This window comes from Ipomoea nil, unplaced genomic scaffold (genome assembly GCF_001879475.1).
Source record: "Ipomoea nil cultivar Tokyo-kokei standard unplaced genomic scaffold, Asagao_1.1 scaffold3384, whole genome shotgun sequence".
Taxonomy (NCBI): domain Eukaryota; kingdom Viridiplantae; phylum Streptophyta; class Magnoliopsida; order Solanales; family Convolvulaceae; genus Ipomoea; species Ipomoea nil.
The window spans coordinates 814,183-948,910 of record NW_017619812.1 but is presented as its reverse complement, the minus strand read 5'-3'; the positions used below and the strand labels follow the sequence as shown (position 1 = coordinate 948,910).

The 134,728-nt window shown below is 36.6% G+C and overlaps 4 protein-coding genes and 1 long non-coding RNA gene across 8 annotated transcripts; all 5 read right to left on the bottom strand.

The window, feature by feature from the left end:
• Positions 1–14,371: 14,371 nt before the first annotated feature.
• On the bottom strand, positions 14,372–15,395 carry LOC109171000. The gene is made up of 3 exons (XM_019320133.1): positions 15,149–15,395; positions 14,930–15,048; positions 14,372–14,773 (listed from the first exon to the last, which is right to left on the bottom strand). The coding sequence occupies exons 1-3, from the start codon at positions 15,378–15,380 to the stop codon at positions 14,375–14,377; spliced, it is 750 nt and encodes a 249-aa protein (XP_019175678.1). The 5' UTR covers positions 15,381–15,395; the 3' UTR covers positions 14,372–14,374.
• A 106-nt stretch (positions 15,396–15,501) lies between these two features.
• LOC109170970 lies at positions 15,502–16,667 on the bottom strand. Its single transcript, XM_019320104.1, has 2 exons — positions 15,639–16,667; positions 15,502–15,531 (listed from the first exon to the last, which is right to left on the bottom strand). Exons 1-2 carry the CDS (start codon positions 16,665–16,667, stop codon positions 15,502–15,504), a joined length of 1,059 nt encoding a protein of 352 aa, XP_019175649.1.
• A 19,690-nt stretch (positions 16,668–36,357) lies between these two features.
• Positions 36,358–131,861, bottom strand: LOC109171032 (putative late blight resistance protein homolog R1A-10). 4 transcript variants are annotated; one of them, XM_019320172.1, is made up of 6 exons: positions 131,299–131,861; positions 129,145–131,259; positions 128,966–128,988; positions 86,138–86,203; positions 41,979–42,108; positions 36,358–36,368 (listed from the first exon to the last, which is right to left on the bottom strand). In XM_019320172.1, exons 1-4 carry the CDS (start codon positions 131,764–131,766, stop codon positions 86,170–86,172), a joined length of 2,640 nt encoding a protein of 879 aa, XP_019175717.1. In that variant the 5' UTR covers positions 131,767–131,861; the 3' UTR covers positions 36,358–36,368; positions 41,979–42,108; positions 86,138–86,169. The 4 variants fall into 4 exon arrangements, with proteins under 4 accessions (XP_019175717.1, XP_019175719.1, XP_019175716.1 ...); XM_019320174.1 differs by lacking the exons at positions 86,138–86,203; positions 128,966–128,988 and adding an exon at positions 42,224–42,315 and having other exon boundaries at positions 129,145–130,854; positions 130,885–131,259; XM_019320171.1 differs by lacking the exons at positions 86,138–86,203; positions 128,966–128,988 and adding an exon at positions 42,224–42,315.
• On the bottom strand, positions 37,526–40,112 carry LOC109170969 (protein FAR1-RELATED SEQUENCE 5-like). The gene is made up of 3 exons (XM_019320103.1): positions 39,385–40,112; positions 37,655–39,065; positions 37,526–37,552 (listed from the first exon to the last, which is right to left on the bottom strand). The coding sequence occupies exons 1-3, from the start codon at positions 40,110–40,112 to the stop codon at positions 37,526–37,528; spliced, it is 2,166 nt and encodes a 721-aa protein (XP_019175648.1).
• LOC109171033 lies at positions 44,760–60,458 on the bottom strand. The gene is made up of 3 exons (XR_002052524.1): positions 60,449–60,458; positions 57,875–57,880; positions 44,760–44,840 (listed from the first exon to the last, which is right to left on the bottom strand). It is a non-coding gene; the product is annotated as an uncharacterized LOC109171033 (long non-coding RNA).
• Positions 131,862–134,728: the final 2,867 nt, after the last annotated feature.

Below are 134,728 nucleotides of genomic sequence, written 5' to 3'. Positions count from 1 at the left end.
AGATTTGCGGTGTTAGCAATTGTTTTTCCATGTTAGATCTCCTAATTGTCATAATATTATGTGATTTTTATGGCTATTCATGGCAATTTCATAATTTTGCAACCATGCCATAATTCAATAATATTTTAATTATGGAGTATGATTTTGAATCACAATTTTGGAAAATACATATGTTTATGGCTTTTTGATATTGCTTTAATTTCAGTCTTGCCATAAGAGTTTTTTCCCAAAATGGTCCCTTGACTATCGCTCATTCTCAATTTTGCATTTCGACTTTTAATTGCACCCAATGTGGTCCCTTGACTTTTAAAAACTCCACCAAATCGGTCCTCCGTTAGAAATTCCGTCTATTGAGTGTTAAAATGAAGGGCATTTTCGTCCGTTTACCTATTATATGCCTAATATACTCTGAAAAATAGTCGAGGGACCATTTTGGGAATAGTCGAGGGATCATTTTGGGAAAAACTCATTTATTTATTTCATTTTTGTTTATTTCCATTTTTTAAGACTATCAAATTAGAATTTCTATACATTTTTTTTCTTACAAATATAAATAGTTAAAATCCACAATCAAAAGTCAGAATTTTAAACTTTCTCTACAAATTTTTTCCTTCTATCTAAACATACCAACTTCCCTCTATTCCTATCAAATTTTACAATAAGTTCCGTAAGTTTCAAAAATATAATACTCATATACTTTTTATGTTCACATATATATATATATATATATATATATATATATATATATATATATATATATATATATATATATATATATACCCCCACACACACACACACACAAACTTCAATAGACAATTAATCACTATGTATCACATTAAATATTATTTTTACCACTAAAAATAACATTACTATTTTTATCAGTTTAGACACCCAAAATGTATGCTTCATTTCTCGGTCAGTATGCCTTTGAAAATAAAATTATTATTTTTACAATCAATTGCTATGCTTCTAGCACTTCTTGGAACTGAGAAGTACGCGTCACTTCTCGGTAAATGACAAAATCTTAGAAAATATTTTTGAAAAGTTGGCTTAACTTAACTTGCAAGGCCATTAGTTTCATTCCAAAGTTAGTACAAATCATAACTACCATTTCCAAATGCCTATCTACCAAGAAGTACATCATGCTAAAGAGAGTCTATAACTATAGCTATCAATTTTATGTGTTAAAGGACAAGTAAAATAAACCAAATGCAAAAATAATTAGCACAAAACAAGCAATTTTAAACCTAAAAGCCTCATCATTTTTCAATATTACAAGTTCTTGTCATTTTGAAGTTTGTTTGTATTTTATATATGAATATTAATAAACTTAAATTTGAAAGTTAAACTTGTTTACCAAAGTACAAAACTTATTGTAAAACTTGATAGGGATAGAGGAACAATTTGTATGTTTAGACAGAAGGAAAAAATTGTAGAGAAAGTTTAAAAACTATTTATATTTGTAAGAAAAAAAATCTATAGAAATTCTAATATGATAGTCTTAAAAAATAGAAATAAATAAATGAATTTTTCCCAAAATGGTCCCTCGACTATTCTCAAAATGGTCCCTCGACTATTTTTTAGAGTATATTAGGCATATAATAGGTAAACGGACAAAAATGTCCTTCATTTTAACACTCAATAGACGGAATTTCTAACGGAGGACCAATTTGGGGGAGTTTTTAAAAGTCAAGGGACCACATTGGGTGCAATTAAAAGTCGAAATGCAAAATTGAGAATGAGCGATAGTCGAGGGACCATTTTGGGAAAAAACTCCTTGCCATAATATTTTCGATTATGATGTTAAGAATTATATTTTGTAATTCTTATTGAATTTGCTTGTCCAAAACTTTTATAGTAATAAGGATGATATTATGTAACATTTAATAATAATAATGATGATTATCATTATTATAATTAAATGTTGTTCGGTTACAATTAAGAAAATTGATTATTCCGTTATTACTGTTATATAATAATTATTAGAATTATTATAGTAATAACGAGTATTGGTTTTTGAACCGATGGATCAATGTTTTGTGTCGTTACTGTCATCATTTGTTTTGGATTTTGATATGATTTGTAATCATAATTTTGAAACCATTTCATTCTTGATCCAAAACATATATGTGTAATGTGTTAATAGTGATAATATCATTTTATAGTCATTACTATTAAATGTCAGAGGTTACGATTGAGGAAATTGATTGTTCAGTTATTACTGTCACGTAATTGTTATTATAGTAATAACGATTATCGTTTTTAAACTGAAGAATTAATATTTCGTGACATTGTTATATTATCATTATTGTTTTTGAATTGTGATGCCCACTTTGATTAAAGTATGAATATTTGATTTTGTATTCATATTTTTTAAGTTTGTTTTATGCATATAATTAAATTAAGTGCATAATATTATTGTTTAAATTATGCAATTTAGTTTTATGAGAATTTAATTTGTAAATGTCAACATATCATATGGTTTTGATATGGTTAGAATTTACAATTTTAAGCTAGTTCTCATAAAGTTTACTATATGCATTGAATCACCTTTGTATTGGGCCTACAAGGTAAAACTTTTCAATAATTGAAAAGTATATGATTATTATAAATTATTATTCAAATTTTATAATCCTTTAAGTTTTGGATTTATGTTGTTATTTGAATAATAGTTTTATAGCTCACTTTAAATTGTTATTATGGTGCACAATTTATTTGGATATGAGCATATTGAATTTACATATAATCGTTCACTAGAATAACATTATATTTTCTCGTTATGTGAATTTAATTATGCCTTTGGAATTGCATAAGTTAGGAATTGTAATAATTCCTTGTTAAGGTGAACCTTGTGTGTGGAATAATAAACAGTAGTGCATTATGTTTAAGCACCTTTAGACCGTTTAGAATGTTCACTTGAGATTAAAAGTCTTTCCATATGCGAACTATTAAAGATTTGGAAAGATTGCTTGTCAATTATGCCTTTAGTTTGAGAAAACATAAACCGGTGAAAAGTTTCTCGGGAATGGGCCAATGTGCTACTAGTTCCCTTGAAACATTACTCTGTCTAAGGAGTTGGTTATTTTTAATGAGGCTCCGTCCCAACCAACTTTCCTGGGAGTACACTTGGGATTGTTTATCATATTGTTGCATAATTGTTTTTAGGCTTTAAAGTTGATGCCTAAGATATTAAGAAAATTATCTAGTGATCTTATAATTTTGATTAATTAAGTAATAGCCACGGTATCTTTGATTAATTGAAATTTTGTGAGATCACATACAGTAGACGTATTGATTGTGATTAATTATATGATATAATAAAATTTAGCCCACAGGCAATTTTGTTATGTTTATATGATTAATTAGGGTAAAAACACCAAACTATGATCATAATTTAGCCCACATGCAATTATGCATCGGAATATAGTTTTGGTGAGTTTTATCATTACAGATAGGAAAGTCAATTTATTTAACATATGGTTTTAATATAAATAAATTGGCGTCTTCTATCATAAAGTTATGATATATGTACATATTCAAAAGTATTTTTATGTGTACATTTGTGGTATTAGTCTAGTTTCTTTTATGTGTATTTATTATGCATGAATGAAATTTTGATTAATAGCTTGGTACATTAATATTCTTTTGTGTACAAATATCAAGTGATCAATACAATTTCATAATTGAAATTATTAAGTTATTTTGATCACTTTGTGACTAATTACATAAAGTATAATAAAATCTACCCACAAGAATTTTATTATATTAATGTAAATAGTCAAGATAAAATATTAAATCATATTTCTTAATTTACCCACAGGGATTAAGAAAAGGAACATGGTTTGATAGTTTTTCATAAAGTTGTAGATGAATCTAATTGAATAAAACTTTAGCCCACAGGCAAGTTTTATGTCACTAGATTCTTCTATCCCCTTTGATAATAATTTTATCATAAAGTTTTAGTTGAGTCTAATCGAACAAAACTTTAGCCCACAGGCAAGTTTTGTGTCACTAGATTCTTCTATTTGATTATCATAAAGTCTTAGTTGAGTCTAATTGAATAAATCTTTAGCCTACAGGCAAGTTTTATGTCACTGGATTCTTCTGTTTAAATTGATGATCAAGATAGAATTTTATCATACCAATTTTAGAATTTATAACTTTAAGGCTAGTTATAATTCTATGTCACATGGGTTGCATTGGCAACACATGTATTTTGTTAAACTCCAAAACTTTAGTAACTTGAAATTGTTACTGTATGTGGCTTACTTGATTTTTCAGCCCAACCACAATAAAGCTTTTGAATTTGGACTTGATATACTTTTGGATCCTTATATTGGAATTGTACATATCTAGCCAAATTTCAACTAAAGCAATTTAATTTGTTTAAATAGTTGGAAATTGTGTTTGTTACATGTACATATTTAACATGTCCAACTATGGTGGGGAATTATAATCCTTGTTAAATTAGTTGGACTTGAGGATCATTAGTGTGTATATCATCTATGCTCAAGAATAACTTTATTAGTGGGAGTAATGGTTTGATCAGTGGGAGTGATCATTTAAAAGATCAATAAGATGTCCCATTTGATCAGTGGGAGTGATCATTTGGAAAGATCATTAAAGATGTCTCACTTCAAGATTGCTCCACTTCAAGGATAAGACACCTTGCCTTGTTATTATAAAATCAATAGTTCAATTTGTTGAACTAGCTACAAGTTGTGCAACATATTTCTGAAAATGTTGTAACAACATTAATAGTTTTTATTATAACAATGACATTAAGTTTATGGTGAACTATCACGAGTTAGATTCTTTAGCATTTATTGGAGTCTTTCGTCTCATCAAATTGATCCTGGGCCATTAAGATTTAAAAGGTTCAAGATTCAATGTTGAGAGACATAAAACATGCAAAGACTCATGATGTTGGTTCATATAGATGAATCTTGAGGGTTTTTTGTTTTTATGATGATACAATATTTTTGTTGTTTCATAAAGTTACATTAATAAATCTTCGGTATTGCTCTATGACATGAAAGTTGAGCTTCCTTCCTCTGTTTTGGAGATCATTTATAAGGTGTATGTTTAAAGTTCCGTTTGTGGGCTTAGACTCATGAATTTGTTATCTAAGTCGTTGGAATATGGACTACTCAATTATTATCTTTGGCTAAGATTAATGAGAATAAGAGTGGCAGACGTGTCAACTCTGAAAACTTAGCTGTCAGCAATAATATTAAAGATAATGAGTTAGTCATGTAATATATTAGCATTTTGCTAATAGTTTCGGATCCCTACTTAAGGCATGCTTATAAAAATTTTAGGGATCATACATGGTACATGGAACTTATTATGTGACTATATTGTACGTACATTTATGTTGTCACTTCTATTTAATAATTTGGATGGTTTCTCCTATGGTTATGCGCATATTTATTTGAGAAACATCCCTAAGGTTGGACCAAGAATAAACGTAGGGTTTATTCATAAAGGACCTGAGTTGGGAATCAAAATGCATGTGATGCATAGATGGTATTACTCACCTTTTAATTTAGAGGACATACCACTATGATTCATGCTTTTGATCTTCAATGAAGGTTGTGCCAATACTTGCACCAAATGGAAAATTGTAACATTTTCCATTAATGTTGTACAAATCAAGTGGTGTAAGTTTATTAGGCCAAATTTAACCATTGCGGCAATAATTAGTTTTGATAACTAATTATAATCAAGAATGAACATAAGGTTTATTCATTAAGTTTTATACCACATAAGGTACTTAGAGAATAAATTACATTGTAATCATAAGTAGATACTACTCTGATTAAGAGGAACCATCTCTATGGTTCATGTTTTTTGATTCTTTAAGTTAATACTTGCACCAAGTGGGAGAATGTAACATTTTCATTATAATTACACTATTAAGTGGTGCAAGTTTAATAGGCCAATTATGGCCATTATGTTGTGGTTTGAAACGGAAGTAACGGTTTCCGTTACTTAGCCTATAATGATGGCATGTAGGCTATTTAAGCATGGTCCTCCCATTGCTCCTGTTGCAGCTTTACAACTACACCATCTAGTTCATACAGGAGATTAATGGTAGACAACAAAACTATGATCATTGGAGTTCTTGAAGCAACAATACAATGCAATAAAGTATCAACTATGGCTGGAGTTTTGCTTGATCATTATGCTTCCGCTATGAGGTTAGGTCATCACATGTGTTCAAATTGTGTGTGTACTCTAACAGTGCCGGCAACGGAGGAGAGACCGAAAGACAGGCGATTGAGAGATGGTCGGTGTAGGGGAAGAAATGAGAGGAGGCTGACGCCGCCTCCGCTCGTTCCGCAAAATGAGCGGAGGTGGCGGCCGATAAATGAGGATGAAGGAAAACCCTTACAGAGAGAATGAATACAGTTTTATTTGATAATATACATTCAATGTATGACAATTGGTTCATTATAGCAACACTCAATATCATTTAATTTTTGGTGAAACCACATACAGTGTTGTTTTAGATATTACAACCACATGAAAACATTGTCCCTATTTTTTGAATACATATTAGAAAGGAATGAAACATTGCCTATAGAATACCAATATTATCACCTTAATGAAAAGTTAGGCTTGCAACAATGGCGTTGAAGAGAGAAGAAAACAACTGCTATGAAGATTAGAGACGTAACAAGGGTGCATGGTAACGAAGCCAAGCGTTTGCTTTTTGTTTATATATATATATATATATATATATATATATATATATATATATATATATATATATATAGTCAAGGGTTCTGGTGCGGGTGGCACTGTTAGGTGCGGTTGTGCGGATGCCGTTCGTTTTTAAGGAGTACAAATATCCTGACCGTTGATCTCAAAGTTTGAAATTCGCGTACTTTTAATTGCATTAGCGTACTGAGGGACAAATTAGTAATTTTGATTAAATTAACTTTCAATATCGTCGTTCCCATTGCCGTCGCCGTTGTTTTTGCTTTTCAAAGAATCGCCCAGTTGTCTATCGTTTCTCGATCGTTTAGCATTGCGATGTCCATTGTTTTTGCTTCCAAATCTTTTTCAATTTTCTGTTGTTATATAGTATGTAGTTATCGTGGATATACATTTTTATTTTTTTTTATTTCAGAAATTTGATTTACTTTATTTGGTTATGAAAATGGAGAACGATAAGTTATATTTTTGAAGCACATTGTGTATTATATCTACGCATAGTAAGTGTTAGACGGACTGATGTTCATTAATGAGATATGAGACGCATGGTAAAGATATAAGAGATGCATTTTAAAGAGATAGTAGACGCATATTAAAGAGTTACGAGACGCATATTAAAGAGACATGAGACGCATAATTAAAGAGATATGAGACGCATATTAAAGTTATAGGATAAGCATATCAAAGAGATTTGAGACGCATATTAAGGAGATATGAGACGCATATTAAGGAGTTTTGCGAAATGATTTATTTTAATTGGTACTAAAACGTACGGAAATCAAGAACTGAGGCCCCGCACGTTGTATTTTAATAACTCGCACATAATGGTGTTTTTGAACGCACATTAATTTATTTGAATTTATATATATTATTTTTATAGTTGTTTTTAATAATAATTATTTTCCATGTTATTTTAGTATGCAAACGAACGCTCATTAAGATATGAACTTAAGCAATGTGTAATGTAATTTTTTATTTCAACTTTTTATTTGTCACGAAAATTAACGCACATTAAAGTTTTTTTAAAAGCACGTTAAAGGTTAACTGGACGCATATTAAGAATATAAATTGTATGAATTAATAAGTTGATTTTTAATATGCCTTCATGCAACATACAAGATGCGTGAAAATATATATTAATATGTTTCAAATATCTTACAAAGTAGTTTATATCAAGATTGAAATAATGTAAATTAATAAATCCTTTAACAATAAAAAATATTCATTATTTTTCGTACTTCATACCAGCCTTTTTCATGTTTTTTACAGACAATTCATTGATTTCAGCAATCAAAATTGCTGTAATGTATTTGACCCTAAGGTCTGCAAGATCTGATGGTTTAATTTCATTGCTGTCAGTTTGAAAACCAATCACTCCACCCCCAATGTATGTTTGCATGTGGCACATTGTAAGTACACCACAATCACCTTTCTTCTTGGGGCAACTACATTGGATTAGCATTCTTCCAGGTGTAGCTTTTCTAAGTCTGTTTGCAGCACTGTATGAATTCCTTTCGTTCAAATATCTTACAAAGTAGTCTTTCTGCAAATAGATAGAAAAGCATTAAATACAGAAAAAACTAGATTTCATAAAATGTTTTATAATGTGTTAATTAGTACTCACCAAAAGAAATGGTATTTGACCATATTTGGCAATACCAGCAACATCAGCAGAAGGGCTGCCAATTATGTGTATGCATGTATGGTAGACATCCATATCAATGCATATGACATATATTTGATCAACTGCAATCACTGGGAAAAAGAACTGCATTTTGTACAGTTTTAGTTCAGAGAAATTATAAATACAATGTAATTTAAGTATGTAGAATTTAATTTACCAAACGACACTTCATAGGGTCACCAGAAGCAGTGTCAATGTCATGATTAACGCTTTCTCGAAACTTTTCATAAAGCTGATCAGTACTGTATCCAGGTGGTTTATACACAATAGAAGATGCCTACATGAGTATGATAATCTTGTTAGCATTGCAGTATGTGCTTCAAGACGGTTGTTAATGTGCATGAAATCATAAATCAATAGTAAAATAAATTACAACTGGTGTCGTTGAGAAAAAGAATCGTTTTTTGTTACAATACTTAAAGGTGTAGATCTCCATGTTATTTAGAATTAAGCTCCAAGTGTCCAAAACACCAGCTTCCACATGTTCACCCTTCCTTAATGACCTCAACTCAATCATTAGTAAACGTTTGTCTTTATGTTTAAAAACAAATTCACACCTACAAAAATGTTCAGATATGAAGTAAAAAAATCAGTAAGTAAATACACACGCACATTAAGCATTAGATAGACGCACATTAAGCATTACATAGACGCACATTAAGCATTACATAGACGCACATTAAGCATTACATAGACACACATTAAGCATTACATAGACGCACATTAAGCATTACATAGGCGCACATTAAGCAGAAATTTCAGGCATATTAAGTATAAAACTCACACACATCACTAACATTTAATAGCATACAGGAAACACTAACTTGTTATGAAACTCATTTTACATATAGGAATTTGAAATGTAACTTACTTATTTGCATTATTGGCAGTATAAACCCAATTGTTGAGCATGATTTCACTTGGAATGTGTGGTGCAGTGAAGTTCAGGTTCATTGTAAAGCATGGATAGTCCATCACATAGATCTTTTTGATTTGCACACAGTGTGTTTGTAGTCTCTCATCAACAGGTGTTGATGCTTCTTTTGCAGCTTCTTTAACACTTGTCTTATTTGTATTCTAAGTGTTATGTGTTTCAACATGTTCTTTATTTGCACTGTCAGCATGGTGCTCTTCGTCACAAGACTTAAACTGGTCATTATTGTTCCCATTCGAAGTAGTCTGCTGAAGACCATCAACAACATAGCAAGCAGCAATATTTAAAACATCATCTGAGATGCTGGTTTCTGTCTGTGCCTCCTTTGGATTGGAAGTGGCAACGGAGGTCACTGTAGCACTATCAGCATTGTTGCAAGTGGGGCTTGGGGTTGGTGTTTTTAAAAGGTTGAAACTAGGAATTTCATACAGCTGTTCTTCCAAATATTCTTTCCTTTTTTGTATTGCAAGGTCAATTGCAATATATGTTTCTGGATCGCCCCAAAAGGAGTCTTGGCTGCTAAATGCTTCCCGCTCTTCCTGGGAGAGACATGATTGCACGCCTTGAACTACAGGACTGAGTGCCTTCATAGCCAATGAATGCAGGGTTTTTAGATTCTCATTGTTTTCAAACATGGCTGGTGAATTTTTTGTGTAGTCAATCAGGGTTACCATCTCACCAGAAAATCTTTGCATAGACTGTACATAACCAGTGCAGAATTCCTGTTGTAAGAATTAATGTGCATACGATTATGTCATAATGTGAGTGAAATATGATCTTTAAATTTGCAAGCACATGAATTATTGTGTGTGTTATGGTAAAACATAATGTGCTTTACAATTATACAGTAATATAAGTGAAAGTAGCTTGAATAAAAATAAACAAAAAACGCCATAGAATGAAGAACACACCTTCACTCTTTCAAGTAACACAGGTTGTACTTCAGTCTGTTGTTGACCATTGACAGCAGGAAAAGCTTCCACTTCCGGTTGATTAGTACAATCAAATTCTTCTGAATACGTTTGAGTGGGCACAAACTGGGGATTACGTTTATGAATTATGCCTCTTCCAAAAGCCCCAGACTTAAACTCTTCCAACTCTCGGTCTTTTAAATGTTTAGTTGTCCATCCTATTAAAGCTGGAATAGCTCTTTTAACAGGTCTATGGAATTGTAACAAAACATGATCAACATAGTGTACCTGAATACAAATGACAAATGTTAGCAACAGAAGGTACTATGTTTTGTATTTTAAATAGAACAAATACACATGTAAGACTTACAAGCATGAACAGGAGGGACCCGGGGAAATAACCAGTCGGGTTTGGTTGCCAAGCAAGTACTGCAGTATTCAATCGCTGCAATAGGAAGCGGCACCAATTGAATTCATGTATTTTGGTGATATCATTTAATGCATCTAAGATGCGTGGACCAACATAGCCACTCTTAGGGCCATCGATGTACATAGAGCTTAGTATCACCATGAAGTGGATCTTGAACCATTCTCTTCCATCAGTGCACTCCATCATTGCTTTAATAGCCTCACCATACAGGATTTTGGTTGGGTTCTTTGGTTGAATCTTGGCTTTCCAATCCAAGAAAAGTGGGAGAGTAGGAGACAACCTGTCTTTCTCATATGCAATTTCAATTGGTCCCCTTGGGAAGCCCAAGGCAGATTCAACGTCATCTTCTGTCACATCAAGCTTGGAACCAGAGTGCAATGTTAAGGTTCCGGCCATTGGATCGTAGTTATGGAGTATCCAATAGCTCAAGCGTATTGGGAATTCAGTAATCTGCAGGCTAAGGATACTCCCAAAACCTATATCATTGACTACAGCTCGTTGTTCAGCGCTAAAATCTTTCATTGCGTCAACCAACTTAGCTGATGATCCCCTGTTCTTAACTTCAGGCACACCGTCATAAATTCCTTGGTTTCTATTTTTTGATCGCTGTCTTTGTTTTCCAACCTGTACAGTCCCCCCAGATGATGTAGCAATAACCATATCTAATTTCTGCTGGCTTTTCCGTTTTTTACCTATTGTTTTTTTTTTAAAAAATAAATAAATGCAAGGAAGGGTAAATGCATGATCAATGCGCAGTAAGTTGAATGTAGTTTGCATAAGGAAAACTACATAAGTTATGTAACATAAAGATATGGGAGTTTTGAAAGTTAATGTGCGTTAGGATAGTTCTTTATATGCGTGTTAGTATAACTTATTCAGTGAGTCTGAAATTTAATGTGCGTCAGGTGAGTACAGGTTATGCTCTATTGTAGTACTTATTGTGCGTTAGGTCGTAAAGTAAATTGAATACAAACATTACTTAAGGTGTGTGTTTAATAAAAACCTAATGTATGAATTTGAAGTTCAGTTCGTTGAAAAAAACATGTTTGTACAATTATATACTAGTATGCGTCAATGAGTATATATATGTATATATATTGCAACAATTTAGTTCATAGCATGGTTGAAGTAGCATGACGTTGTGTTTGCATCTAAACTTTATTTTTTTTGTATCATTCTGAGATAAACAGGGAAATCATACCGTGCGTGAAATTAATCAGTAAACGATATTATAGGGATGAACAGGGGTCGAATTTACCTTGCGCAGTAGCTGCTATTTGAGTAGATTTATCAGAGCATTTCCCGGCGACGCCATGCGTGCGATGTTGTTAAAAATAGTTTGGAATGGAGAATGACGGCTGTAATCTGTAAAATTTTTGAAAAATGATATTGGAATCTGAAGAAGGCGAATGTAGGAAGATTTCTGTGGAGTACTCGTGGAGTACTAATTCAGTTGTCTTAGAATCGGAGTGCGCAAAATTTGTTTGAAATGATAGTACAGTGATATTTTTAAGTTGAATGCGCGAAATAAACTAACACAAAAGCATACTGAAGTATTATTCTAACGGACGCACATCAAAGAGATATGATACGCATATTAAGGATATACGAGACGCATATTAAAGATAAACGAGACGCTTATTAAATATATTCGAGACGCATATTAAAGAGATATGATACGCATATTAAAAGAGTAATGAGAGAAATGATTTATCTCAATTGGTACTCAAACGAATGCACATGTAGATATGTGGTCCCGCACGTTGTTCGCTAGTAAGTCGCACGTAATGATGAATATGAACGCACATTAATTTACTTGATTTTTTTTTCTTTGTTTTTAATAATTATTATTTTCAATGTTATTTTTAGTATGCAAATGAATGCACATTAAGATATGCAGTCACGCAAGTTGTAATGTGCGCTAAAATATAACCTAATTTGCTTAACGTATCAAAAGGATTTTTATATAACAAAAATATATTAATATTTGCTAATTACATAAACTAATACTAAGTGGGCTATTTTTTTTTTTTCAAGACCAGCTTTTTTGTTGTTCTCAGTGGACAATTGGTTATTTTCAGCATTTAAAATCGCTGCAATGTACTTGATCCTGAGATCATTAAGATCTTTTGTCTTTCCCCTCCTGATGACACAGTCCCAATCGCTCGATCCAGTTCCCATGTATGTTTCCATGTGGCGCATTGTAAATACACCACACTCATGCTTGTTTGTTGAATCTCGACATCTCATCTCCATTCTTGTTATTACAGCTTTTTTAATTGTCTCTGAAGAAGTGTGCAGCATCCTACTGTTCAAATATCGCGCAAAATATTGTTACTGCAATAAAATAGAAAATTATTTTTTTTTAAATTATAATAAAATGTTAAAGTTTGTATAATGACTTAAAATATGTGAGTCAATACTTACCAATGTACGAGGTAGATTGCCATATTTTTCTGTGCTAGTACCACCAACGGAGGAATTGTCGAGTATATCAATCCGTGTATACCCAGGGAATATATCAATGCATATTCCATAGATGTGATCATATTTGATGACTAGAAAAAAGAATTGCAAGTTGGAATTTGTTTTAAATGTGTTAGCACAGAGAAACAATAAATACAAATCTTATTAAAAGAATTTAGAATATAATATACCAAACGTCGGGTAAAAGGATTATCATAAGCTTCAAGCTCCCCATCCACTTCTTTTTCGAACTTAGAGTAGAATTTATCAGTGATCTCTTCTGTTGGTGCATTCACAATACAATTTGTCTACAAAATCATGTCGTTTAGATATTAATTATACATTTCATTAATAAGTGATGTTATTTTATATATCTTTTTCTGAAATCAAAGCCTGCGAAAGCATATGTTATCGTGGGCATGCCTAAATGAAAAAGTTTACAATTACAGTTTCAATCCTATAGATGCTTCAATATGTTATTAAATGTGCATGAAACTATAACTGGTTCAAAGAATAACTTACCACTGGATTTGTTGTAAAAAAGAATCTCTTAATTGAGTCTTTCGAACTGCAGTTATACTCCAAGTAGTTTAGGATCAAACTCCATGTGTCTAACACTGCCGACTCAACATGCTGTTTCTTTAGCAGTGATTTCATATTGATCAAGAATAGGAGTTTTTCACCATGCTCAAATGATGTTATCACATCTGTGCTTGTTTTTATGGTTATTTTGAATCATCCAGTAACTAAGTTCTTTAATTTTGCTTATTTAATACCAAGGTTGCAGTAGGCGCTAGGCGCTAGTCGGGCGGCCGGGCAGCGCCTAGCGCCTAGGCGGGGCCTAGGCGGAATCTAGGCGGCGCTAGGCAGACTCTTAAAAAAAAATTAAAAAACAGTAATAGACTTGCAGTTTGACAAATTTAATGAAGCTGTTTTCAACATTCAATCAAATAGCACGTCCAAATAATAAAACTATCAATCTATCATACATTCCTTCAAACAACTAAACAAGTCAAACACTCAATTACTCAAACAACAATACCACATTTAATCATCCAACTAATGAAACAACATCCAAGTATCATTGTTTAAACTTACAAGTTACAAACTTACAACATAATTAACATTCAACAAAAATTCAACATTCAACAAAAATTCAACATTCAAGTTACAAACTTACAACATAATTAACATTAAAAGTTTTAAAATCCAAAGTGATTCATGAATCATGATTGAATAGGATCATTGCCAATTTCTTCATCTTGTCCATATTGCTCAATAACACGTTGCCCATCATCTTCAAACTCCACTTCATTTATTTCCACCTCACTTTCCCCTTCCGATTCAAAGTTATCTTCATCAAGATCCCTCAATCTAGCACTTCTACGGGGTTGTAATGCTTCATCCACTTCTATAGCATTATTGTTGCAATCCATTCCCGGCTCATTCTCATCATTCTCAACATTTTCCACAATCCAATCTTGTGCTAAACTTGCATCACTACCAACCAACTTTTCAATATTTTTATCTTGCTTGTTCTTGTTCATCAAAGTAGCATTAAATTGGACAAAAACTAAATTGTTGAGACGATTTGATTCAAGCCTATTTCTCTTCTTTGTATGTATCTACAATTCAAGTAATAAAATTATTCAAAAGTTGAAATAATGAATTAATGATTAACAAAGTATTAAGTATCATAATTCATATTTATATTTTATATTAACAATTTAACATGGCAAGTTGATAACAAACTAAATAGAATATCATATTAAATTACTAACCCCTTCAAACGTGCTCCAATTTCTTTCACACCCCGAAGAACTAGATGTTAAAGAAAGAATCTTTATGGCTATTCTTCTCAATAAAGGGGCTGAGATACCAAAAGTTGACCACCAATTTGCTACAAAACAAAGTTTATAATAATTAATAAATAATCAAATATAAATAAATAAATATAGTTAAGTAAACAATAAAGTATTAAAGAATAAAGAATGACTTACCGGGATTAAAGTTGTCATCATTCACCCCACATGCTTTGATTGCGATACTTCTTCCAAACATCCCCTCCTTCTTCTTATATTTTGACAATTCTTCACTTAAAATCTTATTTTGCATGTCAAAATCATTGACGAATAGAATATCACAAAAATCAACAACCCCAACACCTACAACTTCATCCAAATGAAGTTGTGGATCCTTATAATGGTAATAAGGATTCAACAAATATGCCATCAAATGAAGAGGAGAGTCAAGCATATCTTTCATTTTTTCTTCAATAATGTCAATAATCGATTTATAGTTCCTTGGGACATCGGACAAAGTATGTTTGATTTCCTCTTTAGCTCTCATAAGCTCACCATATACAAATCCCATTGATGGCTTGCTATCACAATCAACAAGTCGAAGTACTCTCACCAATGGTGCAAAAACCTTCAAACATGCCGTTACACCTTGCCAAAATCCCAAACTTGTTACGGTTGTGTGTGCTACCTTCCCTTTAGCTATCTTGGAAAATTTACATGCCTCCCATTCATTACTAGAAAACATTGCCCTTAATTCAATCTTCTTCTCGGCTAAACTTTGCAAAGTAAGGAATGAAGATGCAAATCTAGTCACACCGGGCCTCACTATATCTCTCTTCTTTGTGAAAGTTCTCATCATTGCCAAAGTCGTGTGATGAGCATAAATAAAGATCGTTAATGCCTTTGCTTGATCAAGGACTTTCTTGTACCTCGGGAGATTTCCAATGCTTTGAAGCATTAGATTTATCGTGTGAGTGGCACAAGAAGTCCAAAAGATGGTTGGCCTCTTCTCTTTCAACAACTTTGAAGCTCCCATGTTGTTTGAGGCATTATCCGTGACAACTTGAACAACATTTTCAACTCCAACTTGTTCAATGCCATGCTCAACAAACTCATAAATATATTGACTTGTGTGTGAATCAAGTGAACATTCTTTAGAAGAAAGGAAAACGGTGCCCAAATTTGAATTCACACACAAATTCATTACACTTCTTCTCTTTCTATCGGTCCAAGCATCCGTCATGATTGAGCACCCATTTAGCTTCCACTCCTCTTCATGTATCTTCAAAGACTCACGAACTTTATCAACTTCTTTTTTCAAGAATGTTTCACTCATCTCATATCTACTTGGTGATTCAACTCCGGGACCGAATTGTCCAACTGCTTCTAACATCATCTTAAAGCTATCTTTTGCAAATGCATGAAAAGGAATAGCGGCCTCATATGCCCATCTACATATATATTCTTTCACTTTAGTGGTCCTTTCCTTCCATATTGCACCATCAATACGTTGTTGTTGCAATGTCTTTCCTAAATTCATGAAAGGTTCGGGATTTATGCCACTTGCAAACTTATCCATTGGGCCAAGTGAACGTGGTGGCTTCATAGATCCAAAAGACCCTTGCAAGTCCTCAACATCAATTGACTCACTTCTACTATTAATATTCACCTCGGCTCTTAAATTATCTTCATTAACTTTTTTATTTTTCCTTCTCATTTTGACTTCATTGATTGCATTTTTACACTTAAGTTGATCATCTTTAGTAGCTTTAGAACACGGAGCAACATTTCCTTGTATATGACCAATATGCTCTTTTATTCGATGCACTCCACCGGATAAAACTTTCCCGCACAACAAGCATTTTACTTTATCCAAATTTTTCCCATCAACTAAAATACCATATTCCTACCCTACATCATTTGATCTCCTTTTAAGTATAGATGCTTCAGAAGATCCAACACTTTGAGTAGCCGAAGCACTTGATGAAGTCATTATAACTAAAAATCATACACAATAAATGTATAATTCAATTCACAATTTCACATAGTGCATATGAAAATGTAAGCATAGTGCATAATTCAATTCACAATTTCACATAGTGCATATGAAAATGTAAGCATAGTGCATAAATGCATAATTCAATTCACAATTTCACAATTCAATAAATGTAAAATACACCATTTTCCAACACTGCCTACTATTATATAATTCAAAGTTTCAAACTTGTCTAGACCAACACTGCCTACTATTTGCGTACTGCCTAGACCATGTTTGGAGCAATGGGCAAGTGATAAATGGGCAAGTGACTAACAAAGGACTAAGGAGTGATGTAGAAAATTACCATAAAAAATTAAAAATTGAAAAGTGAAAAACTGAAAAATTGAATTTTGTTTGAGAAGTGGGGTGAGAACTTTCAGACTTACAGTTATACAGTACAGAGCTGGACGGACCTTCGTGGAGACGGTGGAGTGCTGGACGTTCGTGGAGTGCTGGACGCCTGCGACGGCGAGTCGGCGACGGAGCTGGACCTTCAACGGCGAGTCGGCGACGGACGGCTGGACCTTCGACGGCGACGGACGGCTGGAGCTCGACGGCGACGGACGGCTGGAGTCTACGGAGACGGCGCTTCGACGGTGTTCTCGGCTTCTCGCTGGGCAGTTCTCCGCTTCTCGCTGTAGTGTGTGTCTCGACGGAGTGTAGAAGTTAGGGTTAGAAATCGATTAGGACTTAGGAGTTAGAAATCAGAATGAATTTTTTTTTTTTAATTTGGGTTTTTCGCTCAAAACGACGTCGTTTTGAGCGAAAAACCCAAAAAAAAATAATTTGAATTAACTCGGCCGACTCGGCCAAACTCGGCCGAGTCGGCCGAGTTGACCGCCCAGGCGGCCGCCTAGGCGGCCTGGCGCGTTTTGGCCGCCTATAGGCCAAAACGCCAAGGTAAGTGGCTGCCTAGCGCCTAGGCGGGCGCCTAGGCGGCTAGGCGGCCGAGTTTTACATCACTGTTTAATACATGTTTTCCTTGCTATTATCATTTAATTATGGTTCGCACTTGTTTTGAATATTTTACGGTGTTTGTTAGTGTTTTTGAACCATTTTAGGTCAAAGATATGACCAAGGGGAGTTCAAGGATGAGTTTGGAGCAATTTTGGATGAGTTCGGGGCCCAGTGGACTCGACGCGTCGAGCCCGGGCTCGACACGTCAAAATTTTCCAGTAGCTAATTAATTCGCGCACAGGAAGTCTCGACGTGTCGAGAAAATTCTCGACACGTCGAATATGCGTCTGTTTCTGGGATAAAAACAGACGCCTAAAGTGGCGCGGATAAAAAACAGACGCCTAAAGTGGCGCAGCTGGGCAAAATTCAATACAAGCGTGAGATTTCTTTTCCTAGTATCAATTGCGCGGACTTCAAGGCTCATATCTCCATATTAAAAGTTAGCAATTCAAGGAATCTTCCAAATTCTAAATATCATTAAAGACGACAATTTCTTTATTTAAATATAGGAATTAGAATTTGAGTCCAATTTGGTACAAGATTCCTATTTCATCTCAACTTTGTACCCACTATAAAATCCCTCATTCCTCAACCCTAATGACACAGACGAGACGAAGAGAATTCAGAGATTCTTGGAGACTAGAAAGAGAGAAATCAAGAGCCACAAGTTGTCTTGGAAAGCAAGAAGAAGACTAGGGAGGTTTGGGAAAATCGTCTGGTTAATTCTTGTTCTCTTTTGATGATTTGTAATTCTTTATTTATATTTGCTATGTATAATTTAGTCATGCTTGGCTAAATTCTTTAGAGATTCTTGGGTAAAAGTGTTTATGAACCTATGTGCCTGAGCTCTTAGTTTCTTTAAAATATTATTATTTGGGTTTAATACTTGTGTTGCAATCGTGACAATATTGTTTGATGCTTGTAATTAATGGCCATAGTTACTAGCTTCATAGCCATGTTTGTGTCACCAATGGGAGTTGGGGCATAAATTAGGGCACACACGATTGCACCTAATGGTTGGTCATTGGGAAAGGGGAACTTATTAGGGGAAGATAACACTTTATCATAGCTACAAATATGCAGATAAAAATATTTAACATAAAGATTAGAAAAAACAAAAAAATAATAAAATAAAAAATTCAAGATATTAGCAGGATCAATTAGCAAAAAAAAAAAAAAAAACAAAATAGGGATCTTAGGTATAACTTACTCAATCGATCCATCTGCCTTTTCAATCCAAACTTTAAGTGCTTTTTCAGCAGTAGTGATTGGTGATGAGAGTTGCACCTGTCTTAAAAAGAATGGGGATTTCATTGTTTCTGACCGTTTTCGTGTTCTCCGTCCTCTCTGCTGATGATCTTCAGCAGGCTCTGATATAGCCTTTCCAGCTTTCTTTGAAGCTGCTGCTTCTGGGACTATGTCTGCTTGAACACCAGGAGGCACTGCATCGGGAGGAAGATGAGCTGCTTGAACACTAGGACATGGCTTTGGTATGCTTACAAGTTCAGCGTCCTTCGCATTCGCCCCGGCATCAATAGGTGACACTGTAAGATTTATTTCAGCCTCACCTTGCCCTATGTCTGCTTGAACACTAGGAGGGACTGCATCGAGAGGAAGATGAGCTGCTTGAACACTAAGACACGACTTTGGTATGCTTACAAGTTCTGAAAGACAAACTGCATGCTCAGCGTCCTTCGCATTCTCCCCGGCACCAATAGGTGACACTGGAAGATTTATTTCAATCTCACCTTGCTCTATGTCAGATACTGAAATGTTTGGGGTGACTGTTAGGTGCTCTTCATTTCTAGCAGTCATAGTTTTCTGACACTCACCATCAGCATGTGTAACACTGTCCAGCAGTGAAACTTGTTCTGGAAGCTCAGCTTGCTCAACCTCCTTAAGTCTAGTGTTTTCTGCAACGTCGGCCCAAGCTTCACTGGCAACAGCTTTAATGTGCTCACTATCAACTTCATTGGCTCCAGTTTGTTGTGCAACGTTTGCAAGAGCTTCACTGGCAACAGCATTAAACTGCTCGCTTTGAACCTCATCAACTCCAGTTCGTTCTTCAACGCCCGCATTAGACTCTGTGGCAACAGACGTAACCTGCTCACTCACAACCTGCTGAACTATAGTTTGTTCTATAACGTGTGCAACAGCTTCTGTGGCAACAGCCTCAACCTGCTCACCCTCTTTTTTAGCACATTCTGGCTGTTGGTCTGAATCCTCATGCTCCTCTTCTAAAACGTCATCTTGTTGTTGTTCATTAAGGTAGATAGAGGCAACATGTGCAATATCATCCAGAGTATTTGTATGTGGTTGTGTTGGAATTGGGGTTGTTTGAAGGGGGCTAATTGTAGAGTCTGAAGCAGGGATATCATAAGATTCCCTAATATATTTCACCTTATTCTGTATTGAAAGTTCAATTGCAGTACATGTTTCAGGGTCAAATGCACTTCTTTCCTCTTGGGAGAGGGTTGATTCCACCCCTGGAATTGCAGCAGCAAGTGCTTTGTGTGCAAGCGTTTTCAGATTCCTGACCCTATCTCTATTGTGGATGATGCAGGATGATCTGCTGTTGTATTGAATAAGATTGTTCACCTCATCACAAAAGTTTATTAAACTCTGTTCATATGCATTGCAGTATTCCTGTGTGGGAAATCAACGTTTGTATGATTAATACATGATGTGTATCAATGTTAATTACATCTAACACACCTTAATGTGCGTCCTGTATTGTGTTAATGTGCTTTCAACCGATATGTATATAACCGTGGTAATATGCAAAGGGTTATCAACTAGTGTGCGCCACAGTAAATCCTAACGTGCATGATAAAAATACTAAACGTGCATATGATTATAACTTTATATGCGTTTAAAAAAAAACAAAAAATGAACATACCTCCTCAGCATCAATCCTAACATTCTGTACCTCAGGGATACTCTGAGCATTAACAGCAGGAATGTGAGAAGCTGGTTGGGTTGGTATATATTCTGGATTGCGTGGCTCGACTCTTCCTTGTCCAAAACCACCAGCCACAGCTTCTGCTCTCTGCCGCTGCCTTAGAAGTGGAGTTGTCCATCCTACTAATGCCGGAATAGACCTCTCGACAGGTCGGTCGAAGCGGAGGATCACCCTATCAACATAATGCACCTAAATACAAATGAAAAGATCGTTAAAATAAATATCTTCCACATTTTGCCTTTTTATTTTTATTTTTTGCAGAAATTCAATATGCTTCAAAACTTACAAGCATAAACAACATGCAACCGGGAAAATATCCCTTTTCTTTTTCCTTCCAACTGACAGCTGCAGCACTCAAGGTTCGAAGGATGAATCTGCACCAATTGAAATGGGGAATTTTGTCTACATTGTCCACAACTTCCAGAATATGTGGCACAATATACCCATTTTTTGTACTTTCGATGTACATGGAGTTGAATAGAAGAATAAAATGGAATTTGAACCATTTCCCTCCATAAGTGCAGGCAAGCATTTCTCTTACAATTTCCGAATACTTAACGGACGACAGTTTTTCTGCCACAATATTATTCTTCCACTCATTGAACAATGCATTATTAGAGGAGATCCTCTTTCCCTTGTATTTAATCTCAAGGGGTCCCCTAAGCAAGCCCAAAACAGCTTCCACATCATCTTCGGTTACGTCCGAAGTTTCATTTGTACGTAGAGTCAGTTTGCCTGCCATGCCGTCATAGTGTGTTAGGATCCAGTGGCATTGGTGGTTCGGGAACTCTTTGATTTTCAGATTTAAAATACTTCCAAATCCCATCTCCCGAACTACAGCTTTTTGTTCTGGACTAAATTTTGCAATGACATTAACCAACATTGATGATGACCCCCTGTTCTGGGCTTCTTTAAATTTTTCAAGAATGTCATCAGATTTAGGCTTTCGGGATCGTTTCTTTTTTGAAGACTGAATAGGTCTATCATCCACTGGAGCTACAACAATCTGCATATTAGCTTCCCTCTTGCGTTTGGAACCTATATTTGCAAATAAATACAAACTTTTGCTATTTTAAACTGCAAAAGAGACTAAATGCACAATGTGTGTGCATTGTTCGAAGGTGTGCGAGTCTATAATTTATGTGCGTCAGTCTACAAGTTAGTGTGCGTTAGACATGAAAACAAAACGCGTACAACAATTTCATAATTTTTGGGGATAATCATAAAACATAGAAATAGAATATGCGTATAAATAGTAAACAATGTGCGGCAAAAAAAAAAAAAAAAAAACATAAAGATGAATCCACGTGAAGTATACATTCAACGAAATAATATTCCTGAATTCGAATTTATTAGAGATTGTCAACTAAAATCACATTGCGTGAGAAACTGAAATCTTAAAATTATACACACAAGAGCTAACGTGCGTGAAATTAATCTGTAAGCTGCGCATGTGATATGAATGTATGAAATTTACCTTTTCTAGAAGGTGGTTGTTGGCTAGATTCGGCCGTGTGGGTTGGATGCTCTTCAGACGCCATATTTGCTTCACGCAAGGTGTTGGTAGACTGGTAGTTAAGCACTGTCGAAGTAGTAAAAGCTTGTAAAGGTTGCGCAATGACTGTGAAACAATCTGGAAATCGCGTTGTTAAAGGTAAGAAGCTCTGATAATGAGTTTCTAACCGGTTGTGGGGAAGAAGAAAGGTTTGCGTATTTTGTTTCTTTTTTTTTTTTTAGTTAATACCCGGGGTGGTATTTTAGTTAATTTCTGTTGAAATCGGACGAAATTTAATTGAATTGACCGGAATTCTAATCGACGTCTTTGAACACTCCGACTCCGCCCAGGATCGAATCCCCGCACCCCTCCGTTAAAAGACTTAAAATGTTGTTGGCCGTTTGTTCGCACAGCAAGAACAGAATATAAGAATATTAAAGTATTAGTGTGCGCATATTAAAGACAAACTTGACGCACATTCTTTGAATTAATCGCGCACGTTCAATGGTGTGTGGACTTGCGCATGTAATGCATGTGTACACGCACATTAAGGTATATACAATTAAACAAATTATTATATTATTGATTCAAATTAGTATGTCCTCGTTTACTTAACAAATTTCACATTGTAATCATCTTGTTAAAAGTTGTTGATTAAGGAATTTAACGCGCTTAAAGGCTATACTAAAGGGATATTCTGTTTATTATTATTATTATTAATTTGTTATTAGTTGTTAATCAAGGTTATGTATTTTTGGGAAATGAATGAATAATCTAACGCACATAAACAACTAAATATAGGCATATTGTTTCTTTTCAGATTTGTGAACAGTTGGCAGACAACATATATTTTGGTATACAAAGAATAAACGGATGAGCCCACTAACGAAATGGTAGAAGTTTTTGAACACATCGAATCCCCCAAAAGATTTAAAATTTTTCTGGCCGTTTGTTCGCACAGCAAGAACAGAATATAAGCATATTAAACTATTAGTGTGCGCATATTAAAGATTAAATTCACGCACACTTGAAGTAATCGTGCACGTCCAATGGTGTGTGGACTTGCGCATGTAATGCATGTGTACATGCACATTAAGCTATTTTGACACGCGCAGCGTATCTTTATTTATTAGGCACACACATAATATATACAATTGAATAAATTATTATATTATTGATACAAATCATTATGTCCTCGTTTAATTAACAAATTTCACATTGTAATCATCTTGTTAAAAGTTGTTGATTAAGGAATTTAACACACGTAAAGGCTATACTAAAGGGATATTCTGTTTTTTTATTATTATTATTAATTTGTTATTAGTTGTTAATCAAAGGTTATGTATTTTTGGGAAATGAATGAATAATCTAACACACATAAACAAATAAATACAGGCATGTTGTTTATTTTCAGATTTGTGAACAGTTGGCAGGCAACATATATTTTGGTATACAAGGAATAAACGGATGAGCCCACTGGCAAAATGGTAGAAGTCTTTGAACACATCGACTCTGCCCAGGATTGAACCCCCCCTCCCCCCCCAAAAGACTTAAAAAGTTTTCTTACCGTTTGTTCGCACAACAAGAACAAAATATAAGCATATTAATGTATTAGAGTGCGCATATTAAAGATTAAATTCACGCACACTCGTTGAAGTAATCGAGCACGTTCAATGGTGTGTGGACTTGCGCATGTAATGCATGTGTAAACGCACATTAAGCTATTTTGACACGCGAAGTGTGACGCATGTTAATCCATGTGGATACGCTCATTAAGTTATACGTAAGGGCACCTTTTAAGATTGAGATAATTGGACGAATATAAATCGAAGTAACCAAATTTTTTAACGATTTTGTTAAAAGGCATTGAAAGAATAATGTAACGCACATAAACAATTAAATGCAGGCATATAGTTTTGTATTCAATTTGTCAAAGTATCAAGACGTATATAAAGTTGTATAATGATTGGATGGTGGTTCTGGAAATCATTGTAATTCAATACATGGTGCAACGACAGTGTGGGACATTCTTCCTCTGGGGAATAAAGGAACAGTGTATCCTCACCAACACTAGGGGTTTGACTTCTTGTGCTAAAACATTGGCGGGGATACTCACATTGAGATTCTGAAAAACCTGCAGTCTGATTGTGGGAAGGGATGCATAACCTCGCACGCGCCTAATACTGGGAAAACCCGCTCTCACGATAGTGTTTCTCCAGTCGTTTATAAAGCTCTTCCCCGATTTCCATCCGGTAATCATAGCCCCTCGAAGCATGCTTCATACCTGGGAAGCTGAATTCCAAAAATGGGATGTGGATATTCCCTTCCACAACTTGAACGATCCAGCGTTGTCGGGTAGGGAAAACTGTCGCCTGGGCTTCTTTGACCAGGTCGGTTGTTTCAGGTTTAGAATTTGTCGCTTTAATTATTAATTATGTTGAAAACAACAAGAGATGGGGGGGGGGGGTGGTTAATATGAGCAGGATAAAGATTTCGAAGAATAAGAAGGAGATGAAGAAAAGATGAAGTATCCAGCGTGGGTGAGAAAGAGTCACCATACGGCATTGTGAATATCCATGTATTGCAAAGAAACAAAGTAGGAGTATTAAACAATTAGACAATATATAGGTAATGAATTTTGATGTTGGATTGTTGCATCTTACCTCCCTTTTATAGGCCAATGATAACATGGTACGAGGTGTGGGTGGGGGACATTTACTTTCGTGGTTATAGATCATCATATTTTAATATGCGCTTACTTAGTTGCTTATGTGCGTTTCAAAATAATACAGTGTGCGTCAACGAATAAGTTTACTATACACATGGTATTGTATTCATGAGCTGATATTAAGTAAACAATAAAAGCATTTTAAAGTATTTTGCCACGCACATTAAGTGTGTATCCAATGCACATATATAATTGTCATGCATAGGTAAATTAACCACCTCACCCCTATAAATCCTCCCTCACCACACACCCATACGGTGGGGTTGCGTGGTCAGACGACAAGACTAATCGTTGTCAGCAATTTATCTACTTCCCATAAAGGAAATCTTGGTAAATGTAACTTTTTTGATATCATCTCACATTATAAATTATTATCAACACGCACATTGTATTGTTTATTCGCGCATATTACAGTGGAAATTAAAGCACATTAAAAATTGGGGGACACTGTCACTATTCAATTACCAGTCGTATGGGCAAGGTAGGTGAAAAGACTAATCGTTGTCAGTAATTTACCTTTTCCCCATAAAGTGATTCTTCCAACATTGAATTGTCATTTATGACTATTAACTATGCATGTGTAGTTGGCGAAACGTACAATATTTTTCTAGTGGTCATTCAATGCTTTAAAGGACTAAAAAAACGGACCTCATTTTTTTCACGCACGCAGTACTAGTGTTTGGCACACTTTATAAATCTATGTGAAACACATTAAATGTGTGAACTCCATTTCATTTCAATGTTTATGAAATGTCAAAATAAAATGTGCCAAGTCAGGGAATTTGAACAAGTATTTCGCATATAAAAAGGAATGAACACCCAACGACCGAGTATCAAGGGTTTTCTTTACATTTTTATATGTTGAAATGGCATCAATTGAGTTACCCATTCCATCTCAACAACAAGCATCATTTCTTCCTCGTCGCGTTCTTCATGTTGTTCATAATATTTACCCTCATGTTCTTCATACTCGCCCCCTTCTTCTGGTTGTGATTGTAATTAGTTACAAAAACAACACATTCTAAACCTGAGAAAAAACATCTCCTTACTGAAATACAACACCACAATAATTCAGCCGTCCCCAGATGCCCCCATCTTTCCCCACACTGGCCTCGAAGCGGGAAGTTAGCATACTCAGCCACTCCCGTACGTCGCTGAGCAGTTACTGCTACGCTTCGACATCCTTTGAGTAGAGCTCGGCGGTGGTAGCCGTGGGGGACCGTGTGGTTATCGACTAAGACGGCACAGTCTTAACCTGAGAAGGTTCTTTTATGGGTCTAAACCGTAACAAATCTCGATGTTGTGGGTTTCCAGTAAGTTGCATGGTACTGTTGGAGCAATTTAACACTTCTGGATTAGTTGGGGTTTACATTCATTGAAGTCAATCTTCTCAGGTTTAGAATGTGTCGTGTTAGCCCAGTCAAACGGTAGGATCCACTACTCCTCGTGGAGATATATCCTTTGGTACCTTAATGCAGGCTTAACCAAAAGAAATATCTCCAAAAGGTCTAGACGGATCCTGCCGTTTGTCTGGGGTTCTTTATCAATTAAATAAGCTATCTTCGGGCCTTTGATTTGAATTGTTTTGTTGGTTGGTGTTGATTTAGATCGTTAGGGGGGTGTTGTTTATTATTATTTTCATTATGTGAGTGGTAGTAGCAGATCAATGTATAAATTAGTTCAATGTAAATAATAAATCTTTGTTTGGATGTTAATATATTTTTTCTGTTTATTTACTTGATAGTCATTAAATAAACACACAAAAATCAAACGCGCATTGTTATTGTTATATTTTTATTATTATTATTATTATCAACACAGAAGGAGTAAATACCCTTTTTTGAACGTGAGTGGTGCAAAATCCATAATATGCGTTGATTTGGTGTTTTAAATGCATGCAATAAGAATACAATGTTGCATACGTAAATTATTAAACGTCAAAATATTACTGTTCGCATATTAAGAACTAACTTAACGCATATTCGTTGAAATAAAATATTACAACTGTATAATGAAGCATTCACACGCACACGACACACATGTTAGTGTGGTTGGAGACGCACATTAAGTTTGTCTATAAAACACATTAAGGCCGTAATGTGTGATCAGTTGAAAGGTTACATATGTTTTAAGATACAATAAATACACGGATGAGCCTAACGGCGAAGTAGTAGTAGTCTTTGTCTTTATTGACTCCGCTTAGGATCGAACCTTCCCCCACTACAAGACTTTAATTTTTTTTTTATTCAAATAAAGAAATTCAGAGTGTTACTAATCAATAAGGCAAATTGTCTTTGATCATTTGTTCGCACACTAAGACCTGACCTTACGCATAATAAATTATTTCTGTGCGCATGTTAGAGATGAAAATCACGCACGCTTTGTTAAAGTATTGGCGTAGCGTCAATGGTGTATGCATTCACGCATGTTAATACATCTGGTCACGCACATTAATTTTTTCATGGACAGACATTATAATATAGTGTTAGAAATCAGTCACAATGGTTGTGTACGCATTCACGCATGTTAATACATCTGGTCACGCACATTAATTCTTTCATGGACAGACATTATAATACAGTGTTAGAAATCAGTCACGCACATTGAAATATTAACATACGCATTTTAAATAATTTTTTGGTGAATATATTATGATTTTTGGAAGGATAATATTTGATTATATCATTAACTGTATACAACACCAATTATAGGTAAGTTAAAGATGGAAAGAATATATTATTTATTTTATTAATGTCAAATTATTCAATTTAACCTAGTTATTCGCCTATAAAATGGGAGGAACACTCGTCAAGAAAGCATACGACGTAATGGTATTGTTTGAGTCTTTCACTCCATTACTACAACCACCATCAGTCCTTCATCGTTGTATTATGTACATTCTTTACAATGTGTACCCTCCTCATCATATTCGCCATCCTTCTCCTCTTTGTTGTCGCTGTAATTGATTTCAATAACAACACATTCTAAACCTGAAATCAAACATCACTTAATACAAACTTCCATCCTGAGATCGATGCAAGTTTGGGATATTCTCTGCCACCGATTCCAGTCTGAAAGACGTGGTCTGCCCGCCCATTCAGAGCAGATCCAAGAAACTTACAAGTTCGGAGAGGACATGAACGTGGTGTTTTTTTTATGTTTTTTTTTTTTTTTTTGTGTTTTTGATTAAGTACGGGGATAATATTGTATCTCGGTAGTTTGCGCATGTTAGATGTTATGTAACGCATGTATTTTCATTGGATAAATTTATTAATAAAGTAAAGTTTTAATACACAAGCCAACTCGCGTATTGTTTATTTGTTACGCATATTAGGCATTAATTTTCCGCCAATTAAATATATACATATATATATATATATATATATATATATATATATATATATATATTATATTTTACATTCTTTATTTTTCGTACGCACAATATAATATATATATACGCGTGTTATACAATTCAATGCATATAAAGAGTTTAATATAGGCATATTGTCTTCCCTTTTTAACGTAGATAAGGTTTAATGTTGCGCAAGTTTTATGGTTTAGCAACGCATTTTATATTTTTATTGGATATAAGTCAGTTAGCATACAGTATAATGCATACTTTGTTTGAAATAAATGAATAATAAAGTATAAAAGTGCGCATATTAAAGAATAAATTGACAAATATCCTTTTAAGATCACCCCAAAGCAAACTGTAATATTAATAGACACATTTTAATTTTTTTTTCTCAAAAATATATGTTAAGTTATACATAAACCACACGCATGTTAAGTGCATATGTAACGCTTATTAGGGCAATAAGTCCCGTCAGAGGTGTTCCCGTAATGGGAATCTTTTAAAGTTGTTTAGTCATTCAATCTTTAAAAAAACATACCCATTGTTTTTTTTTTTTAATTTTTTTTAATTTTTTTAATCTTTATTTTTATTTTGTCCAAGTCAACGTGTATATAATCTCTCGCACATTAAGTATGAAAGACACGCACAATAACGTGTTAACGTGCGCATTTTAAAATATATTGCTGCACATGTTAAGTAATACGTGCATACACCATATAATAATGAAAAGGTATCTAAAAATGGAAGAAAAATATATCAATATGTGAAATAATAAACGGAAAAAAATAAAAATAAAAATTTATTTGAATAATAATACCCTTTATTATAATAGGAAACGGATTCTTCAATGGGTGCGTATTATTAGGCTTCGTATAAGCAATCCACTTGTTAATAACCGTACGCATTCAAATTATTCACCTATAAGAGTGGAGTATCTCATTACCATACTGTATATATATTGAAACGAGTATGTAATCTCTCTCGCACATTAAGTATGAAAGACACGCACAATAGCGTGTTAACGTGCGCATTTTAAAATATATTGCTGCACATGTTAGGTAATACCTGCATACGCCATATAACAATGGAAAGGTATTTAAAAATGGAAGAAAAATATTTCAATATGTGAAATAATTAATATAAATTGAAAACGGAAAAAAATAAAAATAAAAATATATTTGAATAATAATACCCTTTATTATAATAGGAAACGGATTCTTCAATGGGTGCGTGTTATTAAGCTTCGGATAAGCAATCCACTTGTTAATAAACGTACGCATTCAAGTTATTCGCCTATAATAGTGGAGTATCTCATTACCATACTGTATATATATTGAAACGTTATAATTTGAGTTTTACAGACCATTCATAACGATGTTTACATATTCTCATCTTACTCGCCCCCCTTCTATTTGTTTGTCAATGTAGTTGATAACAATTGCAACTTTATTCTAAACATCCAGTGTATCAAATACAAAATACCACAACCCTGGAAGTTTATACGAGGAGGTACAGGAGATGTGAGCGAAGCAGATGTTCTTCGTCCAGAGCACATGTTTTAGTTGTTTTCATCTAAAACAGCACATTCTAAGCCTGAGAAAATCTTCTTCTGTGGAGCTAAACACTAACTGATTTGGATGTGTTGGATCGGTTAGATTTTAGCTTTACAAATGTTGATCTTTTCAGGTTTAGAATGTGTCGTTTTAGCCCAGACATACGGCATGATCCTCTACTCCTTTTGTAGATATATTTGGTACCTTAATGCAGGCTTAACCAAAAGAAATATCTTCAAAAGGTATAGATGGATCCTGTCGTTTGCCTGGGGTGTTTTTTTTTTTTTTTTTTTTTTCTGTTATTTAAAATAAGCACTCATGTCTTCTTTATTGTGTTTGTTAGTTGATAATAAGTGAGATGTTTCCTTTATTATTGATGTTGTTGTTGTTGTTATTATTAATATTATTATATTTGTAAAAGTAGCAGTTCAAAGTGTAAGTTATCGCAATGTGAATAATAAATCCCATTGCAATTTATTCATTTTTGGTCAATTGGTTATTTTTCATATTGGGTAAATAAACATGCAAATCCGAGTACCATTAGACAAAATTCAATCAACGCACATTAAGATCAAATGCTACGCATATTAATATCTCCGGAAAAAAACACTCAGACTTACGTATTTTATAAAGTTCATTATGTTACTGTATTGCGCATGTTAAGCTTTTTTCGTGTTTGCAACGGACTAAACTTTTAAAACATAAACCCAACGCACATTATATTGCAGTATGACGCATCCTAAGCATTCGTATCGCATTTCAAATAAATGTAATCATTTTTTCTTTAATATATTCTATTTTATGTAATTAAACTAACGGATGACTTTTTTTTCTTTAAACTAACGTTCCCGCACATAAAGATGCATGGATGAACAAAATCTTATCGCATTTGTTGGTTTAATGCTGCGCAAGTTAAAGGGCTTATCAACGCATATGTAAGCACCGTGAAAACTACCAACTTCACCATAATAAAATTAAAATTTATATTATTATTAAAACATTAAATAGTGGACACTTATTACATCAAAACGTAATACTAATAACGTGTGTCCACCATAACATGGATGATCAAGCTTAACCTGTCCTTTATTTCTTCACGAAGACTGGCCCCTTTTTTGAGTCGACTTCTTCCTCTTCAGCAGCGTCCTCAGCTGCTAGGTAGGCAAGAGCCTCTATTTTCCATGTGTTGTAAGACACTTCTGTTCCTGTGGAATCATCAGAGGTGTTCTCATCAGGGAAGTCGTACGTCAATAAAAGCCTCGAACCTTTCTTTGAAAGTTGGATCGTTTAGATCCTTTTTCAGCTCGGGTAGGTGGTGTTTTGGTATTTTGGAAAGTGGTTTTCGGGGTTGCTTGGACTGGCTGTCTTTCTCAGCATTTTTTGTTTTTTCCATCTTTGATTTGAGATGATAAGGTGTGATGGACTGATGGATGATCCATTCTTTATATAGGCTCTTCAAAGGTGTGATGGAAAATGGAAATGAACGGGTGCATGTTAAATGAAATATGTTAAAATAAGTGACAACTCTATTTCATTGTCAGCAGTTTTTTCATTTCCCATAAAGGAAATCTGTTAGTTGAATGGTTACTCAACTTATAAAAAAACGCACCTATTAATGGTGATCTTTCGAAGTTGAATGGTCATTCAATATTTGAAAAGACGCACCCATTTGATATTTTTTTTATTGGGACTAAGTCAGTTAGTAATCAATGTAATGCATTTTTAGACTGAAAAATAAATGAATAAATAAAGTATAAATGTGCGCATATTAATAAATAAATTGACTCATATCCTTTTAAGAATATCCCAACGCACATTGTAATAGTAATAGACGCATTTTAAATATATATTTGTTCCGTGAATTTTATGTTGTACATACACGTACACGCACGTTAAGTGTAAATGTAACGCATATTAAAGCAATAAGTTCCGATAGATTTGTACTTGGCACTGGAAATAAGTGAGAAGTCAATTTCGGTGTCAGCGATTTTTATATTTTCCATAATGGTAATCTTTCGAAGTTGGATGGTCATTCAATATTTTAAAAAGACGCAACCATTGATTTTTTTTTATTGCGTGTAAGTTAGTGAGCGTACAATATCATGCACATTAACGATGAAAGAGACGCATAGTAACGTGTTTAGGTGTGCATATGAGTGAATGAATCGACGCATTTTGCTATTTAAACCCACCATTATACTAGTCTCAATTCTGTCACTTACAAACACATTTTGCATTTGTATTTTCCCTTTTAGGCAAATTTTCAATAGCCGCTGAACTTCACTCTCAAATTGTTGGCAACCAACTTAGGATAGATCTGCGGTGGAATTTCATGAAGTTCCGGGTGGTTCGTGTTGTTAGGCTGCCAGAATCAAGAGGTTCTGAAAACATAAAGTCTATAGAGTGTGTGTTGCATGATTTCGAGGCATTTTTTTTATTTACCGTATTATAAATTTTAATATTTTATATTTCTAAAATTTAGTGTTTATGCATTTTTTTTAAATAATTGCAGGGAACTGTTGTACACATGCACATTCCACAAGCGCATGTTCAAAGGTGCCTCAACAAATTTGTAGTAGGCAAAGCCTATCTAATGCATAGGTTTGACGTGGCGTATAACACCTATAGAAACAAAACTTCGCCTCTCATGTATATTTTAGTGTTTTGCGATAGAACTCGCGCAGGAGTGCTGAAAGATGATGAGTTGCCAACGTATGTTTATGATGGAGAAGAATACAATTTCGACAAAGAGGTGACCTATTGCATACTTACAATTTTTTTAATATAATTTTATTGATGTATTTACAGTTTCATAACTTTCACGATTTTATGGATCAACAAGTGCCGGACGCGACAGTTGCAAATTTGCCTAATGAGGATAGAAATGAGGAGGAGGCTGCGTAAGGATGAATAACGATGCATGTGTGAACATTTTTTGTTTTTCATGTTATTTTGTTATTCCGTATTATTGTACTCCAACAATTTTTATTTTAATGATATATTATGTCATTATTGACGCATCTTCTTTTAAGAACACCCCATCGCACATTGTCATATTAATAGATGATGATAGATATGCATATTAAAGTAAGTGAGTGTACAATCTCATGCACACTAAGAATGTTAGATACACACTATAAAGTGTTAACACGGGAAAATTAATCAATAATAAAGTCTTCTAAAGTTGAATGGTCATTCAATACGTAAAAAAAAAAAAAAGGCACATTATGTTACTGTATTTTCTAATGCACATTATGTTACTGTATTGCGCATGTTAAGGTTTTTTTTTTATTTGCCACGGACTATAGTTTAAGTAGATAACGAAACGCAAATTTTGTTGCAGTATTACGCATATTGAGCGTACGTATTGCGCATGTCAAGCTTTTTGCTAGTTTTTAATTTTCAAGAATTGCTCTTTCAGGAATTGTTTTATTTGTTTTTCGTTTAACAAAATACAATAAACGCATGTTAAAGTGATATTTCGCGCTCTTAAATTTGTTTCCCGATGCACTCTAAACTTTTGGCTTCAAAAAATATCTTTTTTTCGATAAAAGTTAATTAAATGTATGTTTAAACGCATATTGTTCTTGTCGTCCGTGCATGTAACAGAGCAAAGCAAAGCACGTTAAGTGTTTTATAACAATCCACGTAATATTCAAAGATATTTGATGTCAGAACTTTAAGGCATTGGTAGTTGGGGATACGGATAACATTGAACGGTTATTCAATGCCTTAAAAAACGTGTCCATTAACGCAACATTGAAATCTTCAAATCAGTTCATTGCACCAAGTTATTCGCTTATAAATTGGAAAGAACAACACACAACTGAGTATCAGTTTTCATTGAAAATGGCTACCTCTCACGTGTCCGGACGTTCAGAAGAACCATCTCCTTTTATTCCTCATCTTGCATGCCCTCTTCACCCCCATCGCCCTCCAGATTGTAGTGATTGTAAAGAAATACAATGACAACACATTCTAAACCTGAAAGAACACTCGTCATCCTCAGCTGCAAGCTCGTCATGCTGCAACCAAACATCATTCAAGGCTGAGAGAGTTGAGGACATCCGACATCCCAAATAACACCTACGGCTACCAGGAATTTTTCATATACAACAAGCTTAGAGACCACGAGCCTACATGCATCCACACTCCTTGCTCATGTCCAAATCGAGCTCTCGTGGCAGACTGGCAGCATGTCGGATGATGCCGGAACTAGAAGAAATGTCTTCAAAGCACTAGAAAAGATGCACTGAATGTTATTGGTGTTGTTTCAATGTGTATTTACGTTTACAAATACTAATGTATTAGATTGTAAATTATTATTTTTATTAATATAGAAACCAACGCTCATTGTGTTCCAATATCACGCAATTTAAATTGTTATGTCGCGCATGTTAAATTCAAAGCATGTATGTGTCATTTTATATGCAAATTATTTCATAATCAAACAAAAGCACTTTAAGTTTTGCAATCGCACATACTAGACTAATTTTCAACGCAATGTCTGAAAAATTACGTTTTTATACATAGACCAACGCACATTACGTTTACGTGTTACGCATATATAAGTCGCAGTATAGTGCACCTTTAAAGTGTAAATCAACGCATATTAAGAATTAAATAGTCGTATATTGCTTCCTTTTAGATTCTTGATTAGTAAGTAGGCAACATATATTTTGGTATACAAGAAATAAACGGATGAGCCGACTGGTGAAATGGTAGAAGTCTTTGAATATATCAAATCCGCCCAGGATTGAATCCCCCCCAAAAGACTTAAAATATTTTTGGCAGGTAATCAACGCATCTAAAGACTTTGTTGTTTACCACGGAACAAAGATTTTATAAATAAACCAACGCAAATTACGTCTACGCGTTACGCATATTAAAAACAAGCTCTCATGTCTGCCTCTGTTGTTGTTATTAATAATATATTATAATCAAAATAACGAATGAACCCATTGGCGAAATGGTAGAAGTCTTTGATTAAAATGATTCTGCCCAGGATTGAACCTTCGTAAAAACTTGAAGTTTTTATTATATTTTACTCCGTACTTGTTTTTTGTTTAATAAAATATAATAAACGCATATTAGACTGATATTTCGCGCACTTTAATTGGTTTCCCGACGCCCATTGAACTTTTGGCTCTAAAAAATCATTTATTTCGATGCAAATTGATTAAATTTATATTTACACGCATGTTGTTCTTGTAGGTCGCGCATGTAACAGATCAAAGCAAAGCATATTAAGTCTTTTATACCAATCCACGGATAACATTGAATGGTCATTCAATGCCTTAAAAAACGCACCCATTAAAGCAAATCTTGAAAAATCTAATTTGTCTGTAAATCACGCAACATTGAAATCTCAAATCAGTGCATGTGACCAAGTTATTCACCTATATATAAATTATTACAAGGAACAACACACAAATGAGCATCAGGTTATTGAAATGGCTATCTCTCACTTTTCCGCAAGTAGAGAAGAATCCTCTTCATTTATTCCTCATCTTCTCTGGCAATTTCATCTTCCTCACCCTCTAGCTTGTAGTGACTTTAACTAACTACAAAAACAACACATTCTAAACCTGAAGCATCATTTGTCATTCTCAGCTTCAAGCACATCATCTAGTTTCCAAACAACATCCAAAGACTGAGAGTTGAGCAATTGTGGGTGGCTGGTGATGTGTCGGATGCTGCCAGAACCAGAAGAAATGTCTTCAAAGTTTTAGAAGAAATAAATATGTGCAATCATTTATGTATGTATCATTTTGTCTGCAAATTATTTCATAATCCAACAAACGCACTTTAAGTTTTGCAGTCGCGCATATTATACTTATCTTTAACGCGTCGTATATTAACTAATAATTAAACGCATATTAGAGAAAGAAAGTGTTAAATATTGTCTTTGTACGCATATTAACCTTTAATGTCGCGCAAGTTAAATGTTAATCGACGCATTTAAAGACGTTGGCATTTAGCACGGACCAAAGTTTCTATACATAAACCTACACACACTCTGTTTCTGTATTGCGCATATTAATGTTTAATGTAGCGCACTTTAAAAGTGTAATCAACGCATATTAAGAATTAACTTCACGCAGGTAAAGTAGCAATAACACGCATAATAACGTGTTTAAGGTGCGCATATTAGTGAATAAATTGACGCATTTTCGTTTAATAATATCCGATCGAACATTTTCATATCAACAGTCGCATTCTGCTAGACTTAAAGTTGTCACATACGAACAGTCGCATTCGTTTAAGAGTTTGCTATTTAAATCCACCATTATTCTCGACTCAAACCTGTCTCCTTCAAGCACATTTTTGCTTTTATACTCTACCTTGTAAAGAGAGTTTCAATGGCAACCGAACCCCACTCCGAAGTAGTTGGAAACCAACTTCGCATAGGACTGCGCTGGAATTTCATTAGGGTTCGAGTGCTTCGAGTTGTTCGTTTGCCAGAAATAAAAGGTTCTGAAAGAATCCGATCTATAGAGTGTGTACTTCACGATGTAGAGGTATTATTATTTTTTTAGTGTAATATAAATCTTAATATTTTATATTTATAAAATTTATTACTGTTGATGCATATGTTTTTTTTTTTAATAATTTCAGGGGACTTTTATTCATTTGCACATTCCACAATTGTTTGCGCAAAGGCGCGTCAACAGATTTGTGGAAGGAAAAGCTTATATACTCAGTAGATTTGACGTGGTCTATAGTACCTACAGAAACAAGACCTCTAGTCTTTGGTATATGCTGATGTTCTGTGAGAGAACTGGTGCAATATTATTGAAAGATGATGCTGAGTTCCCAACATACGCTTATGATCGAGAAGATTATAATTTCGATCAAGAGGTGATCTACTGCATACTTACATTGTTTTTCCTTTTTTATTTTATTTTATTTTTTTTACATAATTTTATTGATGTATTTACAGTTTAGTAACTTTCACGATTTGATGGATGAACAGGTGCCTGATGCTCCTGTTGGAAACTTGGCTAATGAGGATTTAATAAATGAGGAGGCTGCGTAATAAGGATTTATAACGACGAAAATATCAAGATTTTTATGCGTATTATGTCATTATTTGTTGTTATTTTCGTCATACAATTTATTAATGAATAAAATTTATATGTTATCATTTTATGTTTATTATGTGATCTATTTTGTTATCATTGAATATTGCCTTGGAACGCATATTAAGCTTTAATGTCGCTCAAGTTAACTGTTAATCGACGCATGTAAAGACGTTGGCGTTTACCACGGACCAAAGTTTCTATACATAATCCAACGCACGTTCTGTTTCTGTACTACGCATACTAAAGTTTTATGTAGCGGACGTTAAAAGTGTAATCAACGCATATTAAGAATTAATTGCACGCAGGTAAAGTAGTAATAACACGCACATTAAGCTAGTAGCAGTGATTGTTAAACACAAATCAGTGATAAAAACAAAAACTAGTAATGGCTGGACATTAAATTCAAGTATCTAAACTGTAAAAAGCATTCTGAAATGAGTTAACTAAGCATATGTGTTTCATATTTGCTATCCATTTTCGTCCTCGACTGTAAAGGCATTGAAAAAATAGTCTGCTATGCCTTTTTCTTACCCTTTTGCGTGTCCTTATTTTTGGGGTTAAGTGGGCAAGTCCTGGTGTCATGGTGATCTCCTCTAACACCAAAAAAATTGCACTTCCTGCCCTCTTGTTTTCCATTGCCAACTCCTTGCTGCTTTTGATGTGCTTGCCGTTGCCCTTGTTCGTTGCCTGTTTCGGTGGAAGTATGTTGATCTCTGAAATTTCTGTTGATCCACAATATGATTCTATAACAGTTCTCTTGCTGTGCTGAGGGGAAAATTTCTCCTTTCCTGACAGTAGCAGCTGTTTCTGTTCATTAATCACTTGGGAAAATGCAGTCAATTGCTCCATGTTTGAACTTGCCAGATCCATACAGCAGTGTATATCAGACCGCACTTTGTTCAGCAACATCTTCTTTTCATCCTTTGGTCCATTCTGATCGTAAATGACACCATCTATTTCAAATGTAGCTTTTAAAGACGCATCCTTAGTCCACCGATTAACCACGCACTTCAGAGGGATCCTTTCAAGGTCTCTAAAGACCACAAATATGTGTCTACACAACAGTCCAACCATCTCAAACATCTTGCAACTGCACTTGGCCTCATGGTCATTTACGTTGTGCACCACAGTAAATCTTTTGTTCTTTCCATCCATAATATCATAGTGCAACATTCCACCTTCTTCTCTAACACTCAACAGCATACATTTGAAACAGGAGGCACATATTTCTTCCTGAACTTGATAGAAAACAGTAATGGTGTAGACGATTGAAGCGTGCTTTTCAATCCCCAGAGGCGTCTTCATATCTGGATTGTAGCCTTCGTTGTCACTGTTGAGCTTTGCATTTGTATTACGTTGTGATTTAAGAGCACTGTCAAAGTTCATCATGAATTCAACTAGGCTTGATTGGGGACCAGTAAAACGGCTGTACGTGTAGTTCTCACTTTCGGAACGAGAAGTTGTTCTGAGTAAACCCCCCATAAAGCTATCTCTAAAATACGCTGGGATCCAATGCTTTCTAGCCTCAAACATAGTTGTAAACCAATTGTACTCGACTAAGTTGTACTTTTCCATGAGCTCTCTCCACTGCTTCTCAAAATCAGGAGGTCCCAAAGATGACGTCCAAACGATTGAGTTCAGTTTGTTCCTGAATTCCTCATCCTTGTTCAGCGTAGGACCCACCTTTTCCCCAACTTTACACATGATGTGCCACATGCAATAACGATGCCTGGCTTGCTTGAAAACTGTTGGAATCACCACTTTCATAGCTGGATCTTGATCGGTGACAATTATTTTTGGTTCCATACCCATTGCCTTTTTAAAGTTTTCAAAGAGCCAAACATAAGACTCAATGTCTTCTTTCAGTAGTAGTCCAGCACCGAATGTTATACATTTTTTATGGTTATCAACTCCGGTGAAGGGTGTAAAAACCAGATCGTACCTACAAGACAAAAAGCGTCATCACAGTATGCAGGTGTCAAACTGCCGCACTTAGAGAATTATAGTAACACACATTAAGTATTAAAATAGCACACGTATGTAATTGAGGTCTAATTCTGGAAATTCCGCATTAATATGCGAGACAGTAGCGTTTAAAATGCGTGGTATAAAACGACAATGTGCGCTTATTTATATTTCAACTCTTTTTCAATAAAACAGTGAACGTGTCTAAATCGTAACATGGCTCAACAGATTAGGCAATGCTAAATGTGTATTAATTAATGAAACGTACGCAATAATGTGAATAGAATAATATATACCTGTTTGTTGAGTACGTGGCATCAAAAGAGACAACATCTCCAAATGCAGCAAAATTCTTTTTTGACATTGGATCTGCCCAAAACAGTCTGCTCATCTGCCCATCTTCATCAACTTCGTAGTCAAAAGAAAATGCAGGGCACATCTCTTGTTTCTTAATAAGATTATGCACTAGTATTTGTGCATCAGCTCCCAATATGTATGCTCTGAGATCCCTTCTGACATTTTTAAAGTCCACTACAGTTGCTCCAACTTCAAAGTAATCCCCCACAATCTGACTGTATAAACCGTGTGATTTTGATGCTCCAATATTTTCTTTAGCGCAATCTAGTATAAACTTCTGGTGAACACTTGAGATGTTTCTATTTCCCTTTAGAAACTGCCTTGCTAGAACCGAAGACATGCTGTGATTATGTTTTTCAATAAAAGTTGTAACTTGGTACCCAGCTGCTCCAATGTACTTAAACATAATCCTAGCTCTGCAACCAGTTCTGTTTGAAACCCTTCGCCGCTTTGGACGAGAAGGACCTTCCCCTGCATCTGCACTTGACTGCGAGTGACAATGTTGAGCTCCTGTATTCTTAAATCCTTCTCTATTGCAAACAATTTGGTTTTGAATTTTTGTCCCGTCACGTGCTGTAACGACGGAACTAGACCTCGTGTCAAACCCAACTTTGGAAGCATAATGTTTGTAGAATTCAATACCAGCATCCAATGTTTTAAAAATCATGTCTACCGCTGATTTGATTTCATCTTCACAGTGAGGAGTCTAATACTGTGTCATTCCTGGAGATATGGTCAACGTATGACCATTGCTGCTGATGCTGGGACTCAAACTGGGGTTGTTGGTAGATTGAATGTCAATGGGAACTGTAACATATAAGCATGAAGTTATGATTGTGTTGTTGCAAGCCTCTACGTGCGTAATGTGAACACTTAATATACGTTAAGTTAATCAGATCATTGTCAATATGGAAGATTTATAAAATACTAGAGTATGTGCGGCAAGTGAGAAATTAACGTGCTTCAGGGTAATAGTTAATGTGCGCATGTTAAACAGTTAACATGCGTGAGTGTTTGTTAAAATATTATGTCATTACTTAACGTGCGTCAGAGAGTCCAGTAATATAACATGCGTTTGGAAAGGAATTAATGTGCGTGTGATCAACGGATAACATGTGTGAGGCAAACAGTAATATGTGCATTTTTAAAAATTATCATGCGGCTACCTAATCATCTACGTGCGTAAGGCTCTAGGCTCAGATTAATTAAATTAGCTCAGTAATTCGGTGGTTAAGTTGCATGCTTAATGTGCGTGCAATTAAGACAAGAATGATGCCAATACAAATGCAGATAAAACTAATTCCAGAAAAGCGATAGAATTTGGGTAATACCTCGATCGAATTCTTCCATTGTTCTTCGGTTGACATTTTTGATGGGTTTAGGGTTTATTTTGACGAATATGATATTGAATGACGAAGAGAATAGATCTTATTGCCAATTCCGTAGAGATCATAAATTCGTCTGAGATTAGGAAATATAGAAGATTAGGAATCAATGGTGAATTTTGAAAACGCTCGAAGAAGAAGAAGAACAGTTTTTTTTTTAATATAATCAAAAGGACAAAAATGCCCTTAATGAGCAATTCGCGCTTAATTTTTGCTATTAATCGGATTCGTTCGATCAAAAGCTACCTGAGGCTTAGATTTAACCTCATTATTCACGGGAAGGAGTAAATGCACGGGAGCCCTTCCCTATATATATATATATAAAGTGCTGCACGGACCAATCATTATTGTGTGGACCATGGTTCACACAAGCTCTGTGGACTATATTTTGTATGTTATAAAACAATGTACATTTAGTACAAAAATAATGAACTTTTAATATATTAATAATGTACATTGTATTCACTTTTCAGGGAAAGTACATTATTTGAGTACTGAAAATATATTATTTTATATAATGTACATTCAATACATAAATAATGTACATTTAGTATATTAAAAATGTACTTTTTTGTTATGGTCTACACAATAATTTACCACACTGGAGGCTGCCATTACTTGATTGGTTTATTGTATGGCGTTATTTTTGGACCATACATGATCTATACAGCTGTGTGAATTATGGTCCATCATATAACGATTGATTTCTAATGTGACCAGCCAATTCCAACCAGTTTAGCCAATTATGCCTTTATGGCTAACCATTAGAGATTGACAAGCTGCAAATGGAAGTTCATAATTTCCTGTAAATGGAAGTTCATAATTTCCACAACACACCACAAACATCATAAGAGCTGAGACATAATAAGAATTCCGATGAAACTTCACAATACAACATTATCATACATTTCAATGAACCATTGTTTTGATACAATAACAGTTCAACCAACCAACCAACATTATGGAAGATGAACTCCAACAGCAACTCAATGAATTAAAACATCATTGTGATAACAGACAAACAAACCCAATGAACCATTGTTTGGATAGAGTAAGTTCAGAACAAACATCTCAAGCAAATACCAAATCATATTTAACACTAACACTTCAATGAATCTCAGAATCCAATATCAAATACAACAACCAACCACATGAACTCCAACATCAACATCATTGTAATAATAGACAAGCTGCAAATGAGAACACCACAACTTCAGGCAGCCAGGATGCATTTCTGGTAATGAAGCCAATGCATCATTGTAACTTGTATATGATTCCCTTCAAGAAACACAAACGGAATATGATATGCATACCTTGTAAATACCCAAAATAAAATGTCTAAATGAGATGGTAGCTAGGTTTTGATGTTCCATTGGTAATATGATATGCATACCTTGGTTAAACCAGATTTCCTCAAACACAAAATTATCAAATTTCATTCTCATCACTCCTTTTTTCCGAGCTTTCATTGGTTGGCAGCTCAATCTAATAAAAAAATAAAATTAAAAATCAGAACAATTAAGAAAAAATAGGAGAGGAAGGAGGGATTAAAAAAAAAAAGAATAATAGAACCAAAAGACTCATAAACTATTTATCAGAATTCGTAATGAGAAAGACCTTAGTTACATCATAAACAATAAGTCCTTCATATCCCAAGTCTCGTTGTGCTTGTTGGATCGCCTTCGCTGAAGTCACAAGAGAAGAACAACAATTGCCTAACTCAATTAATTGCAATGTACAAACCTCCTCAAAATCATTTGGAAGTTTTTCCAAGTCCCAACAATATCTTAGAATTAGATGCTCCAAAGCTGGGAAATGGTTTGCATTTGCATTCCAATGTTCGAGATCAGAGCGCTCAATAAGCAAGAACCTTAGTTGTAGAAAACCCCCATCCCTTGGTGTCCACTCTGGGCCGCAAAAAGCAAAATCTTTCAATTTGAGTAAATCAAGGTTGGGTAAATTGCCAATAATGTTCATATCTTCCCATGAAAGATACGTGTTACTAAGGAACAATTGCTTGAGGTTTAATGGAAAACAATTTGAGAGATTAAACCGCTCTACCCTTCCCGTTTTAACCTTTAACTTCTCAAGTTGATGTAACTGAGCAAGGCTGTCAAGAGCATTAGGCAATACTTCACCTTCAATGTAGATCCCCAATTCCTTCAGGTTTGGAACTTTTGTAAAGTTTATTGTTCTTGAGTTCCGGCCGGTGACTTTGAACCATGAAAGAGTTTGTAAATTTTCTTGAACCAAGTTTGGGAGATAAGATGAAGATCCTTTGTCAAAGCGCACATGCCTTAACCATGGCAAATCCAAAACATCACATGGTAGTTGCAATTGATACTCTTTTGTCCATGCAGAGAGAATGAGAGTTTGCAAACTTTGGAGCTTAAACAATTGAGAGTTACAAACAGAACCTATAGTTCTTAGGGCTAAATATCTTAAATGAACCAAATCCACAATCTCGCTAGGCATGCCATACCAATATTTTATTGATGATAAGTCCAATATTCTTAACAACTTCAAAGATGAGAATATCGACCAGCACTTTGTTAGATATAAATTTTCATCAAAGTCGAAAAGGGAACGAGTTTTAAGTGAAGAGTTAGTAAGATAACTTGTAGTAATCGGCCAACAACCATAGTGACTACTTACCCAACGACGCCCTTCAAGAAACTTATTATATTTCGGCGTACTAACCATCATCATAATATCCTCATGAATTGCTTTTCTCAAGCAAAATATATGCAATATATCATGAAGCATACATGATTTGATTTTTCTATCCAAACTCCTCTTGTGAATTTGAACTAGCCTTCTATTGGTAAGATCATACAAATAATCTTTAGCTATCTCTTCTAAACTCTTGTTCATTTCTGGGTTTACAAATCCTTCAGCTATCCATAACTTTATCAACTTCTTCACATGAATTTCTATATTCTTAGGAAAAACTCCCAAATAAAGAAAACATGCTTTTAGTTGAGTAGGCAAATAATTGTAGCAAACTTTAAATGTGTAATACCATAATTCTAAATGACCTTCGCATGATGAAATGGTGAACAGAATATCCTCCCACTGCCTTGGTGAGTTGTTGAGTGTGCCCAGAAGTCCACCAATCAAAACAATTACTAGTGGTATTCCCATACACTTGTCAACAATGCTTCTGCCTATTATCTCTAATTCAGGGAGTAAACTACTGCATAATTTTCCATTAGACGTTGCAGTTTTGCTTAATAATTTCCAGCTTTCTTCTGGATTCAGAAAACGTGTTCTGTAAATGCACATACCTGAGCTAGCAAATGTTGCCACTCGCATAGTTTGAGTAGTTATCAGAACTCGGCTTCCATTTCTATCATCTGGAAAAGATGTACCCATCAATTCATTCCATGCCTCCTTTGACGCCAAAAGGTCATCAATGACAATGAGATACCTTTGGCCCATCAGAAGTTTGCGGAGTTGCTCTGCTAGCTGCTCATCATCTTGATCTTGTTTGGAGATTTCTTCTTTGTTCAATGACACAATACAACTTAGAATATCAATGAGTAGATTTGTCTTATTGTGTTCTTGACCTGCAACCGTCCATGCTTGAATGTCAAAGTGATGCACAATTGATGGATCTTTGTAAACTTTTTTGGCCAAAGTAGTCCTTCCAGTGCCCATCATTCCCACAATTGAAACGACTTGTAGTTGAGTGGACGAAGAAGTTTGAATGAGCATGCCTTTTATTTCCTCAACATCACCTTCGACTCCTATCATAGTATCCTCAAAATCATAGTTGGAGGAGGAGGAGGAGACACCATCCCTGACGTTCTGTGGTGTTGATGAAGAAGAAGAAGAAGAAGAAGAAGAAGAAGAAGAAGAAGAAGAAGAAGAAGAAGAAGAAGAAGAAGAAGAAGAAGAAGCATCATGAATTGAGGCTGTATGTCTGGTTTGCAGATCTCTGATGCGCACCTCAACAGACTCAATATCCTTCACTACTTTTTGCAAGCTCCGATGAAGATCTTCACAAGCTGCAGCCTCACCCTGGTGCTGGTTAGCCGCCAAGTAAACTTCACCCACTTTGGATTCAATTTCGCCTTCTGCTTTCATTGCAACATCTCTGATTTCTTTAACCAGCCTTTTCCCTGCCTGGCGATCGGGATCAGAGGTAATTACAGGCTTAGGTTTGTGAAGATAGGCCTGCAGGACATTGAGCTTGTCCTTTAAGGTGGATAGGATGAATTGAGCATCATCAGGAAGAATGAAACAAGGATTTTTATGAAGAAGAAGAAGCTGTAGTTGATCTACTATTCCTAGTAGACTACTTACAACAACACATTCCATCGCTGAATTGAATTGCTTTTTTCTCAACTACTGATGGATGGATCGGAGAATTTCCAATTGGCTATACTATGGAAATATTTGGTTGGTGTATGGGAGAAGAAGAATTATTTGTTTGGTGTTATAGTTCAAACAATAATTAAAACAAGAGATAATAATTAAGGGTTCATTTCTCTAAGCATTGCATGATTAATTGATTGTTTAATTAGATGACTCATCAATTACATTGGATGGATACCCACTAAATTACACAAAATATAAGTTGACTATATATATAATAACAATAGACAACCTAAGTACCTAACATATTAATTGTCATGATAATATTAAGATTTCGTTTTTCAAATAAATATAACAATAGACAACTAGCATACTAGTTGACCAGTTGTCATGATAATATTAATATTTTCTCTCAAATCTTAACTATAATAAAGCTATATGGCTTGAGAAGTAATTAATGTTACAATTATTATTTTGGTGAGTAATTATTGTTACAATTATTATCTCTATCCTTATTATTATAAAATAGCCACAACATCCTTTACTATATAAAAAAAAAAAAAAACACAACATTTGAAAAATAAAATAACTATTTTTTTCTCCCCCATAACAACGGATTACATTTATTTTAAATTTACTCATACAAAATTTGAAATTTGCTTTCTAAATGTAATTATCTTAGTTATTATTTGTATTGTGAAAATTATAATATAGATGAAATACAATTAAGAATAAATCAATGTAATTATGTAAATTCTCTCAATAAGTTCATTTGAATATGTACATAATTAGAGATTATATTAACCATGCAAAATTTTAATTTTAATTGTAATTTTGTATTTTATAAAAAAATAATAAATACTTGACCGATGTAAGCTCAAAAATATTATTATATTAAATAATTAAAAATATTTTTATTTTTTCTATTTTTTCTATTTATATTTATAATAACATCATTTTTTCCGTGCATCGCGCGGGTGAATTACTAGTTAAATATAATTTAACAATAGATGTGAAAGACCTTTTGGTCTAGTGGCACCAAGGTGCTTTCTAAAGAAATATTAGAAAATGACCTAGTTGCTAAAGACATTTTAATTTTTTTTTTTTCCGGATTTGATGGAGGGGTAACTCGGTACAAAGAGTTATATGCTTCTCATTATAATCATCCTGGTGGAGCCGTGGGTAACCTGGTACACAAGACTTTAAAAATGATATACAACACATATTTTAGGATGTAGTATAGATTAATATACTGAGTAGAAGATAAGTCTGTTGCTTTATTAGCACACTTAACTTTAAAAATATTTAGCATACTTAGCATAAGAGTTAAAAGTATATTGTAAAATTTCATGCAGGGAACAAGAGAAAATCAACATAAGAAACACGTACAGCCACAACGAAACAACAATGCAAAGACACACGGACATACTGATAGGACAACAGTATTGTGGATGTCTCACATTAATCAAGTCTGTAAATATTAAAGTCAAATGTGAAAATGGGCAGATGTTTAAAACCTTGGGCTAAGGTTTTGTTAGGGATGAAGTTTGGAGGAGTAAATGTATGGGATGCGGTTTGCTTGGCATAGGTTTGAGTAAAGAGAAAATCTGGAGTGGATTTTCATTCTTTGACTTGCAAATCTCTAGGCATTTATTGTTGCATTAAATGCTTGCGAAGAGGTTTGTGCAAGGGGAAAAGCTTGGGCATAGGTTTGTGCAAAGGGGAAAAGCTTGGGCTAAGTTTCTTTTGTTTGCAGGAGAAGAATAGCATTAAATGCTTGGAAATTTCTAGGCACATGGGTTGCTAGCTTGGAAATCTCTAGGCACATGAATTGCTATAAATATGCAACATCTCTTCATTCATTTTGTTGGGCTAGGGCTTCCCTCCTATGTGGTAAATAGCTCATTTTGGACCAAGCCTATTCCATTGCAATATTTGTTAGCTTGATGGAAAAGTTTGCTGACAATTGTTTGGGTTGGAGAATGGGTTATTGGGTAGAAGTTGAAGGGTGGAAGTTAGAGTGAAGGAATTTGGGTGGAAGTTGGAGAGAAGAGTTTTTGGGTGGAAGTTGGAGAGAAGAGTTTTTGGGTAGAAGTTGAAAGCTATCCTTCCTTCCCTCCTTTCCCCATGTCGGCAGTAAACATTATAAAAGGGGGATGAACCCATTTGTTTACTGCTATCACCACTACACCAGACACTTCTACATACTACACATATTCCATTTATATTTTTCGGCAGAAGCAGTAGGCCAAAAAGAAAGAAAAATTCAGTTTTCTTTCTTTCTCCTTTCACGGCCGTATGCAGCAGTTGAAGGAGCAACATCTATTTCTTCTTCTTTTGTGCAACTTTGTCATGGGTTTGCCTAGCTTCTTTGGTGGCACGGCAACAGCGTGTGTCGGCAGGTTTTGTCGCACGTCTGATGGATTTGTCGTGAGGTTTGCCGAAGATCTTTGTGATACTTTTCTTCATCAAATATTTGTAGAGGTCAGTGTTTGTTCCAGGCATCATCGTTTTGGGTAAGCTCGTAATATTTGAATTTTTTTCACCTTGTTCATGGTGGTTGAATATTTTGAGTACGAGTTGGTATCCCTTTTAGGCCTGTGAACGTGATAGAATGTATTTGGCCTAGAGTTGTTGTATTTGATGATTTTTAGGGTGTTTGGCTCGGGTGGTAGCCAGCAACTTTGTACCCAAGATTTATTATAGTGGAATATTGTGTTGGTGGTGGTCTGTGATTTTTTCCCGTGATTTTGGGGTTTTCCACGTAAATCTTGTGTCCCTTGTGTCTGTTATTTATTTTGGCTGTTTTGTACATCTCGTATTTGCGCTCTTGTCGGTCCTGTGATTTTATTTGTCACAGGTGGTGGGATTTTTCCCAACACATTTATCCCATCAGATCTGTATCATCCCATTCGAAATATAGAGAATAGTATAGCAAAATACAGAGAGTAAAAATAGAGACTTATATTTGTAATTCCTATTGTAATATCCTTTTGCTAATAAAGAAAATTCTTTTTCAAATTGCCGTATTCTGTGCTTGATTTACTTTAAATCTTACACTAGAAATATTCTCAATATTTCCAGTTCAAGTTGTTATTGTAAATTTGGTGTTGTGAACCATATCGATCCTAACAAAGTCTAACTCTCTGTTTTGATCATTCTATTCTTGTGTACTATCTCCTTTTGAATAAGTGTTATTAGTCTGTTTCCTGCTATTAGTTATGTTGTATCTTTGTGTAGTAGTCTTAGACAATCATTGTTTCTACAAAATATACATTGTATTTATTACCATTGCATTTTATTCAGAAAAAAAATTTCAGACCTTTGGAAACTGAATCTGGGATGATTAGACAGCTGTTTGACTATTGTTCATGAATCATGATTGCAATGGTTTAACCTTCATTTACGAAACAAAAGTAGTTTCTAGTACTAATTAAATGCATTTTCTTATCTCTTTTGCTGATTTTATACGTTTTCCTGATTTGTCCTTTGTGCTTGGTGTTTCAAGGAAATTCAAAGATTGATGTCTATCAACTCTCTAGATTGGTAGCATGCTACTTCTTGTGTCATATTTTGCAAAATTGGAGTCTCTGATGTATATTCTAAAAATTATGTAAAACTTGATAAATCTTCTAAAACATCAACTTCGTCAAATTTGTATCAATTCTTGACGTGGAGACACAAACGTGCAGACAGACGTTAAAGGTGAGTGCATTGAATTCGTGGGAAAATTTGTTATGGCTAACCTAATGTTTGAAAGTAATAATTTGCTGGGGCAACCCTAGCCAATTTGGTCAGATTGTTGGCTTGGTAACCACAAGGTTCCAAGTCCGACTCCTAGCGGGAGCGGCCTATTGATGACCTTCTTGGTTTGAGCCAGCCAGTTAGCTATAAGCAACCTCGGTTGGTTTACTTTCTTGTGATCCTTTATTAGCTAGGGATTACCTATTGCACACTCTTGAGTAGTGCCTTATACATTTGAAATAGTTTATGCGAACAAGTTATACCCTCTTGTTGCCCCAAACAACAGGACAATTTCTTTACATTATAAATTACTTTAAAGAGTCGTCGGTGTATTATCTTTCTCATAGTACTATTATGTTATCTTTCTCAGTACTCAATCACTGGCCATTAGTGTGAGCTACTATTATGTTGTTCTGTCTGTCCTTGTGTTCCTTAAAGTATGGTGTTAAGGATCAATTCACACAGTATGCTGGGACCCTTCAGGCGAGCATCTGGCTTCAGTTAGCAAGGACTATGTGAGAGTGTAGACACTGGGTTCAGGAAGCGAAGGGAATTGTGTACACGAACTTAGTTCAAACGGCAATAAATTTCACTCATGTGTTTTTCATCCTTCCTACTCTTCATTGCTAGTTATTGGCTGTTACCAGGCAAGTTATCAACCTATGTCCACTCCTCTAGATATAACTTTTAATTTGCATCCATTTATGAATGTGATTCTGTGCTAACTAACTAGCCAAAGGGCGTTTCTTGCAGTCTCTAGAGCTTTGGAACATCACCGAAAACAAAACGATGACGCTTCCTGCACATGAAGGATTGATTGCTTCTTTGGATGTATCGACAATGGCGGGTTTAGTTGCTTCAGCCAGTCATGACAAGATCATTAAGCTTTGGAAGTAATGACAACGCCATTGCTTCGATCCGATGCTGCAACCTTGTTTTTCACACCCCTCCCTCCTCCTCCTGTTATATGGTCAACTAAAATTCCTTTTGCAGAGGCTGATTAGACAGACATAGGTTTTTAGTTTTTGGTGTTTAATTATGTAAGTTCATTTCTGTGGTATGACTACTCCTGTCAATTATGGTGCAATGGATGTTTATTATCATGGAAAAACTCAAATATTTGTTACAAAAATTTGAAGTATTTCAGCTGCCAGAGGGACTAAATCGACTAAAAATAATTATTTACGGGGACTAAAGCGATGAATAAGCAATTGAGGGACTACATTGATATGAATGAGATTGGTGGTTTTGTTACTTGAGCTTTGCTCACGATTTTGGCGGTTTGTGACTATGATATTTAATGGTACCCTCGTGTACTGAGAGTTCGGCGGTGAATGTTTGGCGTGGGACGACGGTCCCAGGTTGGACTCAGAAGTACAGGGTGGCACTAGGAGGTAATGGTTGGAACTGAAATATGGCCCGGGGTAGCCATAAGGTTGGAACAGGGCTTAAGGTTGGATCTTGGAACATGAATATGTCATTATGTGATTTATTGTATTTCCTTGCTTATATGCATGTCATTGATGAACTCTACCTTGTGAATGGTAAGTTGCATCTAGAGTTGTGTTGTCCATTATTTTTGTGGTTTTGTGGTCTTGTTGAGGTTGATGATCCTCGTTCTTGTTGAGAGTGTGATGAGTCTTTGATGTTGATCTTTTTCTGGCTTTCAAATGACTATATACTGTATTCCTCAATCTCAAACGCTTTTGATTATATCTATCTATATACTTTGTTATTTAACGCGTATTGATGGGTTACCAGCATTATTCGCTGACCTGGTGTTATCCCCATGTTTTACAGGTTTTTCCTAGTTGGGGAGCGCGCTAGATGTGGACTCTAGTTAGAGCTTTAGACAGATGTGGCCTGTGTGCCTTAGACAATGCGTTGTTTTGTTAGATTATGTAGACTCAGCCTGTGCACCCATAGTTTTATGGCTGTGGCATAACACTTTTCTCGGTTTATGTTAGCTTTCGCTTGTGATTAGTTGATGTTTAGTTTGGTTATCTTTGAAATTTAAGTTTTAAAATGTTGGTAAAATCGGGGGTGTTACAGTTGGTATCAAAGCCTAGGTTTGAGCCTAGGATGTTAAGAGTCAAATTTTAAGAAGTTAAGATTGAATTAAGACTCTAAGTTGACCTCTAAGTGCCTAAGTGTTAGGACTTAAGATTCCTAGGACGCGCGGTGAGATGTGAGTTTTCTTATCGCTGTTGTGTTTATCTTGTTGCTCTTGTATAGTTTTAGCTTCCTCATTTTAAGCGCTGGGTAAGGGTCCGTAGCTTCCGCGTGTTGTGCCGTAATCGTGCTATTTCTGTAGAATCTTGCTATGGCTCCGCCTCGCCACCGTGCCCGTATGCCGGAGACGGCTACAAATGAGCAGCTGGCTTAGAACCTGTAGCACCGACTCAGACGATGCAGACGTTGAGCAACGCCCTCTTGCATAACAACAACCCTCCGTCACCTCCTGCCGGGAATCGAGATGTGGGCCGCTTAGTTTCTGGTCATAGACCGCCCGTTTTTGCTGGGGAGGAAGACCCCGTTTTGCTTGAGGAGTGGATCAGGTACTTGGACAAGATTTTTGCTGCAGTAGGTTGCCCGGATGACTGCCACGTCGAGTTGGCTACGTTCTACTATAGCTACAAGGCGGACCTTTGGTGGGTGCATGAAGGCCCGGCTTGCCTGGAAGAACCGGGGTTTGATTGGTTGGCGTTGAAGGATAAGCTACGAGAGAGGTTCTACCCGTCTCATGTTAGGGCCATCATGTACGAGGAGTTTCTTCACCTTCAGTAGGGGACGTCAACAGTGGTGGAGTACCACAAATGCTTCCTCGAGTTGGCACGCTTTGCGCGGATGTTGTGTAACACCCCGTGTTACGGCCTTCAATCCCGGATTAATTATTAAATTAATCCTGTTAATAATAATTAAATATGATTTAAATCGGTTAGGTTTCCTTTAATTAATTAATAAAGGTCCACCATGAACCGTGGACCCTTGCCTAAATTAGAGTCCTAAGCCTATTAGGAATAAAGAAAGTAAACCCTTTACTATTCAGATTCTAATTAGGAATCCTAGACCTAGTTATCTATTAGGAATAAAGGAAGTAGGCCTTTTACTATTCAGACTACGATTAGGATTCCCTTTAATTAATTAATATGGTCCACTATGGACCATGGACCCTTATCCCTAAACCCAATCCTTAGTTCCAAAAGGAATAGAATTAGCAAGCCTATAATATTAGTTCCTAATTAGGACTCCTAAATATATAAATAAGGGACTTAGGAGATGCCTAGAACGGCCCACACGCCTAAACGCCCCATCACCCCAGGAGAGCTCCAAGAATTCCCTTAGAAGAAATCAAGAAAGCAAGAAAACTTAAAGAAAGATCCTTCATAGCCAAGGAATTATTTAAGGCTAAGAGGTAACCCATGTCTCAACAAAACCTATTTTCATAGCTATGGTTTCCCCTTAGGGTTTCCCCCATATTGTTGTAAATGGCGATTGATGATGATTATTATTGATGTCGATATAATGATTCCATGAGGAATCTCGATAATCTTGATATTGGGAGTTTCTTGATAATTATGATGTTCTTGATGATTAATTGGGGTTTTGATGATTATGTGTTGTTCTTGATGATTATGATGTTTTTGATGATTAATTGGTATCCTTGATGACTATGTGTTGTTCCTACCGAATCTTGCAATACGAAGACGAATTGTATTCTTATTGATATAAAAGTGATTAGAACCCTAGGTTGTATCGTATGATATCATTCTTGGATTATCGGGTGGGGAAATCGCATGTTTGGGTGTTGATTATGATTAGAAAAGCATGATAGGTTATGTGCCGTTCGTTTATCGTATTTGATCCGTAAATTTCTATGTGTTGTCGTTAATTACGTTGAAAAGTGTCTAAGCATGGTTTCGGGTTCCACATCGGTTCCCGGGGCGAAAAGTGTTGAAAAGAGTCAGTGGGGGGTAGGTGGGGGTAGGGGACCCGCCACCTACCCGCGGCATTCACGGGCAGCTCCGGCAGCGGGCAGCCGGCGGGCGGGCAGCTGCCCGCCGGGCACCCGCTGCCCGGAACAGTGTTGCCGGCGGGTGGACCCCCACCCACCGGCTACCCGCTGGAATTTTCCCCCCCGCGGGACCCCGGCTTCCCCGTTTGATGTTTCCCCGATCCCTGTGGTGTCCCAACGGACCCCGTTTGTCGTGCCTATGTCTAGTTTGATATTTCGGGTACCGTTCATAGGTTTATGAGTCTATTATATTGCATGCTAGTTGAATTGGTATCCCGTTGACCTAGGTGGAAGAAGTATGATCCCCTTAGGACTATTCTTAGTACGTGATGGATCACGCATAAGGTTGTTATACGCTTTATCCCCCTTCCCAATGTGTAATTTTGGTTGCATGTGCTTGCTATGTGTTATGTGTGCGTGTTACCCCAATTCGGTTGCGATCGGATTGGTTATCCTGAGCTGCGGTTCAGAAGCCGGCTATGGTCAGATGGGAATTCCTGGCTGTAGTCGGATGACGGTATCCTGGGCTGCGGTCCAGAAGCTGGTTGTAGTCAGATGGGAATTCCTGGCTGCAATCAGGTGACATTTTTCCTGAGCTGCGGTTCAGAGGCTGGCTGTAGTCAGATGGGAATTCCTGGTTACAGTCAGATGACATACTCTCTTGGGCTGCGGTCCACTGTTTGGTTGCGATCAAACATTATGATGAGCTGTGGTTCATCGGTCGGTTGCGATCGACCTCCCCGTGTTGCGATACGGGGCATGGTGCTGTGGGGCCGTGTCAGAGCTATATGCGCTGACCCGCATGTATGGGCATGCGAGTGGTCCTGTGGCGCCAACAACGTGCGTTATGTGTTGTGATACGGACGAGTTGTGACTACGAGTGCCTTGGGACGTGACTATGGGTTTCATATTGGGGATTGTTTATGATGGGTTATGATTACTGCTTATACCTTGCCTTATTTGCCTTATCTGTTATGAATTGCTTATGACTGTTATAACTGTTGCTTGTGTCTGACCTTATCTGTCGAGTCATTCCCGGTTTTAAAGCTAGAGTTCGTAGGATATATCTTCATGCTCAAAATGGTTTTCGTATATCTATATATATCTCTATATGTATTGTATTTCAACGCGTTGGAGTGGGTTACCAGCATCTCTCGCTGAACAGATATATTTGGCTTTCAGGCACAGAAGAATAAGTCACTGAAGAGCGCTAGTACTCGGAACGTAGAAGTAGTTAGTCCCCTTTCGGCCTGCGTGCCATATTATGCATTTACATTATTGAGGATATTAGTTAGTTAGCCTGTGCACCTGGGTTCTCCAGCTCAGGTGTGGCATAGCACCCCGTACACTTGTATTATGTTTTGGGATTTAATGAGATAATACCTTTATTTTATAAGTTTTAAATGTCTTGAAAATCTGGGGTGTTACAGTTGGTATCAGAGCCTAAGTTTGACCCTAGGATAAGACTCTTAAGACCGGACTTTAGGACACTAGGCTTGAACTCTAGGTACTTAGGAACATAGGATCCAGGAATCTTAGGACGCGCAGTGAGATTGTGAAACCTATACATAACACCTCCCCTCACTTCATCCCTCTCTAACTTAAAGGAACCTCCCCCTACGCTTACCACACCAGGTAAGGGTGCGAATAGATAAGTTTACTTCTACAACTGGGTAATGTACACTTACCCGATAAATCGCCTCGTCCTAACTCCCGTCAAAAGACTTGACAATGACCCTGACCAAAGAAAAGGAAGATTTGGATGACTACTAAGAAGAGGCGTTACAGTCAGGACTGCTAAAAGGGACGGACTGCAATACGCACCAACCCAGGGTAACCACAATAACCCCCGAGTCAGACAAATGACATGCACCTTCCGACAAGTTGCCTTATCTCGGCGAACCCGGGTTGCGGCTACAACAAACAGGAAGGAGGACTAGGACACCTATTAAAGTAGCAAAGGAACGACACCATTAGTCGAATCCTTGGGTGCAAGGTAAACCTTGCAACCCCACCACCCCAATTTAAAATATCATCCACCCTGGAACCCCAGCATCTTGATACCCCTATTTGTTGAAAACACCCACCCCGAATCCTTAATTACCTTAAGAGAAAATTCGCAACCGTCATGACCTTGCTCACCCTTTGTTGCGCTTAACCCAAACCCTCGGAGACCCTAAATTGTTATTGCCCTTACTCTAAGTTCATATCCCCACTCCGTTTGGAAACCCTGTTAAAAACGTAGAGCAGCATAAGGCCCTTACCCTGCCCAGGGGCGTGAAGAACCGACATTCATTGATTCAATATTAAAATAAGTTGTTAGATAGGAATCGGCGAAGTAGGTGGAGGTTACGAATACGTATCACCCCACCCTTGCACGAAAACCGTGAAGGCTTCTCGAGAAACCATAGCCTGTACGTACGCCACCGAAGAACGCCATGCGTTGACAAGAGCGGGCAAACAAATACGTTCAATGTGTCAGGGGCCCTCGCTACAGAAAACATCGTCAAATAGGTGCAACAGGCCGAACCTCGAGGAGGACATAAATCCTTGCTAAGAATTTCATCCACCAGGGAAGGGATGAAACCCAATAGAACAAGAAAGACTAACCCGAAACCCCCTTACCCTTAAGAACCCTCGGCAAGGATTAGGAGTCAAGACCTAGGGGTTTGACCCACTAAACCGACTGGGTCCAGACTTCTGGACATCCGAGGGGAACGTGCACGGAAACCATCACGAGAATTCCCCTGGAAGCCATAGAAACGAAGGGGACTTCGACACGGGAAGAGAAGATCAAACGAAAATCTTAGAATCAAACAAAGCCAAGGAAAAGGGACCACCAGTTCGACTGCAGGCCAAAACCAAGCCCCAAACAGGCATAATCACTCAAAGCCAAGAATCCTTAGCCCCTTTCCCTCCCCTTGCCAATCAAGTACCATTTCGTTAAAGAATCCGTCCTATCACTCCAAACCTCGCTCTCGATCCCTCATTATAGACAAACCCGTACAAGGTGGCAACCTTCCTTCCTGTATTACGACCTTGAGACATCGACCCTATCCGCCCCTCGACTTTGAAACCTAGCCATTGCACTCCTTACACCCCTTTAAACCCAGACCAAGAAAACATAGATATATATATATATATATATATATATGTATGTATATCTACCTCTAGAACTCGTGCTTAAGGATCAATGAACATTGTACGATGGGTCATCCTATGTATCCAAGTCCCTTTTATTGTGCACAAGGGCATGGGACTTGTCAGGACATGAATCTGTGCATTTTTGGGGCCTTTCCCGAAGGAATTGACTATTCCTAGTCACTTTCCCGCGGGTCCCCAACGGGTCCTTGACGGGACCTTGGCGGGTCCTTGGCAGGAGCTTGGCAGGCGGACGACCGCCCACCTCGCGCCCACTGGTACAATGTGCTGATTTCTTAACCCCTCATTTTATTGATTTGTGGCGCACTTGTGTGCCTCGATTGAGGAATGTGAGTCTTGGGTAAGGAACCATGGACCACCTAAACATAGTGTCCTACGCAAAAGACCTTGACGCACGAGACACCATCGGGAAATCACAATCAATTACATTGCACGAGTAATTGAAATCGGATCCTATGATACAACCGACTAGGGATGTTTGGCATAAAGGATTGCGCAAACCAAGGAGGCGAGTTGGGAACTCGTACTAAGAACCCACGAAAACCTTAAAAGTCAAAATGCTAAGGAGGGGCCGGGACTCCTCCAAACCATGGACATCGTTCGAGCAAATCAGAGGACTCCTTACAAGTTGTATGGAATCAAGAACTACGTATCCCATGGTGCTAAGCAAAAGGGTGAAGAACACATTTCGCACCAAGACTTCAAGGGTCATTAAGGACCTACAAGGAGAGGAGGTGACTCGTAAATTCGCCGAGTCATCCCACAACGAGATTCGGTAACCGACTGCGCTTTAAAAGAAAAAGGGCACGCAAGGACACCTTCATCATTAAGAATAACACAAACAGGGCACAACAATGCTGAACCTCGGGTAAGACATGAAGTCTTACTAAGAATTTCATCCACTAAAGAGGAGATGAAATTCAATAAAAAGAGAAATTCAACCCAAAATCCATCGACTCCAAAGAGACTTTGGGAAGAATTTGGGAAATGCACCCTAAGAGATTGGCTTGGTTGACCCAACTCGGTCAAGACCTTGGGCGCATTAAAGAAGTAAGTGTTGAATCACCACGGGAAATTCCCTCAAGAAAGAAGAGAAGGATGAAACCTTAGCCTGGGAAGCAAGGTCTAACAAGGATCTTAAAGTCAAGCAAACACCAACACCAAGGAAGGAGGATCATCAGCTCGTCGGCGCATCGTGATCAAAGCATCTAACCAGATTATTCACTTGGGATCGAGAAACTTTAACCCATCCTAGCCGAATTCCTTTCCCTCCCTTGGAAAATCGGCCCCTTCCTTATTTCAAAACCCTTTCTACCCTTCAGACCCCATTCTCAATCCCATGTTTTAACGATTCCATACAAGTGGCAACCTCACAACCTAAGTTGCAATCTCGAAAACTTGATCCTAATTCCTGAATTCACCGTGTCCTCAAGTTTGAAACCCACTCTCTTAAACCTGTAAAACCTAATCGCTCCCAAAAACCCAACACACATAGGCGTGCAAGTATACAATTTCCCCGTGGAATACCTTCTCTATAGGACCATGGTTCTTCTCTTGACTCGTTAACCCTGCAATGATTTCCAAGCTTCGGGGACGAAGCTTCTCGTAAGGGGGGGGGGAGTGTAACACCCCGTGTTACGGCCTTCAATCCCAGATTAATTATTAAATTAATCCCGTTAATAATAATTAAATATGATTTAACTCGGTTAGGTTTCCTTTAATTAATTAATAAAGGTCCACCATGAACCGTGGACCCTTGCCTAAATTAGAGTCCTAAGCCTATTAGGAATAAAGAAAGTAAACCCTTTACTATTCAGATTCTAATTAGGAATCCTAGACCTAGTTATCTATTAGGAATAAAGGAAGTAGGCCTTTTACTATTCAGACTACGATTAGGATTCCCTTTAATTAATTAATATGGTCCACTATGGACCATGGACCCTTATCCCTAAACCCAATCCTTAGTTCCAAAAGGAATAGAATTAGCAAGCCTATAATATTAGTTCCTAATTAGGACTCCTAAATATATAAATAAGGGACTTAGGAGACGCCTAGAACGGCCCACACGCCTAAACGCCCCATCACCCCAGGAGAGCTCTAAGAATTCCCTTAGAAGAAATCAAGAAAGCAAGAAAACTTAAAGAAAGATCCTTCATAGCCAAGGAATTATTTAAGGCTAAGAGGTAACCCATGTCTCAACAAAACCTATTTTCATAGCTATGGTTTCCCCTTAGGGTTTCCTCCATATTGTTGTAAATGGCGATTGATGATGATTATTATTGATGTCGATATAATGATTCCATGAGGAATCTCGATAATCTTGATATTGGGAGTTTCTTGATAATTATGATGTTCTTGATGATTAATTGGGGTTTTGATGATTATGTGTTGTTCTTGATGATTATGATGTTTTTGATGATTAATTGGTATCCTTGATGACTATGTGTTGTTCCTACCAAATCTTGCAATACGAAGACGAATTGTATTCTTATTGATATAAAAGTGATTAGAACCCTAGGTTGTATCGTATGATATCATTCTTGGATTATCGGGTGGGGAAATCGCATGTTTGGGTGTTGATTATGATTAGAAAAGCATGATAGGTTATGTGCCGTTCGTTTATCGTATTTGATCCGTAAATTTCTATGTGTTGTCGTTAATTACGTTGAAAAGTGTCTAAGCATGGTTTCGGGTTCCACATCGGTTCCCGGGGCGAAAAGTGTTGAAAAGAGTCAGTGGGGGGTAGGTGGGGGTAGGGGACCCGCCACCTACCCGCGGCATTCACGGGCAGCTCCGGCAGCGGGCAGCCGGCGGGTGGACCCCCACCCACCGGCTACCCGCTGGAATTTTCCCCCCCGCGGGACCCCGGCTTCCCCGTTTGATGTTTCCCCGATCCCTGTGGTGTCCCAACGGACCCCGTTTGTCGTGCCTATGTCTAGTTTGATATTTCGGGTACCGTTCATAGGTTTATGAGTCTATTATATTGCATGCTAGTTGAATTGGTATCCCGTTGACCTAGGTGGAAGAAGTATGATCCCCTTAGGACTATTCTTAGTACGTGATGGATCACGCATAAGGTTGTTATACGCTTTATCCCCCTTCCCAATGTGTAATGTGGGTTGCATGTGCTTGCTATGTGTTATGTGTGCGTGTTACCCCAATTCGGTTGCGATCGGATTGGTTATCCTGAGCTGCGGTTCAGAAGCCGGCTATGGTCAGATGGGAATTCCTGGCTGTAGTCGGATGACGGTATCCTGGGCTGCGGTCCAGAAGCTGGTTGTAGTCAGATGGGAATTCCTGGCTGCAATCAGGTGACATCTTTCCTGAGCTGCGGTTCAGAGGCTGGCTGTAGTCAGATGGGAATTCCTGGCTACAGTCAGATGACATACTCTCTTGGGCTGCGGTCCACTGTTTGGTTGCGATCAAACATTATGATGAGCTGCGGTTCATCGGTCGGTTGCGATCGACCTCCCCGTGTTGCGATACGGGGCATGGTGCTGTGGGGCCGTGTCAGAGCTATATGCGCTGACCCGCATGTTTGGGCATGCGAGTGGTCCTGTGGCGCCAACAACGTGCGTTATGTGTTGTGATACGGACGAGTTGTGACTACGAGTGCCTTGGGACGTGACTATGGGTTTCATATTGGGGATTGTTTATGATGGGTTATGATTACTGCTTATACCTTGCCTTATTTGCCTTATCTGTTATGAATTGCTTATGACTGTTATAACTGTTGCTTGTGTCTGACCTTATCTGTCGAGTCATTCCCGATTTTAAAGCTAGAGTTCGTAGGATATATCTTCATGCTCAAAATGGTTTTCGTATATCTATATATATCTCTATATGTATTGTATTTCAACGCGTTGGAGTGGGTTACCAGCATCTCTCGCTGAACAGATATATTTGGCTTTCAGGCACAGAAGAATAAGTCACTGAAGAGCGCTAGTACTCGGAACGTAGAAGTAGTTAGTCCCCTTTCGGCCTGCGTGCCATATTATGCATTTACATTATTGAGGATATTAGTTAGTTAGCCTGTGCACCTGGGTTCTCCAGCTCAGGTGTGCATAGCACCCCGTACACTTGTATTATGTTTTGGGATTTAATGAGATAATACCTTTATTTTATAAGTTTTAAATGTCTTGAAAATCTGGGGTGTTACATGTTGGTTCCCACCGAGTTGGCTAAGGTGGAGAAGTTTGTTGCGGGGCTCAACTACGAAGCCAGGAAGGCCCTGACGATGAGCAAACCTAGGACGCTCAATGAAGCCTATCTGAGTGCAGCAGCTTCAAAGAGGATCCAATGAGTTGGCTCGGAAGAGAAGCGAAGGGAGTGGATCTCAAAGTTTCAAGAGGCCAAGGCAAGATTTTAGGGCAAGACCTGCTCCTCCTCAGCCTCAAGGATCGGCTCGGACCGATAGTGGAGAGAAAGGGAGACCCTTCAGATGCAGGAGATGCGGTAAGGATCACATCAGGAAGGATTGTCAAGGTAACGCGCTCCAGTGCTTCAAGTGTGGAGGAAGAGGTCACAAAGCTTTTGAGTGTCACCTCCAGTCCGACCAGAGAGCTCTGCCATCTAGCGCCAAATCCGGCGGACCACCAGGAGGGAGTTCCGGTCGTGGCTCAGGAGGGACAAAGCCTTCGGGCAGGGTGTTTGTGATGAGCAGGTCGCAGGCTGAGGCCGAGGGCATTGTGGAGGAGGAGGCTGCAGATATTCTTCTTGAGCCTACCTTTTTACCTTGAAATGTACCCTTTTCGTGTGTTTTCCCTTGTACCTTTCTTTGAGTAAAATTACTCTTGTGGTTTGATTGCTCCCCTTGAGTTGTTAACCTTAGCTCTTAGAATTCGGAGTTCCAAAAGTCGTGTTTAGAATTTTACCTTGGGTGTCACCTTAATCCTATTTCTTCATTTTAAAAGCTTAGAATTGCTAATTCTTTTTAAGAACCCCCTTAAAAGACGCGGGTAGGTGGCGGGTCCCCTACCCCCCACTGACTCTTTCATCACAGAAAAATGCCCCGGGAACCATTGTGGAACCCGAGACCATGCTTAGACACTTTCAAACGCAATTGACAACAACACGTAGACAGTTAACGGATTCAAAAGCAAGAACATACGGCTCATAACCTATCATGCTTTTCTAAACATAATCAACACCCAAACATATGAATTCCCACCCAATATACCAAGAATAATACCATACGAATTCCACGATATAACCTAGGGTTCTAATTATTTTTAAATCAACAAGAACACAATTCATCTTCTAATATCAAGATTCGGTAGGAATATCATATAAACATCAAGAACATCATATAATCATCAGGAACATCAAGAACACCATCAAGATCACCCATGGAATCATAACACTAATTATCAAGACCATTATAACGAATCATCAACACACAAGAATATGGGGAAATCCTAAGAGGGGAATCATAGCTATGAAAATAGGTTTTGTTGAGACATGGGTTACCTCTTAGCCTTAATTAATTCCTTGGCTATGAAGGGTCTTTCTTTAAGCTTTCTTCTTTCTTGATTTCTCCTAAGGGGATTCTTGGAACTCCTTGTGTGGTGAGAGATTATTGTGGTGTAGGATTTAGGTGCCTCCTATGATCCTCTCTCTCTCTCTCTCTCTCTCTCTCTCTATATATATATATATATATATATATATATATATATATATATATATATATATTCCTAAGAGTCATAATTGGGGTCTAAATACTGTGGGCTTGCTAATTCCATTCCTTATAGGACTAAGGACTTGTTTTAGGGATAAGGGTCCATGGTCCATAGTGGACCCTATTAATTAATTAACGAGAATCCTAATCATAATCTGAATAGTAAAAGGCCTACTTCCTTTATTCATAATAGATAACTAGGTCTAGGATTCCTAATTAGAATCTGAATAGTAAAAGGTTTACTTTCTTTATTCCTAATAGGCTTAAGACTCTAATTTAGGCAAGGGTCCACGGTTCATGGTGGACCTTATTAATTAATTAAAGGGAAACCTAACCGAATTAAATCATATTTAATTATTATTAACGGGATTAATTAAATGATTAATCCGGGATTGAAGGCCGTAACATGGGGTGTTACAGGAGGAGATGAAGAGGAAGAAGAGGAAAATGAAGGGGAAGGAGAAGAGGCTGAAGAGAGTGATTCCGAGAGTGAGGAGAGCTTGAGAAGAAAAGAGGTGAGGATGAAGAAAGAACACGATGCCATGACCCACGAGGAGCGTGTGGTGACCCTTCTCCGTCAGCAAAATCGGATGATTGAAGAAAGTTTTTCCTTCATGAAGGCTCAGCTGGTCACTGTGAATTAGAGGCTGGATGTGCTGGAAGCTAGTTCTAGCCGAGAGGGAGCCGAGGAAGCTTCAGACGAGGATGCTGAGGATTCGAAGGATGATTCCTCCTAAGCAGGAGTTGGAGGTAAGCCCGTTTCTTTCCTTGTTTGTTTTGGTTGTCGGCTTGTTGGTAGTTGTTTGCTTAGTTGTTTAGTTTAGTTGGTGCGCCTCTTGTTTGCTTTGGTTATTAGCTTGTTGTTAGTTGTTTGTTTAGTTGCTTTGTCTCGTTTGAGCTTAGTTTTTTCGTGGCTTAGGACTAGCGTAGATGGTTGGTAGTTGGCCTTAAGTTGTGCTAGTTGTATTGTTGCTTGAGAAGTTTTCTCCGTTGCCTTGAAGCCTTAACTTTACTTCTGATCGTTGGGACTCTTGATTGATCACTCTTTGCTATCTATTGTCACATTTTGGTTCATTTTCTATCCTTGTTTGTTAACCCGTCGTGCCCAAGCTTTGGGGACGAAGCTTCTTGTTAAGGGGAGAGGATGTGACACCTCGTAAATCTAAATGCTAATTGAATTGGGATTAATTGAGGAATTAATCCTAGCCTTCCTTGGTAATCTCTTCCTAAAAATCCTGAAATTTAATAGTCGAGGGACTAGAATTTGACTAGTCACTTAAGTCAACCAAGTGTACCTTATGCTTTATGATTTGTACCTTTACCCTTTTGTCTTTACAACCTTAGTAAGGGTAAAAGTGACCTTTCACCCATGATTTCTTGATCAAGCTATCCCTAGCAAGTCATTCCTTTCATTCTCTCATACTAGCCTAAGTTCCAAACACTCCATCATCTCTCTAAAAAGAACCTAGCTTACTCTTCAAGCAAAAGGAGAACCTTCTAGCTTTGCAAGATCCCATTCCAAGATTCCCACTTTCTTCTTCCCAAGCATAGTAAAGGGTAAGGTTCATAGCTATTTAGTGTTTTTAGTCATCTTTTGGGTGTCTTTATCTAAGATAGAATCTTTCTTGTGTTTTGGCTTGTGTAAGAAGTTGGTGGAGAAGAGGAACTCTAAGAAGAGGCTTAGGAGGGTGTAAAAGAGAAGTTGTTAAGCTACAAAGGTAACCCATGCTATACAAAACCTATTTTCTTACCTAAATGATGATTATTGGCTTCTACTTTATGTTCTTGATGTGACTTGTGAGATTTGATGCATGATCTTGTGATGATGCATGTTTAGAGCTTGTATTTAGGTTTCTTGAATGCCATTGCTTGGCTATTTCTTGGGTTCAAGTCATATCTTTGTTCTGTGTGAGATTTTGGGTGTTTTGGACTTGAACTTGGCTTTGTTGATGAATTTTCCCGAAGGGAAAAATGGTGTGTACAGGGTGTACCCACGGGCGAAACGGCGGGCAGTAGCCTACCCACCACCCCACCCACGAAGAACGAAGTGGGATGAGGCATGTACCCCGCAGGGAACAATTGTTGATGGTGAGGGGATTTGTTCCCCGTGATCCTTTTACTTCTTGGTGTTGATGTTTTGACCTCCCGTTGTTGAATTATTGAGCTCTTTGTGAGTTTTCTTGATGTTCCGTATGTCTAGAACGATGAGTTAGGAACCCATGTTAGGATTTGGTGTCTTGAATTGCGCTAAGGGTCCAACTTCGTGATTCGTTGGGCTAATTTGAGTCTTGAAGGTTCGTTGTAACCCTTTTTGGTTTACCCATTTGATGAGCATGCTAGTTTGATGTTGTTATGCTAGTACGTACGGTTTGTTCCTTCTTGTTGAGAATTGGCAACTTGTGTTGCCAATCATTTTGATGTTGGATTGTAATCCTTGATTGTTGAGTATGGTCTCATGACTTTGTTGAAATATCTTGATTGATTCTTATGGTGTGATCTTGTACAAATCGTTGTACCATTTTGTTGATACTTGATTAGGGCTATTGATGAGACTTAGTCTTCTTGATAATGATGACTATGTGTGAATATGAATGAGATTGGTGGTTTTGTTACTTGAGCTTTGCTCACGAGTTCGGCGGTTTGTGACTATGATATTTAATGGTACCCTCGTGTACTATGAGTTCGGCGGTGAATGTTTGGCGGAAGTTTCGCGGGGGACGACGGTCCCAGGCGGAATAAGGTTGGACTCAGAAGTACAGGGTGGCACTAGGAGGTAATGGTTGGAACTGAAATAAGTCCGGGGGTAGCCATAAGGTTGGAACAGGGCATAAGATTGGAACTTGGAACATGAATATGTCATTATGTGATTTATTGTATTTCCTTGCTTATATGCACGTCTTTGATGAACTCTACCTTGTGAATGGTAGGTTGCATCTAGAGTTGTGTTGTCCCTTGTTGTTGTGGTTTTGTGGTCTTGTTGAGGTTGATGATCCTCATTCTTGTTGAGAGTGTGATGAGTCTTTGATGTTGATCTTCTTCTAGCTTTCAAATGACTATATACTGTATTCCTTAGTCTCAAACGCTTTTGATTATATCTATCTATATACTATGTTATTTAACGCGTATTGATGGGTTACCAGCATTATTCGTTGACCGGGTGTTATCCCCATGTTTTACAGGTTTTGCCTAGTTGGAGAGCGCGCTAGATGTGGACTCTAGTTAGCATAGTCTTGTTTTCCTTTTGCTTAGATTTGGGCCTGTGAGCCTTAGACAGATGTGGCTTGTGTGCCTTAGACAATGCGTTGTTTTGTTAGATTTGGTAGACTCAGCCTGTGCACCCATAGTTTTATGGGTGTGGCATAACACTTTTCCCGGTTTATGTTAGCTTCCGCTTGTGATTGATTGATGCTTAGTTTGCTTATCTTTGAAATTTAAGTTTTAAAATATTGGTAAAATGGGGGGGGGGGGGGGGGTGTTACACCCATTCTCTACAAAACCTATTTTATACTTGCTATGATGATTTCTTGCTACTCTATTGATGTTCTTGATATTGTGAGTGAGTTGATGCAGAATCTTGTGTTTATGCATGTTAGAGCTTGTATCTAGGGTTCATAAATGCTATTCATTGAGCTATTCATGTGTTCAAGTCATTTTCTTGTGAAATGTGAGTTTTTGGTGTTTTGGACTTGAACTTGGAAATGTTGATGTTTTTCCCCAAAGGGAAATTTGGTGGGTATAGGTGTGTACCCGCGGGCGGAACCGCGGGTGGCTGTCCACCCGCCATTGCACCCGCGAGTGGTGGTTTGGTACACAGCGGGCGGAACCGCGGGTGGTTGTCCACCCGCATGTACACAGCGGGGGGAACGACAGGCGGTTGTCCACCCACTTGTACAGTGTATTGATTTCTTGACCTCTAGTTTTGTTGATCCGTTGTGCAATTGTGTGTCTCCTTTGATGTTCGTACATCTAGAATGACGTCCTAAGTATCCGTGATATGATTACAAGTCTTGAATCGTGCTTATGGTCCAACATTGTGATTCGTTGGATTTATTTGAAGTTATTGAGGTTCGTTGGAACCATTATGTTTATCCTTTGGATGTACATGCTAGTTCTAATGTTGTTGATACTAGAATCTGTTGTTTGTTTGTTCCTAATGAGGATTGGCAACTTGTGTTTCCAATCATGGTAATCTTTGGATTAAAGTCTATCGTTGTTACATCGTTGCCCTAATTGTAGATTCAAGTCATTCATTGAAATCTATCGATTGAATCCCTTGATGTGACCTTGTACATTTGTGGTACTCTTTGTTGATTCGTTGATTGAGCTCTTAATGAGCCTTCTGATAATCCTTGAATTAGTCTATAATTATGCTTCGTTTGTTCTACACTACTACAGGAAAAGGATTTAACGTCGCCATTATAACGTCGGTTTTTCGAAAAACCGACGTTAAATATTTAAATTTAATTTTTATTTTTTTAAAAACACATACGATGTCGGCTTTTTTAAACAGCCGACGCCGTATCTATAATATAAAAAAAAATAATAAATATATTATACGGCGTCGGCTATTTATAAAGCCGACGCCGTATATCCAATAAAAAAAATTAAATATAGTATACGGCGTCGGCGGGTATAAATCCGACGCCGTATACTCGAATTAGAAATAAATAAATAAAATATATATATTATACGGCATCGGCTACGTATATAGCCGACGCCGTATACTTGAATTAAAAAAAAAATAAAAAATATATATATAGTATACGGCGTCGGCTACGTATATAGCCGACGCCGTATACTCATTTCATTTAATACACAAAATCGAAGACACATCATATCAACGCCCCATCTCATCGCCTCATCTTCTCATCATCTCACCACCGTATACTCACCGCCGCCACCAAAACCCTCCACCACCGCCACCGTAGACAGATCAGGTCTCTCGACGTTCGCCGCTCGCCGATCGACGTTCGCCGCTCCCCGCTCGACGCTCGACGCTCGCCGCTCGCCGCCTCGCCGCTTGCCCCTCGCCGGTCGTTGCCTCGCTGCTTGCCGCTCGCCCGCGCTGCCACGCCGGCGGACTCCGGACGTCGTCGATTGACGCATACATGGCAGGTACACCGTCGTCTCTATCCGCCGTCGCCATCCTATATTCTAATATACCCTATATTATTATAATATATATATAATAATTTTTTAAATTTATATACCCTATATTATAATATATATATATTGTTAATTAATTTATTATATTACTTGCATTATTTATCCATTAATTTATTATATTACTTGCATTAGTAGAGTCACTAAAAATTTGTTTTGTAATTTATTAAAACTATAGATTCAATTTAATTGCTATTTGCTATTAAGGTCAGATTCAACTATATAGTATATTATTTTATTTGCTAATTACCCCTCAATTAAAGAATTTAAAGGGAGAATAATTTATTAAAATTTAAAATAATTTCAAAATTTTCACAACCATTCGTTTCAACTAATCAGAATGGGTTTGCAAAAATCTCTTTTATTATAAGTATAATAATAAATTATTAAGATATTACAGTTTAGCATTATCTTGTTCTTATTCTTTAATTTCATCTGGGACTAATTAATATAGAACCCATTTTAATTATTTCCATCATAGATATATTCATAGATAAAACTAAAGCATAAATAATATGATGACTAATACAAATCGAATAAGATTGATGATAAGAATTGATATTATTAGAGGAATTTGGTGTACCAACCAGCTAAGCTAAAACCATTATTCTGTGCATCAAACTGGTGTAAATATATTTATTTGTGACCATTAGTTTATGGATAAATAATGCAAGTAATATAATAAATTAATTAACAATATATATATTAATAATATTAGCTTTAGTTTTTATGATTTTTTATGATAATATATTACATCATTTTAGTACACTAGAGTATGTTTTTATGATAATATATTAATAAGTAAATGTTCTATTTCTCGTTTGATTTCACTTCTTTAGGTGAAAATATTTGATTGGTTTATTTTTTGTTAGGCGTTAATCGGGTTTGACTAAGTTCAGTCCTTGCTGCGCTCCTCCTCCACTGTTCTCCGCCGGTCTCGGGTACGCAATTTGTCTATTGTGTTTAGCAAGATTCAATTCACATTGTGTTTGACATGTTCTTTTGTTAGTTAGGATGTATAAGAAAGCATCTAGAATTGACAAATGGTTATTATTATTTTACTTAGATTGGCTTGTACGTGATGAATAAATGCTCCTTGTTTGCGTTCATTAAATGCTACTTGTTCGCACTATGTAAATGCTAAAATTATTGTACTTGTTGTAGTAGTTATTATTATCAAAATTTGTTAAAATAGTGTTAACAAATGTTTAATTAGAGCTATTATTATCTAGATTGGCTTGTACGCGATGGATAAAAGTTGGATGATAGCTAATCGACTTAGTACGGAATACGAAGATGGAGTTAGAAAATTTTTAGACTTTGCAAAGAGTAACCTTCCGAATAGTAATAACAGGTGGTTGTGTCCTTGTAAGAAATGTTGTACTCAGAAAAAGTTAGGTGAAGAGGACATATATGATGATCTAATCGTTAATGGGATTAATCCATATTATACACAATGGATTTGGCACGGTGAACGCGATGTGTCTACGACATCTAATGTGTATGTTGACAATGAAGATAATGTGTCTGAAGATCGGTTGGATGAAATGTTTCGCGATGTTGGAGAAGAGTTTACCAATCGGTCAAATGAGTTAGATGAATTATTGAATGATTCAAAACAACCGTTATGGCCGGGGTGTAGTAAATATTCCCGATTATCTGCTATATTAAAATTATTCAACTTGAAAGCTGGGAATGGGTGGAGCAACAAGAGCTTTACTGCGTTACTTGAAATAGTAAAGGACATGCTTCCAGATGGTAATGAACTTCCCAATAGTACGTATGATGCCAAAATATAATCTTGTTTTGTAGAGTACTTTTGATATTCCCGACACCATTGATATGAAGAGACATTGGTTAAGCTATGTGAGTGATAGGTGGAGAGATTTTAAAACAAAATTGGTGAACAAGTATATATATGGTATTTATGCAGGTCAGAACCCTTGTACTTATAATTACATTTATTACTAATAAATAATCATGTTTTCTTACTAGTATATATACGGTTGCTATGCAGGTCAGAACCCTTGTCAAACATACGACTTCATTGAACAAGAGACATGGAATGAGTTTTATCAGTCGCGTACGGGTGAATCATATGAGGTATCATTATTATTCTATCAATATTTTGAACAAGGGATATGAAATTTATCATATGATTAATATTTGGTATGTATGTAGGCAACAAGGAAAAAATATCAAGACATACAAGCTAAGAATATTCATCTACATCTTTTAGATGATGATGGACGAGAAGTTGAAAGAACAACAAGCATGTGCTGATGCAGATTCGTCGTATACAATGAGTCCTCCAAGTCCCATACGTAGAGCCGAAAAATGGAAGAAAGCAAGAATGGACAAGTCAGGAAATTATCGCACTGATTCAACTTGGTGGCGGAAAAAATTGTAAGTACATATCTTGTCATTTACTACAGTAATAGTAATTATTATTATTGAATAATTTTTACATATGTTAGGATGCTCTTGAGTTGCAAATTTCTCAAGGAGAATTTGTTGAGGATGGAAGAAAGGATTCATTGACTGTTGCGTTGGGTACCGATGAACATTATGGACGTGTTAGAGCCATGGGAAGAGGACATGGCATCAAAAGTGTTTTTGGCCATGCAAAACGTCGCCAAAAGACACCTGAAGATGTTCAACAACTGGTTGGTGTTGCTGTTGGTGCTGCCGTTGCAGAAGCGTTAGAAAAACAAAAGCAGGAAAATATTTCTGAACGGGAGGAATTTGGTCAACGTATAACAGAGCAATTTGAGGCAAGAATAGCTAGTATGATGTTGCAATTTAGTGTTATGCAGACTCCTTTACAGCCAAAGCAGGTGACAACCGTATGTGTGGATGCTGTGCCACCACCTCCCAGTGACAAACCTAGTTCCCCAGACCCTTTTAGTAATTTACCGGCTGTAAGTATTCGTTTATAGTTATCTTATTATTATTTATCAATAAAATTTTATATGATTTTTAATTAAAAATTATTGTAGTTAGGGGCACGATGTCAATTGTTTTTAGAAGATCCAATTAGACGTCCAGTGGCATATGGGACAGCTTACAGTGGTAGACAAGTTCATGGGGTTGTACTGGATGTAAACAATGTGAAAGTGAGTATAACTGATGTTGGTGATCCAACTGCACATGTACCATTCCCCATCGGTGAGGTTAAGCTTGTAAGTGATGCAAGCCAACACTTTATCGTTTGGCCAAAGAAGCTGGTAGAGTTATGTACTGAAGCTAATGCGGTATGTATACTGATAATATTTCTATTTTAAAATATTAAATAATTTACTTTTTAAAACTATAATTCTTACTTGTATTATAATTCACAGTTAAAAGACAATACCATGGACAATAGTATTGTTATAGATTCTTTGACTGCTGAGTGCAAAAAGGCTTTTACAATAGCTCGCCGTTTCAAACAGAATCTTGTGATCCATGTGGCTCGTGGTATTATGGGCGAGATTGAGTATGACTTGCACCTTGAAAGTGTGGAGATATTGCGTTTCTTAAGTATGGACACCATCGATGTTTCTCTAGTTCAGTTCTTTATAAGGTAATAATAAGTTCTTTATGATTGTTTATGCATAATAGTTTTATATTTACATACTTGATTATTTATGTATAATTGGTTCTATTTGTGAATAGGGGTATTTACATCAATTTTGAGTTGGCATCAAAAGACACTTATGGTTTCCTAGATCCATATTGGATTCAACCAAAAATGAATAATATAGAAGAAAGGAAATCATATATCAATGCCACCATGCAGTATGGGAAGAAAAATGTGTATTTAGCCCTATACGTTCTCAAGTAAGTTTTAATTACGTTTTAAATTAAAGTGCTTACATATAATATATTTTTATATTATATTATATTTACTTATTTACGTATAACTAATAAATTACTTATTTGTAGTGAGCATTGGATGCTGATGGCGATTTGTCCTAGATTAAATGAAATTTTTTGGTTTGATTCACTTGGTCATGAGCCGTGTGAAGACATTAAACATATAATGGAAACATATGCAAATTTATATAATGAATTAATAGTTATTATTAAACAAGTGATGCCAAATATTTATATATATTTTATGTCTTATATGAATAGGTGTATGGCTGGAACAAGCATGATGAGTGGAAAGAAACAATCTCGTTCATCGAAATGGACTACATGTTTGGTAAGTACTTCTTTCACTTTGTAAAACATGCAAACTTATTATTTTTTATTTCTATTTTAAAATAATTTTATTGTAATTCAAATGTAGTGTGCTATACAAAAAGGAAGCACCGAATGTGGTTATTATGTGATGAAATTCATGTGGGAAATTGTTTCCAACAACCTAAGCAAATGAATGGATAAGGCAAGTAATCTAATAATACATATTTCTTTTTCAAATATTGTTTAAAATATTTACTTATTTATTATTTTTATTTTTTTTTTGAACTTTGTAGATTTTGGAAAGACAAGGACGATTGCCCTACAACAAACAAGAGATTGATGACGTTAGAAACAAATGGTCTAAGTTTCTTATTGATGAATGGGTTAATAAAACGTTGTTAATTTGATACTAGTTTATGTTTAAAACTACTTTGTGTTTATTGGTTTGATGTTAATTAGTAGTTTTGTTGCATTGTGTTATTTATATTAATTTTAGTTTTAGTATGTAGTTTTGTTGCATTGTGCTTAATTAGTTTCATGTTTAGTATGTAGTTTGAATTAGTTGATGTTGATGCTGAATGTAACTACCTGCACAGGTTCTGATTGCACAGCAAGTTGGGCTAGAGCATAAAACATTTTTTGTATAAAAAAAAAATAGATACGACGTCGGCTATTAGACATAGCCGACGTCGTATATATATTTATTATAAAAAAAATTAAATACATACGGCGTCGGCTATTTGGCGGAGCCGACGCCGTATGTATATATATTATTTAATATAATGTTACGACGTCGGCTAATTGGCTATTAGCCGACGTCGTATCATTTAAAAAAAAAATTAAATACATACGGCGTCGGCTATTTGTCGGAGCCGACACCGTATGTATATATATTATTTAATATAATATTACGACGCCGGCTAATAGCCAATTAGCCGACGTCGTATCATTTTTTAAAAAAATTAAAAACATACGACGTCGGTTAAATAACCGACGTCGTTTATTTTCTTACAACGTCGAGTTAGTCGACGTCGTAGGATAGCCGAGGTTAAATGGGGTCATTTAGCCGAGGTTAAAGCTATTTTCTGTAGTAGTGTTAATTTCTAAGTGAACATTAGGTGTTTATACGCACATGAAGCATATTTAAGGTGTTGATAGCTTGAGGAATGAAAATGTAGATCGGAGCATACAAGAGCTCAAAATGAGGACAAATCAAGATGATATAGAGGCAAGGTGGTTCACAATCAGAAGAGCGCGATGATAACAACAACCAACGGAGCATCGGAGCGAAGGAGAAGACGCAACAAGTGAGACTCCGGCTGGCTTTCAGATGGTCAGGTGTCACGCTGCTAGTCACGCCGTGACCCGCAGCATGACAACCTAACCATCTGAAAGTAGTCTGCTAGTCACGGTGGAGGTCACGCTGTGACCCCCATCGTGACTAGCAAACTACTTCGCGGATCCCATGCGTCACGCTGCTGGTTGATAAACATTATTTTTAGTGTTATTTTATATATATATTTTATAGTTTATTTGCAATAATTAATAATTAATTAATTACTTTATATATTTTTTTATTTATTATTATTTTTAATAGCTTTATTAATTTTGTTCAATTTTAGAATAGTTATTATTAAATTTGTTTAGTATTTGAATTCTGTCAGTCTAATAATTTCTTGGTTCTAATTTAATAATAATATTATTAATTTTAGTAGTATATGATGAGTAGGAGTTTAGTAAATGTAATTTAGTCATATATGGTCTCTAATAACATTATTATTATTATTATTATTATTATTATTATTATTATTATTATTATTATTATTATTGACGAGAAAGGCGCAGACACTCGAACCAGAGCACCGATCGGCAAAGCTGCAGGCATCTTCGTTTCAACGATCCGATTCCTTTGACGATCCGATTGAATAGTGAATTAGCGAGAGAGAAGTTGGGCTAAAGGTGTATAAAAGTTGGGCGATATCATAGACATGGATGATCAAATTACTCCGGACCAATTCCGGTCGGAGGGGGTTGTTCGGTACTAGGCGTAGTTCTCTGTTTGGTCTCAGGCGAATTAATCCCAGCATATGTTTTCTGGTTCTTTGGTCTTTTTCTTGAATTATCTGGCTTTAATTTATATTTTCTTAAATTCCTATTTGTTAATTACAAACAAAAGTTGTAATTCCTTTAATGACCATCAATCTTTGGCACAACAATTTATTCACGTCAATTGCTTTTATTCTCTTCACTTATTCATTATTGTTGATTGCAGTAAGTATATTACTTTATTCTCTTCCTTCATTCATTATTGTTAATTGCAGTATTAATTAGTGTTTATATTCACTCTAATTAGATTGTGATTAGTCTCTTGGTAGTTGATTAATGTTTCTACTCTTCTATTTTGATTGTCAATTATGGTCCTTAGTCTTTATTTCCAGGTTATCTTGTTACTTTGTTAATTTATTGTCTTTCCTGCCTCGTTTTCTACCTGCAATTTTTAGTTAAATCAATTCTGGTTGTTGATTGGGTTTGAGCGCTTTAAAATTGTTAAGTTAATTATTTTAGTTTCAAAGTTATTAAATTGCATAGTACAATTCCTTTTGGGTTCGACCCTTGCTATTGCACACTAATACTACAATCGACTCGTGCACTTGCGAGGACTATATTAAAATTGTCCATGACTGGTCACGCCGTGACCTGCAGCGTGACATCCTGGACCTGCAAAGCTTTGGCCTGGTCACGATGGGTGTCATGCCGTGACCCCCATCGTGACTAGGCGTCCCAGAGGCAGTTTTTTGGCGCATTGGCTTTAGTATAAATAGAAGGTTGGCGCGTTGGCTTTAGTATAAATAGAAGGGAGGAGTTATTTTGAGGGGGATCTGGTAGTTTTCTATGTTTTTCCTTAGGTTTTCTCTCCACAAATCCATTTTAGAACATCTATCCATTATAAATCCATCAATTCTTGGAAGATTTAGGGAGACGATACCACTTGTAACTACACATTCTACTTCAATTTCAGATTTACCGTTTATAAATTCAATCAAGTAAGAGTTTATTTCTTACTCTCCTATTTTGTAAATTACTTTTGTACTTGAATTCGTTGTATATTATTTTAATTGTTTTTAGTTATTTCACTTGCTATTGGTTTGTTAATTCCACTATGAGTAGTTAAACTAGTTAGGGACTTAGATTGAATTGCTTTGTATGAATGCCAATATGAATTGAATTGCCAAGTCTAGATTTTGCTATGCCTCTAAAATGAATGCAATTGTGAAATTGGAGAATTGTTTGATTCTTGTTTGGTTAGGGCCCAACTATGCAAGAGGTCATTGGATTTGGTGCTTCACTAATTTAGATGATATAAATTAATAACTATAACACACATATATAATGGAACGAATGGAAAGAATAAAGTAATGAAAATAATATATTGAAAGCACTTATAATAGAAAACCTTGGTTAGTAAAGATCCACCACCGGAATTTAACACTGATCATTGATTCAAAAAGTAATTAATATGCAGTTGAATATTTGTCGTGAAATTATTTCATTTCCGTTTTCCCTTAGTTGTAAGTAACTAAAGCACACGCGGTTTAATTACCCCTAACTACTAAATAATATAAGACAAGCGCTATAGATTTAATTTAATAGCAGCAATAGGAACTAGCTTAGGAAAATCGACAAATTAAATAGCACAAGCACAAGCGGTTGCATTCAGGGACGGAGCCAGAAAAATATTTGAGTGGGGGCGAAGTTTAAATGACGTTAGAATATCAATTACAAAATATCACACAGTCATCATAAGATTAAAATACAAAATATATTATAAATAATATAATGTTTTTGATATATTAAACGATATTTAGAGTCAGAGTAAAAAATATACTTGAGTGAGGTAAAAATGTAAAAATATTTATGATAAAATATGAAACATAATCAATTGAATAAAATAATTTGAATACAATGGAGTATAATATAAACTTGTATACTACATTAATTTAATGATTCATAGAAAGTAGACTAAAAAAATTTTTAATTTAGAGTCGGAGCCAAAAATATACTTGAGTGAGCTGAGGTAAAAATGTAAAAATATTTATGATAAAATATGAAACATAATCAATTGAATAAAATAATTTGAATACAATGAAGTATAATATAAACTTGTATACTACATTAATTTAATGATTCATAGAAAGTAGACTAAAAAAAATTTTAATTTGTTAATTGAATGATTCATAAAAGTAGGCTAAAAAAATAAATAAGTGAAGATAAAGAAAAATGTTTTGAATGAGATTTGAACTTATGACCATACACATTTTTCAAATGTAAATTTAAAGATCTGCCGACTAAGCTACTCTAATTATTAGTATTTTGAACATAAATATATATTTTATACAACATTTAATGCTATACATGTCGATATATACATACATATATATAAAAGGGTAGGGTGGGGGGAGTGGGGGCAGCTGCCCCCAGTGCCCCCATACTGCCTCCGTCTCTGGTTGCATTTAACTTAGAAAAATATTCTACCCGAGACCAATTATCACTAAGCCGTCAATAATTAACCTCAGTTACTACTTGGAATTAGAATAATTTGTAGCACAACATTATCTAATATAGCAAATAATTATATCAAATAAATAATTAATAGGCGTCCCTAAAAATTAAATGATACAACTCTTCAAATAATTTAAGAGAATATTTGATACTCAAATGCATAATATATATATATATATATATATATATATATATATATATATATATATATATATATATAATAAAAATAAATAAATAATCTTACAGTATAATCAATTCCGGGGCTTCAATTCACTAAACCAAACTAAAGAAATTAACCACGAATGGACATTAATAACAACTTTATAGAATAATCTAGAGGGGGAAAGAATGAACATTTTAACAAAAGAATTTTACTACTATTTATACACCCTACAAACTATACTAGAACGATTCTCCACCATTCATTTTCCTATTCGCCCGAGTCTTCCGCTGATGCCGCCGGAATAGCTTCAATTAGAGGACGTCCACTGCTGCGCTGCATGGCCTGTACGTAAGAAAGAAACAAGGTAAATATAATTCTTCTCCCAGGTAAATATAATTCTAATGTTTCATTTGGTTGTGGCTTTGGACTTTATTTAATTAAAAGGCCCCACCCTATCATTAGAATATTGTTTAATTAATCAACCCAAATTTAACATCCAAATTGGACCCATTTACTATTTATAAATATAATAAAAATAAACTAATCTTGCTTTTTAAGTAAATGAACACAAAATAAATGATAAATCATTTTATTAAATAAAAATTAAATTAATTTAAATGATATAAATTAATAACTATAACTCATATATATATATATATATATATATATATATATATATATATATATATATATATATATATATATATATATATATATATATATATATATCAAACTATTAACTAAATATATTGTAAAACATTTAACTAATTAATAATTAAACTCTAAAAATGAATAATTATTATATAATAGTAAATAACTAATGCAAAATTATTATAAAGATATACGTAAAATAAGAGTGTAAAATATGCCTATCATTCACTTATGAGAATAGGGATTCACCATAGCCAAACCTGTCACATTTCTAACTTACTCTTGAGAAAGGGGAGTTGGAAGGAAATGAGCACACAAGATGTTTGATTAATTGCTATGAGAATAGGATTAGAACATTGTTGAGAGACCAATGTCCACGAGAGTGGAATTGGTATTGACTTAACTTCCTTGCATTCGTTGTTGAACATGGTTTATGCCTAGAATCTTAGAACAATAAGGAACATTCGTACATTTTGCTATTTGATCTAAGTCCTATCTTTTATCCTTGACTATCACTTAATCATTCATTTGTTTTATAATTGTCTCTATGCAAACAAACACTTCAATTTGGTTAGCTTTCAAACACTTAATGATATTGTGTTTAACCCCTTTTACTCAAGTCCCTTATGGCTATTCCTAGAGGACGACACTCACTAAAAAAATCACCACTAAAACCAATTTTCAAATGGCGCCGTTGCCGGGGAATGGCATCGGTTTTGAGTAGTGAGTCCATTTGGGTTAACATGAGATTGCATTAAAGTTAGAGAGTATAACCCCCGTTTACTTTTTGTTTTTGCAATTTACTTTGTTTACTTGTGTCTCTTGAAATGAAACTACTCTCTCAAGTAACTACTTTTAGTTGCACAATCTTTCTCTTGTCTTTGTGATTGTAGGTTGATCCAAGATGATGTTTTCTATGTCAAGATTCCAACAAGAGGATCAAGGAAGCTATAAGCCACAAAGGAGATGTTGTAGTGATGCTCAATCTTTCAATGGTTACAACTATGGAGACTTTGAAGACTATAAATCACCTTCACCAAGAAGATATAGGACTTCACAAGAGGAAAAACGACCAAGAAATCCACCACCACTTTCGGCTCAATGTGATGATCAAGAGATGGCTTATTATGATTATTACCATCCAAGGAGAAACAAAAGCTATTATGAAGAGTCTCAAGACTAAAATCAAGACCAATATGAAGGATATGAGGACTACATACCCCAAGATAGATACAATGATACTCAATCATATGGCCCTTATCCAAGTCAAGCTCCACTTATGGAAGATGGATAAAATAATGCTCCATCACAAAATCTCTATTCACAAAAAATCTACCCTCATAACTCTTACTTCAAAAACATTCAACACTCACAAACCCGTCAAAATGATAAATATTTCCCATACACTCAAGATGAACACTACCTTTCATCACAAAATCCTCAATACCCTATATATTCTCATGATCATCAAGACTACCTATACTACTCCAACCACTATGAGGATGAGAAGTACATGATGCAAGCATATGAGGGGGGAGCAAGGAAGAAATGAGGAACCAGATCTTGTCAATGCTGGAAGAATTAAAACAAGATATGACTCACTTCTGGCAAGAATGGAAGCAAGAGTTAAGTCAAGAAATCTAATCCCTCAGGCAAGAAATCTACCCCCTAATGCAAGAGACTCAAACCTCACTTAGGGATTTGGAGAATCGAATTGCTCAAGTGGCTATGTGGGCAAATGAATGGGAGAACATTTGTGTGGAAGAGATGAATATAGGAGATGGTGTGGTAAAGAAAGAGATAGAAGATGCAAGTGGTGAAGATGATGAAGATTTAGAGAACATGTGGGCTGATGAAGAGCTTTGTGGTGACACTTTTGAGTTGTCAAATGGAGTTGAGAAATTGGATGCCTTAGAGGAAGAAGAGTGTGAAAAAATGAGTTGAGGATAGCAAGGTAAGTGTTGATAATATTGAAGAGGATATGGAAGAAAATGTGTCAATTGAGAAAGCTAGTGGAAAAATTAATGAAGAAGAGATGGGGAATGAAGAAAAGGATGATAATGAAATTACAAGAGAGGAGAGTGTGGAAGAGGAAGTTGAGAAGAATGAGAGAGAAGAAAAAGAGAATGAGGAGGAGCGCAATAAGAAATTTGAAGAATATGGTATATTCTTGGAAGTAGTTCATTGCATACATGGGGAGGAGAATGTGCTTATTATGCGCTTTAAGGAGTTTGTGAATACTCGGCACTTGAGGGTACTATCTTGAAGAGCGAGTGGATGGGGCAAAAGGACTATTTCTCATCCAAGTGTCCATGGATGGTTGGTTGTAAGTTGCGTCGAGCCAAGGACGTTAAACGTGGCGCTTCTTGGGAGGCAACCCAATGTTATCTTACTTTTTGTTGTTTCTTTTTCCATTATTTTTGTGATTTTTCATCTGATAGGTAATCTCTTGTTGGATCATGAACTTGTAGAAGGAGGAACTTTGGTGGAAAAGCAATTCACTTCTTTCGACTATAATTCTAAGGGAGTTCCCTACACCATCTAATCCCTATTCTTGCATGATTTGACCATGGTCCATTCATATGATTGCTACATTGTTGCATGCTCCACCCCATTTTGCCCCACCCCCATACTAGCTGCTTCCCTAATGATTTGTCTTGCTTGAGGGCAAGCAAGGTCTAAGTGTGGGGAGGGTTGAGATTCTTGTGAGTACCATGTACCTTCTTTGTGGTCATACTTTTGTGAAGATGAGGTAGATAGGATATGCATTTGAAAGTGTGAATATGTTGTTGTTCCCTTTACTTTGCAATTGTTGTGAAAGGGGCGTTATAGGCTCAATTGGTTGAAAATGTTTGGAAATCACCTCTTACATTGTGTGACATTTGCATAGGACCTAATAAGGATTTATATCTATTTTGCATGCTTGTTTGAGATTTAATCCCCCACTTCCATAGACCTAGGTCATTGATCTCTCGAAATGGGAGTGTATACGGGATAGTTTTGTGAAATGTAAGGTGGTATGACCTGGAATGAATTTTCTCGGTGTGGCACAAGGCAAAAGGAGAGATTTTTCTTTAAGTGAGTTATGTGATTCCCTACTCCCAATGAAAAAGGCAAGAGGGATTGAAAAAAAAAAGAGTCAATGGAAAAAGCTAAAAAAACATTAAGCTATCCTTGCTTGAGAGGGAAAAACATGAGGTGAGCCATCTCGTAGGATTTGGGTAACCATTGCACAAACTTCAAAAAAGCGTAGAGCTCTACATGAAGGCGATTGACTCGACAAGGTTTCCTAGAGGTGATTAGAAAAAAAAGAAAGAAACTCACTCTAAGCCAAAACGAGTGGAGCGGCTTGTGTCACACCATCACACTGACTAAATGGGTCTTTGGTCCCAAATGAGGCAAAGTTGGAGAGCCCGTGTGCATCGTTCCCATTAGTGGGCTCGGCTTTTTAGGCCTGTGGAAGTTGAGGATTGAATCATTTCTGTGCTTGTGAATATGTGTGCTCGAGGGGAATTCCATGTAAAACAATGAGTGAACTTGGGGTTTTGGGGTCCTTACATTTTGATCCAATTGAGAGTATCACATTCACTTCACCACTGTTGCAAAGTAGGAAGCGGAAGAACATATTTGTGATTTCTTATGCATAGCTCATTTACTAGATCTTTGGAATTGCATGGTTGCTTTTGATGATATCCGGTATTTCAATCTGCTTAACTTGGGTTTATCTTGCTTGAGGACAAGCAAGGTCTAAGTGTGGGGAGATTTGATAAGCCTTGAATTAGTCTATAATTATGCTTCGTTTGTACTAATTTCTAAGTGAACATTATGTGTTTATACGCACATGAAGCATATTTAAGGTGTTGATAGCTTGAGGAAGGAAAATGTAGATCGGAGCATACAAGAGCTCAAAATAAGGACAAATCAAGATGATATTGAGCATCAGAGCAAAGGAGATGACGCAACAAGTGACACTCCGGCTGGCTTTCAACTGGTCAGGTGTCATGCTGGTGGTCACACCGTGACCCGCAGCGTGACAACCTAACCATCTGAAAGTAGTCTGCTGGTCACGGTGGAGGTCACGCTGTGAGCCTGTGACCCCCATCGTGACTAGCAAACTACTTCGTGGATCCCAAGAGTCACGCTGCTGGTCACGCCGTGACCTGCAGCGTGACATCCTGGGACCTGCAAAGCTTTGGCCTGGTCACAATGGGTGTCACGCCGTGACCCCCATCGTAACCAGGCATCCCGGAGGCAACTTTATGGCGTGTTGTGTTTAGTATAAATAGAAGGGAGGAGTTATTTTGAAGGGGATCTAGTATTTTTCTAAGTTTTTCCTTAGGTTTTCTCTCCATAAATCCATTTTAGAACATCTATCTATTATAAATCCATCAATTCTTGGAAGATTTAGGGAGACGATACCACATGTAACTACACTTTCTACTTCAATTTCAGATTTACCATTTATAAATTCAATCAAGTAAGAATTTATTTCTTACTCTCCTATTTTGTAAATTACTTTTGTACTTGAATACGTTGTATATTATTTTAATTGCTTTTAGTTATTTCACTTTCTATTGGTTTTTTAATTCCACTATGAGTAGTTAAACTAGTTAGGGGCTTAGATTGAATTGCTTTGTATGAATGCCAATATGAATTGAATTGCCAAATCTAGATTTTGCTATGCCTCTAAAATGAATGCGATTGTGAAATTGGAGAATTGTTTGAATCTTGTTTGTTTAGGGCCCAACTATGCATGTGACACCCCGTAAATCTAACCCTTAATTGAGATTAATTGAGGAATTAATCCTAATTCACCTTTGATAATTTGTTTCTAAAAATCCTGAAATTTAATAGTCGAGGGACTAGAATTTGACTAGTTTCCTTAGTCAACCATGTGTACCTTTTGCCTTATGCTTTGTACCTCAACCTTTTGTCTTCCTAGCTTTAGTAAGGGTAAAGATGACCTTTCACACATGTTTTGATGCTCAAGTTTTCCCTAGCAAGACACTTCACTCATTTCCCTTACTAGTCAAATCATAAACACTCCACCTTCTCTCTACAGAAATCTTAGATTTCTCTCCAAGCTAGAAGAAGAATTCCCTAGCCTTGCAAAGATTCATCCAAAGATTTCACCTTTCTACCTCCCTAGCCTAGGAAAAGGTAAGATCTAAAGTTATTTAGTGTTTTTAGTTAGCTTTAAGGTGTCTTTATCTTATTTTGGTGCTTCTTTGTGGTTTGGTTGTATGAGAAGTATTTGGTGAGAAAGAGCTTCAAGGAGAGGCCTATGAGTGTAAGAGATCAGAAGAAAGAGGTTTTTGGTCTACAAAGGTAACCCTTCGTATAAAAAATCTATTTTCTATTTCTATGAATGATTATTTGCTTCTAGTTGATGATTCTTGATGTATTTGTGAGATTGGAAGCATGATCTTGTGATAATGCATGTTTAGAGCTTGTATTTAGGGTTCTTGAATTTCTTTCTTTGTGCTATTCTTGGGTTCAAGTCATATCTGTGTTGTATGTGAGGTTTTGGGTGTTTTGGACTTAAAGTTGACCTTGTAGATGAATTTCCCCGAAGGGAAAATTTGGTGTGCATGGATGTACCCCGCGGGCGGAACGGCGGGCAGTGGCCTACCCACCGCCCCACCCGTGAGGAACGCAACTTTATTGGGTTGTACCCCGCGGGCAGGATCACGGGTGATGGCCTACCCGTGGCCCCACCCGCGGGGAACATGATTGGTGTTGCGGAGAGTTGTTTCCCCGTAGTTCTTTCCTTTTGGTATTTGATGTTTTGACCTCCCGTTGTTGGATTATTGAGCTTTTGTGAGTCTTCTTGATGTTTCGTATGTCTAGAACGATGTATTAAGTATCCTTGTTAGGACTTGGTGTCTTGAATCGTGCTTGTGGTCCAATCTTGTGATTTGTTGGGCTAGTACGAGTCTTGAAGGTTCAATGGAACCATTTTGGTTTACCTGTTTGATGTGCATGCTAGTGTTGATGTCGTTTATGCTAGTATGTGTGGTTTGTTCCTTCTTGTTAAGAATTGGCGACTTCTGTTGCCAATCATGATGATATTGGATTGAAGTCCATTGTTGTTGTTGTTGAGTATAGCTTCATGTCTTTTATTGAAATCTCTTGGTTGATTCGTATGGTGTGATCTTGTACAATCGTTGTACCTTTGTTGATATTTGATTGAGCTATTGATGAACCTTAATCTTCTTGATGATGACTATGTGTGAATATGAATGAGATTGGTGGTTTTGTTACTTGAGCTTTGCTCACGAGATCGGTGGTATGTTACTATGAATTTAATGGTACCCTCGTGTACTGAGAGATTGGTGGTATAATGATTGGTGGTGCGATTGGTGGGGGACGACGGTCCCAGGAGGGAGAAGGTTGGACTCGGTGTACAGGGTGGCACTCGGAGGTACAGGTTGGAACTGTGATAAGGCCGGGGGTAGCCATAAGGGTGGTACTAAGGTAAAAGGTTGGAACGTGAAGCTTGTCATTATGTGATTTGTTGTGTTTATTGCATATGAGCATGTCTATGATGAACTCTACCTTGTGATTGGTAGGTTGCATCTAGAGTTGTGGTTGTCACTTGTTGATTGTGGTCTCTATTTGTTGAGGTTGTTGGTCTCGATCTTTATTGAGAGTGTGATATGTCTATTGTTGTCTCATCTCTTGGTTTTCAAATGCTATATACTGTACTCCTCAGTTTCAAACGGTTTTGACTATATCTATGTATATATATTGATACTTTAACGCGTATTGGTGGGTTACAAACTTTATTCGCTAACCAGGTGTTATCCCTATGTTTTACAGGTTTTGAGTAGCCTTCGGAGAGCGCACTAGATGTGGACCGTAGTTAGTGTAGCTCTCATTTTTCCTTAGTATTCTGTTTAGCCTGTGAGCCGTAGACATTTGACAATGGTTTTAGTTGTAGCTTGTGCACCTATCTTTTTGTATAGGTGTGGTATAACACTACCCGAATTATGTTAGCTTCCGCTTTGTTTAATGACTAATGTTAGACTGTTTATCTCTTATTTAAGCTTTTAAAATGTTGGTAATTTCAGGGGTGTTACAATGCAAGAGGTCATTGGATTTGGTGCTTCACCTATGAGAATAGGGATTCACCATAGCTAAACCCGTCACATTTCTATCTTACTCTTGAGAAAGGGGTGTTAGAAGGAAATGAGCACACAAGATGTTTGATTAATTGCCTCACCTAGTCTAATTGCTATGAGAATAGGATTAGAACCTTGTTGAGAGACCAATGTCCACGAGAGTGGCATTGGTATTGACTTAACTTCCTTGCATTCGTTGTTGAACATGGTTTATGCCTAGAATCTTAGAACAGTAAGGAACATTCGTACATTGCTATTTGATCTAAGTCCTATCTTTTATCCTTGACTATCAGTTAATCATTCATTTGTTTTGTAATTGTCTCTATGCAAACAAACACTTCAATTTGGTTAGCTTTCAAACACTTAATGATATTGTGTTTAACCCCTTTTACTCAAGTCCCTTATGGTTATTCCTAGAGGATGACACTCACTAAAAAAATCACCACTAAAACCAATTTTCACCTTCCTCTGTTGGATTGCGTGGGAGTTGGTAATTGATGGTTTGGTTGTGAGTGTGATGTTGTGGTGTAAGTGAGGATCCGCTAGATGGGCGGTGGCGACGGTGTGGAAAGCACCGTGCGTTAGGCTTCACTACGGTGAAGATCCTGCCTTGCTTGGTTGTTGATGTGGATGTGAGTGAGGTTCCGCTAGATGGGCGATGGCGACAAATGTGTGGAAAGCAAAGTGCGCTAGACTTCGCTGCGGTGAAGTTCTGCCTTACAATGTTAGTGTTGTGTATGGAAGTGAGGTTCCGCTGGATGGGCGCTGGTGACGGTTGCGTGGGAAGCACCGTGCACTAGGGTTCACTGTGGTGAAGTTCTGCCTTGCTAGGCCCTTTGAGTGTTTCGATAACACCAGAGTGATCCTTTATGATTCGAGTCATTGCGACGACTCTCCGGTGAATGTCTTGGTTTGGCTATGTCCTCGATGAATCCATTGTTCTTATCATTGTATTGGTTCCTTGATTGATTATTGTATGATGTATCTTGTTGTTAAGCATGTTGCTTATGTTATCCTTATTGACCTATTGAGTAACCTTTTGATGTTGGTCTTTATTTGAGAGTGAACTATGATGATTCTCATGATGTTTCTATTCCTCGTTTTAAAAGACTATATATCTACTTCCAGTCTCAAATGGTTTTTATTATATCTATATTATATGGTACTCAGCACGTATTAGTGGGTTACCAACATTATTCGTTGACAGGTGCTATCCCTTATGTCTTACAGGTGTTGAGTAGATCCAGGAGAGTGCGCTAGTGGAAGAGTTAGATAGCGTAGCCCATCTCTTGGTAGTTTTAGACTTGTGGCCTGTGAGCCTAGTTTATGATTTGATAACTGTTGTTTTGGATTTGACCTTAGATTCTAGCCTATGCATCTATAGTTAGATAGATGTGGCATAACATCTCCCGGTTTTGTTTAGTTAGTTTCCGCTTTGCTTAATCTCAATAACGTTTAGACTTTATCTCTTTCCTAAGCTTAAAATGGTTTTAAAATATGCTTAAAATCGGGGGTGTTACAATACTTGCAACTAAAAGTAGTTGCAAGGTGAGATAACAATTGGAAGTATCATATCACGGTTTGCTCACCTTTTCTAAACAAGTAATCAAACAAGAAAATATACAAAAACAAGAGAAATAACAAAAACAAGATGGATTAACAAGATAGACAAATGGGCACAATGGATAACAAATAACTACAACAGGCAACCTAGAAATCCTATTGACACATTCCTAGATTGTCTTAGTAAGCACACTTCACTCGACACCTATTGCCATCCCTGGCAACGACGCCATTTTGATGATTGTAGTTTTGAGTGGGATGGTGTGTGGTGGAATAGTGTGTAAACGGAAGTGTGGAACTCCCGAGTGTCGAACTCAAGGATGGCAAGTTGGAGTAAGTGAAATGCAAGACAACTAGGTGTCACAATGTATCAATAAGAGATGCTAGGTGCAAGATGAGGATGGTAAGGAAACAAGGGTGTAAGCATAAGGAAACCAAATAAAAGGAAGAAAATAAACATGTAAATGAAGATTTGGATGGAAAGGATTTGTGGTCATGCATTCATTGGTCTTCACCTCGACCGGACACTCCTAGCTCAAGATATGATCGTTTTACCAAACTGTCGCCGGAATGCCCTGAAATTGTCAATGTTTTACTATTTTTCTACAAAGGCAATAGAATTAGTCCTTAATCCTAATTTCTATCAATGTAAGCTAATTAAGCACAAATTAAGCATAAAGGACTCTAATTAAAGCAAAATTAGCCTATTAAATACCCTCTAAAACATAGCATATTTGGGTCTTATCAATATCAAATACAATAACCAACCACATTATTGAAAATGAACTCCAACATCAACATTATTGTAATAACAGACAAGCTGCAAATGAGAACACCACAACATCAGGCATCTAGGATGCATTTCTTCGAATGAAACCAATGCATCATTGTAACGTGTATATGATTCCCTTGAAGAAACACAAATGGAAAAGCTAAAATTCTAAATGAGATGGTAGCTAGGTTTTGATGTTCCATTGGTAATTTGGTATTCATACCTTGGTTAAACCAGATTTCTTCAAATACAAAATTACCAAATTGTATACTCACTTCTTTTTTCCGAGCTTTCAGGTGCGAATAAGTGTCTAGTAAGGAATATGCGAACGAATCAACGTGCGACACGTGTCCAGATCAAATAGCTTAAAAAACGTGGTGGCATTTTCGTAAATAATTGAACATCGAAGTAAAATCAGTGTTTCTCATCCATTAGATCTGGACACGTGGACGAACAAAATCCAATCTTATTTCGCTCCTGGGCGAAGCATAGAATCGCACTCAGGTGCGAATGCTTCGCCCAGGAGTGAAATAGGAATGGATTTTGTTCGTCCACGTGTCCAGATCTAATGGATGAGAAATACTGATTTTTTTTAAAAAGCGCGGTGACATTTTCGTAAATAATTGAACATCGAAGTGCAAGTAAAATGCATTACAAGTGCACGTAAAATGTATTATAGGTGCAGGTAAAAATTTACATTAAGCATCAATACTAAGTGCACCTATAGTTATAAGTAGTTGCACCTATAGTTCTAAGTAGTTGCACACATAGTTATAAGTAGTTTCACCTAGGTGCATGAATGTTTGCGGGTGGTTTTCAGGGGTATTACTACCCGCTGAACTCAGATCAATGAATGTTAACAAGGCAAAATTACATGCACTTATAAGTGAAAGTAGGTGCAGATATAGTTATAAGTAGTTGCACCAATAGTTATAAATAGTTGCACTGATAGTTATAAGCACACCTAGGTGCATGAATGTTTGCGGGAAGTGAATGCTAACAAGGGAAAATTACATGCACTTATAGGTGAATGTAGGTGCACTTGTAAGTGATTTTACTTGCACTTCGATATTCAATTATTTACAAAAATGCCACCGTGTTTTTTAAGCTATTTGATCTGGACACGTGTCGCGCGCTGATTCGTTCACATATTCCTTCCTGGGCACTTATTCGCACCTGAGTGCATCCATATATATATATATATATATATATATATATATATATATATATATATATATATATATATATATATATATATATATATATCTTATTGTTTTTTATTAAAAAAAAATCTTAATTGTATTGTAATTCAAATGTATTGTTCCAAACAAAAAGGAACTACCGAATGCAGATATTATGTGAAGAAATTAATGTTGAAAATTATTTCAATGCAAGCATACAAAGGAATGGATAACACAAATAATTTAATAAAATATCTTTCTCCTTTAAATTTTTAAAAATACTAACTTATTAATTATTTATCTCTTTTCAACTTTGTAGAGCATAGAGAGATTTGGAAGATTGGCCTACAATCAACATGAGATTGATGAAGTTAGAGACATATGGTCCATGTTTCTTATTGATCAATTGGTTAATACAATACTTCTTTAGTACATTAAATAATTGATATTGATAATTTTAGTTTCAAAATATTATTATTAATTACTATTAATTGTAGAATTTATTAGCTTGATTGATTGTGATATTCATTAGTTTGATTAGTTAAGAGATTTATTAGCTTGATCAATTGTGTAATTATAAATGTAAAATTGCACAAATTTTGAATGCTGATGTGAATGGTAAAATTTCCAGGTTTTGAGAGAAAATTATAAAATAAATTTCATACTTTAAAAAAATATTATACGACGTCAATTTTTAATCAAAAACCGACGCCGTATAATTAAAAAAAAAAACAAACAAATGACATCGGCTTTTAACTCAAAATCGACGTCGTTTGTTTGTTTATTTTATTTTATTTTATTTTACGTAATACATACGACGTCGGTTTTAGTTAAAAATCGACATCGTATATATAATTTAAATTTTTTTTTAAACAAACAACGTTGGTTTTTAGTAAAAATCGACGTCATTTGCATAATTTAAAATATTTTTGAAATACAAACGACGTCAGTTTTTGCTAAAAATCGACGTCATTTATTATTTTTAATTTTTTTTAAAAAATTATACGACGTCGATTTTTAATAAATAACCGATGTTGTGACATCCCCATGGTTGCAGTAGGCGCTAGGCGCTAGTCGGGCGCCCGGACAGTGCCTAGTGCCTAGGCGGTCTAGGCGGCGCCTAGGCGGAATCTAGGCGGGCGCCAAAAAAACAGTGGTAGACTTGCAGTTTGACAATTTTAATGAGGTTGTTTTCAACATTTAATCAAATGACACATCCAAATAAATGAATTAATGATGATTCATAAGTCATAACATCAAAACAATGGGTTTGAAAAAAAAACATTAAAACAATATTAAAAATTAAAAATACTCAAATATGAAATAGTCAAATACTTCAATCATCCAAAGATTGAAAGTATCAAACTAGTCTACGAGTGTATATATGTCATATTATATATATGTATGTGCGCGCACACACACACACACACACACATATATAATAAAAAAAATAGGCCGAGGCGATCGGGTTAACTCGACCGAAATGGACGAGTTAACTCGACTAACTTAGACGCTAGGCGGCCAAATCGGCCGGTAACCTAGGCGGGTGCCTAGGAGGGAAATTGCCACGGTCTAGAGGCGCCTAGCGCCTAGGCGGGCGCCTAGACCGATTTTTACAACCCTGGACATCCCAGAAAATTACCCCTTAAACGGAATTAATTATTTAATTAATTCTGAGCTTGCTTTGCAAATTTCTTCCTAATTCTTTATTAAATAGTCGAAGGACCTAAATTGACTAGACTCTATAGTCAATTGATTTAGCCAATGAATTGTACCTTGTGCCTTATACCTTGTACCTAGCCTTTAAATTCTTCCTAACAATTTTGTAGTCAATGGAGGCTATTATAGTCTTTTCACACCCTTACTTGACATCCTAGATATTTTCCCTAACACACCACTATTGCTTTCCCACAGTAGGCAAGAACTTCATTTCTCTCCACCTTCTCTCTAAAATCCTAACTTCTTCCCCAAGCCAAACCAAAACCCTTCCCCAATCTTGCCAAGAACCCTTCAAGATACAACTTTCTTCCACCAAGACCTTAGGAGGGTAAGTTCTAAGTCTGACTAGCGTTTTTATCTAGTTTTTCCTTGCCTTTATCTAAGTTTTGCTTATTTGTGTGGTTTTGGTTTGTGTTGGGAAGGCCTTGTAGAAGAAGAGTTTCAAGAAGAAGAATAGGAGGTTGAGAAGGTGTTTCTAGACTTAAGGAGGTAACCCATGTTCTACAAAACTTATTTTAAATTTGATAATATGGATTTCTTGTTATTCTTGATGTTCATGAGTGAAATGATGCATAATTTTGTGTTTGTGCATGTTTAGAGCTTGTATATAGGGTTCATAAATTCTATTCTTTGAGTTTTTCATGTGTTCAAGCTCCCTTATTGTTGTATGAGAGGTTTTGGGTGTTTTGGACTTGAACTTGGACTTGTTGGCAATTTTCCCCGAAGGGATTTTTCTCTCCCAGGTGTTGTACCCACGGGCGGAGAGCCTACCGCCGTTCCACCCGCGGGGAATGTGGTGGATGGTGGCGGGGGGAGCCACAGGTGGTTGACCACCCACCGTTCTGCCCACTGGTACATTGTGCTTTGGCCTCCGTTTTGTTGAATCCTTGTGCAATTGTGTGTCTCATTTGATGTTTCGTACGTCTAGAACGGTATCCTAAGTAACCTTGATAGGCTTATGAGAATTGAATCATGTTTAAGGTCCAATTTTGTGATTCGTTGGATTAATGTGAAGTTATTGATGTTCGTTTGAACCGTTATGTCTATCCTATTGATGTGCATGCTAGTTATGATGTTGTTGATGCTAGTATGTGTTCATTCATTCGTTATCAATGAAGATTGGTAACTTGCGTTCACCAATCATTGTAATCTTTGGATTGAAGTCTATCGTTATTGTGTCATTGTCTTGATTGATCGTTTCATGTCTCTCATTGAAGTCTTACGATTGAATCCCTTGTTGTTATCTAGTACATATGTTGTACTCTATTGTTGATCCTTGATTAGGTTATTGATAAGCCTCAATCCTTTATGTCAATGACTATGTGATTGTTATGAGATTGGTGGTAATGAGCTTTGCTCACTTGATTGGGCGATACTATCACGTGATAAGTACTATTATTAACGACATTGCGTATGTCTATAAAAGTTGGCGGTAAGCAGGCGGGGAGCAATGGCTCCAGGAGGAATAAGGTTGGACTTGGTGTACAGGGTAGCACTTGGAGGTACATGTTGGAACTGAAATAAGGTTGGAATGGTGATATAAGGTTGGAACCAGGATAAGGTTGGAACTTGTCATTGATTGCGATCCTTGACTTTCATTGTTTATAAGCATGTTTGATGTTATCTTTTGATTGTTATTGATTATCGTATCTTATGATGAGTTTGTTGTGCTTGTCATTCATGATGATCTCTTGAGTAACCGTATGATGTTTGGTCAATTGATTGCGAGTGATTATGATGAGTTTTATGTCGTTTCTATTCCTCGTTTTAAAAGACTATATATTATGTATTCCATGTCTCAAAATGATTTTCCCATATCTATACTACACTGTATTTAACGTGTAGTAGTGGGTTACTTAGCATTATTCGCTAACGGGTGCTACCCTTATGTTTTACAGGTATTGAGTAGTTTCCTCGAGCGCGCTAAAAGATGACGTAGCGTAGCTTAGCTCTTGATTCCTTAGTCTAGTTTTGAGGCCTGTGTGCATTTAGTTCTAAACTTGTGAACTTAATGTTATGTTTTAGATAATTAAAGTACTTGGTTTTTAGTCTGTGCATCTATATATTAGATAGATGTGGCATAGCATACCCCGATTGACAAGTTTAGCTTCCGCACACTTTATTTCTTAATGACTAGTTAATCTTTATCTTTAAGCTTTAAATTTCTTAGTTTATCGTGTAAAAATCGAGGGTGTTACAGACGTTGTATGCTTTATTTAAAATTTTTAAAAATATATACGTCGTCGGTTTTTTATAACCAATGTCGTATCATTTATTTATAACGTTTTCCAAAATGACATCCAAAAAAAATTGGTGTCGTTTGTCTCAAAAAAGCAACGTTAAAAATGTTATTTGTAGTAATGCATGATTCAATGGATGGGCAAGCTGTAAACTGATAACGCTAAACAACTACTTTTACTAAACATATTTTATAAACCGATGGTCAAATATTCTAATTTAACCCATGATTACCAAATAATGCATGAATCTATTATTATTTAATCTAATTTGTAACATTATAAACTCATATTTCTCTGTACATTTTTTAAAAGTAGGTGTCTTAATAGCATCCCTATTAGTTGATTTTTTGTGTGGCCAAATGCATGTGAGGGTGAAGAGAAAGAAAGATGAGAGAAGGTTTGAGATTCTTGCAGGATGACCTGGATTTTTATCTCCACAGTGGCCCCCACCAAAGATGAAATCATACTGGGCATGTTAACAGTTGTTATTCTGTGGACCATGGTCCGAAAATGGCGTTGTTTATTTAAGTAAAGAAATAGCAGCTGTTACTTTTTAACAGATTCTGTATTTTTTGAGTTCATAACAAAATGAAACTACAGTGTATCTAAAATTAAATTGTCTCGCACATATTATCAAATGAAACTGTAATTGAATTGTAATGATACTTTAGTTGTGTTGAAATGAAACTGCAGTATGTATAAATTGAAACTGAATAACATGTCTCACATATTGAATGTATATTGTCAAATAGAACAATAGTTAAATAGAAATGATACTTTAGTTTTGTTGAAATGAAACTACGGTTTGTCTAAAAAAACTGAATAACATGTCTCACATATTGAGTGTATATTGTCAAATGAAACTGTAGTTATAGTAGTTGTGTTGTAATGGAACTACCGTGTATATAAAATGAAATTGAATAACAGTTTGACATATTTGAGTGTATATTGTCCAATGAAACCGTAGTTGAATTTGAATTATAATTTAAGGGTGTTGTAATAAGACTACAATGAGTATAAAATGAAATTCAATAACACGTCTTATTGTAATAAGACTATTGTATGTATAATGTTGAATGAAACTGTAGTTGAAATAAAATGAAACTTTAATTGTACTATAATGAAACTACAATGCATATGAAATGAAATTGAATATGTTATACAAATTGAACTAATTACACGGAACGACAAGGAACAGGTGCCGTATCTTTTCATTAAAAGAAACAACACCGTTTTGGACCATGATCCACAATATAATTTGCTGCACGTTAACCATATCAATTTTATTTTTCGTGACAACTCTTTTTCCATTTGTTATATTAAATTGTGTACTTTTAGTATTGGAATTGTGAACTTCAACTAAAATATAAATTGTGTTTCTAAGTTTTGTAAATTTATGAATACAATACATGGTCTCTTTTTCCTCTTTTTTATTTTTTTTTTCTTTTTCTTTTCCTTCCTCCTTCTCTCCTTCTTGATTCATAAAAATTTATGAAAAAATTATACTAATGTGGTTGATCTAATTAATATACCCATTGCATTTCCTGTTCAATATTTCAGAGTTCAAACTAAAGCTGCCCTTCATTTCAAACTCTGCATCTCTCTCTACATACTAGCTCACTAGAATTCTTGAATGGCTTTTGTTGTCGTAACTTTTCTCTACTGGGAATAGTGGATCAACACCTTTCGCATCCCAACCCATCTTTCAACAATACACAACTAGTCTTGTTGTTATCCGAGAATTGAAGCTCTACTTTCTTCAACACTTTCTTGAGACACAGACTGTTAATCAAAGTCTGGATGCAGAAATCAGAGATGTAGCTGCTGATGAAGCTGAAGCTGAAATCGAAGCTTCTCGTGGGCTTCACCAGACCTTGCAGAAAGTAGTAAAGAATGTTGAGGCACTTGAAGTCCGGATCCAGATTGACAAGGAAAGCAGATCTGAGTAACAGTCACATGACAGTTCATCTCCAGAAGCTTTAACAGTCTTGTTCATTTGCGTTTGCTTGAGAGATTGAAATTTGAAAGGAGAAATGTGGAGGGCTTTTATCGTCTAACCGTTCTTCCTCAGAACCTTAAGAAGTTGACACTTTGTAATACTTATCTTCCGTGGGAGGACATGGACATTATTGGAAGGTTGCCAAAGCTCGAGGTGCTCAAACTGAAAGAGTTTGCCTTCTCCGGTCCAAAGTGGGAACCAGCAGATGATGATGGGTTTAAGGGATTTAAGCTTTTACTTATTGCACGCTCAGATCTCAAATGCTGAATACAACTAATGATCATTTCCCCGTCTTGGAACGCTTAATCCTTAGATTTTGCTTGGACTTGGAAGAACTTCTAAGTGAATTTGCAAATTTAAATACACTACAACTAATTGAGTTAGAAAATTATTGTTATTCTATTCTGGTGGAATCTGCAAGGAAGATTCAAGAAGAGCAACAGAGCTATGGTAATGAGGCACTTGTTATTCGTGATCTTGGAGCTAAGGTCTGTCTTCTATTCATCTTCCTTGATATTGATATATTGGTTTTGGGCTCTTTTTATGGAATTTTTATTGCATATACATACATATATATATATATATATATATATATATATATATATATATATATATGATAGGAATATTTTTGTAAGTTTTGATGAGCCAAATGTATCTTTAGATCCCCTTAGTTTTTAAGTCTTTAGTACAAGCATCATAAATCAGAATATTGAAATCAGAAGGAATCTACCATAGGAAGAACAAAATTAATTTGAGAAATTAATTTTGGTCCTACGAGTATTCATCCGTGAAAGAAGCATAAAGCAATGGCGTTGCAAGGAATGACCGGATGAGCCTAACGGCGATTCCCCCCAAGGACCTATTTTTTAAGGCAGATTTTGAAGGAGCTCGATGTGTGCTAAAAGAGCACAATGTGTCTAAAGGAGCACGATGTGTTCAAAAGAGCACAATGTGTGCTAAAGGAGCACGATGTGTTCAAAAGATCACGATGTGTCTAAAAGAACACAATGTGTCCGAAGGAGCACGATGCTTACTAAAGGAGCACAATGTGACCAAATCTGCACAATGCTGCTAAGGAGCACAATGCGAAGGAGCACAATGCCACCTAAGAAGCACAATGTTGTCTAAGAAGCACAATGTTGTCAGAAGAGCACAATGTATCGAAAGAAGCACAATGTATCGAAAGAAGCACAATGTTCAAAGTCAAGGAGCACGATGTTCAAGTCAAAGGAGCACAATGTGGCAAAAGAGCAAGATGATCAGAAATTGGATAAATTCGAAGGAATTTACTCCAAGTCCACCCACATGCCACAAGACTCCAAAATTGCCTGAAAGACATTTGATCAGAACGGAAAAATATTTATGAAGGCATGAATATAAAAACTTATCCTAGAAATAAATTCTATCAGATGAATTTATTTCAAAGATTCGTTGGATATTCAAATTGACAATTAAAGTAATATTTTTAGAAACAACTAGAAAATCAAAGTTGTGCTAAAAATAATTACTTTGTCAGGCAAGTTGACAAATCAAATCAAAATTGAAGATCTACTACTGTCAACAATATCAGGCTATGAAGATTCAAATTTCAAATATCAAATTATCCCACTCCAACGGATATATTTGATTGACTATAAAAAGCCATGAAGACTTGAAGACAAAGAGCGTGAGAAGAAATAGAGAAAAACGAGATATAATACAAGTGCAAAATTCAAAAGTGCTAGTGCTCAAATATTCTAAGAGACTTAGTCTGAATAGTCTCAAAATCTAGTTGGAGAGAGAAATACAAATCCTTGTATTTGTAAATTGTAGAAAGAGTATAGCTGTGTGCAAAATACTCTAGTGAGTGTAGCTGTGTGCAAAACACTCGTAGTTGCTAAGTGTAGCTGTGTGCAAGACACTTAGTTGGCGTTGAGTATAGCTGTGTGCGAAATACTCGGAGTTGAGTGTAGCTGTGTGCGAGACACTCGGAGCAGGGTGTAGCTGTGTGCAAGACATCCGGAAGAAGTGCTTGTGTAGCACTTGTTCACTATTGTAACTGTGTGTGGAAAATAGTGAATTTCTCCTAAACGTGAAAGGAGAAAAGTGGACTAGGAAGATTACGCCACTTCCGAACCACTATAAATTGCCTCTCTCATTTACATACCGCACTTACATTATTTGCTATATCTATCTATCTCATCCGACTAACCCGTTTACAATTCACAATTAATCTTAATCATCCGGGTTTAGTGTGTTCTCACGTATGCATGTGACTCAAACTTCTCGAGCTTAAATACTAATTTATTCTAAGAAAGTTTGACGTGCTGCATGTAACATTCGTCACACGGACGACGTAACACGATATTTATTTACAATCTTGAATATTGTTATTATATATTGAGTGAACCATCTCCTTTATATATATTCAAGATATCTCTGTCACTTTACATATCATTTGTACCTATCTTACTTATACTTGCACACTTAATTTACTAGTTGGGCATAACTCTTTACATACTACTTATTCCGCTGTGCAGTTTAAACTTACTCTATTTACTTGTTACTTAGAGTTGAAGTTACCAAAGAGTTATTTAATTTGAAAAAGCTTGAAAGTCTATTCACCCCCCCTCTAGACTTTCACCACCCTATCGGGACCAACAATTGGTATCAGAGCGGTTGTCTATTTGAGTCAATTTTGACTGCAAGACAGATCTCGAAAAATCAAGATAATGAAAAGAGATAATGCTCTTGCCCAAAATCTATTATTTTCCTTAGAAAAATTTGACGATTGGAAAATTCGCATGCAGGTACATTTATCCGCATTACATGATGAAATGTGGGAAGTGGTTACGAGTGGTCCTATTGAGATTTTGCAAGTCAACACTTCATCCGAACAAACAAGTGAGACTCCGCAATACATTCCAAAACCGAAAGTGGAATGGTCTCGTGAAGATAGAACAAGAAATAACTTGGACAATATTCCCAAGGATATTTTGTTTAAATCTATCGATGACACGATATTTCCAAAAGTTCGAAAGTGTCAATCCGCGAAGGAAGTTTGGGAAACGCTCATTCAAATTGGTGAAGGAGACGAGCAATAAAAAAGATAATAAGCTCACTATAGCATCAAAGAAATTCGAGGATTTCAAAATGCTAAACGGCGAGAATATTACCGACATGGAAACGAGATTTGCCAAAATCTTAGGAGAGATTAATGATCTTGGAAAAGATATTAATCAAAAAAAAAATCTCACTCAAAATTCTACGTGGTCTACCATCTACATGGGACATGAAGGTCACAGCCATGAGAGATCATAGGGATCTAAAAACCCTATCAACCGATAAGCTCTTTAGTGATCTAAAAGCTTATGAATTTGAGATGAAATCAAGATTAGAGGAAGATCATGAAGAAAAGAACAACGCGCTTATAGCCGAGCAACCATCAACTTCAAGGTCAGTACAAAATGTTGAATTATTGCCTAATGATCAATTTGCTCTCTTTGTCAAGAAATTCAGGAAATTCATGAAGAGAAGCAACTACAAGAAAAATCCACAAGGGAAATCATGGAATACAACGAAGAATTCGATGAAAGAAATCATTGAGGAAGATTCAAATTTGTGTTACAACTGTAGAAAACCGGGACACTTTGCAGCAAGTTATCCATATCCCAAGGTGAGTAAAAGTCAGTACACAAATGTTACTAACCCTCAGCAGGAAGAATTCAAGCCCAAAGATAAAAGATTAAAAGAAAGAAGAAAAGCACTCATCAGTGACCCACTTGAAATAAGTGAGTCAGAAGAATCTTCAAGTGATGAAAGTGACACCTCAAAGGATGACAATGCAATGTTTTGCATGAGCATCTCCAACAACACACCACACGAGGACATGTGTCTTATGGCTAATGGACATGAAGAAAATGAGGTAACATCTAAATCTTATGACTCTGTTAATTCTTCATTTTCTAGAGAGTCCCTCTTTCACTTAATGGAAGAATGTCAAACCGTAATGGACACTCACTCTCAACTCAAAGAGCGCAACAATCATCTGATTCTTGAAAAGATCAATTAAATGAAAAGTTGCAAAATGCTCTACTTGAAGTGAAAGACTTGAAAGATAAAATTATTTGTCTTCAAGAAGAGTGTAAATCAAGGGAAGTGAGAGAACACAACCTCAGAGAGGTTATAGCAACATTTACGCATTCATCCAAAATAATGGACAAAATGGTAAATATGCAAAAACCCTCAAGTGATAAAACCGGACTTGGTTATGATCCATCGTGTTCTCAAGCCTCCGAGAAATTGACCAATTCTACTACTACTTTAAGTAATAAAGTTCAAGTAGTAAAATTTGTAAAAGGTAAAGAAAGCACAGTGAGACAAGGAATTGGTTACCAAACTGATGTCAAAATTAACACTGTTGGACCAAAGCCTCAAAGAAACAATATTTCGTCCAAACAGTACACTAAAAGACAAAAGTTTGTTCCTAAATACACCAATGAGTCTAGTGCACAAAGTCCTCATAGGAAAATGGGAAGAAATCCGAGGATTGGGGCAGGGAGATTCTATCCCTCTAAACAAGATTGGTTTGGAAATATTAAACCGTGGACTAAGTCCAGATTTAAAGCTTATCACAGGCCCAAACAATCTATATCCCACGTGCCAAGAAATCGAGTCAATTTTCAAAAACCGGCACAAAAAATGTTTTCAAAAATTAAATATGATTATAATGTGTTTAATGGTTACCAATCACCTAAACTTAGATCAGTGAGTACAAGGTGGATTTGGGTACCAAAAATGACTAACACCCAAGGACCCAAGTCAAGTTGGGTACCTAAAAATGTTTAATTCATTTGCAGGTAGTTTGGTACTTCGATAGTGGATGTTCTAGACACATGACTGGAAATAAATCAAGTCTTGTGAATCTTAAAAATATCGAAGGACCAAAAGTCATATTCGGTGGAAATGAACGATACGGCATAACAAAAGGAATCGGTACAATATTTCGAAATGGTTTGAAAATCGTAGATGTATCCTTTGTTGAAGGTCTAAAATTCAACTTGTTAAGTACAAGTCAATTTTGTGACAAAGGATATCTAGTAGAGTTCTTCAAAGAGAAGTGCCAAGTGAAAAATAATTCCACAGGAGAAGTTGTTCTCGAAGGAATAAGAAAGAAAAATATGTACGTTGTGGATTGGAACACAACAAAAGAATCAGTGTGTCTACTAGCAAACAACTCACACGCAGCAAGTTGGGAATGGCACAAGAAGTTGAATCATCTAAACTTCAAGACTATCAACAAGCTAGCAAGAAACAAATTAGTTGAAGGTCTACCCGACATTGTCTACAAGAAAGATCAAATATGTGATTCTTGCCAAAAAGGAAAGCAAGTCAAGTCATCTTTCAAATCCAAAGCTCAAGAATCTACAACAAGACCGCTAAGTCTACTACACATGGATCTATTTGGTCCAGTAGACCCAGCAAGTCTAAGTGGTAAGAAATATACACTAGTTGTTGTTGATGACTTTTCCAGGTACACATGGACAATATTTCTCAAAAAGAAAAATGAAGTGGAGCAAAAGTTGCCAGAGCTACTGAAGTTACTACAAAATGAGAAAGACTTGAAAATTGCAAAAATCCGAACGGATCGTGGAACTGAGTTCGTGGATCAAGTGATTGAAGCCTACTGCAATTCCCAAGGAATTCTACATCAACTGTCTGCCGCACGTACACCTCAACAAAACGGTGTAGCCGAAAGAAGAAATAGAACGCTAAAAGAAGCCGCACGAGTGATGATTACGTCAGCCGAGCTACCTAAAAGATATTGGGCTGAAGCAATCAACACCGCTTGCTACACACAAAATCGGAGCTTGATACATAAGTCTTACAATAAGACTCCGTACGAATTATGGAAATGGAGAAAACCTAAACTCAACTATTTCCATACTTTTGGTATCAAATGTTTTATTCTTAATCATGGAAAAACATATCTAAAGACTTTTGATGAGCGTGCAGATGAAGGAATATTTTTGGGATATTCATCTACCAGTAAAGCATTCAGAGTATTGAACAAGAAATCAATGGTGGTAGAAGAATCAATTCATGTCACATTTGATGAAACTCATATGAAGGAAACCCAAAGAAACAAAAATGATCAGGAGATTTGTCAAGTTGAAAAATCATTTAATGATGCTGACATATCTTTTAAAGATCAAATTGTATAGGGCATGGAGCAATTGGACATTGATTGCAATAGTGAAGGACACGTGGAAGCCAATGAAGATGCACACGTGGAAAATCAAAACTCTCAAGTCAATACACAAATTGGAGATCAATCTGATGAGCAAAATGTGTCTACTTCCAATTTACCTACTGAACAGGGAAACGTGGAAACCTCATACAATCTACAACCTGACTTGAGATGACTCAAAAATCACCCTCCAGAGCTAGTGATTGGAGATCCACGAGAAGGAGTAAAAACAAGGTCCTCAAGTATAAATTCTTTATTCTCTTGTTTTCTTTCTCAGGTGGAGCCCACAAGCATTGAAGAAGCACTAAGTGATCCAGATTAGATCAACGCAATGCAAGAAGAGCTTGAACAGTTTAAGAGAAATGACGTATGGGAATTAGTTCCAAGACCTGAAAATTACAATGTAATTGGAACAAAATGGGTCTTTCGGAATAAAGCTAATGAGGACGGAATCGTCATTCGAAATAAAGCACGTTTAGTGGCAAAAGGATATTCACAAGAAGAAGGCATAGACTTCGATGAAACGTTTGCACCCGTTGCAAGACTAGAAGCCATCAGAATATTTCTAGCTTATGCCGCATTCAAGAATTTCACTGTCTATCAAATGGACGTGAAAAGTGCATTTTTAAACGGATTACTTGAAGAGGAAGTCTACGTTGAGCAACCTCCCGGTTTCGAGGTAAAAGGTGATATTAATAAGGTCTACAGATTAAAGAAGGCGTTATATGGGTTAAAACAAGCACCGAGAGCTTGGTATGACACCCTATCAACATTCCTAATTAACTGTGGTTTCACAAAAGGCCTTATCGATAAAACCTTATTTAGAATTCAAGAAAATGATCACATTTTATTGGTACAAATTTATGTTGATGATATTATCTTTGGAAGTACTAATAAAATTCTCTGTGAGAAATTTTCTAAGATCATGCAGAATAAGTTTGAGATGAGCATGATGGGAGAGTCGAACTACTTTCTTGGTTTACAAGTAAAGCAACTCAATGAGGGAATATTCATCAATCAGACCAAATACACGAAAGATCTTATAAAGAAATTCGGTCAAGATGGAAAATCCTCAATCAAGATCCCGATGAGTACATCTTTACGATTAGATAAAGATGATGAAGGCAAGGATATTGACGAAACAAAATATCGAGGAATGATTGGATCATTACTATACCTCACTGCAAGTCGACCAGATATATCTTATTCAGTGGGAGTATGTGCTAGGTTCCAGTCAAAGCCAAAAGAGAGTCATCTTCTTGCTACCAAGAAAATCATCCGATACTTAAAAGGAACAGTCAATGTGGGATTATGGTATCCCAAAGAAGGTAATTTTACACTAACTGGTTTCTCAGATGCAGATTTTGCAGGATGTAAAATCGATCGCAAAAGTACCTCAGGAACGTGCCAGTTCTTAGGGGGAAGGTTGGTTTCATGGTTCAGCAAAAAGCAAAACTCCATAGCTACAAGTACAGCCGAAGCTGAATATATAGCTGCTGGAAGTTGTTGTGCGCAAATTCTTTGGATGAAACAACAGCTGAAAGATTATGGCGTGAATTGTGAAAATGTCAACATATTGTGTGACAATACAAGTGCCATAGCTATAACACACAATCCCGTGTTGCATTCAAGAACAAAACACATTGATGTGAGACATCATTTTATCCGGGATCATGTTGAAAAGAAGGAATTATCAATCGAATATATCCCGACCGAGAATCAATTAGCTGATATTCTCACAAAGCCTCTGTGTGAATCAAGATTTTCGAAATTGAGACATGAAATGGACATGATTGAATTGAGCTAAGTTTCTAAACTCTATCCTAATTATAAGCTCAATTTTTAATCTGATATTTCGACACTTTATCTGATTTAAATTTTCGTGCCTATGTGTCACACATGCAAAAATTGTCACATCTTTTTAAAAGTCCACCTATATCTATTAAATGGTGTTAAAGCACATAGTGCTTATATATCATTCTAACCGTATATCTATATACATATATACAAGTAGAAATCATTTAGATATGCCAAATCTTACCATTTAAGAGTGACAAGATGGTGTGATGATAGAATGTCTTAAATGAGAACACCTTTTTATGGTAGTTGTGCACAATAAATAGTCTAGAAAGAATAGATTTCTCTTTCTTCCATCTACATAAAAACGTGTAGATACATACATATCATTTTCGAACAGATTTAGTGCTCTTTGAATTTTATTTCAGGTAAAATCAGTCCGAATATCTAAATTTTTGGCGCCACATCAGCAGACAAATTGGATGGAGAATATATAACATAAACTAACTATCAGTTAGGTCAAAGGTTGGAAGCTATTGGAATATCAAAAATACCCCTCACTTATTAAAAGTCAACATTTAATTGTGTGGATATTTGTGTAAAGACACCTCTTTTCTACCCAATCGGTTGGAGAAGCCACCATCACACTCAAATTTTCAAAAGCCTTTCATCTTCCATAGCTGAAACACAAACCTCTTCTTCCAAAAATTCTCAATCCCTCAAATCTCCTAAAAATATCAATCGCATTATGGCCACCATTGAAGATACAAGCTCTCAACCGAATGAAGAACACTCTACACAACTCAATCTCTCGAAGCTAGCAGTTGGAATCAAGGCCGGAGGAAGTTTTGACCCTCAAGGATTCCTCAAAGAAGCCGAGAACTCTCATCTTGCACAGAGAATCATCAATGCACTTCAACAAAGCAATCTAATGAGGTTATGCTCTTACTCATATTCTGGATTTTATGATGAAGATGTAGCAGATTTTTATATGAATGCCAAGGTTGTTGGATGGACCATTGAGTCCACCGTGAATGGAACTCTCATCACCATTGATGAACACGAGTTACACACAACCTTTGGACTGCCCATATCTAGTCCAGAACAACCACTGTTGGACTTAGATGTTCATTTATATGATCATACGGAAATTTGGACAAAAATTCGGAATGAGAATGCCTCTCTCGAACCAAATCTTTCCGGTCAAAAATCTGAGTTGAAGTTGGAGTATGAAATGCTTGTTAAAATTCTCTACAAATGTGTGTTGTGCAAATTAAATAGCATGGAAGATATTTCACCCATAAGAATTGGTTATGTACATGCTATCATGAATGTTGTTAGGGGAGACTGGAGTAAACTTATCTTAAGCCGAATTGCACATTTTGTGAAAGGTGCAAAAATAAGGAATGGGAAGTTCAACCGTATATTAGGGTTCGGTTTGCTCATTGGTGAGATTATCAAAAGAAAAGGGTTGACTATGAGGTCAAAGAAGCCTTTTGGGAGTAATAGAATCTTGTTTAAAGATCATGAAGTGATTAGTGATCTAAATTCCAAAAGAAAGAGGAAGCCGAGAGGTATCCCTGCTAGAAAAAGACCAATTGCAGAAATTCTTGGTCTACCCTCTCAATCCCATGAAAACCCTACATCAAGCCAAAATCCAAACACAAGCCATAACCCTACCTCAAGCCTTAACCCTACCACAAGCCAAAATCCTACCACATGTCTTAACCCAAATGCAAGCCAAAGTCTCTTAAATCCTTTTTCCCAAATTGCCGAATTGGAAACAATGTTGAATGAGGAGATTCATCAAGTTGAAGGTTTAGACTTTGTATTAGTAAATGAATACCGTAGAGTCCTAAATTGGAGAAAATGGAGACTTGGCCCTTATGATGAGTTGATGACTAAGGGACCAAGTATGCATGAAGAAGAATTGTTTTCATTAAATTGGATTGGCAATTTTGATGTTTGCCATGCAACCTTGTTGTCTACGGTGAATGGAGCATTTGTGAATAAATTGAAAGCCAAATTGGCCGAAGCTACTGTTGACTGCACTGTTCAAGATGATTTGCCTACTGAAGAAAATTTTTTAGTTGATATGGCCGAATTTGTGACAAGGGATGTTGAAGAAAATGTCACGTATGGTGTACACTTGATGGATAGTGGCTTATATGATGTGAGTGTGTTAAATCTCACTGAAATAAGTCAAGACTAAAATGCCATGCAAGCTAGTCAACATACGGAGGAAATTCAATCTATTAATGCAGAAAGTGCACATGGTGACACTCACGTGCTACACACTCCGGAAAGGGAAGGAAATCTAGTGGAAAATCAAGCTCAATCTCACATGCTTGAAGCCAATTTTGCTCAAGAAGGAGCAAGGTGTTTTCCCTCATCCCGAGAAGAGCAAGAACTTGATGGCACACCTACAAATGAGAAATTAAAAAATCTGGAGAATGTTGTCTTAAGCCTTGTTGACCGAATGGAGAACATGTTTCAAGGGATCTACACTCATGTGGATCAAGTTGTCAATATTCAAGGTGGAAAATTCGAAGCATCCTTTGATGAAAATCGCAGAAGTCAACAACATTTGATTGATACCCACCAAGCACTTGAAAGACAAGTTGGAAGTTTGAATAACAATGTCAAAGGGCAACTCAATGAGTTCTATATCCAACTTTCCCAAATCCTCAAGAATTCTGGAAAGGCAAATGAAGCAATTGCCGTGAGCCAAAGCCAAGGTATTCTCAATGTTGTTCATCAACATGAAAAGCAGATTAGTGATGTCCACACGGATCTCATCTCAGTTAACACCAAAGTGGGCTGTCTTCGGGGTTCTTATGAGACCGAATCCATTTCATCTCTTCGTGAATCGGTTCATACACTTCTTGATTACGCCAAAAAGGGGGAAGAGAGATTCAGTCATTTGGAGAGCATGATTGAGATGATGATGACTGCCATGGCTAGCAGAAATGTTGGCACAAGCAGTAGTAGAGGTGGAGGAGGCAGATCTGCTGGAAGAAATACACCAAGAAAAGGAGGATTGGAGTATTGGTTCGGTGGTGGTGAAGCTGGCAGTCCAGGAGGATCAAGCAGTGCAAATACCACTAACCGTTCTTTTCGTGATATTGTTTGTGCATGAGGAAACATTGAGCAAATAAATTGATACAACCGTGCAGCTCTTTATTTGGAATCCACACCGAGAGATGGTAGAGTTGAAATGCCAAAGTTGGTGACTTTGAATGATCTACCAAAAGGAATGAAGAAAAGTGGTCCTAGTGATCAAAACATGTGGGTTTCAAGTGAGAATTTCAGAAGAATTCAAAGCTATGCTAGAGCCTTGATGATTATGGTTCTAAGGGACTACATCAAAGTCAATGATGCCAAGCTACAAGATGGAAAAAGTCTAGAAGAGTGCATCATATGGTATGAGGAAGGTATACTGCCCGGGAGCAACATCACTGAAGCTTTCAACTACTATTCAGTTGGGCAGGTATGCAACAACTTTGCCATTAGTGACAATTTCGTTGATGTTCAGAACCATATTAACAATGTGCTCAAGGAAAAGAGAAACAATGTGATTAGATGATTTTTATGATTGGTACAATTTTTGTGGTCCACGGGTACATGAACCCATGAAACAATTTGCAATGATTTGAATTATCTGTTTATGATGCTATTAAGCTATTTCTTAATTTTATTATTTGTCTTGAAAGGTAATATTTTTAGCTTAGAGTGTATCAAATCGCATGAATTGGAAAAATGCAAAAATTCATTATCATTAAAATTCCAAAAATGCGAAATAGGAATATAGTGGCTAAAAATACCTTTCCTAGAGTCAAAATCATTTGTTAAACTCATCTTGGCTATGTCAATGAAAATAAAATCTTTTGAAAAATAATTGTTTTAAAAGACAAGCCAAATGACTGAGTATAGGTTTTGGCGTCATCAAAAAGGGGGAAAACTGATAGGAATATTTTTGTAAGTTTTGATGAGCCAAATGTATCTTTAGATCCCCTTAGTTTTTAAGTCTTTAGTACAAGCATCATAAATCAGAATATTGAAATCAGAAGGAATCTACCATAGGAAGAACAAAATTAATTTGAGAAATTAATTTTGGTCCTACGAGTATTCATTCGTGAAAGAAGCATAAAGCAATGGCGTTGCAAGGAATGACTGGATGAGCCTAACGGCGAAATGGTAGAGGTCCTTACTCTAAATGATCACACCTGAGATTGATTCCCCCCAAGGACCTATTTTTGAAGGAGCTCGATGTGTGCTAAAAGAGCACAATGTGTCTAAAGGAGCACGATGTGTTCAAAGGAGCACAATGTGTCCAAAGGAGCACGATGCTTACTAAAGGAGCACAATGTGACCAAATCTGAAAGGAGCACAATGCCACCTAAGAAGCACAATGTTGTCAGAGCACAATGCCACCTAAGAAGCACAATCTTATCTAAGAAGCACAATGTTGTCAGAAGAGCACAATGTATCGAAAGAAGCACAATGTATCGAAAGAAGCACAATGTTCAAAGTCAAGGAGCACGATGTTCAAGTCAAAGGAGCACAATGTGGCAAAAGAGCAAGATGATCAGAAATTGGATAAATTCGAACGAATTTACTCCAAGTCCACCCACATGCCACAAGACTCCAAAATTGCCTGAAAGACATTTGATCAGAACGGGAAAATATTTATGAAGGCATGAATATAAAAACTTATCCTAGAAATAAATTCTATCAGATGAATTTATTTCAAAGATTCGTTGGATATTCAAATTGACAATTAAAGTAATATTTTTAGAAACAACTAGAAAATCAAAGTTGTGCTAAAAATAATTACTTTGTCAGGCAAGTTGACAAATCAAATCAAAATTGAAGATCTACTACTGTCAACAATATCAGGCTATGAAGATTCAAATTTCAAATATCAAATTATCCCACTCCAACGGATATATTTGATTGACTATAAAAAGCCATGAAGACTGGAAGACAAAGAGCGTGAGAAGAAATAGAGAAAAACGAGATAGAATACAAGTGCAAAATTCAAAAGTGCTAGTGCTCAAATATTCTAAGAGACTTAGTCTGAATAGTCTCAAAATCTAGTTGGAGAGAGAAATACAAATCCTTGTATTTGTAAATTGTAGAAAGAGTATAGCTGTGTGCAAAATACTCTAGTGAGTGTAGCTGTGTGCAAAACACTCGTAGTTGCTAAGTGTAGCTGTGTGCAAGACACTTAGTTGGCGTTGAGTATAGCTGTGTGCGAAATACTCGGAGTTGAGTGTAGCTGTGTGCGAGACACTCGGAGCAGGGTGTAGCTGTGTGCAAGACATCCGGAAGAAGTGCTTGTGTAGCACTTGTTCACTATTGTAACTGTGTGTGGAAAATAATGAATTTCTCCTAGACGTGAAAGGAGAAAAGTGGACTAGGAAGATTACGCCACTTCCGAACCACTATAAATTGCCTCTCTCATTTACATACCACACTTACATTATTTGCTATATCTATCTATCTCATCCGACTAACCCGTTTACAATTCACAGTTAATCTTAATCATCCGGGTTTAGTGTGTTCTCACGTATGCATGTGACTCAAACTTCTCGAGCTTAAATACTAATTTATTCTAAGCAAGTTTGACGTGCTGCATGTAACATTCGTCACACGGACGACGTAACACGATATTTATTTACAATCTTGAATATTGTTATTATATATTGAGTGAACCATTTCCTTTATATATATTCAAGATATCTCTATCACTTTACATATCATTTGTACCTATCTTACTTATACTTGCACACTTAATTTACTAGTTGGGCATAACTCTTTACATACTACTTATTCCGCTGTGCAGTTTAAACTTACTCTATTTACTTGTTACTTAGAGTTGAAGTTACCAAAGAGTTATTTAATTTGAAAAAGCTTGAAAGTCTATTCACCCCCCCCCCCCCTCTAGACTTTCACCACCCTATCGGGACCAACAATATATATATATATATATATATATATATATATATATATATATATATATATATATATATATATATATAGTGAAAGGTTCCCGTGTGGTGAATGCTTCCCGTGCGAATGTGCGGTGGATTAATGTGCATGAGATTTGTACTCAATGTGCGTGAGTGTTGTGCTTAATGTGCCTGAGATTTGTACTTAATGTGCCTGAGATTTGTACTTAATGTGCGTGAATGTGTAAAATGCAGCAGAAAATATTGATGTCAGCTTCTTCCCCATCCCCAGTAGTCATTTTCCCCCTCCCTGATGATGATGCAGAGGCGAGCTATGGTGGTTAAAAATTATGGGAATAATATAACAGAAATCCACACCTAGCTGCTGTGCAAATTTTATTGTGCGTGCATCATTTATATAAACATTCAACTGCACTGAAGGTAGCTGATAATCCATGGCCAAATTGAAGAAAGAAGTAACAAGAAGCTTGGGCGTTAATATGCGTGAGTTTCTGTTCTGCTTCCTTCTGAGCTCGTAATTCTGAAATACGCACGCACATTAAACACAAATCTCACGCACATTAAACATAATACTCAGGCACATTACGTACAAAACTCACGCATATTAACATGACGCACATTAAGTATAAACATCACGCACATTAATCCACCGCACATCCGCACGGGAAGCAACAAATGCACCTGATCCCTTCCGTATATATATATATATATATATATATATATATATATATATATATATATATATATATATATATATATATATATATATATATATATATATAATAAGAATCATATAGGAACCCATCTTTAGGTAGGAACTTAGGAACTAATCTAAGCCCTTGATTTTATTCAATCCATGGTGTATGTTTAATCTTTTTTTTAATTAGATTTTTAACGTTGGTGGGGATTTATTTTGGGCGATCAGGGGTATTTTTGAAACTCCAAGCAGTGCACGTGGATGGAAGGTGAGGATTCATCGCTGATTCTTCGCATTGCGTATTTCGTTGGGATTTTGTTGCGTAGGGTTGACTCCTTTGCAGACTCCATCTTCCTCAGACATGTTTGTAGTCCGCTTCTCCTTCGTCAACGCCCGGTGGTCTATCCTTCATCTCTTCTTGTGTTTTCCGTCTGAGATGGCCAGCGTTGATGGTAGGAATCCAAGCGTTCCCGTCCGGCGATGAAGACGTCCATTCAAGGTCAATTTTATTTTTTATTTGATTTTCTTTGCGTTTTTTGCAATGGTTTGCGCGATTTGCCGGTGTTTTTTTTTTTTTTGTTCTGATTTTGGTTTTTGCCAATTATGGGGGGTGGGTGTGTAGTTGTGTAAGGTTTGGTGATCTGTTCGTCGACGCTGTTATGACATTTTTTTTTTTGCTGCTGTTACTGGAAGTACCATAATAAAGATTTGAGCAACTAATATACGAAGGAGTAGGCAACAACACAGCAGATGGAAGAAACATAAAATAGCTCCAGCAGAAGTTGCATTAATCATAAAACACAATAAAACAATTCCCTTTCATCCCCAGGGTTAACATATTTGAACAACACATAGAGAATTCATCAAATCATATAAATAGCCATCTAGTGCACCATTTAATGTGGCTTGGAAATGAAATTGTAGAAAAATACTCTAGCTTTACTCCTCAGGCCACGCTAGAGGGGTAGCAAATGGGTAAGATGAGTTTTATCATATTAAAATGGTTCCCAAAATCACTTTGAGTCAAAATGGGCAGATAGTGATTTGCTCTTGAGGTCATGTATTCGGGTTGTGGGTGGGTAGTTGTATAGGGCCTTTGGTTTTGTTTGTGGCCGGCGGACACTACTATGTTATTAGTGTTGACATGGTTCGGAAACAGATTGACATGCTTAACAAATCCTCCGTAAGTATGCATGACTAATGAGGACAAGTACAGTGCTACTCCTAAGGTGCTCGTATGTGGTTTCGTGGTTATATCTATAACCATTTTGTCTTTGTTTTTGAATGTGGACCTCGCGTATTGATTATGCATGTGAGTATAATTCCTCATGATGGCACACACTCATGATCATAGATGCACTGTTTGGCACACACAGGTTAACCAATGTGCACACACTAGATATCGCATCATCTTGGTTTACGTGTATTCTTGCTGAACAGTATTTTTGCACATTATGGCACACACCGTTCTACCTATGTGTACACGCAGGTGATTTGTTTAGCCAGTTGTACATATAGAAATTAAGTCTGCACGGTTTGGCACACACAAGTTAACTAATGTGCTCACACTAGACATCACATCATCCAGATTTACGTGTTTTCATGCTGAACAGTATTGTTGCACAGTATGGCAAACACCGTTCTGCCTATGTGCATACGCTCACAGCTGTTTTCGAACTTTCCACCCAACATTTATTTCCTTAATGTTTGATTATGTTATTTTTGGCATTTCCTAATGTTTTCTATCGGTTTACCCCATTTTCCAAAAATATTTTTGTATATGTTCCTTGATGATATAGTCGATGAAAGGTGTGGGGCAGTCATACGAAAGCTTATTCCTTGAAGGATGCAGATGCGGTGGCGCAATGGAGGTAACAATGTGGACTGTGGCGTCTTTGCGATGCAACACATGAAGATCTTCATGGGGCAATCAGTTAATCAATAAAATTGTGATTTGCAAAAGGGTGATACTAGGAGCCTCGATGTTTTGCGGATGACTTAAATGTGTCAAATTTTGACCGTTAAGTTTAACATACACCATTCCAAGAAAATTTGTAGCGTAGTTGAATACCTTGATGTGGATTAACAACACTAGCTACCTATGCTCATTTCAACTAGTTGATTAGTGTTGTTGTTAATTTCATTTAGGTACTTTTATGTTTCAAGTTTATGATGATTGAGATTTAATCCAAGGGAATTTTATGTTCTACCTAGTCTTTTTTTTTATTTTGAAAACACACAGTGTAATCAATACATACTAATTGTACACATTATGGAACACAATCTTGAGTAATCATGGCATGTAAGGTGCACACTTACTTGAGTTTTGTCTTCGACACACTCATTATGGATGTTATGGCACAGACAATTTTTCGCAGGTGCACACGGACGTGTATAAAATCATCCCGGTATCTGTGGAGCATTTTAGAATGTCATGGCATACACAGATCAACCTAAGTGCCCCCATGCTAATGGACACACTAATTCTTCATATTATGGCATACATGGTGTAACCCTTGTGCACACCTACACACAGTTTAATCTAAGCTCGCACAGTTCAATCCAATTGCACACCCTGATCTATCAGCCCAAGTACACACCGAATTGACCTGTGCTCATTTCAACTAGTTTATTAGTGTTGTTGTTAAGTTCATTTAGGTACTTTTATGTTTCATGTTTATGATGCATGATTGAGATTTAATCCAAGGGAGTTTTATATTCTATCTCGTCTTTTTTATTTTGAAAACACATAGTGTAATCAAGACATACTAATTGTACACATTTTGGCACAGAAGGTGCACACCTTCTTGAGTTTCGTCTTCTCAGCCACACACTCATTAGAGACGTTATGGCACAGACAATTTTACGCAAGTGCACATGGGCCTGTATAACATCATCCTGGTTTCCCTGGATTCAAACTATTAGCATTTTAGAACGCCATGGCACACACATATCAACCTAAGTGCACGCCTGTTTATGGACACACTAATTCTTCACATTATAGCACATATGGTGTAACCCACGTGCACACCAACTTTTGTCCATGCATCAATCATGGCACACACAGTGTAACCCAAGTGCACACAGTTCAACTCAACTGCACACCCTGATCTACCAACCCAAGTGCAAAAAGTCCGTCCCAAGCACACACCGAATTAAGTACCACCTAAGTGTATGTTTGTTCATCGACACACTAATTGTTCAAATTATAGCACACATGGTGCAACCTACGTGCACACCAAACTTGGGAACCGCTGCCCAATCACAGGCTTCATTGACTCTTCACACTCTAGGGTCCAGCACTTCATTGCTCTCGGTGAAATATCCATTACACAACCGGATGATCTCCCTAATGAGCCGTCAAGATCTGTGAAGAAATCAAATCATTATAAAGTCAGAATTTGTCTTAACTATATGGCACAAACAATTTTTCATATGTGCACACAATCAGGTGTTCTATATCTTGTGTGGCACATTCCTTACCCCGTAAGTGCACACACGGGAATCACGCCTACAGAGAATGGAACAAGGGCACATTCATTCTCCGTAGTCGTGTTTTCCGTATGTGCACTTACCTTAATTTGTGTGTGCACACAACCTAGGTGGATGTGACATGCGGGGTTGTGCATTTGGGCAATGCAGTGTGTGCCATAATAGCATTACGGTTTGTCAACGTACAAACCAAGGCAGTTCATCGTTCCCTTGCAACTTTGAGATGTCACACAAAATAAAAGCCTGGAACTTTGAGATGTCACACAAAATAAAAGCTTTCTGCATGCAATTGTTTGTGCACACACAGCTGTATGAGAGCACCAGATTTCAATTAATTGTAGGCTTCCACACAACACTGCGCATGGATGTATTCAATTTTAACCCAAATTGAAGAACGCACAAGCAACATAATTATGGGGACAAATATCATTGTTAATACCTTCTTCGTTGCCATGATCCATCCTTTAGCAGCAATAGTCGCCGTGATCTAATGTTTTCGTCTCTCTCCGAAATCACAAGAACGGCGGACTGTGTCCTTCACTCCCTACCGCAGATCAGCCGAATAAAGAATCGTATATCAATTGGAATCCTTCCTTATCTTGTCACCCTAAAATCTTGGAAAGAATCCAAAGACAATATTAATTTGTAACTGGTAACTAGACAAAATTATTCTACTATCCTTTCTAATTAATTATATTTTCGATCCACATAAAATTGCTTAATGATCTAGACCATTGATTTAGAAATTTTGAATGCCTTGGATTAGTTCTTAGGTTCCTACCTAACAAATGGTTCTTACTTGAAGCCACCCCTATATATATATATATATATATATATATATATATATATATATATATATATATATATATATATATATGATGGATCCGGTCAACGCGTGATCCAACTGCCCCGCGAGAATAGGGGGGCGGTTGGGAGTCTTGGCTAGTATATAAGGATTATTAGTTAGTGTCTTGCCTAGGGACACCTACTATTTTTATTACAACATTTACCTTGTAACCCGGTTGTAATTACTATCAATACAAAGTTGTCCCCGCGACACATATCTTTCCGATCCATTTACTTATCGGGTTTAGTGATTCGGGTCTACCCCGGGTTAATTAAATCCATCATCAGTCCCCCACTCTCTAAGTTGCGAGAAGTCGACAACGAGAGAGAGTAAACATTTGGCCCAATCGAAGCCGCTTGGATGAATGCTTCAGCGTCAACTTGAATGGAAATATTTTGCCTATACCGGCCAACACCTGTAAAACTTCTAGCCTTGTACTTTAATCTGTGATCCGAGTCCTCTCCGTTCGAGAGCGGGCTATCTGGACGACGCGGGGTCATTTATTAGATTCTTGCTCGCGTGATTTTTCTCTTCTTTTTTTTTGGTAGTATGTAGTTATTTGGCCAAGGGTACTCTCAGTCCAAAACTCTTTCGTCGGGTGGCGAATGAGGTCGGACCTCGTGCTCTCCTTAGGGTAGCCCTTCGACCCTAAGTCACCGGACTCAGGCCGTTAAGCCCTTCCGTCGGGGTTGGTACGCGAAGCCGGACCTCGTGCCCCTTAGGGTAGCCCTTCGACCCTAAGTCACCTGACTTAGGCCGTTAAGCTCTTCCGTCGGCGTTGGTACGCGAGGTCGGACCTCGTGCCCCCTTAGGGTAGCCCTTCGACCCCAAGTCACCGGACTTGTGCCGTTAAGTTCTTCCGTCGGGGTTGGTACGCGAGGTCGGACCTCGTGGCCCCTTAGTCACCGGACTTGTGCCGTTAAGTTCTTCCGTCGGGGTTGGTACGCGAGGTCAGACCTCGTGCCCCCTTAGGGTATGCATTGAGCGAGCAATATATATGTTTTTTTTTTTTTTTTTTTTACAATCGGAATTGGCCCGTAACTCAGACTAATTTTGCAATCGAAAAAATATTTCAATATCATAATGGATCGTTGGGCGGACCAACGTATATGTAATAAATCAATAATAAGCTCTCCCATCCGGTGGTGAGTAGGGACAGGCCTCGTGTGACCACTAAGGAATGCTAAGGTCGGGGCCGGCGCGCACGACCGCGACTATAGATTCATTATTTCGCCTAGCACTAAGAGAGGTCGGACCTCACAATGCCACTAGGGGCCGATGTTGGGGTGGAACCACCGTCGAAAAAGAACTTTAAAAAAATGCTTTGAGCTTCAAAATGAATCCGCACCCTTTAATTTGAGTGACGACGTCAGGATCGTTTTTTGAGTTGGGCTTCCTCCACATCCAATGTCTCACATAGATTTTCTTGACAACTAGAAGAATCTATATTATGAGACCACTATATCCCAGCTCCAAATCTCCAAATAAATAATATAATTTGGAGTTTCATCCCCACATGGCATAGCATTCCATTAATTAACATAATTGTATTATTCCAGAAACTTAAATAACATTACATACCCATATGTTGGAAATGCATGCATGCATGGTATGTATATGTTCCATCTACTCTGCTGCATCTTGGGCGTGGAAAACATTCTTTATTTATTGGGTATCCAAATAAATTGGCTCACAAAGAATTTGGCGTGCGAATTGGTGAAGGATGGCATTAAGATCAATTGCGTGGCTCCTGCTATATCATAACCTCCCAGATTGACAAACTAAGGTCTGCCAGGCTGTTCGCCGTTTCTTGCAGACTTCTCATATGTAACCTCAGCGACGGAACGATTTTGGAATTCGGGCGGCACAATTCACTTTGTTAATTCTGATTTTACAAGAACAGATCCACCAATCTCACTGACGCGTTCACTTGGAAGAGAATAATAATAAGAGACAAAACATTACCATCCTAGGCGTGTGTTCCTTGATCTTGGTAGCCGTGGCGGTGGCTGCCACGATCTACAACCAAGAATCCAGCGAGGCCGCCACTACGTCCCAGAAAACCATGCAAGCAGTATGATGGAGAACTACTCCAAACCGTCAGGGTCTATAATCTTCGAGACAACGAAGAACCTTGGGCCGAACCCGATGAACAAGTTCCCGGCTTTGAGTGTCATTTCCAAGACACGCTTGCCATCCACACCAACAACCTGAGCACAACCTCTTCCTTTCACAGTGTAGGTCATCTGTAGCATTGAGTCACAGGATACACCTGGGGAGCAGATGGCGTTTCCATTCAACCTCGATCACGAGGTCAGCACCGAGGCCCACCTCACCAGCCAAGGGCAGGTTCTTGGTGTTCCAGACCACGACTTTCCCACCATTCTTGATGTCAACATCCAAGGAGCTTCCTCCTAGCTAGTTCAGCGACGTGCCCTTCCTGTGGTCCAGATTAGGCTCAGGCATCTAAACCCCCGCATCGAGCTTGACAATGCCTTTACCAGATTGGCTCCCTACAAGCTTCTTAGCCACACCTTCGTCCACATTCCACGCTCTAACAAAAACTCAGTCGAAAAGCCAGAAAAAAAAAATCGTTAAAGCCGATCAAGAAGAAGCTAAGTCAGTGAATGAACCAGGTTTGTGAGCTGTTTTCGTATCACCAAGGAAGAGAATAGTAACATTGCTTCATCTGCCATAGTCGTGGACACCGTATGAAATAACATAATTGCAGATACACGATAGAGAGATTGAAGCGCTCCACTTTGCCTCTCCTTCCTGCGACCCAGAACTTCTGCGACTGCTCGAGCAAATTAAATGCGCGGTGGTTTCGGTTCAACCAATAATAATTCACCTTCTTCCTCTGATCCGTGTAAAAATCACCTACCCGGATTAGACTGGAACCGTGAGAAACCTGGCCAATCATCGTTAGAGTGAATAGCGGCGACTTCTGCGGAAGCGGAACCGAATACTAAACCTAGAGGGCGCATTTCGTTAATCCGGCTTCCGATGCAACTATACTCGGATCGGAATCCGATGGTATCATTTTGTGCGATGGAATGTGCTGGGATCTCCGTGCGACCGAAGAGCTTGGACGATCTCAGGCATCTCAGGCCCTCCGGGTGAAAGGCGGTGCATGTTGATAACGTTGTTCGGGAAGAAGATCTTGATTAGCCACTGGAACCCAACTGACGCTTCCCACGGATTGCTAGGCGATCCGCTGCGATCACGAACGGCCACGCGGTGGTGATGGATCCCTGAGCCGTCTTCGTCTGCAATGGATCACCGAGATATGTTTGTAGGGGCAGACTGGAGAGGTGCGAGATTTGTCCCTTCTCTCCAGCCTAATTGGGATCAACCAGGTGTTGAGCCCATCTGTGGCATACGGGTAATCCTCGATCAGAAGCTTTACCCCGTGCGATTATAATTTTCATCGCAAGTTTTCAGATCCTAGATGTCGCGAACAACCTGTTATTAGGACCACGCAAAACTGTGTTGATAGATCTCTCCGGCGAGGATGCCGAAACACGAACGGATTGGAGAACACGCTTTTCTTGCTCTTCATGGTTGTCAGGAACATCGGGGATTACGTCGCTGCTCATCAATTGGATTTCCTTGGCCAGTGTGAGGGTGGCCTTGATGGCGGTGGTGGAGGCGTTGTGATCTCTAGGGCCCGATGTTCAAAAGGGTTGCCGCCATTCTAACACCATTGTGAATGTGATAGTTGATCGTGATAGTTCTGTTAGACCAAACGTAGAGAGCACGCTCGAGCCTGTACAGTGGCTCTCAACAAGAGCACCAATAATGGGTCCGGATTAATTAACCCAAATAAATGAATAAATGTAAGAAGTATATGATTAAAATGATAATAGGGGTATGAATATTGGTACAAATATAGTCACGGGGACTGATATTGTATTAATTGAATATGTAACGCTATTACAGAGGTACGGAATGTGCAATAACAAGACAAGTATGAGTTTAAGACACGAGATAGAACATGTCCTTAACAAGACAATTGCTAGGCTATTTATGCAAAGGAAATTTCAACCAATTATGACTAAATTCGTGGAGGGCCACGGGACTAAATCCAAGCCCATGTGGTGGGCCGTGAGACTAAGTCAAGGCCCATCATTCTGGGCCCGGAGGTAAGCTCCGGGCTTGAAACTCTTCTTGGGCTACTTAGGTCATACATTCCCGGACCCGGGTCTCTATTATTATTGAGTCATTTCCAATATATCCATCAAAATATATATATATATATATATATATATATATATATATATATATATATATATATATATATATAATCATTCATTCTAATATCTTTCACTTTATTTATTCTTGTCAATGGAAATTGGTTTTCTAGATTAAATTGCCAACTAAGGAATGCTCTGATGAAGTAGCTGTGAAGATGAAAGTGAATGAGGAGTTTGATAATGTTGTGGGCGTTTGAAGAAAACTGGTTAAAGCCGAGGAGGTATGCCCTGCCCAATGAATATGTACTGATGGGTGCATGTGAGCCTAAAACCAAAGGAAATTTGTCAAATATAATCATTAATTCAAACATTGCTTTTGATAAGTGAGGTGGTTGTTTTTGGGCTGTCAAATTCAAACCTTGTTTTTCACCCTCCTCTTCGTTCGACTAAAATTCATTTTGCAGAGGTTGATTAGACAGACATAGGTTTTTAGCTTTTGGTGTTTAATTGTGAAAGTTGATTTTCGGTCAACTCTGTTGCAGTGGATGTTTATTATCCTAGAAAACTCAAATATTTGTTGCCAAAATTTGAAATATTTCAACTGTCATCTTTCATTTATACTTGCATTATTTAGCTTTATGGTATCCTCCCAAATGCTCTGACGGGCCGGGATGTGGGTGGCCCTTAGGGTTGAGGTTCAGCCTTTTGGAAAAATTATTTGGCTTTATGGCTCACCATTAGAGATTGAAAAAATTTCAAATGAATGTTTATCCAGGACATTACCCGAGGATAATTTCCATAGAAAAAGCTCTATATCTTGGAGCTCTTAAAGGTGCAGGCAACTTCTAACCGAGTTTGTCTGGCTGTTGGTTCGCTTGGTAATTATAAGGTTTTAATTTTGACAACTTGAAGAATAGTTTGTTGGCCTTTATCAAGTGCAATTGTGTGTGTCCTAAATTATGTCAAACTCCCGTTACACAATGATAGCTATGAAAAAAGTAATTACGGCCGTTAACCACTAGCATCAATAAAGTAAAACACAATTGCAATACAAGTATAAAATCCAAATATTAATATATCAAGAATCTGATAAACAGTCACATAGGTTCATAAACACTTTTTACCCAAATATTTCTAAGGGTGTGTATTCAATCATGACTTTTGTAGAGTTTTAAAAACTTTTAAAATGATAGATTTTAATAAATTTTTATTAACTTGCATAGAGTCGTAAACTTTTGAAAACTTTATAAGACTCTATAAAAGTTTATATAAAAAACATTCAAACTTTTATCAACTTTTTATTTTAAAAAGTCTACAAAAGTCATTGAAATTCTAAATTGAATACATCCTTACAAACTTTCAATGATTTTGATTCTTATCATTTATAATTTTCTTACAAAATATTTATAATATATCATAAAATTTTCTTATTATATAGTTCTTCACCCACATCAACATTCTCAACATTATTATTTTTATCCATAGTATGTTATTAGTAAACATCAAAAAAAAAAATTATTGTTGTGAACAGTAGTTCGCTATTCGTAGTAACTTGTTGTTAAAAAGAAAAAAGAAAAAAATATATATTACGAATATAAACATAAAAAGAATAAAAATCAAAATATATAAGTATTTATATGAATATTCTGAAACATATACTAAAATTTGATGATGAAAATTTTGCTCTATTCATGTATTTAGGGAGAATTAGAGAAAGTTAGGGATAAAAAATTTATAGAAAAAATAAAAATCAATATAAACAAGCAAAAATGAAGTAAAAATAATATTATTTCGAATTTTTAGAGGAAGATTGTAAAGTTTAGGAGAGAGAAAAATTGGTAGAGTTTAGGTATGAGGAAAATATAGGATAACGAAGAAAAAAATAATTTTATTAAATTTAGATAACTTTATAAAGTTTAAATTTGGAGAAAAAATAGAGTTTAAATAGAGAGAGAAAATATTCAAAGTTGTTAGAAAGAAAATTTTGAAATCTGGGGGTTAATGGTTGGATTTCAACTATTTATATTTGAAAAGAAAAAGTCTACAAAAGTCATAAAATTAAAAAGTGTACAAAAGTTCATAACTTTTTGAATACCGCATGACTTTTAAAGACTCTCTAAAAGTCATAATCGAATACCACACGACTTTTAAAGACACTTTAAAAATTTTGATTGAATACCGCTAGACTTTTAAAGACTCTCTAAAAGTTTGAATTGAATACCCCCAAACTTTTAAAGTTTATAAAAGTCTTTATAACTCTATATGAAAGTCATGATTGAATACACCCCCCTAAGAGAATTTAGCCAAGCATGGTTGAATTATACATAGCAATTATAATAAAGAGTTCACAAGAAATCAAAGAGAGAACAATAATGAACCAAGCGATTTTCCCAAATCTCCTTAGCTTTCTTCTTGCTCCAAAAGATAACTCGTAGCTCTTAATTCTTCTCTTTCTTTTCTTCCACAAAGTCACTCTATGAATTCTAGGGTTGAGAAATGTGGGATTTTATAGCTGGAACCAATCCCGGAGGAAATAGGAAAAATCCATGCAAAACGGGCCAAAATCGCGCCTGGGCCAACACCGGCTCAATGCGTCGAGACCGTGCCTTCGACCTTCCGGAATGCTACTAGAAATATTCGATGTGAATTGAGACGTCGTTTCTTCATGCGCTCGCGTGTCCGCTCGACAGGTCGAACTTTCTGTGTGCGCGTCTGATGTTATCACATCTGTGCATGTTTTTATAGCTATTTTGATTCATCTCAGTAACAAAGTTATTGAATCGTGCCTATTTAATACTTGTTTTCTTTGCTTTCTCGTTAGAATATGGTTCTACACTTGTTTTGAATGTTTTACGGTGTTTGTTAGTGTTTTTGAACCATTGTAGGTCAAAATTATGAGCAAAAGAAGTCCTAGGACAAAATTAGAGTCAAAGTGGACCAAAAAACGCCTACACAGAACATTCGACGCGTCCAAAATTTCCGGAAGACAAAACGGTCGAGACCAGGAGGTCTCGACGCGTCGAGCGAGACGCAGCACGCTACTTACGAATGACGCTTGTTTCCACAAGAAGAAAAGCAAAAGGCTGCATTAATTCTCTAATTCCAAACAGCAGCAATTACATTCCAATTTCAAATCAAAAGCAAAATGGTGGCAAATTCCTTATTTAATTTAGAATTCCTAATTTCTCAAGGGTTGATCCCAACTTTGTATCAACTATAATAAGGATCATCTTCCATCAACCCTATAGTTCTTTTTCTCTTCCCAGATTTTGGTGTTTGGAAGGCAATCAAGAGCAAAGCAAAAAGAGGACCAATTTGAAGATTTACAACTAGCTTTGGAATAGAGAACTGGCTAGAAAGATTCGGAAGAACTCTTTCACTCTTTCTCTTATTTCCTTTGTTATTTGTTTATCTTTAAACATTGTATTGATTGTTATTATGGCCATGAGTGGCTAAAACCCTTAGGGATTTTTCGGTGAATTTGTTGAACCTATGTGCCTAGTTCGTTAATTTCTTAATATATTTATGTTTGGTTTTATGATTTGTGTTGCAATCTTGTTTTAATCTGTTGTTGTTGGTAATTAAAGGCCTAAATTACTAGCTTCATAGCCATGTTTGTGTCACCAATGGGAACCGGGGCATAAATTACGGTACACATGATTGGACCTAATGGTTGGACCTTGGGAAAGGGGAACTTAAGTTTATTCTATATTGTTGCTCATCGGAAGATGGTAGTAATTAGGAATAATTGAATGCTGATCTTCGATCTTATCGGGTGCTTAAGCCAGTGGGAGTGGAAATTCACTAGGAGTAGAAATTACGGGATTAATTTCGTTCCACTTTTGCATTCCCATACAAATCTTGATTCCAAACTAAATATTACAGACGTTAATTGGCACTAGGTGATTAAACATTGTGATCACAAGAATCCTGTTTTGCTCTATCGTTTACGAAACCTTGTTATTTATTTTATTCTGTTTGTTATTTTCTGCAATTATCCAACCTTAAAGTTTCTTTCAGACTAGTTTCATATGAGTAACCTAGTAGCTAGTGATTAGTACCCCATCTCCCTGTGGTTCGATAACCCGAATACTCCGGGTATTATATGTTTGGCCCAAATTACTACAATCAAATTGGCGCCATTGCCGTGGAGGTGGTGTTACGTACTGACATTAGTGAATATCTTACTTTAGGAGTCAAGTCTATTTTCTTTTATTTTTATTTATTTTTATTTTCGCTAATCGATAACGAGTTTCTTGTGTTGAGTTGTGTTTCTGTTATCAGCGGACTTGGTGTTGTATGCGAACTCGTTCTTCAGGGAACGAAGGATTAGAACCTTTTAACCCGGAGATTGAAAAGTAGGCTAAGTTCTTAAGAAAACAGGTTAGGATGGCGCAAGATGGGAATCAAAACAATCTGGCCCTCAATGAAGGGGGAGTCAATCAACCACTACACGTTGGGAGACCCATGGAAGACTACATTACTCCAGAAATAGGGGATAATGGAAGTATCAATGTGCCAGGGGTTGAAGCTAATAATTTCGAAATCAAACCGGCTATTATTCAGATGGCTGCTACAGACCCTTTTGGTGGGTCACCAACAGAAGACCCTAACGCTCACATTACAAAATTTCTGAGAATTTGTAGTACCTTCAAAATTAATGGAGCCCCGAGTGATGCTATCAAGCTTCGCCTTTTTCCATTCACTGTAAGGGGTAAAGCTGACAGCTGGCTTGCCTCTTATCCGGCGAATTATTTTGAAACTTACGATCAGTTGCATAGAGAGTTTCTTAAGAGGTTTTATCCCATATCCAAGACTCAGAAATGAGGAGAGCGATTCAGAATTTCAGACAGTTGGGTGGCGAGTCCTTGGTAGAGTCATGGGAAAGATTCAAGGAGATGAAGAGACAATGCCCACATCATGGTATTCAGAGTTGGGACTTAATGGTGGCCTTCTATGAAGGATTATTGGATAATTCAAAAATCCTAGTTGATGCATCATCCGGGGGATCATTCACAGTTTTGGAGCCAGATCAAGCCGAAGAACTATTGGAAAGCGTTGTAATGAATGGAACAACTTGGTACTCAGAGAGATCTTCCCAAAAATTGGTGGGAGGTGCGAATGATGTTGATCAAATGTCAGCTCTATCAGCTAAGTTAGATAACGTGGCCACTTTAGTTCAACAGTTGGCTCAAATTGCTATCAAGAATCAAACTCCAGGTAATATTTCTACATTTTCTACTCCTCCAAGACCTATAATGATGTGTAAGCTTTGGAGGAGAGCACAATTCAGAGGAGTGTCTCAGTGTTGATTCTCAAGCCACAATGGAACAAGTTGATGTGATAGGGTATGGTAGTATACAACCAGCATCCCAACAAGGAACCTACAATCAAAATGCACCAATGAACCATCCTGGTTTCTCTTGGAGTAACCCAGCTGGGGCAGCTAATCCCCAACACTTGAGTGGTAGAATTCAACCACCGGGATTTCAGGAATAGCAAAATTTTAGAGGAGGTCCTCTACAACAGTTCAGGCAAAACCAAGGATATCAAGCTCCAGTAAATCAAGCTAAGCCTAATGTGGAAGCAACAGTCCCGTCGAATATGGAAGTATTGTTGGAAAAATTGGTTAAGGGTCAGGTAGAGCTTACAGAGAGGATAGATCAGATGGATGCTCGCCAAAATATGTTTGAAAAGCAGTTAGCAAATCAAACTTCTACATAAAGTACTAAAGTCACAGGGAAGTTGCCAGCTATGACTGAAAATCCAAGGGAGCATGTAAATGCAATTGTTATAAGGAGTAGCAAGGTACTTGAGGAGCCACCTTTTCTAATCAAAGCATCAATTCCTGAAAAGACAGTTGAGGAGAAGATTGAAACAATACTTGATGGTATAGAAGATGAGCCAATTGTTGTGCAAAATAACCCACAAGTTCAAAAGGAAGTGGAGAAGCCCGTGAGAAGGTATGCACCACCATTGCCTTTTCCTCAAAAATTTGAAACAACAAAAGAAAGTAGGTGGAAAAGGATTTTGGAGGTTGTTGAAGGTTTAAAAGTTTCAGTTCCCTTACTTGATTTGCTTTCACAAGTTCCCTCTTATGGAAAATTTTTGAGAGAGATTCTATCTAAGAAAAAGAAATATAGGGAACGAGAGATGGTTGCTGTGGCACAAGAGTATCGAGCTTTGACCCCAGGAATTGGGAGGAATATACCTAAGCATAGAGATCCGGGGAAGTTCACAATTCTTTGTGTGATTGGAGGCCGACCTTTAAAGGGATCCCTTTGTGATTTAGGATCCAGTGTGAGTGTTATGCCTCTTACTCTTTGCCAAGGGTTAGGGTTGGGAGAACCAAAACCAATCCAATTCACTTTGGAAATGGCGGATCGATCCATCACAAAGCCTATTGGAATTCTTGAAGATGTCCCAGTTCGTGTGGACAAGTATTTTGTGCCTTGTGATTTTGTTGTGATAGATGTCCCAATGAATCCAGACATCCCACTCATTTTGGGGAGACCTTTCCTGGCCACTACTGGAGCAATAATTGATGCAAGGAAAGGCTCCATGATCTTTGACTTTGGGGAGGAAAAGGTGGACTTTAATGTTCTTGATGAACCAAAAGTCACTGATTGCAAGCCAATTTTGCACATTGACCCTACTTTCAAGGTGACACATGATGAGTATGTGCATTTGAAGAGTCTATGGGGTGATGAGATCAAACTCGCGGATCAATCGGGATGAACACTCCATAACCAGGTTAGGTCGAGCTAGCGACGTTAAACTTAGCGCTTCATGGGAGGCACCCCATGTTATCCTTTAATTTCTTGCGTTTTTACTCCTGCTTATTATTTCGTTTCGGTTTTTGCTTCGCTAAATTTGACTGGTCTTTGGTTTCAGTGTTAATTGGTGATGTAGGAGTTGTTTTTAGCTAAATACTAAGGCTATAAAATTCGACCTGGGCGAAAAAATCCACACTGGAATTTTTCGACGCGTCGAACCCGGGCAGTTTCGGATAAAAAGGTTACTGGAATTTTTCGACGCGTCGAGCTCAAGACGTCTCGAAAAAATTCCATTCTGGAATTTTTCGACGCGTCGAGACGTCGGATCCCAGATTCTAAAAAAAATAAAAATAAAAATGTGAACTGCCCTTTCTTCTCGTAATTTTTCCAATGCTCTCTCTCACCCTTGGCACCCAAGATCCTATGGAAATACTTCAATTCCTTTCTCCTTAACTTAAAATTGTTACATTGGGGACAATGTAATCCTCTAAGTGTGAGGGGGTGAAGGATTGAAGTATTTCCCTTCTTTTTCTTAGTCTTCGCATTTTTTTTTTCTATTTAGTCTTGCTTTCGTATTTTATGTTTAATGTTTTAGATTAGTCATTTACTTTTTCACCCAAAATTTTTTATAATTACCTTGTTTTAATTGTAAAACTTGCGCTATTTGTGCTGCTTGTTCCTTCCATTTAAATACTCGCTTGAATGACTCATGTGCTTTATTTCTGACGAACTGCTCGTCTTGACACTAAATTGTTGTTGCTCTCTCGTGTCGGTAGCGGTTTGTTTTGGTGGAACTTGTTGCATCCCATTATGCCAGGGATGAAATCAAAGTATAATACATTAGTAATATATTTCCCTTGTTAATATCCTTGCCACCCACTCATAACCGGACTAGTTTCTTAATCTAGTGGTTAGTGCGTGTGCTAGTGAATTTTTATGTGGAATTCCGACATTAGTTGGCTTACTAGAGCTTGTCCCATTACTCCTCAGGTTTAGACTAATTTTTGCATGTATTGAAATGATTTAGGCCATTCTTTGTAACCCATAGCCTTTAAACCTGTCCCTACATATGTTTTACCCTTTGTGTCCCCCTTGAGGCTTTTATTTCGTTTAAAATAAGTGCTATGCCTTATTCCCTATTTGTGATTATTTTTCTTTGATTTACCCACATCATTATAACCCCTAACCCTTGGCCAAAAATATTATCCTTCCACCCAAGAGAGAATATAACTTTTGTCTTTAAAAATCTTATAGAAGAGATTTTTTCGAAGTTTACCTTAAGAGCAACTTATTTCAAAAAGATGGAAGTTTGGGGCTATTATTTGTTTTATAAACCCGTTCATTTCTTATTCAGATTGCAGTATTGACTCTAAGCTTCGCAAAAAAAAAAAAAAAGGAGAAAAATCCAAAAAACAAAACAAAACAAAACAAAACAAAAAGGTTGTATCTTTCTATATTCCAAATAAACTCAAATCAAATTGTGATTGAGGAAATTCTTTACATAAACCCCCTTATCCTTCAGAGCTTTTATAGTCTTGATGAGTTGTTTTTTTTTTTTTTTTTTTTTTTGCTCCCTTATTCGTCATTGGTTTATCTCTTCTAAAGATTCAAAACTATAGATAATTGTGTCATTCTCTCTCTTTGTTATTATTCCATACCCTTTTTTTTGTTATAAACCGTAACCCTTAGCCCCATTACAAGCTTAATAAAGACCTACTTGATCTTTGCATGAAATTTTAGTTCTATATAGGAGGAGTAGGAAGGGCAAGCCTAAGATGTTTTTCTAGTGTTGTGTTCTGCATAAACCTAACTGAGTACATGTGCACACTAGATTTCTCATTACTAATAATCTGCGTGTTTGTATATTGGCTTGGGAATGGACCGCGTGTGCCAAGCAGGGATGATTCTGGAACCATGTGTATTGCAATGAGTTGGTTTGTGGTATGCTAAGTTGTGCACGAGAAAGCGGGAGTGATTTTTTGTGTTTTGACCTGTGATTTTGCTTTGTTGTTTTGCTTGAGGACAAGCAAAGTCTTAAGTGTGAGGGGGTGATGTTATCAAATCTGTGCATGTTTTTATAGCTATTTTGATTTATCTCAGTAACAAAGTTATTGAATCGTGCCTATTTAATACTTGTTTTCCTTACTTTCTCGTTAGAATATGATTCTACACTTGTTTTGAATGTTTTACGGTGTTTGTTAGTGTTTTTGAACCATTGTACGTCAAAGTTATGAGCAAGGGAAGTCCTAGGATAAAATTGGAGTCAAAGTGGACCAAAAGACGCTTACACAAAACATTCGACGCGTCGAGCAAAAAATTTCCAGAAGACAAAACGGTCTCGACGCGTCGAGCTAGACACAGCACACTACTTAAGAATGACGCTTGTTTCCAAAAGAAGAAAAGAAAAAGGCTGCATTAATTCTCTAATTCCAAACAGCAGCAATTGCATTCCAATTTCAAATCAAAAGCAAAGTGGTGGCAAATTCCTTATTTAATTTAGGAAAAGAGTAAAAGACATTTTTGGTCCTAGACTTATAGTGGCTTGGATAATTTTAGTCCTTTATAAAAAAAATTTCCATTTTATGGACAGAGTTATTGTGGCGAGGACATTTTTGGTCCTCCGTCTATATTTTTGTTAGATAACCGTCTGAGAGAGGGGTAATTACGTCAATTTAGGCTATCTCCTTCTATCTATTATATATATGTGTGTTTTGTTTTCTTCTCGGTCATAATTCGAAGGAGTCGGAGAGTCCAAGTTGCAGTAAAGGCATGGTTGTGGGCAGAGCATTTCGTAGTGCAAAACTACAAATAAATGAGGGTCAGAGTAAAGGCATGGTTGTGGGACCAAAATCGTCCATCTCACAATAAAGAGATAGCCTAAATTACTTAATTGTCCCTCTCTCATATGATTATCTAATAGAAATATAGACAGAGGACCAAAAATGTCCTTGCCACAATAACTCTGTCTATAAAATGGCAATTTTTTTTTATAAAGGACTAAAATTGTCCAAGCCACTATAAGTCTAGGACCACAAATGTCTTTTACTCTTAGGAAAATTCCTAATTTCTCAAGGGTTGATCCCAATTTTGTATCAACTATAAAAAGATCATCTTCCATCAACCCTAGAGTTCTTCTTCTCTTCCCAGATTTTGGTGTTTAGAAGGCAATCAAGAGCAAAGCAAAAAGAGGACCAATTTGAAAATTTACAACTAGCTTTGGAATAGAGAACTGGCTAGAAAGATTCGGGAGAACTCTTTCACTATTTCTCTTATTTCCTTTGTTATTTGTTTATCTTTAAACATTGTATTGATTCTTATTATGGTCATTAGTGGCTAAAACCCTTAGGAATTTTTGGGTGAATTTGTTTATGAACCTATGTGCCTAGTTCGTTAATTTCTTAATATATTTATGTTTGGTTTTATAATTTGCGTTGCAATCTTGTTTTAATCTATTGTTGTTGGTAATTAAAGGCCTAAATTACTAGCTTCATAGCCATGTTTGTGTCACCAATGGGAATCGGGGCATAAATTAGTATACACACGATTACACCTAATGGTTGGACATTGGGAAATGAGAACTTATTAGGGGAAGTTTATTCTATATTGTTGCTCATCGGGAGATGGTAGTAATTAGGAATAATTGAATGTTGATCTTCGATCTTATCGGGTGTTTAAGCCACGAGAGTGGAAATTCACTAGGAGTAGAAATTACAGGAGTAATTTTGTTCCACTTTTGCATTCCCATACAAATCTTGATTCCAAACTAAATGTTACTAACGTTAATTGGCACTAGGTGATTAAACATTGTGATCCCAAGAATCCTGTTTTGCTCTATTGTTTACGAAACCTTGTTATTTATTTTATTCTGTTTGTTATTTTCTGCAATTATCCAACCTTAAAATTTCGTTTAGACTAGTTTAATATGAGTAACCTAGTAGCTAGTGATTAGTACCCCATCTCCCTGTGGTTCGACAACCCGAATACTCCGGGTATTATTTGTTTGCCCCAAATTACCGCAATCAGCGTCCTTTGGTCTACTTTGATTCCAAATTTGTTCCAGAACTTCCCTTGTCTTTGCTCTTAACCTACAATGGTTCCAAAACACTAATAACACCATAAAACATTCAAAACAAGTGTGAACCATATCTAAATGATAAAACAAGGGAATATACAATTAAAGAACCAAATTCATGAACCTAAACCCAATAAATGTAATCAAACTAATACTAGTAATATGCACAGTTAGGCTCACATAAATTATAGCGAATACTAAAACATTATTTTAATTCAACTACAGTTATATTTCATAATATCCATCCAATGTATGACAATTGGTTCATTATAGCAACACTCAATATCATTTAAGTTTTTAGTGATTCACATACAGTGTTATTAAGGTATTACAACCACATGACAAAACATTGTCTATGTTTTTTGAATTCATATTAGCAAGGAATGAAACATTCTCTATAGAATAACAATATTATCACCTCAATGAAGCTTTAGGCTTGCAACAATAGTGTCGAAAAGAGAAGAAAACAACTGCTCTGTTGATTAGAGACGTAACAATGGCGTGCTAAAGAGGTAACTAAACCAAACGTTTGCTTTTCGTTTATATATATATATATATATATATATATATATATTATATATATATGATGCACTGCACGCTGCTATTACTTGATTGGTTTATCGTATGGCGTCATTTTGGACCATATATGATCCACACAACTGTGTGAATCATGATCCACTGTATAACGTATTGATTTCTAAAGTGACCTGGCCAATCCCAGCCAGTTTAGCCCATTATGCATTTATGGCTAACCAGTAGATCGGGATTGACAAGCTGCAAATGGAAGTTCATAATTTCCGCAACACACCACAAACATTGTAAGAGACATAATAAGAATTCCGATGAAACTTCAGAATACAACATTATCATACATTTCAATGAACAATTGTTTTGATACAAAACAGTTCAACCAACCAACCAACATTATGGAAGGTAAACTCCAGCATACAGCAACTCAATGATACATCATTGTAAGGGCATCCTCAATAGTTGAGGATTTTACCTCACATTTTTGTGGGTCCCAACATCCACCTCATCATCCACTATCTTACTCATTCACAAAATTTCTTCTTCCCATTAGTTTTAAGTTTTTTCACAACTTTTTATGGACCCACTATTTTATCTCTAAAATTTAATTAATTATTTATTTTAGTTAATTGAATCCTATGCCAGCCACGTGGAGCTGAAACCATCAATCTTCTCCCACTTTATGGAGTCACATCAAACTATGCAATTGGAAGGACACTTTAGCTGACAAAATTTTTCATTCTGCAGGAAGAAGAATTCATCAAAATCTCCCCTTTCCATTTGTGAAAAACTTGACAAAGAAAATTATACTATTCCAAAATCTCCCCAAAATCCCCTTTTTGGGATGCCCTAATAACAGTCAAACAAACCCAATGCACCATTGTTTGGATAGAGTAAGTTCAAAACTAACATCTCAACGAAATACCAAATCATATTTAACACCAACACTTATGAAAAATTCCAACAAATCAAATACAATAACCAACCACATTATTGAAGATGAACTCCAACATCAACACCGTTGTAATAACAAAAAAGTGCAAATGAGAACACCACAACTTCAAGAAGCCAGGTTGCATTTCTGGGAATGAAGCCAATGCATCATTGTAACCTGTATATGATTCCCTTCAAGAAATACAAACAGAAAAGTTAAAATTCATTGTAAATACCCAAAAATAAAATGTCTAAATTAGATGGTAGCTAGGTTTTGATGATCCATTGGTAATTTGGTATGCATACCTTTTTACCAGATTTTCTCAAACACAAAATTATCAAATTGCATACTCATTCCTTTTTTTCCGACCTTTCATTGGTTGGCAGCTCAATCTAATAAAAACATAAAATTAAAAAGCAGAACAATTAAGAAAAAATGGGAGAGGAAGGAGGGATTTCAAAAAAAAAAAAAAAAAGATTAATAGAACCAAAAGACTCCTAAACTAGTTATCAAAATTCATAATTCATAAATGGGAATTAGAGAGATACCTTAGTTACATCACGAACAACAAGTCCTTCATATCCCAAGTCTCGTTGCGCTTGTTGGATCTCCTTTGCTGAAGTCACAAGAGAAAAACAACAATTGTCTAACTCAATTAATCGCAAAGTACAAACCTCCTCAAAATCACTTGGAAGTTTTTCCATGTCCCAACAATATCTTAGAATTAGATGCTCCAAAGCTGGGAAATGGTTTGCATTTGCATTCCAATGTTTGAGATCAGAGCGCTCAATAAGGAAGAACCTTAGTTGTAGAAACTCCCCATCCCTTGGTGTCCATTCTGGGCCACAACAAGCAAAGTCTTTCAATTTGAGTAAATCAAGGCTGGGTAAATTGCCAATAATGTCCATATCTTCCCATGAAAGATACGTATTACAAAGGGTCAATTGCTTGAGCTTTGATGGAAAACAATTTGGGAGATTAAACCGCTCTACCCTTCCCGTTTTAACCTTTAGCTTCTCAAGTTGATGTAACCGAGCAAGACTATCAAGAGCATTAGGCAATAGTTCACCTTCAATGTAGATCCCCAACTCTTTCAGATTTGGAACTTTTGTAAAGTTTGATGTTCTTGTGTCCCGGCCGGTAACTTTGAACCATGAAAGAGTTTGTAAGTTTTCTTGAACCAAGTTTGGGAGATAAGATGAAGATCCCTTGTCAAAGCGCACATGCCTTAACCATGGCAAATCCAAAACATCACATGGCAGTTGCAATTGATACTCTTTTGTCCACGCAGAGAGAATGAGAGTTTGCAAATTTTGGAGCTTAAACAATTGAGAGTTGCAAACAGAACCTATAGTTCTTAAAGCAAAATATCTTAAATGAACCAAATTCACAATCTCGCTAGGCATGCCATGCCAATATTTTACTGATGATAAGTCCAATATTCTTAACAACTTCAATGAAGAGAATATCGACCAACACTTTGCAAGATATAAATTTTTCGCAAAGTAGAAAAAGGAACGGGTCTCAGGTGAAGGGTCAGTAAAATAACTTGTAGGACTTACCCAACGAGGCCTTTTAATATCCTCCTTAATTGCTTTTCTGAAGCAAAACTCATGTAACATATCATGAAGCATACATGATTTGATTTTTCTACCCAAACTCCTCTTGTGAATTTGAACTAGCCTTCTATTGATAAGATCACACAAATAATCTTTAGCTATCTCTTCTAAACTCTTGTTCATCTCCGGTTTTACGAATCCTCCAGCCACCCATAACTCTATCAACTTTTTCACATGAATTTCGATTTTCTTACGAAAAACTCCAAAATAAAGAAAACAAGCTTTCAGGTGAGTAGGCAAATAGTCGTAGCAAACTTCAAATGTGTAATGCAAGAGCTTTAAAGGAAAGTTGCATGATGAAATGGTGAACAGAATATCCTCCCACTGCCTTGGTGAGTTGTTGAGTGTGGACAGAAGTCCACCAATCAAAACAATTACTAGTGGCATTCCCATACATTTCTCAGCAATGCTTCTCCCTATTATCTCAAATTCAGGGGGTAGACTACTACATTTTCCATTTGACGTTGCATTTTTGCTTAATAATTTCCAGCTTTCTTCTGGATTCAGACCATCTGTGTAGAAAATCCACATATCTGAGCTGCTAGCAAATTCAGCCACTTTCATTTTTCGAGTAGTAATCAGAACTCGGCTTCCATTTCTATCATCTGGAAAAGATGTACTCATGAAACCACTCCATATCTCCCATGACATATAATTGTCATTCCATGCGGTTATGGAGAAAAGGTCATCAATGACAATCAAATACCTTTGGCCCATCAGAAGTTTGCGGAGTTGCTCGACTAGCTGCTTATCATTTTGTTTGGAGATTTCTTCCTTGGTCAATGACACAATACAACTTAGAATATCAATGTGCATATCTCTCAGACTGTTTACTTGACCTTCAACCGTCCATGCTTGAATGTCAAAGTGAGACACAATAGATGGATCTTCGTAAACTTTTTTGGCCAAAGTAGTTTTACCTGTCCCTATCAATCCCTGAATTGAAACGACTTGTAGTTGAGTGGAGGAAGAAGTTTGAATGAGCATGCCTTTTATTTTCTCAACATCACCTTCCATTCCTATCATTGTATTCTCAAACTCATGCTCAAAATCATAGTTGGAGGAGGAGACACCATCCCTCACGTTCTCAAGCTGTAAACAAGGTGGTGTTGATGATGAAGAAGAAGAAGAAGAAACATCATGAATTGAGGCTGTATGTCTTGTTTGCAGATCTCTGATGCGAACCTCAACAGACTCAAAATCCTTCACTACTTTTTGCAAGCTCCGATGAAGATCTTCACAAGCTGCAGCCTCACCTTGCTGCTGTTTAGCCGCCAAGTAAACTTCACCCACTTTGGATTCGATTTCATCTTCTGCTTTCATTGCTACATCTCTGATTTCTTCATCCAGCCTTTTCACTGCCTTATCGCGATCGGGAACAGAGGCAATTATGGGCCTAGGTTTGTCAAGATAGGCCTGCAGGGAATGGAGCTTGTCCTTTAAGGTGGATATGATGATTTGAGCATCATCTATCTCAGGAAGAATCAAACAAGGATTTTTATATAGTTGATCTACTATTCCTAGTAGACTACTTACAACAACACAATTCATTGCTGAACTGAATTGCTTTTTCTCAACTACTGATGGATCTATGGGAGAATTTCAAATTGGCTATACTAGTATGTATTTGGTTGGTGTATGGGAGAAGAAGAAGTATGTGGTTGGTGTTATTGTTAGTTCAAACAATAATAAAAACAAGAGATAATAAGGGTTCATTTCTCCAAGCATATTTTATTAATGTTTCTCCAATTAAATTATTAGTCTAAAAATTATAGCAAAATATAAATAGAAAATGCCAACTACCATATTATTACTTGTTATTATAATATCTAAGACAGTGAAAGAAATATTAGAAAATGACCTAGCTAGGTTGCTAAAGACATTTTTTTTTTTTTTTTTTTTTTTTTGAATTGATCTGATGGAGGGGTAACTCGGTACAAAGAGCTATATGCTTCTCATTATAATAAGGGTTCATTTCTCTAAGCATGACTAATTGATTGTTTAATTAAATGACTCATCAATTGGATAGCCACTAAATTACACAAAATGACAAAATATATAAGTATTAAAAAAAAAAACTCAATCTGTTCCAATTTTTAATGGGCTGCCAGACTTCCCAAGGTAGTATATAATTAGCCATTTTCCTCACTGTCCCTCATATTAAATTTATTAAAAAGTATTATTGATCTTGGCATTGTGTATTGCTCACAAATGCCCTTAGATTTGAGGAATTTTTTAAATGGGCCGGAAATTTTCTCAACTTTTAATGTTTTTCCCATAATACTCAATCTAATTGTCTTTACCTTTATATTTAACTGACTCTCAACATTAAATATGAATGTCTCTAGGACATCCACATACTGAGATCTTTCATGGAGTAAATAGAGATAACAATACCCAGAATGATCATCAATAAAAGTAATAAAGTATTTATCACTGCTCCTAGATGGAACATCAAAAGAGAGGACCACAGATATCTGTATGTATTAAATCAAGTAATCCTGAGCTTCTTGTGGCTGAGTGTATTGATACATGTCTGACTTGCTTTTACCTTTATGCAATCGACACATGCATCATTCCAGTCAGTAAAATCCAATTGAGACAAAATTTCAACCTTAATAAGTCTCAATATCTTTTCTTTGGATATATGTCTAAGCCTTTTATTTCACAAGTCAGTTGAAGATTCATTTGGTGCACTCCATTTAACACAAACATCACTCATAACATTAAATAAGGAATTAACAAAGTCAGCATTAAGATTGAAACAGTACAATGTATCGAACAAAACACCAAAACCATAAAAGGTTTTGATTGATACGAACATTTGTCTCCAATCTTAAAGCAAAAACCCAATATGTCCAACCCAGCTGCTGCAAGGTTTCTAGAACATTTTGGAACATACATATAATTCTCAAGATCAAGGCAAAAGCTTGTATCCAGCTTAATTCTTTAAGTTCCAATACCTTCAATTCTAGTTTTCATCTTGTTTCTCATGAAAAGAAACTTTTCATTTTCCCTTTTGAGGTTTGAACATCATAAAACCTTGCATAATGTTAGAAATATGTGTTGTAGCACTAGTGTCTAACCATCAATTAATAGAGAGAACCTCAATAAGATTGGATTCAAAGCATACTGAAACTGAATGCATACTTTTCTTTTCCATCCAAGTTATCCTCTTTAGGCATTCAGCCTTCTTGTGCTCAAGTTTGTTACAGAAATAGCATTTATGCACTTTCTGAACAGCACTTTGCACCTTCATAGGATACTTTCCCTTCTTTTACCTTTAGACTTACTATCATCATCACTGACATCAAAACTGTCACCGTTATAGCGTGATACAACAGTGTTTACTACAAAAATTTATCTCACATATCAATTGCTTTGAGTAACAAACCTTTATTTAAACTATAATTTGTAGACCTTAAGTTTGCATTTAAATCCGCCTTTGGGTCAAATTTAAATACAATGTCAATTTACCGACATGCATCATTCACACATACTTGAATGAGACTATTCATCAAGTCTCAATTTAATATATAGGCTATCTTTGGATATACACTACATATTAACAAAATAAGAATCATAATCTCCTAAATTGTCATTAATCACATGTCTGATCTACCTTTGGGCAACCGCTATAACCATGTGTTAATGATCACAAATGTTTATCAATCCTTTAGTGTCATTCAATGATTCAAAATACATGTGTACGATAAACATTTGTAAATATAAATAATTATTTAGCTATTTCCTTGAGTGGGCCACTTCGGTGACTAACGCACTCGCCTTATGCTAATAATTTATTTATGTGAATAAACCTTAATTTATGTTGTAACATAAACATAAATGATTATTTAGATATTACCATGAGTGGGCCGCTTTGGCGACTAACACACTCGTCTTATGCTAATAACTCATTTATGTAAGTAAACCTTAATTTATGTTGTAACATAAACATAAATAATTATTTAGCTATTACCATGAGTGGGCCGCTTTGGCGACTAACACACTCGCCTTATGCTAATAAATCATTTATGTAAGTAAATATTAATTTATATATGTGTTGTAAACATAAACATAAATGATTATTTAGCTATTACCATGAGTGGGCCGCTTTGGCGACTAACACACTCGCTTTATGCTAACAATTCATTTATAAACATATATATAAATTAATAGTGGATATAACCTCCAACCATAATTGATCTTTCATGTATATATGAGCCCAGAATTTAAAGAAAATTGATCCAAATGCTTTAAACAACCCAAAGGACCCAAATTTATATATAATCCCTTAAATTTTAAACTCAAATTAAATGAGCTTAGAATTTAATTAAAGCAAGTCCTTAATTCCATAAATAAACCAAATAGGCTCAAATTAATTTATGTGAATAAACCTTAATTTATATATCGTTCTCTTATAACATATAATACATGATTAATGGTAACAAATCATATAGTATAAAAATCATGTAATAACGTAATGAGTAACATGCACAATGTACATATAAAT

What these genes read in the sequence shown, in the direction of transcription:
- LOC109171032 (XM_019320172.1), bottom strand. Translation starts at nt 131,766, where the DNA reads ATGAATTGTGTTGTTGTAAGTAGTCTACTAGGAATAGTAGATCAACTA. An exon ending in CTTGTTTACAGCTTGAGAAC is followed by an intron (nt 131,260 to 131,298) that starts GTGAGGGATGGT and finishes TATGATTTTGAG; the next exon opens with CATGAGTTTGAGAATACAAT. An exon ending in GAGCTGCCAACCAATGAAAG is followed by an intron (nt 86,204 to 128,965) that starts GTCGGAAAAAAA and finishes CGCACCTGAAAG; the next exon opens with CTCGGAAAAAAGAAGTGAGT.
- LOC109170970 (XM_019320104.1), bottom strand. Translation starts at nt 16,667, where the DNA reads ATGAGAAGGAAAAATAAAAAAGTTAATGAAGATAATTTAAGAGCCGAG. An exon ending in CCAAGATAGCTAAAGGGAAG is followed by an intron (nt 15,532 to 15,638) that starts GTAGCACACACA and finishes TGATTGTGATAG; the next exon opens with CAAGCCATCAATGGGATTTG.
- LOC109170969 (XM_019320103.1), bottom strand. Translation starts at nt 40,112, where the DNA reads ATGATTTTTAAAACATTGGATGCTGGTATTGAATTCTACAAACATTAT. An exon ending in GCCACGTACTCAACAAACAG is followed by an intron (nt 39,066 to 39,384) that starts GTATATATTATT and finishes TTTGTCTTGTAG; the next exon opens with GTACGATCTGGTTTTTACAC. An exon ending in AAATAAGGACACGCAAAAGG is followed by an intron (nt 37,553 to 37,654) that starts GTAAGAAAAAGG and finishes AACTCATTTCAG; the next exon opens with AATGCTTTTTACAGTTTAGA.
- LOC109171000 (XM_019320133.1), bottom strand. Translation starts at nt 15,380, where the DNA reads ATGGCATATTTGTTGAATCCTTATTACCATTATAAGGATCCACAACTT. An exon ending in TGATGACAACTTTAATCCCG is followed by an intron (nt 15,049 to 15,148) that starts GTAAGTCATTCT and finishes TTTGTTTTGTAG; the next exon opens with CAAATTGGTGGTCAACTTTT. An exon ending in ATTGGAGCACGTTTGAAGGG is followed by an intron (nt 14,774 to 14,929) that starts GTTAGTAATTTA and finishes CTTGAATTGTAG; the next exon opens with ATACATACAAAGAAGAGAAA.